We start from the raw sequence: 144179 nt of genomic DNA, 5'->3' as shown, positions 1-144179 counted from the left end.
ACACCTGAGTAGGGAACTCGTCAACACAAAACACAAAGGAGTAGGTAGTTGGAGAGCCAATATTACCCTCATAACTAAAAAAAAAAAGTTGATATTTGAGAAAGTAAGATGATGTCTGTAATGGGCCTCTTTATCCTGATTCCCAGAACTGTGCTTATCACTGTGGCGAGTGCCGTTTCCCAGGTAACGGACACAGACTGGAGGACCCGCAGGATCCTAGCTGTGGGGACCAGATCCCAAGGCGAAGGAATCATGGGAGAATCTTCTCTACAAGCTCAGTTTCTCCCCCAAATTCATCAACAGGTAAGGTCTGCCTCCTCACCTGAGGGGACTGGCGAAGGTCACAAATGTTGGTTCCTTCCACAGAAGAACATAGAAGGAATGTAAATTGTAGACTTCAGCCTATACATGGCTAAAGTGAAAGCATTTTTAACAGGAACAATAATACTAGACCACAATCTTAAGACTTGGAGACTTTGAGTCACATGTATATTAAAACGTTGAAGGTAACTACTAAAAAGAGGGGGAGTCCTGTAACTTATTAACCAATACAGAGGAAATGAGGAATCATGCAAATCCAATTAGTCCAATAAAGAGAGAGCTTGGTATATCAAGAGACAGGCAGAGACAGAGAAAGAAGAAATAAATTCCGATCTGTTAATAATCATAATGGTATTGCAGCTGAGTATAAGCATGAGGAAATATCAGCTAGCTCCAATTTAGAGATATCTGAGAAAATAACTGGCCAATGTGCTTTAAAATACGCCATTATAAAAGGTAACGAACAGCTGAGGAATATTCCAGATAAAGGGGGTAGACATGGCCATTAAATTCAGTGCGTGATCTTGGGCTAAGTTGTGTGCTGGAAAAAGTTATTATAAAAGACATTATTGGGATAAATGATGAAATTAATATATGGGCTGCCGATTAGATAAATGTTATGTCAATCTTAAATTTCCTAAATTTGATAATATCCTTATTCTTGTTCTTAAGAAGAAACATTGACATATTAAAGGGTCAACAGACACGATGTGTATAAACTACTCTCCAGTGCTTTAGGAAAATATTGTGTGTGTGTGTGTGTGTGTGTGCGCGCGCATGCCTGTGTGTGTCTGTGTGTGAGGGAATGATACATTAACATGGCAAAATATTGAAAACTGGTGAATCTGGGTTAAGTGCAACTTTTCTTTAAAGTTTTAAATTATTACCAAATAAAAAAATTTTTAATGTTAGAGGAGAGTTTACAACAGAATTTGTGATGTTTTTAAATACAAAAAGTAACACTATACTACTGTTTATGGGTCCATCCATAGGTGGTATAAGTATAAAATCATGGATGAGACAGATCCACTGACTGCAGAACAATGATGATTTCTGGAGAGGCAAGCAGAAAGCAGGGAGAGAAGGAACGATGGGGGCAGTGAGGAGAGGTACAAAGAGGGTGTCAGCTCTCTTCTCCCTAGTTACAAAAAGAAAAATCTGAACAAAATGGAAAAAAGTTATACGTAAATTGGGTAAAGATTTTGTTATATTATTCTCAGCATTTTATGTATGCCAAAATTCTTCATTATGAAAGAGAGATTTTCATATATATATGTATATGATGTTTCCGTATTTTAAAAAGACACCAATAAACTAACAGGCTAAAAATTCCCTGCTGATACAGACGGCTCTCCAAGACACATCGTTAACTAAAAACGGTGCAGATAAGGGTATACAGTGCAATTCCATCTGAACCAATAGTTTTAGAAGACCCACACGAAGGACTAGGTGTGCCCCCAACACAATGTGCAATGTCGTCTGCGCCGAATTCGCTTCCTTCCAAAGGCTACTTGATGCAACCAAAACACACCGAGTGGCCTTGACATGCAGGGGGCTTGTCTAAGCACCACGGGGAACACAAAGGTGGCGTGCACGACCTCTACGCTCTGGGGCTCACACTCCAGTAAGAGGCTCGGATCAACTTCCCAAACAGTGCCCGGCGGTGATCTTAGGAGACCTTGGTGATGACATGGCTGAAGCGTGCGGGAGGGAAGGTTCAAGAAGTAAGTTGCCTGAGCTGTTTGTATATTTTGGAGATAAATTCCTTGTCGGTAACAACCTATATGGGAAAAGAATCTGAAAAAGAATGGCCAGATATATGCATATAGATGATAGATAGATGAAACATAACTGATTCACTTTGCTGTAAACCTGAAACTAACATAACATTGCGGATCAACTACAGTCAAATAAAAATTTTTTAAAAAAAGAATCAAGTCGTGGTAGAAGGAGAACTGATGTGGCTACAGGGCTGTCTCTGGGGGTGAGGGACAGCAGCCAGGTGCCCACGGGAAATGATGACATGGTGGGAGCAACGTCAAGGACATAAATGGGCTAGAGGAAGTGAAATAAAACTGCAGATTTGTGACCGCACGGCTCTCTCTGAGGGGTGACCGAGCGGAGTTTGGGGAGAGTTATTATATTTGTGCCGGAGGGTGAAGGCGTGGTGGAGGACACAGGGACAAGGACCAGGGAAGGCACTGCCCCAGGTCTGCGAGGGTCGAGGGAGACGCAGGAGATCCTGGAATCTCAGGGGGCAGCAGCCCCAGGGATGGAGCTGTGAGGACAGCCGAGAGGGCACCTGCCACCAAAACCACAGCCTGGCAAGAGAGACCAGCCCAAGTGAACGCCCACACTCTCAACTCCTGCTCCCTGGCCACCTGCCAGAGCTTCCCTTTGGCCAAATCCAACCAGAAGCCCAAAGGCCACGGAGCATGGGCCACACAGTCTGAGAGGTCAGGCTCCTGGGCGTGACAGACAAGGGCTGAGCCAAGATCTGGAGGAGAAAATGGAAAATGACCAGGACACAGGTGACCCCGAGAGTGAGGCTCAAAGCAGAGGTTGATTGGTCATCCCTGTCTGTTAATCTGAGCCAAACTGTGGGTGCTGTCATGGCCTAAGCACAGTCAGACCACACAGCCCCTTTGTCGGAAAAGACATGGTCTACATCCATGGCCCCTACTCCAAACGCATGGCAGGTGCCAAAAGGGCAGTGCCACCATTGATGGCTGTGCAGACTGTGCAGTGAACACCTCCACGGAGGCACCGTTCCCATCGGTGTCTATGCATGGTGCTCCCTGCATTGGAGCAGTGCACAACCTGTGCAACCATACATGGCAGCCTTGCTAACTCCTTGGCTAAACCACGAGCACTTAGAAGGCACGAGAAAGAGACATAGAATGTTTTCTCTAGAGACTTTTGACTTGTAATCCTTGCATATAATCTTAATGAAAAAATGAGTAATCTTAAAGATTGACATGTTGCCTTTTCCATTATTAATAATCCTAGAAGGTAGCATAACAGAATATTCTTATAACTTTAACATCATGAATCCTCATTAAACTAGAATCCTGCTGTAACATATCACATTAGAGATCATCACTCCATAAGCAGAAAGTTTCAGGAATTCCTCTCTGAAATCTCTCTAATTCACTTTCTTCACCTTGAAAGCCAAAGAGAAGTTGACCAAGGCTCAGACGATCTCCCAACCCGTGGCTTCATGGTGTGCAAGGAGCATGTCCCTGCCTTTCTATCCCACGTGTCGAATATTATCTAAAAATTAATAGATCCTTACTGTTAAAAATCAAAATTCAATAGAGCAAATGCTAGAGATCTTATTGGCTCTATTCTGGCAGTATCCGGTCTAGCAGACAGGAGCTCCAAGATGCTGGACAAAATGAAAGATTTCGTAAGTGGGAGCGGGAGGGACAAGGAAGTTATACGAAGCAGAAAAGCAGGTTGGTTATTGCTGGGTTACTTCCCTTTAGAAGATGGCAGGGGTCTATCAGGCACATCCCCTCACTAGTGATGGTTCAAGATCCCATTTCTGAGAGCATAATTACGTCGTCTCATTTTGGTGACGTGAGGCTTAGCCTAAGTGACTCCATTTTGGGCCTGTTGTCTTGTTTTTAACGTAGGAAACATGGTTGATCTGAACCAGAAAGGGTTTTAAAAATAGAAATAGCTGTTCCCTCGCACATGTATATACGTATAAATACCACACACATGTGTACACACACACATGCCCCTCGGCAGTCACCGTGTTCTTTCTTCCGTAAGAGGATACAATGGCTTCACCAATCCTAGGAGTTGAAGGATGGACTCAGGAAGGACCTGGGGTCTTCTGCTCACCCCCTGGACAGGAGTGAGAAGCCGGCCTCAACACCCCGAGCCCCTACAGAATGAGCCATCTGCGCCCCAGGACACGGCCTCTAGATCACATTCACTCGATACGGTTCTCACCAGGGGACCCTCCGCCTCATTCTGGCCCAAGGGCTCCACTGAGGGACACCTCAGAGCTCCTCTCCATAACTGACAACCCTGCAACTGACAGCACTTGTGAGGCCAGTGGTCATTCTATGGAATTTTAGATACAACAGGGATCCCGGGGCACTGAAGTCTTTAAGTAGACACGGGGCCCCGGGACCCTCTAACTCCCTTCAGTAAATTGATTCTCCGACAGATTCTCATGAGCACATCTGAACTGCTGGGCCCCAGGCCAGCCGAACACCACGCTCAGAGGGCTGACCGTCCAGTGGGACAGCCAAGCGGGCTCCCACATGGCCTGCACTGTGTCACGGTGGGCAGAGGACGAAGAGCCCACGCCTGCTTGGGTGTCGGGGGGGAATATAGAGGAAGACAGGCCCCCCCCAGCGCCTCCTCCCAGCCCGGCCCCCTCTGTCCTCAGCCAGAGGCCCTTGGAGCGGAGGGCAGGGGGCCCAACCACTGGGAACTTTTCAAAGTTGGAAACTCCTGCAGAAGTTTTAGATCCTCTCTTTACGACGGCTCCCAGCTCCACACAGTAAACCCGGCCTCGGGGGACACAAGGCTGCCTCTGAAGGTCTGAGAGGAAGATGCAGCTGCCTAACTCAGCAGATGGCTCGTCTGCCCCTCCCTGGCTCCAGGCCTGGGCTCACCCGGGGCCGCAGCCAGCCTTTCTCCCCAGAAGGGGAGCGAGGCCGGGGCTTCAAATCAGCCGCTCTGGTCTCCTGCTCAGTTAGCAGGTCGATTAGGAAGCCCCTGGACCTGAGGGTCCCTGGCTCCCCTGTGACAGCAGTGCCCGGAGCTGCAGGCCTCGGCCAGGCTGGCAGCGTCTGTGTTCACAGGGGGACACGTCAAGGGCTGAGATTTATTAAATGAGGGCATTGTGTGTTCAGAAGGAGATCGGTATGTTTGATCTCAGCCATTATTGATTTACCTTTCCCGTGATAACTTTCATTAAGTGAGATAAGCAAATGTTGATGTGTCCCTTCCCTTTTAACTGTCAGCAGGTAAAGCCCAGGGCAGCCGTCACCAGCGGCTGAGACAGAGCCATTTTACTACCTCACCATTAACTGAGGAGACTCAGGACCCCCCAGGCAGGAAAGCACTTTGGGTTTCATTGGCTTTTCTCGGTGGACATGCCTGAGAGCTCATAGGACTAAAGGCAGTGGAGAGGAAGCCCCTCGGTGACGGGTCTCCAGGTGCTTAATGCTGGGCTCTAACATCTAATTAAAACTGACACCAACCCACGGCGAGGTTTCTTTAAAGCCCTGGACCTGCAGACTCTCCATCATTTGTAAAATCAGAAACTTTATGGCAACCTCAGGCTTGAAGTAATTTAATTGTGACTGAATGGTCCTGCTGACTCAGTCCGTTGAATTTCCACCCAGTAAATTTTCTTCATCCAGCTGAGATGTTCGAATGGGTCATGGCTAGGGTCCATTTGGGACACAGGAAAGGGGCTGCTTAGCTGCATGAGGTGGCCTTCTCTCAATGCGGCCCTAGGATGTACCACTAGGGTATCGCTGGGCACCTGACCTTAGGGCTGTGTGGTCTGCAGTGTGGGCACAGTGTCTGCAAGAAGAATTCCAAGGGGCTTTCCTTTTGCTTTTGTAGAACCTTCTGAAGGTGGGTGGAGACCTTTATTTTCACAAATACCACTCCTTTTGGAGATGAGAAAACCCTTAAGCAGGTAGCTTCGAGATTACCCAAATTAGTCTCTTTGAAAACACCTCTGCCGCTATGTGCGTGGGGCCCCTGCCCTGGACACCCCAGCTGGGAACTTGGCTGTCACACTGCCCACGGTGTGTGGTTGCCGTCCTCTCCCAGCACCCCCAGACGCCCGGGCCTTCTGCAGACCAGGGACCTGTGCCCCCCTCCCTTGTATCTCCTGCAGCTGACGTAGGACCTGACCCCAGGCTCTGCCGATGTGAACAGGGGCGGAAGACACAGCAGGCCTTCTGATGGCAGTGGGCGCAAGGGGATGTCCCTGGGCCAGAATCAGTGCAAACTCGGCCTCCACTGGGATCTCAGACCGTAAACTAATCCGATCACATAGGGCAACTCGGGGGCCCGCCTTCCCTGAAGAGACGAGAGTCAGGAGACGGAACACCGTGGTGAGGGGAGAGCACGCGGGTCAGGGGAGCAGGGCAGGCAGCTCTCAACTCTCTCCATTCCCGGAACCTCTGCAACCTGGGAACACACATGGGCTTGTTCTGAGGCCTTTGTGAGCCGAAGAACGATTCAGGGGAGAGGCCTGGGTCTCAGGAGGTGGGTTCTACATTCAGTTCTGCCACAAATCCCTGGTTGCGAAATGACAGGGAAATCCCTTCATTTCTTAGGACCTCGACTTCCCTAAGTTTACGGGGAAGAGCCTGGACCACGTCATTTAACACATGCCTTCCGGGCGCCCCTGTGAGCAAGGCCCCGTTGTAGGTTCTGGGGACCCGCCCTGTCCACCACAAACAGAGGCCCTGTCCCCAGTGAGCTCAGCTCCTGGGGAAAACACAGGATAACAAGTGGATACGTAGGACCTTGAGAGGTCACGCCTGCTGTGGGGACAAACACAGAAGGGCGTGGGCACCGCAACAAAGAAAGCAGAGGTGAAGCCGTGAAGTGTTCCTATGAGATAACGTCTCGTGATGAAACCACAAAATATTAGAACCGGAAAATGCCGTGTTGGTAATCCGGTTCCACACTTAAGGTTGCCACCCTGACAAGGAGGTAAGTAGGTAGGCGGGCGGGTGAGTAGATAGAGTTCAGTGTTACCACGTACACAGGCGTGTACCAGCGTTCCCTTTGCCCCGTGACACACACGTGTCCCCCCGTCGCTCCGAATGCCCCGTCGCCGTGTGCTGCCTGCTTTCCGGGCAGCGGGGTTGGCCAGTCATTCTTCTGCCCAGTTTCCCAATCAGTGACTCCCTTTCAGTAGCTTAAAATCAGCCCACGTGGAGTGTCTATACCACGGACATTGGCAAATGCGCCAGATCAGGGCTTTTGCGTCTCTTTTCGCTTTTTCGGAAGCCGGCTCTTTACCCTTGACCAACACTCTGCAGACGGCACTTGGCTTCGCTTGATCCTATCACGAGAGTCCACATCCTCTCTGAGAACCGTCGTAATTGTAGCAACTAGAGTCGCAACCAGGAAAACGGGAACAACAAAACAAACCCCCAAACCCCTCTCACCCCACGAGGTGCGCCGACGAGGGCCGCCCCTGCTTGTCCTGGGCAAAGCAGGGTTCGCCCACTTCAGCCAAGGCCTCCTCTGCTCTCTGGGGTCTTCCTGTAGTTTGAAGATCCCTTCTGCAGTTTTATTTCATCGCTTCCAGCTGCAGGAATCCCTTTTGCCGCCAACCTACTGAAACCAGCCTTTAGGCTCACCTCCCTGTTTATTTAAACTCCAAGCCCACAGACTGTTTTTCCTCCTCTTGCTTTATCTGCTGTTTCAGAGGCTGGGATGCTGGTGTGGGGAGACAGCCCGAGGCTGCGGGGACCACGTGGGGACTCAGGAGACCCAGCCCAGCGAGTTCCCAGTACTCTTCTCGGGGGGCCGGGGGTTCAGAGCTACCACTCTTGGGAGACCGCTGACAGAGAGGTTCCAGGGAAGTAGAAAAGCCGGAAATTGAAGGTCCCGGCCATGTCGGCACCTGGATGCCGCGTGACCTTGAATGCGTCGCCTGCCTCTCTTTTAACGCTGGGTTTCTCCTCCGGGGCTCAGGGGCGCGGAAGTAGATGCCTTGCAGTCGTCCTGGACTCTGAACTCCTGTGATTCTCCAGAGGGAGATGCGACTTTCCCCTTGCGAGGCTCTGCGTATTCAGTCAGGGACGTTGACCGGCCCCACCAGAGTCCTTTCGGGACCAGCAAGCACTGAATCTGGACAGTAACGCTCCAGCGACATGAAAGCCCTCATTCCAGACCCGCCGGAACCTAGAAGGGCGCCCGTCCGAGAGCCGTGTTTCGTGGTGAGAGGAGGAGGCACAGCAGGCCTGAGTCACCCAGTGGAAGAGCCACGTCCCAGGGCCCCTCCTCCAGCTCTGCTGTGATCGTGGTCAATGCAAATGGGGTTTCAGGCTTCTCACCTCGAGGCGGATGGAAAACAGAATATTAGAGGGTCTCCACGCTGCCACAGTCGGGCGTCCGAAGCGATACCAAAAAGGGCAAGCTTAGCTTGGCCACGTGAACAAAGAAAGGAAAAGGTAGAAGTAGGATAATTAGCTCAAAAAGACAAAACCCCGGGGCCACTTAGTTTAGGGGCCAACCATCCTCCAACCTGACTGGCGTCATCGTGCGATAGATGATGTGAATAATGAGTAGTTAAGAAATAGCGTGAAATGATCCACATGACATTTATTTAGATGTGGAAACTCGTTTTTTAAATGTTTATTTTTCAATATGATACAAGCTTTGGTAGGTACTTAAATGGGTAAGCTTTCCATGACTGTAAAGAAAAATCCTCCTATATGGAAAAAATTCTCTCAAACGGGCTATTTTCCACTCCAGGGCCTTTTCTGCTCACCCTTCCCTCCGCCTGTCACGAGCCCACTGGCTTCTCCCCTAGGACCCTTTTCACTCACACGCATGTGGCCCTGCTTGTGGGCTGGCACTGCTCTGAACGAGAGCTTTGCGTGTTAACTCATTTAATTCTTAACGCAACTCTGTGAATATGTGAGTATCCTTATCCCCATTCTATGGATGAGGAAACTGAGGCCCACCCAAAGACACTAAGGAACGTGCCCAAGCTCACATCGCAGGACAGTGGCAGAGCTCCGGGTGATGCAGACAGGATTACTGTGCATGCACGTAGAGGCGCACGCACACACACACACACACACACGCACACGCGCACACAGAGGGGTCCTCGTTCCCGGCACCACACTCTCCTGTATTTGTTTCTCGTTCAGTTATTCTTATCACCTGTCTCTCCTCCTACAGAGCAGGTAAGCACCGCGAGGGCAGGGACCAGCCTGGGCTCATTCACTAGCACATCCTGTGGGTTTTATCTGACAAATTCCCGAGGAGGGCAGGGGGGTCCATACATTTATTTTGCAACCAGAGGAGAAAGTGAGACGCAGCAAGCTTTGCTGAGGTTCCCGAATCGCAGATAGAGCGTTTGTGCCGCTAGGAGAGAACCACCGAGAGGATGCTCTTCTCAGCTATGGCTCTGTAATTCCCTACAGCTCTCAACTCACCTGAGTTCTCAGATTGTAGCTTGAGAAAAAGGGGAGTGAAAAGGAGGTTCTTCCTTCTCTTGCATCCACTGAATAGAAAGGGCAACACCTTTTTCAAGCGTGGCCAACATTTAGATTGGAAACATGTGCGTGATGTTTTGGGCCCCAAGTCGCAGCCGGGAGCCTGGCATGTGGGGAGGTCACCAGCCTGGGCGTGGGCACACCAGTGCTGGCATCCCGGCATCCACGCTGCCTGGCTCTGGAATTCACCTGCACACCGCAACTGAGGATGCTGACCTGACAGAGCCTCTGGGATGATTACATGAATAGACACTATTTGTGACACAGTTGGGGCCCTTGGTAACTGTGGTTCTAACTTTCCAGCTGCAGTAAATTTCGTAGCTAACGATAAATCTTTAAAAAAAAAAAACAACACTTGTTGTTATGGATAAATTTTAGCTCCGTAAATAAGTTTTAGAGCTGCAGATATTCTAAAAGTCACTTTCCAGTGTCAAAGTCAGTGGATGTCGCTGCTGGAGGTTCCCGGGTAGCCCTGGAGGCCTGGCTAAGGGTTCTGCTGGAGATCCCTGCAGGGTGCAGGCCGCGGGCCGCATGCTGCTGGGGAACCCTGGTCACCTCAGCAGCTCTGCAGAGAACTGTCAGCTCCAGGACACTCACCGTGGCTCAGAGCACCTGAGGGCATCTGGGGAGCCCCGTTCCCGCCGAGTGGTAGACGTGTACCTCAGATGCCAGCCGCCTCGTGGGAATCCTTCCTGGGCTCCGGCACTCAGAGCCAGGATTAGCCCTTGACAAAAACTAGCAAGAAAGCAACTCCTCCCTCCCAATGCCCCATCCCACTCTAACACCATTTACTACAGTTTGTATCCCTTACGCTTCCCCAGAGCCCTCATTCTGGGCTCCCATCCCTATGGCGCCTGTATGTTTCAAAAACTACGCTCCCTTTTCTCCGTTAAGCTGACGCTTTTTAGCTTGATGTTATAAAGAAAGCTTTTCATTAGACTAACTGATTTCTAAGATACATAAAGGCCTATAGACATTTAAGAGGAGTGCCTGCTTGTTAAAAGAGAATCTTGTTATCTGTAAAATTGAATCATCAATGACAGAAATTCTGGCAGGAAAAGTGAAATTAAGGTTTTCTAGACAGTCTGGGATGGCTTATTTTGCAGGGGAGACCTCCTTCTTAGGGCTTACCACGTGGGGGACCCCCTACTGCCCCGCTTGCCTTGGTCCCAGGTCTGCAGGCTCCTCTGTTCTCCCCACTTTGAGATCCACACATACGTGCACACACATGTACAGGCATGTGCACATACTCACGTGCTTACACACACACACACACACACACGATCAGCGCTGTAGACGGACAGGAGGTACCACTGACGAGCGCGTCTACTTGCTAGATGTACTGTGACGGGTGACGGTGGGCAATGCCACTTTACTACTCTTTGGATTTTCACTCCTTAAGCAAAATATTCCCTCCTCTGACCCCACCTGATCTGTAAAGAACACACGAGTCCTGTCCCTGGTTATGCTGGGATTCTTGCCTGCCCTCCTAGCACGTTTCTTTGTATTCTCTCAAGATCAGAATACGCGGGATCTGTCCTGAAATCACTCCGGCGTTTGCATCACTTTGGGCACATCCTCCCTCCCCTGCACCGTCTCTGCCAAGCCTGCGTTTTGTGAGGGGAGGGGTCTCTGTTGGCATCTGAAGAGCTGGGCCGATGGCATCAGTGCTGAGGGCAGCCAGTGTCCTTTGCACAAACTGGCCTGGTGTCAGCCGCTCCGCAGAGCCACCGAGGCAGCGGCCACCCGGCGCGGGGGCCGCTCGGCGGAGGCCCTCAGATCGCCTGCCCAGGCAGGGCTCCCTGGGAAAGAGTGGGCTTAGGAAGTGATCACCCAGCTCAGGGAGGGAAAATAAAAGCATCTGTTGTTGTTGGTTTTCTGTCTTTTTTTATGTTCAGGGAAGAAGAAAAAGCCCCAGTAACAGGATCCTTCCTGAGCCGCACCCGCTGAGCGTAATCAGGTAAAACCCATCACACAAGGAATTCCACAGGCCCCTTTGGAGGCCCGGCCACAATGCTATCCATTGTTTACACTTTAATTAAGTTCTGTTTTACTGATTTATTTGTTAAAAAAAAAAGAAAAAAGATGAATTCGCCTTATGCCGGGAGTTGAATTATTGCAATTTGAAACTCCTCATACCTTTCTTGAGAACTTCAAAGAGGGGCCAAGGTTGTTTATGTACAGGAAATCAAATTAGCAAAACTATTACAGTGGCTTAATGGCTCGGGTGGCCGGTTTGATGAGAAGCAGTAATTGAAAAGCACCCCCTCGGCCCCCCGCCCAAGCCCACTCTTTAAAGCAGTTCTCAACCGTGAGTAGGGTTGCTGGCTCCAACTCAGGGGTTAGAAGGACGCAGCTGCTCTGGGTTTGCAAAATCCCACCTATTTCACAGGAGATGCTTCCAGTGAGAGAGAAGGAAGGAGAAAATTGAGGTCGAATTGGGGAGGGAGATGGGAAAAAAATGGGAGTGAACTGGAGGAGAGGGGGCATATCTGAAGGTGTCATGAAAATGAGTCACCTCCACCAACAAAAACACAGGCAGCCCATTCAGAAATAAAATACCGCAGCCCGAGGCACGCGCACTGGAAATCTAAGGAAGGCGGGCTGGCCACATTTTAGGCAACGCAGGAGAGGAATAATTACAGTCCAGTGTCAGCACATCCTCTTTCCACATGACCGGACACACAGAACAGAAAAGCAATAGCAATTTCGGATGTTCTACTGTCCCGAGGAAACATAAGCGTTGAAGACATAGAAACATCCTCATGGAAATCACAGGCCTCATCCCCCAATTAGTGTGAGGGAGCATTTGATAAAAGCATGTGTTCTTAGGAGCCCTAAGGACGCCTGGTGAGGATCCTGAAGGCATGTCATAAAAAGAACCAAGTATTCAAAAGCCTTTAGCTACTGATGACCAGAAAATAACTGCATTCCATCTGCTGTGCCTCACCCCATGTCTATACAGTAAGGGCCAGCCCTCAATGCCCAAACACCCACGCAGCGCTCCCAAACACTCAGGTGGCTGGCTGTGACGGGGAGTAAGCCAGGACAGAAAATAAACTTTCTAAGCACCAAAGCATAAATTACCACACTCTAATCCTTAGTTGTTAAATCGAACAGATCCTCCGGAACTAACCTTTTCCTGTAACACTAAAATATGTAATTCAGTGTCTTAAGCTTCTATAAAGAGTGACCAAAACCGAGCCTTAATAGAAGCAGTCAGACAGAATTATTCCCGAATCGGATACAGACCTTACAGAGATTAAGCTGTAATAGGTTGGTCTCTGTATGATTTAGAATAAGTTAACATATGCTCAGAAATCAGGCTGGATTTGAAGAATTCTAGGGGATGGGCTATAGAGAAATTGCATAAGCTTGTTTCTCTTTTGGGCTTTAATAAAGCGAATGTTAGAACTGAGGTTAGATCTCTGGGCTCTAGTCCTGATTCCCCATGCCCCACACTTAGCTATGTAACCTTGGATGAGTTTATACTAACCTCAGTATCCTCATCTATAAAATGGGCATAAAAATAAACCTAGCTTCCTCTCAGGGCTGTCCTAAAGATCAGAGGAAAGGGACATTGTAAACTGAAAGCACTGTATACATGCCAAGGGTTTGTGTTTATAGGGAATCTGGGTTTGTAAAGATGTTTTTGAATTGTTCTGCCACTGAGAGCTGCATTTTTGAAGCTTAATTATATAGAACATAAAGAGAAACATAATTTTTGAATCACGAAATCTTTTCTCAGACCCAGATTTGGGGGGAGGGCCTATCTTACAGTTATATTAAAGACTAAATGTTTCAATTTATATTTAAATAAAAATTATTGTAGGCACCAAACATGTGGTATGGGAAGTGAGAGCTTGATCAAGGATGTTTGTTTGTTCACTGTTGCTCTTTTCATATGTCTGAACCCAAATACAGACATGCTGTCTCAGATAATTTCAGAAAGAGGAAATTTAGAAACTAGGATAGTGTGTTATAACTGACCATTTTGTTCTAAGTAAACTAGTTTAAACTCATTTTATAAATGACAAGTATATGCTTTTAAATGAAGCATTCACCCAAATAACACACACTTAGTAAAACAGACAACCACTTTCAAAATTTAGCATGCAGGTTACGAGCAATCCCAGAGAAAATGTAATTTCATGCTTTAACAAATAATAATATTAAAATTGGGCTCACCTTTTAAAATAGTACAAAAGTGTTTTTCGCCCAACAGTGCCTCATTCAAAAGTAGAAAGTGATGTCATGTCCATTGACCGCGTGGGAAACAGAGGTCTGACAAGCTTGAGGGGTTTGCCCTGAGTCACACAGTCAGTGGAGCTTTTGAGTCCAGAGTTGTTTTTTGACCTGTGTTGCCTTTTCAGCTATCAATTTTCAACTTGAAGGAAATGAGAAATTTGATACCTTCGGACATGAATATGTGTTCTGAATTTGCCCACGTAGGTCAGTAAGGGAGCATTTTGAGAAGCATCTCAAGTCAAAGTGAAACTATCATACACCAAACACCTGGGGAAACCGGGGTCCAGTTCCCATTGCAGGTACTTAAACACACACCTCTCCATCACAGGTTAATGAGAGAGTCACCCCTATCTCTTTTATTTTTTTAAGAGCAGAAATATAAACGATTGATCATGATCCAGCAGACTTTTAAAAAAATTTTTAACTTAATTTTCATTTTACATTGGAGTATATTGATTTGCAATGTTGTATTAGTTTCAGGTTGACAGTAAAGTGGTTCAGTTATACATATATTAATACATATATCTATTCTTTTTCAGATTCTTTTCCCATATAGGTTATTACAGAACATTGAGTAGAGTTCCCTGTGCTATACAGTAGGTCCCTGTTGATTATCTATTTTATATACAGTAGTCTGTATGTGTTAACCCCAAACTCCAAATTTATCCCTCCCCCCACCACACCTTTCCCCTTTGGTGAATTTCCCTTTGGAATACTACTCAGCCATAAAAAAAGAATGAAATAATGCCATTTGCAGCAACATGGATGGACCTAGAGATGATCATACTAAGTGAAATAAGTCAGACAGAGAAAGACAAACATCACATGATATTATTTATATGTGGAATCTAAAAAGATGATACAAACGAACTTATTTACAAAACAGAAACAGACTCACAGACTTCGAAAACAAACTTATGGTGACCCCTGTCCCTTTTAATTCCCAGAGGATTTGGGTCCACAGGGAGAATCTCCAGGCAGGAGAAAGACAACAGAAGAGGGTTTGTAGACGGGGTCCAAACAGTGTGTACCAGTAACTGTCCACGGACGGCCATGGGCACAGCCCAGCCTGAGCGTAGAAATCAAGCAAAGGTGCACACGGCACGCTTCCCACAGCACAGCACTGGACCGAGGCCAGCACAGGTAGGACTTGGGAAGCTCGACATTCAGCAGAGACAAGAGATCCGCCAGCCGGCTCTGGGACAGAGTGAGTCACTCTCAGGCTGAATGACATCTGAAACTCACGGCCCAGGGAGGGAGGTCGGAAGTAATGACTCTGAGCTCTTGTAACTGAGGCCATTACACGGGGTGCCTGCCCACCAGCGTGTGCACCCAGGAGAGGATTAGACCCCATTCAGGAGGTAATTCTTCAGATCAAAAAGTGGATGAGAAAAGGAAACATCTATTCCCTCTGCTTCTCAGAACAGCAAAGACTCAGAAAGCAAAATGCAGTAGGGTCATGGCTACACCCAACACAGAGCTGCAGTGGGAGCTAAGACCCCATGGCAAGTAGTTAGTCACAAGCATCGGGTATTTACATCACGTGTTGGAGGGAAGACTCATTTCCAAAGGTACCATGTAGATAAAGATCTGGAATCCAAGTGAACCTGGAGAAATTAAATATCATCCACCAAGAGTGATAAGGGCTTTGAACAAGAAAGTAACACCCAGTAGGAAAAGAAACATCTGAGCAGAAATTTGACAACCCGCGAAGCATAGCCTTGACCAAATTAAAAGGAAGTCTAGGGCTTCCCTGGTGGCGCAGTGGTTGAGAGTCCGCCTGCCGATGCAGGGGACACGGGTTCGTGCCCCGGTCCGGGAAGATCCCACATGCCGCGGAGCGGCTGGGCCCGTGAGCCATGGCCGCTGAGCCTGCGCGTCCGGAGCCTGTGCTCCGCAACGGGAGAGGCCACAGCAGTGAGAGGCCCGCATACCGCAAAAAAAAAAAAAAAGAAGTCTAATTCCTTAACCAAATCTGGGTCAGGGTTTTCAGTTTGTTTGCTAAGCTGAACAAAACAATATTACTATCAACCCCCTAATTATACCCAAGTTAACAGTATAGTTATGCTATTTTATTTTCTTGACTAATCTTTCAGTTAGCTAACACGGGTTTGTCATACAGTCCCTAGTAAGGAACCAGTCCAGTTATAGTTACACATAGATGTGGAGGCTATTTCAGTCATGATCTGGCAAAACCATTTCAACAACACCTGAGGCCAGAGGCTGATTACATATTAAAAACCCAACTCTTTTCTATTCTTTGGACCTCGTTATACAGATGCATGGATGGACGGATGGATGGTTGGGTGGATGGACGATGGGTCAATGGATGGATGGATGGATGGATGGAGAGCTGTATGCATGAATGGACTGATGGACGGATAGACAGAAGGACGGATAACTGTACAGATGGATGGATGATGGGTCAATGGATGGATGAGTGGATGGATGGACGGATAACTGTATAGATGGATGGATGGATGGGTGGATGATGGGTCAATGGATGGATGGATGGATGGATGGATGATGGGTCAATGGATGGATGGATGGATGGATGGATGATGGGTCAATGGATGGATGAATGGATGGACGGATGGATGGTTGGGTGGATGGACGATGGGTCAATGGATGGATGGATGGATGGATGGATGGATAACTGTATAGATGGATGGATGGATGGGTGGATGGGTGGAGAAGGGCAGGTAGATGAGTACTAGAAAGAGATTAGAGAAAACAGGGGAGAGGCCAAGGAGACAAGTACCATTTTTGCCTGCACTTCAAGCCTTGACTTATTCTTTGTTTTTTATTTAGAAATGGTATTTTGATTCTGTTTCCTCCCCATTGCTCTCAAGCTATAAGCTCCCATGTGGCAGGGTCAAGTCTTCATGAATTTTCTCATAAAGGAAGTAGAACAAAACCACATGCATAACAGATTTCTTTAAATGTGGGGATTGATTGGATGGTAAACCTAAAACTAATTCAGCTGCCGAGAGACAATTTGCACTAGTTTTTATCCCAAAGGGCAAGGGTGTAAATTCGAAGATAAAATTTCCATGTAAAATTCCTACTACTTGAAGGCGATTTTACAGAAACAAAAATATCAGATGGAAGAACTGCAGAAATAAATCCTAAAAAATTCGACCAGAACACCGTGATAAAGTGTATCTCTGTATTCCCTCGAACAGCCCCTCTTGAAATGAAACCGTATAAAATAAGAAATTCGGCAGTGGAAAGCGGAGGTCACGTTCATTCAGTCCGAACAGCTCTGACACGTGGTCTTGGCTTCGGTGGTGAGCAAAGTGGGCCTTCGAAGACGTTCACACCAGGCCAGCGAGGCTCTGCTGGACAGGGCTTTTCTGACCTTTTATTTTTATCTCACTTGTTCCGATTTTGTCAAAATCATGGAGATTTTCAAGTGATGGTTCATTGTTCTGACACTTGAGAGCAAAGTGGTCTGTGTGTGAGCCTGCACTTTGCAGAGGCCACGCTGCAGGTTGATTCAGCCTCTGCTGCTCACCGGAGGCTCCTCCTGGGGGGTGGTGGGAGGCGGGTTTGAATGCTGGTGTGCTCCGGAGTCACTAGGACCCTCTGTCTCTTCCCTGCCTCGTTGACGTCAGGCCAGCTCTACCTGTCATCACATCCCAAGCCCTCCATAAGTGAGAGCCCAAGACATTCGTTTCTGACTTTTGTGCACCTCGGGGCTCAGGTAACGTCTTGAAATTCACTTGAGACCGTTGCTGAAATGAGTCCAGTGCTGGGGCAGGAGCCCCAAGGAGGCCAATGGGTGATGAGAGGCCCTGGGGATGCGGCCACATGTGGACGGGGTGGCTGGAAGGAGGCTAGGGGTTCTGGCCAGGCGGGCGCAGGCTCTGTCCGCAGGGTCAGCAACATTAACACTCCCGCATCCATGGGCACGACGTCCAGGGGTCTCCTGGCCTGGAGACACGTCCCTCTGGCATAGGCCACGGTTCACCTGTCCCCCAGGGCCTGCAAGGAGTTCCCTTCCGAAAACACTGACAGCAGTGAGCGGAATCCATTGCGCTTTTGTTTTCTTTTTTTTTCATCAAAAGCCCCTTTCAGGAATAATATAACCAAAATAACTGAATCAATCCAAAGTTTAATGGAACAAAGATACCACTCGCATTTTTTTTTTTAAATGAACTGGATAGTGGTGTGTTACATTGGCAAGTACTTAACAGTCTTGTAAGTTGCTGGGCTGTTTAAAAGTGGACGCTGGGCTTCCCTGGTGGCCCAGTGGTTGAGAGTCCGCCTGCCGATGCAGGGGACACGGGTTCCTGCCCCGGTCCGGGAAGATCCCACATGCCGCGGAGCGGCTGGGCCCGTGAGCCATGGCCGCTGAGTCTGCGCGTCCGGAGCCTGTGCTCCGCAACGGGAGAGGCCACAACAGTGAGAGGCCTGCCTACCGCAAAAAAAACAAAAAAAAACAAAAAAAAACATAAAAGTGGACACTGTTCTTCCACAAGCCTTGCCTGCCCGGTGCCTGCGTGTCCCACCTGCCCAGGTATGTACCGTGACGTAACCACAGAGCTCAGGGCACAGTTACGGGGCCTCCGGCCAGTTGCCCTGTGTCGGACATCAAGGCGCCAGCAGATCTGGTGTCTGTAGAGCGCCCTCAGCCGCCTTCCTGCTGTGGCCTCTTGTGGTGGAGAGAGCTTGCGTCTCTTCCTCTTTTTATAAGGGTGTTGATTCCGTAATGAGGGTCCTGTTCTCATGACCTAACCTAACCCTAATTATCTCCCAAAGTCCCCTCCAAATACATCACTTAGGGGTGAGGGCATCGTATGAATTTGGGAGACACGAGCAACCGGTCCATAGCACATCCGTCTGGGCTAGTCCTAGTTTCACAGCACAAACTCCCCTCCCCTCCCCCCGTCCCGGGCCCCATAAATGTTCTGGGATGTGGTGACTTGGGCTGGAGTGGAGGGGATGTAACACAGGAGGCTCGCAGAAGGTTCTCCTCAGGCCAACCCCACATACAGATAAGAGGTTTAAGGAAAAGGGGGGGATGAGGGAAGATTGAAAGAAGCCCTCTGGGGTGTCCGATGAGACAGGTTTTCAGGTTTCGGGATAGGCGCCCAGGTCACAATGAGTTTGATGCACCTGAACATGACTTAAGTCACTCACTCACCAGCAGTCACCCAGCGCCCACTCCATGCCGGGCTGTGATTCAGGAGCTCTTGTTATGGCCCCATCTTTGATACGAGAGTCAGCACCACTGCAGGGCAGCAGGGTTCTCAGAGCCACCTGCTGACACGTGGCACTTCCTTCCAGGTCAGAATCCCTTCGGGACAGAGTGGACCAAACACAGTTGGCTGTTTCCCTGACAAGGTCAAGGGGTCATTTGGGGCGACTAGCTTCTAGGGGATCCCGACACACCGACGGGGGAAATCCCTGGGCGTCCACAGCTGGCTGTTTAGAAGGTGCATCTCAAGGGGTTAACCTCACCCTGAATGCCTCTCCCAGCTCCTGCGCAGAAGGCTCTTGAAAGCACGTCTCCAATCAATTGATGTTTGCCTGCATCCCACCCCAGCCCCACCAAGCCCCTGCATGGTCAGCTGGTACAAGACAGTGTGACAAAGGGCCATTCAAAGCCATCCTCCGTGCCATCACCCCTCGGCTCTCCAGACTCCTTTAAAACAGGCACCTGTCCGAGCCTCCGGTCAGCTCGCCAGCTTCTCTCCTGTTCTTTATTTCTTAATTCAGGGAATTAACTTATTTTACGTGGCAAGAAAAATCCCTGACACTCTCTCTCATTATCAGAATGAATTCTCTTTAGTTCTTAATCCCAGGCCCAAAGGCCCGGTTGCAAAGTGCAGAGATAAAGCTGGCGGGTGGTACCCAAGATAAGGGCCAGGCTTCTCAGCCTTTTCCCTTGGACGTCATTTCAGATGCCCTTCCCCCTTCAGTGCTTCAATGGCATTTCTTTTCAGGTTAATAAGGGTGGGTCTCCAGCCACGCAGTGCTGGCAGAAGGTACATCCACAGTCCCATGGGGGTAGGGGGGGACCCACGGGCTGCCTTGGGGAGCCCAGGTTTCCTCTGTGTGTCTCACAGCTCCGAACGGACCACAGAGACCACGACAGACTTCAGCATGGGATCTCCCCCAATCCTGAGTCGTATATTTGTAATCCTTTTCCAAAGTACCCTGTGGAAATTATATGGTTTTCAGATAATCCATGTTTGGGTTCGTTGCACCTACTTGAATATCCTGAAATCATTCCTATAAGAATATCTAAAATGGAAAGTTCTTATTTGGACTATGAGACCTAGTAATTCCTTTTGATTCTATGAAGACTTTCCAAACCAAATATATTTTTTTCTTCCCTCTATAAGTGATGGTTTTCATGCAAACAATTTGTATAACAAGAGCCAACCTTTAAACACTGGGCCTGTGCAGCTGTCTGCAGGCAGAGATGAAGAATGCTTGACAATGGCCTTGAAGATGTCTCCAGTCTCTTTCTGTGATGTGAGCAGACGGCGTCGGGGTGAAGACCACACATGACGTTTTCCAGAAGGTGCTGCTTATAGACGTGGATGGGAGTATATGTCTTCATATGACCTGTGGGTTTCAGAGTTGTGTCCGCATGTGCGAATCAGTTTATTTTTAAAACACGACACTAGATAGACATTTCTCCAAAGAAGACATACAGATGGCCAAGGGGCACATGGAAAGACGCTTAGCATCACTAATTATTAGAGAAACGCAAATCAAAGCTATAATGAGGTATCACCTCACATGGGTCAGAATGGCCATCACCAACAAGTCTACAAACAGTAAATGCTGGAGGGGGTGTGGAGAGAAGGGAACGCTCCTACACGGTGGGTGGGAGTGTGAGCTGGTGCAGCCACTATGGAGAACAGTCTGGAGGTTCCTCAAAAAACTGAAAACCTAAACAAGGACCTACTGTATAGCACAGGGAACTCTGCTCAGTATTCTGTAGCAAAGTAAATGGGAAAAGAATTTGAAAAAGAATAGATACATGTATATGCATAACTGAATCACTTTGCTGTGCACCTGAAACTAACACAATATTGTTAATCAACGGTACGCCAATAAATAAAATTAAATAAAATAATGTGACACTATATCAAGTAAGGCGGCTGGAGGGGGGATGAGTCCCAAGATTAACGGAAAGGAACCCGCTATTTAAGAAAGTAAAACAAAGGTGTCTAACTTGTCTAAGCGTTCATTTGGAAGCTGACCGGAGGGTCGGCCTCCGAGCCGTGCGAGGGGTGGGCACCCCTGAAGGGGAGGGACGATCTCCTGGGGCAACTGGGAGGCCAGCGAGGAGGGAAGAAGGAAATGCAAACTTTGAAAAGCAAAGGCTCAGCTCTTGAAGAACGTTCCTACCTTCTCGAAGAGAGTCACCCCAATGGGCGTACTCGCCGTAGAAGGAAACCCAGAGCAAAGCCGAGTCGTGTCGCTCAGGGAAGGACGGGCGCCCGCACAGACGCGCGGCCCTGAGCTCCTGTCCCTTCCCTGCCACGAAGCTCCTGGGCGCAGGGAACCATCTCGTGCTGCCCCGTCCACCCCGTGGCCATGAGGTGCCCCCCGCCCACCCCGCAGTTAAGTGTTGTGCACTGTCTACGGGCCACCAGCCCTTCGAGAATTTTCTTAGGATGTGCCCCGCCAGGAAGGCCCCAAGAGAGAAGGGTTTCCTAAGCCTGGGGTCCCTCCGCCCCCCAACACCATCCCATCCACCTGTGAGGAGAGGAGGCCCCCAGTCACCCGTGACAGCTGTGACGGTGCGGCCCTGAAAACACCTCGCCAGACGGTCCTGCTGCGCCGACTCTGTAAAGAGCCGGTGCTGTGGACAAAAGCTTTTCTCAGCCGCAGGCGGGCTGCTCCTCGGCGCTGTCTCCCGTGGCCCAGTGTCCCCCTACCGAGGGGACCCTATTTGGCCTAAATTCCTGCTTTTTCTCCCACCTGGACTCAGCAGGGGTCCAGAGAGAAGTCTCCAGAATGACACCTTTCTCTAGTGACCCCTGAGGGCAGGGGACCATCGGACTTTGCAGAATCCCACATAATATACTGAGGGTTGGAGTGACCATGGGGGTCACAGAGAACCCAGACCTGTTCCCGCCCCTGGGCCCTCGCACAGCCTGCTTCTCAACACACGAGCTCTTGCAGCAAAGCCTGGCCCTCACCCTAGAGACGTGTGTTGATGTTGATGCCACTGCGGTCTTAAGGCTTTGGCCGAGGCCACTCAGCCCACAAGTGGCAGCGTCCAGCACAGGCCACCTGACGACATAATTCTGTGCTTGCCGCGTACCGGAACGGGCCTTCCTCTGACAGCGCAGAGATGCTCCCTCCCTGCGGACGGGGGCTGCGTGCCCATTCATGGATAAAGTCACACACCCAGACGCTCTGCTTAACAATAAATAAAGGCAACCGTATGCTAACACATATATATGGAACTTAAGAAAAAAAAATGTCTTGAAGAACCCAGGGGTAAGACAGGAATAAAGACACAGACCTACTAGAGAATGGACTTGAGGATATGGGGAGGGGGAAGGGTAAGCTGTGACAAAGCGAGAGAGAGGCATGGACATATATACACTACCAGACGTAAGGTAGATAGCTAGTGGGAAGCAGCCGCATAGCACAGGGAGATCAGCTCGGTGCTCTGTGACCACCTAGAGGGGTGGGATAGCGAGGGTGGGAGGGAGATGCAAGAGGGAAGAGATATGGGAACATACGTATATGTATAGCTGATTCACTTTGTCATAAAGCAGAAACTAACACACCCTTGTAAAGCAACTATACTCCAATAAAGACGTAAAAATAAATAAATAAATAAATAAAAAGCAATGCTTTTCTAAAATAATGACACAAGTAAAAAAAAAGAAATTAATTCCATTCATAATAGTATTAAAAATAATAAAACATACAGGAATAAATTTAGCAAGTATAAATTCTGAACTCTGAAAACTATAAAACATCGTTGACACTCATTTCCCAAACAAGTGGAGAAACATTCTATATCTATGGACTGGGAGACTCAGCATTATCAAAAACCAGAAGATACAACCCAGAGACACAGAAAAAGATTAGTGGCTGGAAAGAGTGACTGAAGATGGGAACAAGGGGATTTTATGGGGCGATGGACATGTCCTAATACTGGATTGTGGTTTTCTACAACTTTGTGAATTTACTAAAAATCATTGAATTGTACATTTACAATTAATGGAGTCTATGGCATTCAAATTATAACTCGATAAATGTATTTTAAAAGTTGAACTGAAATCAATCAATCAATCAATCAATCAATAAAGGCAGGGACTTCATGGCAAACCCCATCTCTTGTCCTTCCTGGAGGCTGCTGGGACCCTGGCCAAGTGCCTTAACCCCTCTGAGCCTCGGCTCCCCCATCTGCAAAAGGAAGAGGGGATCCGCCCTGCAAGCAGGTCCTGAAAACTGCACAGAGATGTTTACAAGGTGCCCGGGGGGGTGGGCGGGGCTGTGAGGACTAAAGAGAAAACTCCAGCAGAGCTGCCAGCAGCTGCCCCCTAAATGTCAGCCCTGTTCTCCTCTCCTGACCCATGTATCCTGCAGTCTGTCCTCAGGGCGGCTGCTCTGAAATACTTTCCCATTGCGTTTCAGGATCTAAGTTTCGTCTTTACTCTTGTTGCCATGAAATCCGGCTCTGTTAGAATCATCTTCCCCACGTACCACACTTCTCCCAGATCCCTGCTCTTTCACCCAGCATAAAACTCCTCCTTCAACTCCGTGCCCCACCCATTTGATAAATATGCTGTTCCTAACTTTATTGATTTAAAAAATTATCCTAAAACCTTGAAAAGGACATTGCCATTGCCACGTCAAACAGTGTACCACGTACTCTGCCTCTGCAACGAATACACAGCTGTCTGTTCTAAACATTTGGTCATGTTTTCCCGTTGAAGTGTCTAGCTCCCCAGTTAGACGAGGAGTTCCTGGAAGCCGCGGATAAGTCTGTGCACATCCCCTGCTTTCACAGAGTAGATGCTCAGCAGATTTTGATCCAGCCAAGTGTACATTTTGCCGACTGATTTGCCGTTGAGGCACCGCGGATTTGCCAACGACACCGGGCCTCAGTTTTCTGCAGTATCTTTCCTTCTCCCGCCTGCTTTTCTGTGAGAGCGCCGTTGACAACCGGCCCTGGGCGCCCAGCCCCACAAACCACAGAAAAAGGAACCGGTTCCAGCCAGCCTCATCACAGCCTGTCTTGCCAGGGTCCTCAACTCACAGCCACGTCGGCTAACAGGCAATCCATCGGCTTACCTGCTCTTTCAGGAAACAATCCAACACAGGACATCTTTGCCAAAGCAAACTCCCACTTTCACAAAATGCTAACCAGATCTGAATATTACAACACTCTCTATCCAGGAGAGTTTCAAAATCTCATTCTTCGTGGTCAAAAGCCATCAGAAGATCGATCATTCATTCACAGGCAAACGATAATTACTCAGCAATTCCCAGCTCTGCCAAGGCTGGAGGTGGCGAAACCATTTGGGGTTGGTTTGCCCAGGTAACGACTCTCTCAGCTCCCTGCACAAAAACGACTTGGCTCCGGCGTCCTGTGACGAGGCTTTGGGAGCAAATCGATGGTGCGAGATACGCTTTGGCCCCTGAAATGCTGACCGGAACGAAGGGAGTGTCTATCGGTGCCACCTGCCCACAGACACCGTGTTCTTTCCTCTGCCCTGCATTTAAGGAGCCTTTGTGTTCCCTGTCCTGATAAGGCCTGATTTCAACACAAAGTAGGTGTTTTCAATGAGTCATTACCTAATGAAAATAGAGCTTTAAAAATGGACACCTCGACACAATTTCAACGCTACCAACCCAGACATAAAGCTTCTTGTGGACGCTGGTGATGACAAGCGTGTGTTCCTCACATGCCGAGTGCCAACAACAGCTGCTGATATCAGACGTGTCGGAGCGGAACCTGCCGCCTACCTTACATCCACCTTCCTGTAGGAAGTGGCCGCCTGGTCCCTCGGCCCACGTTCTCTGACTAGTTCTCCTTCTAATTAATAGACTCACGAGTGACCACGGCGGCTTAGTGGGACACGCCAAACACTAAACAGATGACCGACTGGCGGGGAGAAATCTGCCAACACAGGCGCCTTAATGCAAGCCACACGGGCTGCCAGCGAAGGCGTGGAGGCCCGGCCGCGGGGCGGAGAGCAGGGGTCTGTTTCGAGTTATCCAAGACCCCGGTGCGCAGAAAGTAACATTCCTAAAAGTGAAAGCCGTGGTTCTGACTCACTACCACCTGTTAGCGTGAGTCTGACCTGCTCAGTCGGGCTGCAGGGCCGTCCAGAGGGGAGGGCTGCCCCGCGTGGGGCAGGGGTGGGGAGACGCCCAAGGAAGGCCGACCAGCAGGTACCCGCGCTGCCCGTCGCGGGATGGGGATGGTGTGCTCTGGACCCACTGCAGTGTCATCTGGCCCCGTTTATGGGCGAAACCCATCTCCGGGGGCGGCGGGAGGGGCCCGGGTCGTTCATTAGCACCTGGCCGGAGGGCAGCTCAGACCTGTGGAGGACAGCCGTCTAACTGGATTTGCTTGTGTGTCCTGTCTCAGCGTGTACAATGGGCCTGGGCTCCTGGCCTTTCTAATTAGATTGGTAGCCTCATAGCTGGACAGTGCAGCAGTAAAGACTGCCCTCCCCTGTGGAAGCGCCAACGAGGGCTCAGAAGAGGTCCAGGACTCTTCCAGCCCACCACCCATCACTGTACCTGGCGGTAATGAGACGGAGTTCATTTCTTCTTAACCCTCCCACAGGAGTCCAGGCCAGGCTGAAGTTCAAGCGAGACGTCAAAAAACACACGTGCAATTCAGTAGCGGCTTCTGGTTCCCTCCGGCCTCTTGTTTCCCCTAAATGGTGCCTCGTGGGCAGCCGCGGCCCAGAGGCCAAGGACAGGACGGGACTGGACACGGAATTTCCCTGTCGCCCCTCAAGGTGGTCTCCAGACCGGGATTGAGGAAAAGCAGCAGATCAGGGCGGGGGAAGAGTCGCTGGCTGGGGTTCTGCGTCCAGCCTCCTGAGCCCCCTGGGAACCAGCAGGATGCGGAGGGCACCTGGGCACCAAAGGGGAGGGAATGGTTGCTGTGGAGGCCGGAGCCCCATCTCCACCCTCGAGCCCCACAGTCCTGCGGCCCGTCTGTCCCGTGGACAGGTCTGTCCACATCCGAAGCGGCACCTTCATGCGAAGGTCTGTGGCCTCCAAGGTTCTGCTCTGCTGCTGGTACCGCGACTGGTGGGCATCTCACCACCGCACTGGTCACCTGGGGACCATTTACCAGGGGCCGAGCGTCATTCCGTTTTGATAAAGGACTCGCACTCAAGTTTTTATTCCTTTACTGTAAAAAAATAAAAAAACACAAAATTCTCCCTGTGTCGTCCACGCTCCTTAGAGAGTGAAGTGCTCCACGTTGCCACCTTCCCAGCTGTCACCCCAGACCACGTGGCGCTGGGGCCTCAGATGCTCACTGTGTGTCCCCCTCCACAAGCAGCTGGCCATCTCCTCTCTCCTGAGGCGGCCACGGCAACGTTGCGCCCCCAGGGTCCCACTGTCCCAGAGATGCAAGGTCTCCACAGCAAGAAAGAGTATTTTTCTTCTTAAATGTTCAGGAGAGCAAGGGGCGGCCGCACACGCCAAAGCACAGGTTACAGCCACAGATCATGCGTGCCGTTTTTACTCTATTTTGACATCCCCCCAGAGAGAAGCCTACCTGATTTTCAGGAACGTCAATACTAAAAGCAAGCAGCATGTTACTCTTTTAAAAAGCACCTCCTTTAAAAAAAAAAAAAAAAAAGGAACGAGCGACGGCCCCCCTCCCCGCAGCATTTGAACTGTCGCTGCGTCCCCCGCCCTCTGCTGGCTGCTCCCACGCTCTGACTGGGATCTTAACGAGATTTCTGCCAAGACCCAGCAGTGACTCCGGAACTCAGCTCCATTTATGGCCTTTGTTCGGGCCCTGAGTTCCGATGTTCTGTCTGTGCATGTGGTTCCCTCGCCGACACGCTCCCTGCTCCCCACAGGCTGCAGACTTGCGGTCCACGGGCATATCTGCCAGGGCTGTGCATCCCTGTTTTAACCCCAAATGCTCTCTGGGGGGTTGTGAGATGCCCTGAGCCTTTTCACTGTATCTGGCCACTTCACACTCCTGGTTTACCTACTGCAGCCCGAGGACACTGAAGCCTGCACCCTGCTTCTGTTCACATATTCTGTACCTCTGTCCACCCGTGTCTTCAACAATGTCGCCTTCAGACATTGTACGATGACACCCTCATGACTCCCCCTTGTAGTGATTCCCAGAAATGCTCATTCTGTGGGTCCATGGGGTTGTCTTAAAACTCCCCCAAAACGCACCTCGTCGGAGGGTTGCTTGGACTTGGTTTCTGCCTCACTCTCTCTAGAGAAGGACTTCTGAGGCGGAAGCATGAAAGAAAGGATTAGAATGCAGACAGACTCGGCTCTCGGCGAGAGCCACCCATGTCTCCCTGTGTTTCCACATGTCTTGTTTAGATGGGGGTTGTGGAGTGCGGTGGCTTGGACCCACACACCCGGTTCTACGCTGTGCCCGCCTAGAACAAATGGTCACCAGGAAGTACATTCTTCCAAAGTGACGAGACGAAGACACACGTGTGGAAACTGTTTCAAGGAGTGAGAATCTCTTCCTTATAGCTTACAAATTTTGGAAAATTGAACCACAAAAGCAGTACAGACCCTGGCCCCTACTCTTAACCTTTGAATAAAAGAACCATGTGCCTGAAACTAAGACATGTGTGCAGAAGTACAGTTGTGCAGGCAAAGCAAACCCAAATACTGGCTTTGTTTTGAAACGAGAGCCCCTTCTTGGTTCTGATGCCCTGTGGTGTTTCTCATTCCAGACTTTGCGCCGCACACATGGGTGAATTAAGTCAGCGTTCATGGAAACGGTTTTAAAAGGTCTTGAAACTGAGAAGTGGATTATGTCAAGGACTAAAATTACTGGAGAACTTTTTGATCATAGAGATTTTGGAGTATGATCAATTTGACACATGTGTCCATAATCATATGAATATGTGTGCACTCTATATTTCTGTGATAACACAAAAGATGTGGGCAGAAAGAAGTTGCTCCAAATGCTTCATATAATGTTTTATTTAGTTTAGAACAGGTGTTGCAAATAGGGTCTCCTATATTACTAGAAATGCTCTATCACATTCGCATTCTTGGCAATCCTTTAGTTTCCTTCTAAAAGCTTAGCGACAGCTGATTTTCCTCCTTGAATTTCTAAGAGAATAACTTTCCATCTATATGTGAATGTATTATTCTTGATTTTCAAGTATAAGTATCAGATAATGTGGCTCTGTGTGACAAATGGGAGTTGCAGCACAGGACTTACCAAAGAAGAAAAAACGCACATAAATCTTTCCTTAGCCTTACCCCCTTTCTTTGTCTATTTCTGGAATGAGTTCCAGAAAAATCCTCCAGAAATTAAAACGTCCTGGGATGAAGCTGATTTCTGATGATTCAAAGGCATATTTCTCTACATCTCATTTCATTTCATTTCAAAAGTAAGTTTGAAAAAAGAATCAGGGGACACGATATTGGTGGAGAACTGACACGACCCAACCTCAAGACTGACTATAAAGCTACAGTAATCAGGATGGTAGGTGTTGGTGAAGGAATAGACAAATGGATCAATGGGACAGAACTGGGAGCCCAGAAATAGACCCACACAAATATAGTCGACTGACCTTTGACAAAGGAGCAAAGGCAGTTCAACAGAGCAAAGATTGTCTTTCCAACAAATGTGCTCAAACGACGGGACATCCTCGTGCAAAAAAGTGAATCTAGACACAGGCCTTACACCTTCACAAAAATTAACTCAAAATGGATCAGAGACCTAAATTTAAAATGCAAAACTATAAGCTTCCTGGAAGATAACATAGGAGAAAACCTAGATGATCTATAAAAGATATAATTGATAAGCTGGTCTTCATTAAAATTAAGAACTTCTGCTCTATGAAAGACAGTGTCAAGAAAATGAGAAGACAAGCCACAGACTGGGAGAAAACATCACCAAAGACACATCTGGAAAAGGACTGGTACCCAAAGTATACAAAGAACTCTTAAAACACAACAAGAAAACAAACAACCTAACCAAAGAATGGGCCAAACAACTCAACAGACACCTCATCAAAGATATACAGATGTCAAATGAGCACACGAAAGGATGCTGCACATCATACGTCATCAGTGAGATGCAAATCCAAACAACGAGATACCACTACATGCCTATGAGAATGACCAAAACCTGGAACGCTGGTGACACAAATGCTGGTGAGGCTGTGAAGCAAAAGGAACCCTCAGGGCTTCCCTGGTGGCGCAGTGGTTGAGAGTCCGCCTGCCCATGCAGGGGACACGGGTTCGTGCCCCGGTCCGGGAAGATCCCACATGTCGCGGAGCGGCTGGGCCCGTGAGCCATGGCCGCTGAGCCTGCGCGTCCGGAGCCTGTGCTCTGCAACGGGAGAGGCCACAGCAGTGAGAGGCCCGCGTACCGCAAAAAAAAAAAAAAAAAAAAAAAGGAACCCTCATCCATTGCTGGTGAAAATGGGAAACAGTTTGCCAGTTTCTAACAGAAATGTATTCGTCATAGGGTCCAGCAGTCAAGCTCCTTGGTATTTACCTAAAGGAGTTGAAAACTTCTGTCCACACAGAAACCTGCCTGGGTGTTCATAGGACCTTCATTCATAATTGCCAAAACTTGGGAGCAACCAAGACGTCCTCGAGTGGGTGATGGATAGATAAGCTGTGGTCCATCCAGACGATGGAATATTATTCAGAGCTGGTAAGAAACGAGCTACCGAGTCATGAGAATACACGGAGGAACCCTCAATGCATGTGACTGAGTGAAAAGCCAACGTGGAAAGGCTACCTACTTTATGATTCCAACTCTACGACATGATGGAAAAGGCCAAACTACGGAGACAGTAAAACACTCAGGGTTGCCAGCAGTTAGTGGGGAGGGAGGGGTGAACAGAGCACAGAGGATTCTTAGGGCCGTGGGACCCTGCTGTATGATACTACGCTGTTGGATACATGTCATTACACATTTGTCTAAACCCACAGGAGACACAGCACTAGGAGAGAGCCCTAATGTAAATGGCGCACTTTGGGTGGCGATGACGTGCCAAGGCAGGTTCATCAGTTGTAACAAACGTACCATGTGATGGCAGAGGCTGTGTATGTGGTGGAGCACGGGGCGGATCTCCGGGCCCCTCTCCAGCTTCGCTGGGGACCTAAAACTGCTCTAAAAACTAAAATATATTTGTTTAATTAGGAGCTAAAAATCCCAAGATTCAGTCTTTTAGAAAATACAAGCAGCTATAACATCTAGACATTAGCTAGACCAATGGAAAATTTTAAGAATATGTGAATTGCTTCATTCAGTCATTTACAGTTAGAAAAATGCTAATTATGGGAAGAAAAAAGCACCTCATTTTCCCCTTAAGGTAAAAACTCTTATCTAAGCATAAGGCTTCAGAGACTCAGAGAAGACCCAGCTGCGTGCAAGTGAACGCGGAGGCCACGCAAGTCCAGGGGCCCGAAGAGAATCCTGTCTGGACTGGCGGGCAGTCCCGCCCATCCCACGCCCCGCCTCCCCCTCAGCGGTGTGGATGCCATGGGATACTTTCTCCCGGTCCAAAGCCATCTCCTCCCAGCAGCCAAACCAACAGGAAGGACAGTCCCTTAGTTTTCTCACACAGAAGAACAGGGCGCCGGCAGAGACATGTCCTCCGCAGAGAGCTCCCTGGGACCTCACAGCCGTGGCTCCAGCCTGGAAAGTATCCTCGGGACCCAGATGTGGGCAAAACAGACAAATGCAGAACATGGGTGCCGGGAGCAGCCTTGAGCGCCACCAGAAGCTTATTAGAAGCCAAGTGAAAGGACTTATTAGAAGCCAAGTGAAAGGAAGTCCACCGCGAATAAGGATGCTGCCCCGTCCCCAAAAATGGCTTCTTCCGGTCGTGTCCTGCTGCCTTTACCCTGAACTCCTGCAGGCTTCAGGCTTGTTCCCATATTACAAAAAGGACACATTTTCCATGCATTACTGGGGTCAGCAAACGACAGCCCACAAGCTAAGAATGGTTTTCACACTTTTAGAGGGTTGCAAAGAAATCAAAAGAAGGCTAATATCTTGTGACATGAAAGAGTACAAGAAATTCAAATTTCAGGTTTACTGGAACACAGCACGCCCCTATGTATTGTCCATGTCTGCTTTTGTGCTACAAGGGCAGAGTCGAGCAGTTGTGATAGAGACCCACGAAGCCCACAGAGACTGAAGTATTTATTACCTGGCCCTTGACAGAGAAAGTTTGACAACCCCAGATGTGTGCGATCGTCAGTCTAACGGCACAGATGCCAACACGGCCTCCATCATGGACAGAAGCTGACGGGGCAGAGTTCAGGGCAGGCTCTCAGCATCACTAGTGACTGAGGGGCTCAGGTGGAGACAGAATACGTGGGCCCCTTGTCACCCGAGGATGCACTTCTGCCAGGAAAGTGCAGATAAATACCTCCAGTGTATGCAAATCAGTGTGATAAACTATGAAGGCAAGTTTAAACTTCAGACTTTGGTGTCTTAGCATCTATGCAACCAGAGCAAAAAGTGTCGAGGGCCTGGGTCACCTACAGAGCATTGGGCTAAATTGCTCAGATCCAGGATGTGAATCTTCACGTGAATAGATTTTTGCCGCCATTAAGAAAACTGACAGATTTTCTTCTGAATTTCCCAAGGGGAGGCCTCAGTATTTCCACTTGTGCCATTCGCTCAGTCCTCTAAGGCAAACGTAAGTTAATATTCAGTCATTCACGAGAGGGTTAGTTTTCTCATGCATTCACTCACCCAGCAAATATTTACTCAGCACAGGCGGTAAATAGATGAAATAGTAAGGGCCCTACCAGCAAGCAGCTTAGAGTCCAGTGAAGGGAACAGACACATGAACCGAGTAAATTTAAATGTAAACATTCCGAAGTAGAAAAGATGAGCACGTTTAAAACTCCAGAATCAACGTCTTGTTTTTTAACGAGACAGTCATGTCAGGCTGAGAACGGAGGACTCCTGGGGGGAGGGGGAGGGGAGCTGGAGGGGCCGGGATGTCCCCCCCGCAGCCCACCCCCAAGTCCCCCTCCATGGAGCACAGGAAGTGAATGTTTTTTCGCCTTAGTTGCTGTTAGCGTTCAGAACACACGGTCTAAAGCAGGCCTCGGGAGAAGCGCCATGCTGGATCTCTATTCATGGTATGTGGTTAAACATGTTTTCATGTTGTCAAAGATTAAATAATTAGGAGAACATGGTCAACATCAAAAGGCAGCCCCTTGTCACGAGCAATTAGGAGGCTGCCACAGCCCCGCCAAGCAGGCGTTCCTGCTGGTGCGGTACCCGGCTCGCCAGCCACGCGGGCTCGCTGTGACGCCTGGTCTGGGCGCTTTGGACTTTTCGTTTCAACCTCATCAAGACGGGTGTAATCCAATAAATGCAAAAATAACAGAGGCAACATCGATACTACGTCGAGGGCAAAATAAGAGGCAAGTTAAGAAAAAGAGTGAGTCACTAGCTTAGGAGTTAGAACTCGCCTCGTGAAGAAGCCTAAGTGGACGTGTCTCTCATATCTGAAAACAGGTCTCAAACTGATACGTATGTCAAATCGTTCTTTTTTTCCAACTTGTCTGTACATCCTTATTAAGAAAGAGATATGTGGGTTCAAATGGGTTTCCAAAGGGTCCCCTAGCTTAGCACAGCATAATTATGTAGATGCCTTTTTAGGGATCCTACCTGGTAGGATTCCAAGTTTATGGACTGGATTGTCCAAGAACGAACTAGAAAAATCTCACCTGAGAATTCCTCCTAACTGGTATGCTTATGAAAGTTAAGCGATACGGGAAGCCTCCAATTAAACTTGGAAAAATGGCCTGATTCTCAAACCGTTAAGATTTAAGTCAAGAAAAGCCCCTCAGATCCTCCCTTGTAAACTGTCCCTCTGGGGTCTGACCTGGCCTCTCACAGTTCTAAGCCCCAAGTCTGGGAAAGACTGATTCTTGTGGGAACCTGGGGGCCGGGCCGGGGCTCAGCCCAGGGCAGTGAGAGGGCCCAGGCACGGGGCGGTCCTGGACGCCCTCAGCTCGGGAAGTCAACATTTCGTGGCTATTTCACTGTCGTTTCTCGCACGAATCTTCCCTTAAAACCAACGCCCGATTGGTTAGTTTAGAACCTTTCTGTGTAAGGAAGCACTTGTGGGCCCAGGCCTGATATCTATGCGTCACACCTGCAGGCGCAGCGTCTCCCGTCTCTCCTCTGCTGTTTGCAGGACCCGGTCTTTGCCTGTCTGAAGTCCTGTCATCTTTCCAGCAGCCTCCTGGAAGGCACAGGCCTCTCTCTCACCTGCTTCAATGCCAGGCTGGGGTTCCCTGCACCCTCCAACACCACTGTGCCCCAGGCACTAACTCCGCTGCTCCCAAGACCAGCACAGGGGCCGCGCCAGACCCCCAGACCCTCGTGGGCCCTGCCCCCAGGCGGTCCCCCGCTCTCAGCATCTCCATGCCCCGCGACAGCTGTTCTCCACTGCAGACAGCTGAAGAGGGTCTCTGCCGCCGACACCTGCCTCTGGGCCGCCCCCCCGCAGCCCTGGCGCCCGTGGCATCCACCACCTGCCCTGCAGGAAGGCCTCCGACCACCGGTCCCCGTTCTCTGCGCGCTCATCCTGCCGTGGGCCGCGCCGTGGTCCAGCTCCTAGCTGAACCCAACTCAGCCTCCCCGGAGTGTGCGTCTGTGCAGACGGGGGTCTGGATCCGAAAGGGGTCTCGTGACATCCCCCAGACGTGGACCCACCTCCCTCGGCCTGACCGCCGGGGGCCCTCCCGGCTGCTGCTCCCTCCCAGGGCCGAGGCCTTGGGTTAGCTGTGCCAGTTTCACCTGACTCACCTGCGCATCTGCGTCTCCACCCAGACAGTGCGAGTTTATTTCTCAGTCCTGAGCCCTCACCGGGCGGGTTGAGATATCCAAGCAGGGGCTCGAGAGGACCACTAACTTGCAATGAGTTAACAGCGCGATGTCACCACCGAAGATGTTAATAATGCCTCTTAGGGGGGAAGCTGGACGCGTGGGGTCCAGGTGCCCCGCCTGCACCCACTCAGGGCACCGCCTGGGCTCAGGGAAGGCGCTTTCACAGGAAAATCAACAGAAAAGTCTGACTGACTACAGTTGATCTCGGAGGAAGTCCTTCAAATGGTGAGGGGCTAAAAGCAGTGTCACCGGATGCATACTTGAGGGACTTAGGACGTCAGGTGAGGAAAACAAAGAGAAAAGGTCCCACGTCCGCGGAGGAGACGCTGGCTGCGGGGGAAGCAGGTCGAGTACCTGGAAATCACAGGAAGCTGAAACCCATTGACTGTCAGTGTTTCTTACCCCTCCCCACACCCTGCTCTTTCTCCTTTTCCTTTCTGACAAGAGAGCTGCTCCACCAGGAGTCTGTGGCCTGGGAAGGCAGGGGTGTCCCCTGAGCGGGGGGCCCGCAGGCAGAGGTGAGCAGCCCTCGAAAACGGTCGCCAGGAATATGTACGCTCGAGTCAGGCGGGGTCCTGGCTGGAAAGCCTCTAGCCCAAGGTCCTAGAATCAGAGCTGCCCCAGCAGAACGGACGCCGCCAGCTACGATCTGCATGTGCCACCTTTCAAATGGTCTAAATACGCTTTGCTCGCAGAAAAATCATAGAAACGAAAAGGGGACAACGGATCACTACCGAGTGCATCAGGAGTAAGTGCTGAGGGTGCCTCTCCTCAGGTCCCACTCGCCATGGGTCTGATTCACGGTGTGCTCTGAGACTCAGAAGTCTTCTTCTGAACTGGCGTGTGTGGAAATGCACGAGCTTTCCTCCAATATTCCTGGAGGAGAGACCGGACGCCCACCGCAGCAAGGCAGCAGGAGGAGGGCCTCCATGGAAACCAGATCAGAGCTTCCACCGACGTGCTGCTCTGCGTAGACGGCTGTGCGGCCACACACGGAAGGAGCCCCGGGCCCCAGCCTCTGCCCCCCAGCACCTGGCATGCCCACCATCTTTAGCAGCATGACAGTAAGTAGAGGGGGAGCTGTCTTCCCACGAATCCAAAATCCGAAACTTGGGTTGGGTCTGGGAGGCGGTGTCAACACCGGCTGGGGAGAAGGGGCATGACTTCTAAGGAGGCCCTGCAGAGGGCACGGGAAGGGTGGGTTCCGCCGGGCCGGGCAGTGCTGTGAGGCGTGTTCCTGGGTGTGTCTGGAGAAGCCCCTGTCCTGTGGGGCTGTCCTGTGGACAGCCCTGCCAGTATCTCCTCCCATCTCGGGTCAGAGGAGTGACGTGGAGAGAGAAGAGAGGAAAGCTCTAACCCGGGGCACAGCGAGCGAGGGAGGGGCCACCCTCTCCCTCCTGCCCTCCCTTCCCCTGCAGGCCCCTCCACGGACGGGATGCAGAAAGTCAGCATCACCATGAGGCCACATTCAGGTCCCCAGGGCCTCTCAACACCTAGAGACTCCTCCGAGGGAGAACAGTGCACAGAACTCGCTCCGAGGTCTCCGTAAATGCTTAGACTCACAGCTTCCTTGTGACACAAAGAAAGGTAAGTGAGAGACAAAAGTCCAGGGAGCGTCAGAGGGGCCCAGCTCTGGACGTTCTCTTTCAGGTTTGGATGGCCCGCCCGACCCCCTGGAATTTTCTGGGGGCCGCTCAGGCGCCTGCTTTCAATTGGGCTTCTGACATTTGTCCGAACAATGAAAACAATTCCTTTCCATGATTACAATCTTCCACCCTCTAAAATTAGTCCCAGGAAATTAGAACACCAGTAATTGTAGGAGGCTACACAATCCCCGTAATTTACAGTGGAGTCATCGATGGGCATCACCAAGGCGAAGTCTGCAGGAGGTGTCTCCTCGCTCGCTGGTTCTTGTCCTGTGGCCTGAGACCGCCGAAGGGTCATCAAATCTCAACGGCCCTCGGTCTCCCAGTCATTAAACCCACCCCAGTAGGAGGTAACAACAGGACTGTCAGCAATGAGGAGCTGTGACGTGAGGCCTTTCCTCATCAGAGGGAGGTGGATAAATGTGTGTGTGTGTGTGTGTCTTGATTTAAGAATTCAAGACTGCCATTTGTTTTCTTCGTCATTACTTTTTTAAAATCACAAATAGAAAAACCAGGCTCCTCTCTTCTCCTTTTCGCACTGTCCACGCTTAAGTCCTAACAACCTAAGAGCTGTACACGGCCATACACGTGCACACGATGGATTCTATTAAGAGAATCTGACACCTCACCCTTGCAAGTGAGCCTCATGGAAGACGCCTCGCCATTTTGCTTATATGTGTTTTTCTTGACTGTGCTGCACTTTTCTTGGAAAATGCTACATCTTTCTTTTGTGTATCTTCTCTGGCTAAAAAGGAAAAAAAAAATGAGGGCTCATGAGAAATTGCTGTGAGTAGAAAAGGGGGCAGATGACTGAACACTGAAAGTAGGTCGCCCCTTGTTGGACCAAGAGAGCCTGTGGGCCATTTGTCTCAGTCCTGGCAGCGGAGTTGAGGCTGGAAAAGAGGGATGAGACATGTCCTCAGGGGTTCGACCACAGCCCCCCGTAATCCGAGCTGTCGAGACCCGCTCCGGAGTCCCTCCCTGGTCCTGAGATGCTGCACCTTCCCCAGCCTCAGCCTCATCTTCCATCTATAAAAGCGTTGGCTCTGGAGCAGTGGCTGCAGGACCAGAAACCCTGGATTCCCTGCCCAGGTCCAGGGGTCTCCAGGCATGTCCCACGTGGACTGTAAGTTTCAGCCACTCAAAAACCCTCTCATTTCCTACATTCATTCACGTCTTCTTCTCCCCAACGCATACTGATTGAGCCTTTACTAGAAGAAGCATTTTTCGGGGGACAGAGACACCATCGTGAACAGAGATGGACAGAGCCTTCCTCTCATTGGGCCAATGGTCTAGTGAAGAGAGTCGGAGGGTCACCAACTTCATCAACACAAACTTCAAGTTTGCGTTATAAAATCACAAACTGTTCTTGGGACAGAAAAGAGGCTCATGTAATCAGGTGGCCTCACCTGGTTCGAGAGGGAGCTGAGGTATTGGGGATGTGAGGAAGGACGGGTGAGGATGCCAAGGGAGCTGCCCCGACCCGCTGGGACCGCCTGCCACTTGTGGCCACAAGAACACCCTGCTTCTCCTTGAAGACCATTCAGAGGGCCCCTTAGGGGCCGTCCTGGATTCTCCCACATTGGGTTAGTCACTCCCTCCACGTGATTCCGTCCAGCCGCTTACCAAGCACATCCCAAGCACCTGCTACACATCAAGCGCTGTGTGAATGGGACAAAGTCCTCTCCTGGTGTAAAATGCAGGTTCATTATCATCCAGGGATGGTGAGCCCAACAGATCCAGAGGCAACAGCCACTGAAAATACAGCTGCTCCCCACTGTGCCCAGGAGGAGGGGACATGGCACGCAGGGCCACATGGGGAAGCACCAGGGCTGTGGGCAGGGGCAGAGGGTGTGGGGGAAATGTGGCCAAGAGCCTTCATTGTAGGGGGTGGACACGGAGACAGGGTGAGCAGGCCCAGGGCAGGCCGGTCTGAGGGATCTCAGTGGGTTTTGGGGCCCAGGGGCTGTCCTGACCCAGATTGGGTGATTAGGGCAGGGGAGTAGTGGCCCAGAGTGTAAGCCGTGGGGTCCTGGGGGTGTGGGGTTTAGTGAGTTAGTGTGTGAAAGGGCCGTCCTCTACCATCTCTAGGAACTGACCAGCCCTGGGAGGGGCCATCCCTGCAGGGTCAGCAAAGCCCAGATGTCCAAGCGTCAGAATAAAAACGACATGCTTGATACACACTCTCCAGGCTTAGCTGTTGAGTGAACAAGAAGCAAAAACTGCAGCACGGAGCTGAGCACTGAGCCAGGCACCCAGCCCAGAGCTGGATTTCCTCGGCGGAGGGAAGGTCAGGTCGGGACTGAGCCCTAAGGGATGAACAGGAGTCACTCAGGGAAGCAGGGGCATGTGGGCTGAGGACACAGCCAGGACAGAGACGGGGTGGTGAAGGAGGACAGTCAGGTAAAGGAACGTCACTAAACGCTGGGCACCCAGGAGCGCGAGACAAACGCTAACGGGCAGTGAACTCAAATCTGGGCACCCGGGACCGTGAGACAAAGGCTAAGGGCAGTGAACTCAAATCTGCCCAGGAGTGAGAGACAAGCGCTAACGGGCAGTGAACTCAAATCTGGGCACCCGGGAGTGCGAGACAAACGCTAACGGCAGTGAACTCAAATCTGCCCAGGAGTGCGAGACAAACGCTAAGGGCAGTGAACTCAAATCTGCGAAGGCTGGGTTTGCCCCAAAGCTGGCTGGATCCTGAAGGCAACAGGAACCTCAGGAGGGTTAAAGGAGGCGTGTGCTGTGCCCGGACTTGCATTTCAGGGCGTTTGGAAAGGAGTTGAGAATCGCATGAAAGCCTGAGAAACTTGAAGCTGCTGTGTAGTCCAGGGCGAGGTGGTGGTCCCGGGGTGGAGGGAGGGAGTGCAGATTCAGCAACGTGGATGGAGGATAGTCAGGGGATACGGGGGTGGCGGACGTGGGAGGGGTGCAGAGGGGCGGAGAAAGGATGCCCCAGGTCCCCTCGAGGCTGCGGGCGGAGGGCTCGGGGACCGTCGGGGAGAGCCAGGCAGCCTGGTCAGGCGGGGAGCACAGCTTGTTAAGCCGCGTCCTGGAATATGAGCCTTGCCTCTTAGGGATTATATTATGTTAGACAATTTACAAAACAATTTGAGTATCCAGGTCACTGGGATAACGTTTATACCTCAGGACATCATTATAAGGACCACGTGAGATAACTGCCATGAGACATCCTCGCAAAATTGCAAAACGATGCTCGTGTCCTTCCTGAATTTACTGCTACCATCATTGCTCGTGTGCAGCTGAGGACTCCGTCTGCCCAGAGCAAGGGCGTCCACAGCTCCCAGCTTAGTGCCCCTCGGAGCAGTGACACGTGTGTGCTATTCAAAGGGGCAGCCAGTCCTCGTAACCTCTGCACCTGCTCTCCCCGTCTTCCTTAGCAACAGAGCTCTGGCTTGATTCCGAGCACCATGGTACCCAAGGAATCATACCCTCCAGGCTCCCAGGAAGCTAGATGCAAACTCTGGCCAGTGAAAAAGAAGTAGAAGTGGGTTGAAACTTCAGAGATGCTCCCTAAAGGGAGAAGATATGACATTCGTCATTACTTCATTCCCACTTCTGATCAGAACTCAGATGAGATGGCCGGGGTTCTTGCAGCAACCTTAGACTACGAGGAGATTTTTATCAAGGCAGAGACTTAGAAAAAGCCTGAGTTCCCCACCTCACAGTCCTGGACTCCCCTCCTCTGGGCTGATTTACATGAGGAAATGAAAATTTTCCTATCCTGTTTTACACACAGTTTTTCAGGTCTTTGTAACTTACAGCCAACCCTAATCTGAAGTGATACAGATATCCTAATAAGCTGTCTTTGGGATTTGTCTCTAATAGAAAGAGCTATGAAAGAGTAAAGTGGGTATGTGTTCATAAAGAATGTCAAAATGATATCAATAAGCATAAAGTTGGAAGAAATGGGGGAATGACCAAATCGAACCTTTAAAAAATTCACTCCACTTACTTTGTCAGAATCTTCCTAGATGAAGTAGATATTTTGAAAATTTCCTCAGAAGAAAACAATGATGAAATTGTCTCACTGTTACTGTAAAAAATATCAATGTTCACTTTTCTTTTTTTTTAACCTACCTTTACTGTAAGACTGGTTATTGTAAAGATTTTTAATTCAGTTCCTTTAAAAAATATTTTAGAGCAAACCTGCTCAAGACAATTCTTAGGGAAGCAGGAAAAACGATGCCATTTCCCCGGATCTACTTGAAAAAAAAAATTGGATGAATTTAACTTGCCTTCTTTTCCCACAAAATTCTTTTTGGACTAAGACAAAGTATGGGACATTTCTATGAAGTGTTTGATCTTACAGCAGGTGAGAAAGAAAGAAAGTTGTAAATAAAGTGCAAAGTGCACATCAGACTTTAGGGATGAAAGCTGTAAAAAACATTTTTTTTTTAAGCCAGCACTCACCAGGAACCTTTAAAGAAAACTTTGAAGGTAGCAAGTAAGGTGTAGTCATTTTCTAAAAAAACAAAAACAAAATCATCTTTATCTACCTGCTATAGATTGAATTGTGTCCCCCATAATTCATATGTGGAGTGCTAACCCCCACTGGGACTGTATTTGGAGATCTGGCCTTTAAAGAGGTAATTAGGGTTAAGTGAGGTCATAAAGGTGGGGCCCTAATCCAATAGGACTGGTGCCCTTACAAGAAGAGAAAGAGACACGGGGAGGGGCTTGCACAGAAAAAAAGGCCACACAGGACACAGCAAGAAGGCGGCCATTGGCAAGCCAAGGAAAGAGGCCTCAGGAGAGACCAGCCCTGACCACACCTGGATCTTGGACCTCCGGCCTCAGAACTGTGGGACCTGAATTTCCCAGGTATGAGCCACCCAGTCTGTGGCATTTTGTTATGGCAGCTCTCGCTGACTTATCCAGCACCTTATATACCCTTTCGTGTCACAGCTACAGTTGCAAAGGGGCCCTTTTTATTTTTTTATTATTTTATTTTTATTTATTTATTTATTTTTTGTGTTACGTGGGCCTCTTACTGTTGTGGCCTCTCCCGTTGTGGAGCACAGGCTCTGGACGCGCAGGCTCAGCGGCCATGGCCCACGGGCCCAGCCGCTCCGCGGCATGTGGGATCTTCCCGGACCAGGGCACGAACCCGCGTCCCCTGCATCGACAGGCGGACTCTCAACCACTGTGCCACCAGGGAAGCCCAAAGGGGCCCTTTTAAGATCAACGTGGACAAGCTTCTGCAGCTGAGAAATGAACCATTTGCCACCTTGGGCAGATTTCCTACGTGATGTTGGTCTATTCCGTAGCCCAAGACCTCTGCACGAGGGTCCCTGTCCATCCCCTCCACCTCAGACTCCTGCATCCACGCTTGTTGGCAGCCAGTCACCCACTTCACAGAGGGCGCTGGAGCCGTCCCCTGGGTCCCCAGGCTGACCATTCCATCTCTGTCAGCCTTTCCTCCTGTCACTCGAGAGAAGCTGCTTCTCTTCCAGGCTCAGACACTCGTGCACCTGTGCTTGGAGTCTGCTACACCCGCATCCTGCCCTGAACCTCCTTCCACTGATCTGTCCTCATGGCTTGAACGTCGCCCTCAAAGGGCTCCTCCTTCTTCCTCTGCTGCCTCTCTCTCCCCTGCGAAGACAAGCTTCTGGAGAGATCTCTATCTATCCTCACTTTGCAGCTGCCTCTTACTTCTCAGACTCATCCAGGTTGGCCCCTGCCCTCGTCGCTACAAGGAAACAACTCTCGCCGGGGCCGCCAGGAAGCTCCGTGGGGCTGAACCCCTTGACGAGGCAGCTGCGCCTCTGACCTGCGATGCTCCTTCCTCGGCGACACACCTATGACGTCTGCACCCCTATCTCCGGGGCTGCTCCAAGTCCGTCACCTCCTGTCTGCCCGTGTTACATCCGGAGCTCCTAAGGCATGAGGTCCTGGGCCGTCTCCACTTCGTCCTCTCTCTATGCCCACAGGTGGACCCACAGCGGACTCAGTGTCAGTTGTGTCCCTACGGCTCAGACCTCTCCCCTGTCCTGTCACCAGGTGATTGCACAGGAACTTCAAATTCCAAGTGAGCCACCCTGAACCCGTGACCCCACTTCCCCCGCCCCAGCAGCAACCTGCCCCTCCCCCCCATTAGGGGCCCCCAGGGGTCCCACTCACTCCAATGCCTTAGTCGCCGGACAGGGACCCAGGAGCCAGCCTCGGCACCTCCCCTTGTCCCCATATCCAAACCATCACCGAGTCCAAACGTTGTCCTCCTAAAAATTTATTAATTCCACTGACTCTCTTTCAATGCCACCAGCCCCAGGCTTCTGCAGCTGCCAGTGTCTTTGTCCTGGGCCCTCCTGTTGTCACCATCACAGGCAGTGACCCGGCCTCTTCCTGCTCTGCAGCCAGAAGGGGATTTGGGAAATGCACCTGTAAGCACGCCACAGTCCCGCCAGCCGCTCCCCGAGCTCCCCCAGGATGCCTCACGGTGTCCCCGCGGCACTTAGAGCCACGTCCAAAGCCCCGGACTCACCCCAGGAGATGCCGCACAAACAGGACCTGCTCTATCCTTCCCGTCCCACCGGTCTCGGCAATCTGGGCCCAAGACACAGGCAACTGTATTTCCCTCTCAGCTTTATTTACACTGCATTGGTTTTATGAACTAGCAGCATTCAGTCTCTTTCTCATGTTGCAAATCGTTTGCTAGATTTTTGGCTTCGAAAACTGAAATAGCGCTGTTAGCAGCACCCTCACAGGAGCCCACAAGTAAACCGCCTGAATTATTCCTGATGCCACGGCCTCCTGAGTGAGGCGCTGTACTTGGTGAGCCCACCTGGCTGGACCATGGCTTGGGTGAAGGGTGAGGGCAGCAGATCCAGCCCCAAAGCCGGCGACGTGTAAAACTGGGTTTTAGAAATAGCCGCCTCCTCGAGACGGGAGAAAGCACACACCCCTTCGGATGAGAGCACTGACATTTCAGGAAAGCGGCACGACAGGGCTTCCTTCTGAACTTCTGTGAGCTTTACTCAAAGCAGGCAACGGCAGTACGGGAGGGCTGATCGCCTCCGGTCCTAATTTTAGCCTCGGTGCCTTCAGTGCAGCTGAATAGGCACCTCTCTCATTAGTGAAACGCTTCTGTTCACACAGTGATGCATTTATGTCGCTTTCATGTAGAACGTGGGCTGAGCAGAGCCAGCCGTCGTCCTGCTGTATCACGTGGTCCCCCCACTATTCCCCTCTCCACCTCCAGGCTGAACTTTGGCCCCACTGAACGGGCAGCTGAAGGGCCCCAGAAGGACAGCACCAGTGAAGGAGAGAGGATGGGTGGGCAAGCGGCTGCCTGTATCCCTGACTCGGAGCACGACCGGGTATGGGCAGGGGGCGATGGTGGGGATTTTCAATACCCTGTTTTCTCAGCCTCTTTCACTGAAATGTTCATGGATGAGATCGGCTTCTCCCATCCTTCCCCCTGCCTATCCTCAACCAAGTGGTGCAGCAGGCATGCGAAAGGGGAGCCTGGCTGTGCTGAGGTCCCGGCACCAAGTAAGCACTGTCGTTCAAAGACGGCATCCTCGCGCCGGAGAGCAAACACGGCAGCTGCTTCACATCGCTGCATCTTTCCTGCTCAGCCCACAGACTCATCCTCCAGGGGGCTGAATTTACCGCCCTGAGTCCCAAACACATACCTGTCTGCTCTCGCATCTCCCAGCAGGGAATAAGGGACCGTGTGCAGGGCTGGAGGTTCACTGACCCTGCTCGTTAAGTAACACGGGACCTGAGGGAGGGCGCCGGATGGCGTGGCCTCCTTCACCTCACGATGAGGCTTTGCTGTCTTGTGGCCACGCAGCAGCTTTGAAGTCAACCAGCCTTGGGTTTGAATGTGAGCTCTGTCCCTCCACAGCGCTGTGACCTTCCCTCGGCTACGCTGAACCTTCCTGTCCTCTCTGTGATAACGAGAAAAATTCCCGCTCTGCCAGTGATTGTTTGGAGACTCAAAGAGGCAAAGGATGAAAAGCAGCTTAAATGTTGCCTACCAAACCAGAAGTTACATGATACAGTTAAGGAAATTCGAGATAAAATTCTAAACTTCAGTAACTTAGGATGTTTTTTATTTTAGTAGAGAGAAATTTTCCTTAAATTTCCTATACATTGTCAACAAGACTCATTCATTCGTTGCCTCAACAAGTATTTATTGGGCACCAGCTGTATGCCAAACAGTGCTCTCGGTACTTGATGTATGTGAAGTGGAGTGAGCATTTAATGACCTGGCACCCTGGCAGGGGTGGAGGAGCCTGGATTTGTAGTGTTTGCCAACTACCATGGTGTAAATATCCCACCACGGCCAACTTCAATCTACCAACGACAGGAAGAGTTAGGAAGTGACGCCCACAAAGGGCTATGACTCCAGCACAGAAAAAGGTGAATTGATAAAAGGAACTCCCCCATTCCATCCCACCCTCGGAAGCCTTCTACCCAGCTTTGCCCCTTTGCCCCTTGGAGACACATGGGAGCCAACATCCCTCCCCACCAAATCTCTCTAAAGGAAGCTTTCAGGGACAAAGCAATTTTTTTAACGAGACTTTAAATTATTTCTATTATCACTGCATTGCTTGGTTTTGTTTTTCTTCATGAAGTATCAGATAACACTGGGTCCTGCCCCAACTGTCCTTACACAAGGAGGGCCAACGCTCATTTAAAAACAAAAACCTGGCAAAAAAAAAAAAGGAAAGTCACAGTCCTTCCACACTGTGGATGACCTACTCTCCCCTCTCTGGTCTTTCTTAAGCAAAGGGACGCCCAGGCTGGAGGAGGGAGACCCTGCCTGGTTACCTGCTCTGGGCACAGCTGGCCTGTGGACGAGCCGTCCTGGTTCTGGGTGGGCGGAAGGGAGCCTCCCGGTCCTTTTTCTTTCCCGGGAGCCTTTGCAGCTAACCTGCAAGTGTGTGACCCAACGCACCACCTCCCCCAGAAGAATCTCCCGGGTTCCAGGGAAGGTAAGGATGACACAGAAGGAGGCCGAGGATGGTAAAGTTTTACAGCTCCCAGGGCACAGCTCTCCGACTGTGCTAAATATTTCCTGGACTTTCTTTTTTAATATGAAGCAGTGGAAACTGGGGGAGAAAATGAATAGGAAGAGTTTTTGCCAGTCTGGGAATTTGCAGCTCTCCACGTTGGCCACGGTCCACATTACGAAACTAGGCCTGGTCCCCGGAGGATGCAGGGTCAGGAGTAGGGGTGGTCCAGCACCTCGGGCGCAGGAGGCCTCGTGAGGGGCCTCTCTAACTGGAGACACCTGAGCAAACATATTCCACCAGTACGTGGCCCGAGGTCGCCAGCTGCCTGGATCTGTGACGGACAGGTGTCCCACTGGGATGAGCAGGTGCCACTCGACCTGCCGTGAAGCTGTTCAGCCGTTGGTGACGGCATCAGAGCCGGTGGACACGCAGATCAAGGTGAGCGAACAGCACTGTGCCAGTCGCAGACGTGACTTGCAAAGTAGGGGCAGCGAGAAGCACAACGTGTCCACTTCTGCCTCCAAAGGCCCCGGGGATCCAGGGCACTTCGAAGGCCCGACTTCCCCTGGAGGCAGCTCCTGAGGACTCAGAGACCAAAGGCAACAGAGGCCTCTCTGCTGGGCCCGTTGATCCCCTGACGGCCTCCGTCCTCAGGCAGAGCCTGGGGCGGTGGAGTTGCCCGGCTGGGCCCCCGTCCTTGCTCTGTAACCTCGGGCCAGGGGCTCCATCTCTCTCTGCTTCCTCTCAGCTGTGAAGTAGAGTCACCCAGAGTGCCGACCTTGGAGACGAGTGAAGTTGCCGGATGGACCTCAGCGGACTCCTGGGACCACAGGCTTGTTTGACGCTGTAGGACGCGCATCTTTGCTTTCGTCAACTAGGATATTTTACAAGTCGGTAGAGACACAATTAATTTGTAGAAAAGTGTTAACTAAGCAAATAATCCTGCCCACAGAGATACGTACGGTGTCCCTCGGAAGGCAATCGATCATTGCCCTGCGATCGCGGACGCATTTGGCCAGTTTACACCCATTTGTAAACTCAAGTCAGCGTTCCTTCTCTGAAATCTATGTGTGGTCCCTGGAGTTCTCTTTTGAACCAGGTGTCTTGCTACCTTACTGTTTTCTTCGTTAATTAATACACTCAATAAAATTTTTGACACATGTTGATCACGTTTGTATGAGAGCCAGGATCGGAGTCTCGCTGAAAGTTTCTCCTTTAACAACATCTTCATCACTTTTCACCTGAGCGTTCCTTCAACAAACGCCGCTGCGTGATCAGTGTCTGCAGCACTTCGGCCGTGTGGAGGGCGGGATGCAGTGTGCAGATCGCACCATTCGTCTCCCAGGGCCGTAAGCACAACTGTTCTCCCCAACACTTGGTACTGACCACGTTGTTCAGATCCAGGCGCGGTCGCTGGGCATATCCTCACAATCAGAAACGGCTCTTCTGGTTTTCGTTTCCAGAAGGTACAAAGCATTCCCAGATACACAGTATGTTTCATCATCGTTTCACTTTTCCTTCCTTAGCCTATGTTTTTTCTAAGTAGAGTGCCCGTTTTTACAGGCTGCACTGAAGACGCTTCTCTACTAGAGAAAGGTTTTCTAAAAGGACCAGCTCCAGAGAACATATTAAGAGCGTTAAATTGCTTTTCAGTCAAAGAGTCATCCCAAGGGTTCACGCGTCCCTTACGATTTCAAATATGTAAGGTAAAAGAAAACACACGTTCCAGGACGCCCCGTGCCACTGGACTGTTACATCGCTCACTCCACTCAGATTCCACGGGTGAGATGAAGTTAGTCCAAAGTTGCCTCTGCCACCCAAGTTCATGAAAATGGGGGAACCAGGGGTGCTGGGAGGGACACTGGCCTGAGGGTGAGGTAGTTCTCCTCTAAGCATGTCTACCTGGTCAGTCCTCATCTGGAAGCCATCCGCTGACCCATCCACTGCCAGACTTGAAGACCATGTAACGGAGGGGTGACCAGAGGGCCCTGGATGCCGGCTCTGCAGCCTGAGAAAGTTCGGGTGGGACCCTAGACACATCCTGACCTTTGGGGGACTGTAAATGCTTATCCTGGTGGGGTTATTTTAAATCAAAGGCTGGCATGCCACAGCTGCACAAGTAAGGTACGCCTAAGAAAATAAACACTAGTCAGGGGGCGATTTAAGGCAGTTAACTGCAGTGGGTGGGGACTGGAGGGCAGTAGCTTTAACAAGTTTTATTTGAAAGACGAACTCGGCGTGGTTGTCACGACAGCTGTGTTTGTGGCAGAGGTTGTGTTGCTAACAGATGGGCACCTGGCAGCCTTTCCAAAGTCACGCAGACGCGCCACAGAAGGAGCGAGCTAGCTGAGCCGTCCCTGTGTTAGCTTTCCACAAGCCCGTCTGCCCCGTGTTAATAACCAGAACATTTTAGGGCTGGTCTGGTCCAAACACTAGCAGGAATATTCAGCCGTTCCTCCCTCTACATCTCTGTGTGCCCTCTGAGAATTCAGGAGAAAAAAAGAAAAAAAAAAAAAAAAGACCTTCTGCAGAGAGTCACTGCCTGAAAAAAAAAAAAAAGAAGACGAAAAAGAAAAGGTCATGTTTTGCCAAGAGCCCCATCTGCAAATACCCATTCCAGTCATCAAGCCACCGACCACGTTAGGATCCCGGTGGAAGGAAAACAAGGAGAGAACACCGCTGGTGGCAATTTGGGGTCCAGGAGAGCCAGCCACAGAAGACAACTTACATCCCACCCTTGGTCTGGGAGATCAGTTTTGGAGAACTGCTTTGTACTTCAAAACAGAACAAAAACCCCCGTGGACAGGAGCTCAATGTTTCATATGCAGGCACCGAGCTGGCTTTTTAGGAAGCAAAACTTCTCGAACTTGAACTTTAAAAGGGAGCATTATGACACTTGGAGACAAACAACCAGAGTCAGACGGCGGCGGGGGAAACAGAGGGGACCAGCCAGGAGGGGGGTCTGGGGGCTCCCAGACGGACGCCGCCCTCAGACCCTCTCCCTGTAGCCCAGGCATGCGCTCCATCTCTTAACACCAGTAACTGACCCCTGGCCTCCTTGCAGAACCGCCCCCCCGGGCAGACCTTCCCTTACCCTCTATTATTGCAGAAGGAAACCTGCCACGGAACACTGGGTATACGTTCTCAATGAATCTCTGCGGGTTGATAATAATCGTTCTTTCTTTTTTTTTCTTTTTTAAATAGTTTTGTGTAATTTGTAGAATGACAATACAAGACATTGGAACAAATGACTTTTCAAATAGTTCCCAAGTTCTCTGCCTACACGGTCAAAGGCTAAATCGCTGCTCCCAGGGAATTTGGTAAATTTAACTGTTTCTCAAGATGAAACCTGTAAAGGTTTTCTCCTTTAGCGCAGTGAGGTGACGTCCTGGGCCAGCCAACCTGCAAGTAATGAGATTTCCTGGGAAAACTATCAATGAGTGTTGTTCTTAAATCAATCATAAAAGAAAAATTAGTCTAGCATAAAGGCGGGGAAATCAACGACTCTAACTCCACACATGGTTTAAAGTATTCTTAAGTATTTGCCAACAAAAATGAAGACTGAGTGATGGTGAGTGAACGTTGTAGCCATGTGGTCTGTGCGGGTAGCTTACCTGCCGCATGGCTACCTCGTGACGATGCTCGGGGTTAAGAGAACACGAGACACAGGACCGGGGCCGGGGGGGAGTTGAAGGACTTGGAGGCCCCTGATGCTGACAGGAGAACGGCTGCGCCCTAAATTGATTTACATTTTGTTAGAAGTCTGCTCCACGTACAGCATCTCTGGGAGCCCGGGCTGGGGGACCGGAGGGCTCCCGCGTGGCCACCTGTTCCCAGGACTGAGTCACCTTCTCTAGGTACGTGTCCTGCCCCCGCCTGTCCTCCCTTTGGTCTCTGCTGTTGATAAAGCTCTGTACTTTCTGGAACCATGTGCTTCAGGGCTCTGCACTGTGCCCTACACCCTGCCTGTGCTTTGTAGCGGCTTCTTATCGAACAATCCTCAGCTTGTGTCAGCTCGGGCGCGCCACCTCTTCCCTGCGGGGCCCCGGACCTACGTACAGCCCTACTAAACACTGGTTTTTACCCGGGGCCCCATGTTCCCCCAGGGATCCATCGGTAGATGTCACTTCAGTATGACAGGCAGCCTTTGTCATCCTCTGCGACTTATTCTCTGTATTTAAAACATCGTCCTGTGAAGGGTCCTGAGGCTTCACAGGATTGGGGGAGAAGTCCAGGCATTAAGTGGGGGCGGAGGGGCAGGGCAGCAAAGTGAGCGGACAGGATGCCTTGCCCTCAGCGGCCCCGAAGGGAGGTGGTGAGGAAGGAGCACGGTGTCTGCAAGGAAGGCGAACTTCCTGTCCCCGTCCCATCACAGGCCCCTTTTCTCAACACGCCTCTAGGGACAAGCCCCTCCGTTGGCCCCAGATGATGCTCTCGGCCATGTGGAGTTCAGGCAGGAGGACTCTGGCCCAGGTGGCCTGGGGGCAGGGAAGCAGGCGCTGCTCCTCGGGAGAAGGGCCAGGGTCTCTCTTCACTTTGTTCTCTCCCCGCCATCTCCCCGTGTGTGCGTGTGTGTGTCCAGGCTGAGCCGACCCCACAAGGAAGCAGGAAGCCTGGCTGGCTTCACTTTCACTTTGACTTGGTCCTGTCCCTCCCGGAGCTGAGATCCCTGGCAGGTGGAGCCCCTCCTGGAGGCCCAGAAGAAGGGGCCTGGGGCGTGCTGCCCTCTTCCCACTGCACCCTCCACCCCAGCCCAGAGGGACGCTCACAGGTCTTCTATGCCACTTTCATGTCCGCTTTGGGCCAAATCCGTCCTGCCCTCTGCTCCCCTGCAGTTCTCCTCGGGGCACATCTCCTCCAGCCTGTCTCTATGGTGACTGGAAAGACAGGACACAAGGTCCTCAGGTGCTGTGGACAGAGTAGCCCGGGCACGGCTCTCCTTTAGCGTGACTGTCCGAGACAGTTCTCCACGGGATTCTGCCCAGCCTGCTGGAACTTGCAGTGATGTTTCACAGCAGAGCTGTTATTCATGTGAAAACTTAAATTCTTTGCCTTCTTCAGGGACCTAGTTGGATGGCGCGTCAGATCAGAGAGAATCAGCGTCCAATGTCTCAGGGTAAACGTGGCACGGTGGTTTTTCACCTTTCTGTGCATCTGGTTCAGGATGAGTTCCTTCCATATTGTTGAGAATTGATCTAGTAACTAATACCAAATAAGAAAGTGAACTAAAAATAACATATACCACATAAAGGCAATGTGATTGTAAATCACAACAAGAGTTTTCACAGATGAGACGATGCTGATATGGGAAAAAAGAAGTGATACCTCAAGCGTCAGAACAGGATTATGCAGAACTACGGCTGAGCTTGGGCACTGCCTTTTAACCGGAGATCAAAGAACAAGTGGAGGTGAATCACAAGGTGAGGACCCGTCCATTATAAACCAGTCTCTGATTGAGAACTGAATTTATAGCTAGCATGGGGTTTAAAGAAAAATACCCAGACAGTAGAAAAGACTCGGGTGAGTTGTATCAAACCTATACCTACCCCAACGTCTGCGGAAAAGACTAAACACGCAGGACAAGATAAGGAAACACTGACAGCTGAAGACCCAGGAGAAGGAGGCAGAGAAGGTATCTAACGGTGGCAAGACATGAGAAAGACCAGAGCGCACAGAATAGATCCTACAAGCCTGTGTGTTCAGGCTCGTTCTGCCCAAAGCAAGCGAGCACTTTTATTTTTTTAACCAACCAAAAATTACTCTTCCTTCGTATCTTTTGCTTACACAGGGCTGAAGCATTTGTTAAAGGCTGAGGAGTTTCTAAGGACTCACCTACCGCCAGGTATAAGAACTTCTGTGGAAAATGCCCCTTCATAGGTGGGCAGGGAGGGAAAACCATCACTGAACCAACACTTTAATACACTTGTTAATAAAAGAAACAGGTTTCTAGGCTGGTAAACGATCTCACATCTTTGTGCCTTAAGGATGCCTTCTGAGAATCTGAGTCTGTGCTGGGAGAGGAGAGGAGAGGGGCCCCATGGGGGAGAACGTGGACCCGCAGAGCTGCATTTGTTCTGCATTCCCGTCACCCACTCGTCCCCATATGCCAACCAGGACACATCACACAAGAGCTATTCTAGCTCAGTAAGTAACTTCACCTCTCTAAGCCTCAACATAGTGCAAATCTGTAAAAGCAAAAACAAAAACAAGACTGCCTAGGACAAAGCTTATGATCCTAGGTGAGTTTGGGGTCGCCTGGTCCACTTTCCTTCACCTTGGAAATGTCCTCATCTCAACTCGCTTGGGTGCGAAGCTAAAAACACATCATCGCACTTGTTGCCTGAGGTGGCCCTGGGCGGTCTTCAGGTCTGGGGCCTCTCGGTCCCTTTAAGCCTGGGTACGGGGTCCCGTTCCCTCCTTTGAGCTCCACCCCGCTGCCCACACATGCCTCCCGGTTCCTCTCATGTCCCCCTGGCCCCTGGCTCTCTGGGCGCTGATGGCCCAACCGGAACCTTCTGGACCTCACGCCCCTGGGGGCTGACTTTAGTGCCCCGCCCTTTACTCCTGCTGAGATCACACTGGCTGGGATCTTTGCCAAGGCTTCTCTTCTTCACGTTTAGTGAAGGCGGGTGCTGCTTCTCAGTGGCTCAGCTTAATTTCTGAGCTATTTTCAGTGTGGTCGTGTAGTTTTGAAGTCAGTGCAGTCATCTTAGAAGACGTGGCACATAAACTCATTCATCCAACCAACACTGTGACTGCCCACCACGGACCAGACTCTACACCAGGACAGGGATACCATCCCTGCCTCCAAAAGGCCCGCTGATGAATTGGAAAGACGGGTTTTAAACATGAAAGAAAGAAAACCTACAAAGGCAGCAGAGCCTGTGCTCTCAGCCCACGGCTGCGGATTCGAGTCTCCTGGGAGCTTTCCAGAGAACCAGGGAGCGTGCCCTACCTCAGTCTGGGAGGTCAGAGTCCCTGGTCCCGAGAGCGTCCCACGCCTCTGACCGGCAGTCACATGCAGAACCTCAGCAAAGGCACAAAATCGGGGCAGAAGTGGGGAACCAGGGCCACAAAACCTCTAAACGCCTGCTGGATGCCACTCGAAATAGAGATGCAAATTTAGGGAAAGTGTCTGAATTATTCACCAACAAGTCTTTGTAAATTCACTTATTTAATAATTCGAGCATTTTCTTTTGTCTATATTTATTTGAATGATCATCAAAGTGATCAATTCAATTCAGTAGCTGATTTTGAACTATATTTTTTAAACTTACCAAGTAACATAGATTAGGAACCTCCTCACTCTGGTGTTTATCTAACATCTAATTCACTAGAAAGCCTTCTATATAGAGCCATGGTCTGATATCTACAATGCCAGCTTCCCATTCTACATAAACGTAACTGCACAAATCAGCAAATCCATCATAACTTATTGAGAACTACCGCTACTTAAAGGTTATCCGTTACATTTACGCAGAATTCTTCATAGGCCCAGTGTGTGTTGCAAATTTAAAAGATTTTTTCTCTATTTGTATGCGGATTTGACATCTTTTCCCCAAACAAGGATTCCTTTTATGCCAATTTTATAGCCATTTAATACACTATTTCTATCATATTTAATGAAAACAATTACACGAGTGAAGTGTGTAGTAAAAAGCCTGAACCGATGTCTGAAATCAGTCTGAAATAAAAGAACATGAATGTCCTGTATCTAAGACTTGTTAGATTGGCAGAAAATTTTCCAATCTAATTTAACGCAGATGCATAACCGTGTTATAAATCTCCCAGAGAAAGGTGAGTATGAGTACATCTGTGAACGTAAGGACTCCCAGTAAATTCATTTTCACGGAAGGTCATCTTTTTCTCCTGCACGTGGAAACCTGCCCATGTACATTAAAGCGAGGAAGTGTACTCGGGACCCACAGAGTGATGCTTATCTCTCAGTTTGGGTAAGGAGTGTATTTTCTCTGCACCTTGGGTGATGGGTCTTGGTGAGATGGATCTGGGCCCCTTTCACCTGGTTTCCATTGTGTGAAAAGCCAAAGTTACTGAAGGGTGGACACACAGAAGCTTTACATCAGTGCAATGCAAACTCTTTATTATCTGCGTTGTAGACCGACTTGTGCCTAGAAGCGTTCTTATTCCTTTAATTCTTGCTCCACCAGGCTCTCACATCCCCACTCTGTAGACTGTGCCAGAGCCTGACTTGCCTCCCAAAATGACCAATCAAGGTATTTTTCTTAAAAAAAGAAAAATGAGTCTTTCTGACTCATGCATATATAAATATGAATACATAAATGCTTTTAGTATTATACATACAACTTTAGTGAGGTATATGTAAAATTTTAGATTCATATAATTTTTAACTACGTATATAACGTTAAAAAATTTTTAATGAGCCATTATCAGCCTAATTCTCCCCCCCATTTATGGGTAGAGAAATGTGTATATGCTCAGGAACGTATCCAGAATGTAATCCAGACCTGGGAATTATTGCTTTTTCCATCTTCAAAGATGTGAACTTTCATGGGAGTTCTCAGCAAAGAAAAATTAGAAATACAGACTCAGCCAAACTTTCCATATGGTGACTCCTGTCGTGTACATGATCTAACTTAAACCAACAAAGCTTTTACTCTGATGATGAAGTGCCCACAGAACCCTGACTCATGGGCTCACTAATGCTGTCCTGTGGACCTCAGTGTTGATCAGGTAACCAGCACAAATAGGCTGGAGAGAAAGTCTGCAGGTACGGAAGATTTTAGCAAACCAGAAAACACTTTTTAAAAAGAAAACTGACATGGAAACACCTTTATAGAACTTTCTTTTGATCTCAGGGGAGGAACAAAATATTTATCTTTTATAAAAATACATGAACAGCCAACCAATTTGCTAGAGGATAGGTGAGTTCCCAGTAAAATCTAGCCCTTTTGGTACCACTTAGAGATCAAAGGTGATCCAAAATGGGCTCTGTTTTATGTGTATTTTTATTTAAAGTAAGTGTTTAAACTATACCTATCAGACTAACAGGCAGTAACCCAATATCTCCTGCTCTTGGGAGAACAGAGATTTTGATGCTTACGGCAGCTTTTACCCATATTTTAAGAGACTACGGTGTGTCCAATAATTGTGCGCTGTGTGTAATGCATTCCTTGACACACACTACACAACATGAGGGTTACAACGCAGCCTGTCAAGCAATATAACATAATTTCATGTGATTTGATCCAGAGAGGAATACAAATGTATCAAATTGCTTTTTAGAAAAATGAAAACATAAAGTAAAATAAACATGACGATATGGTCTCAATATTCTCAAAGGCCTGAAAAGAACCCTCTTGGGAAACAAATCTGAAGCTCGGAGGTTTCTGGACATCTCAACTCCACCCAGAGAACTAACCAGGCTATTTGGAAAAACAGAGCAGCAGAAAGGAGGCTCCCCTCCACCCAGCCCAGCGCCGGCTGGGAACTGTTGAAATTTCCCCACCTCGGCAGGCCTGTTTCTGTAAAGGTCAGCGATCAGACTGCTGGCTGTGAACACACAGGGGGAAGTGCTGAGCCCTGAGAACCAGCTAGAACTCGCAGACACACACTCACACCCAGGTCCCTGGGCCCACTCTGCTGGCAGCGTCTCCCCCCAGCCCTACTCTGTCTGCTTCTTGAACCCTGGGTTTGGCTTTTCCAAACAGAAAGCAAACTGCCACACGTGTTCTTGGATGTTCTGACACTGTTTTTGAGTGAATAACTGTTAAGAAATGAGTAAGCATTTTCTTTTTCTCCGCAAGATTTTCATTAGTTCCCCCATGCCCTCCACGCACACACGCACACACACACGCACACACATTCAGTCTCACACACGTGCACACACTCACGCACACACACACACACATTCAGTCTCTCGCACATACACACGCACACACACATACATGCACACATACACGCATGCACATGCACACGCACACATACAGGCACACACACGCTCACACACACACATACACGCACATGCAGGAGACGTGCTTTCCTCTGCTGCATGGAAGCAGCTACAATCCACACGCACCTCTTCTGTCTCCGTGTTCAGGCCCTCCCGGGCCACCCCTTCTGGCTACTTTTTGTCTCTTCCACTCCCTCTAACAGCTGGTAGGCCCCGAGATCTCTGCCATTTCAGTGGCTCAAGCTGTCTACTAGGTAGTGTTCAGACTGGAGGGAAGGCCTCACCAGGAATTTATTTCCCCTTTGGGGTCTAAATATTGTGAGCTGGACCCAGGACTGACGTATTTTCTAAGTCAGGCCAATGGCACTGGAGCGTTGACCCAGGGCTTTCTGTAGCTCCAGAGAAGCTGTTAAGAAAAAAAAAAAAATGTTGCCTGTTGAATTGGTCTTGATCTGAAACAAGGTTTGGATTCTACTGTGACACCTGCGAGGAACACGCTGACACAAAAGTGAACCTGAAACACACTGAGGTAGTAAACCTACCGTGACTGTTTTCACAGCCACCGTGGCTCTGTGTGCCCGTGTTTCCGTTTGGGCAGTGGCCTTGGCTTTACAGGGTAACGCAAGTGCGTGGCCAAGTTCACCACTCAGCTCCCTCACTCTTCCTGACCTCAAATCGGTCACTCACTGTTCACACCTGTTAAGTCACTCAGCCGAAGGGGCTCCACAGGGTGTATTTCCTGGATCGGGGAGGACCAGCTTACGAGGCGACCTCTCCCAGGGCATCCACACCCCCACGAGGAGCTCAGAATTCCCCAACGAGCCCACATGGCTTCAAACCGCCGCCTGTGGGTTCACTTTTATTTCTCAGTAAACGTGGAAAAACTGAAGTACACACGGCACCTTAGGACATTTGAAGTCGGGAAGCTGACTTGTTTATAGATGTTTGAAGTTTTATGGACTTTCCCGGTATCATCGAAGGCACCGAATTGAGTTTCACCAGAAACATCAATTATCAGTACCAGGAAAGTTCACCATCTGTAGCCTGATACTTTAACTGCTTCGTAAATATTACAGTCTTTTTTTGTCCGTCGAAAGTTGGTAGCTGATAACACTTTCAATGAGCTCTGAAGTTTCTTTATAAAAGAACACAATCTCAGACCTGCATATTGAGTTCCACCCCACTGAAGTAAAGAGATAACACTATTTTGAGTGAAAATAGCTTTTTTTTCCCCCCACGAAGTAGCTACAATGTTATAAACTTTGGAATGCTTCCTCCTAAGCCCTGGCTCTGTCCCAGGCCCATTTTACAGGTGGGGCAGGTAAGACAGCCACAGTGCTGATGCCAAGGTACTAAGGTACGTGAGCGAACCCGTCTGTGGATGGGGCATGAAAGGCACCCCTCCAACAAACCGAGAAGAAAAAAGTGTCCCCTGGATACTCTAGTGTAAGCTATTCCTCCCCAGTGAGACGGCCTCTTGCCGTGGCCCAAAGCTGACGAGTGCACCCAGTAAAACCTGTTGACCCCAAAGTCAGGCGCTTTGACAAGGGCGTCACCTGAACAGCCAAAGGCAGTGACGACAGTCACAGGGAAACAGCTCTGGCCAGGAGACGTGGGTGTTATAACGCGGCTCAGAGTGTGGATCAATCAGGTCTGCGTCTAAGCCAGTCTGCAGCCCACTCCTGTATCACCCAGAGGACACTGCCTTACCTCTAGGCCTGCACCCGCTCACACATGAAATCGACACGGTACCTCTCACAATTAATGAGTCCCTAAATGAGAAGGCCGCGGCGCCGTGGCTGCACACCTGTGTCACTCCTCTGTGGTCTCCCAAGCTGTCCTGGTTCAGGTGGCATGAAGCAGAGATTCTGCCTTTAACTATAGCCCTAACAAATGTATGACCTTAAAAATCATCCCGTTAACACTTCAATTTCTTTACCTTTACCTCCTGGGAATATCGAAATAATCCTTAGTGAAAACATTAGCAAAAAAAAAAAAAAAAAAAAAAATCCTATGTCACTGCGTTATGCTTGAAAATAATTCTGTATCTCTGAAGTTTTAATGTGAGTAAAAAGCATTAGAAAATGGGTTGACTTTTCAACCAGGGTGAAAAGGTAATAGGAATTTTTCAGCAAGGAACAGCCAGGCTGAGGGAGGCCAGGGGGGTGGTTTCTTAAGACAAAAACAACCCTGCTCAGGCAACTCACTGCTGCACCGCAGAAAAGCTCCCACCAAAACAGCGGAGAGGTACTGGTGATGGTCTGGGTGTGTTTTGTGCCGACCCTGTAAGGGTTTTTTATAGGATTCCTTCATGGCTGCTGGAAACGGTCCCCGGTAACAACAGCGAGATCTGAAAGGGCCACACGTGCTGTAAGGGATGCTCCAGGCGCATGGCCGGGAGGCCCGGCTGGCGTAGCATTTCACACCAGGCATCTTCATTTCGGAGTAGGAGTGGTCAGAGGTCTCCAAAATTGCTGACTCACAATCAAGGAGAATGAAAGAGACTTAAATCGTCCCTTCTTTCTTATTATGATTTCATAGGAACTTAAAAAGAAAGATTCCTTTTGTTTGCTATTCCTACCCTGATCGTTCCACAGACTTGAGATGGGGCTGCTTATCCGAGGCTTCTCCCATCAGAGACCAATTAACAAAGCACCTTCTCCTGTCTCTCTCCTCCCCCCACCCCAACTCTGGAGATCGGAGAGGACAGGCTGGAGTCCGGATAAGAGAGGCTGGCCTCCGAGCCAAGACAGGGTCCCCGAGGCGACTGGGGAGCCTTGCGCGGGGTCAGCGCGTTTACAGAATGACACCCACGTTGAGTCCGCATCTCTGGTGGCCCAGATAAAGTCCCAGGACCACCTTCTGGGCCCTCTCCAGCTCTGAGGAGTCCAAAAGTTGGAAATCTGTAACTGCCTCACTGATAAAATCCACCAGCTTATTAATTTAAACTGTCACTAGAAATAAATGATGCTCCTTTCTAGAGGTCACTGTCAGCATTTAGGTTATATTGTTGAGATATTCCAGCATCATACTGACAGGCTTTGGAAGACGCTCTGTCTGGAACTTAATTAATTTTTTTGCTTTCAACAAACCTTTTTGAATACTCTCATGTGTTAAGCAGAGCACTAACATGGAAGCAACCTAAGTGTCCATCGACAGATGAACAGATAAAGATGTGGCACATATATACAATGGAATATTACTCAGCCATAAAAAGAAACGAAATTGAGTTATTTGTAGTGAGGTGGATGGACCTAGAATCTGTCATACAGAGTGAAGTAAGTCAGAAAGAGAAAAACAAATACCGTATGCTAACACATATATATGGAACTTAAGGGAAAAAAAAGTCATCAAGAACCTAGGGGTAAGACAGGAATAAAGACACAGACCTACTAGAGAATGGACTTGAGGACACAGGGAGGAGGAAGGGTAAGCTGGGACAAAGTGAGAGAGAGGCATGGACATATATACACTACCAAACGTAAGATAGATAGCTAGTGGGAAGCAGCTGCGTAGCACAGGGAGATCAGCTCGGTGCTTTGTGACCACCTAGAGGGGTGGGATGGGGGGGTGGGAGGGAGATGCAAGAGGGAGGAGATACGGGGATATATGTATACATAGAGCTGATTCACTTTGCTATACAGCAGAAACTAACACACCTTTGTAAAGCAATTATACTCCAATAAAGATGTTAAAAAAAAAAAACCATTAGAGATGGAGAGAAAAAATGAGGATAACCATGATTAAATAGTGACACTTTGGGGGCTATGACAGAGAAAGAATCTTTTAAAAACCTTTCTCAGAGTCCCACAGTATTGGTTATAGAACCTAAAATACACAAAACAACATGTCATGAAGCAAAGGGGTGTGTGAATCCCAAAGTAGGAAGCACTTGGCTCCCTTGGGGTTCAGGCAGGACTGGACATCAGAAGTGACCTGTGACTGTGTTCATTTTCAGACAGAAAAAGAATTATTGTGATATTGTGATTTATAAGAAAGACAAACGTTTGGCCACAGTCACGCCTCGGGCACTGGAATGCCTTCTCGCCGATGTCTACAGGGCTAACCCGTTCCCATCCCAAATGAGTCCCACTCCGCTGTACTCACAGCCCGCCTCCAGCCCCTTCACCTGTTCTGTGTTTTCCTTTTTTTCTATACCACTTTTGCCAACTACAAACTACACAGTGTATTTTTCTATTTTGTTTCTTGTCAATCTTCCATCATTAAAATACGAACATAAGCACCTTTACTAGTTTGTCAGTGCATCCCTCATGATTGAAACAAGGGCTTGGCACACACAGATTACTCGATTAGCATTTGCTAAATGAATAAACGAAGTATTAGTGCCCCATGCGTACACGAATCCATTAAAGGCTGGTCTGTTGAGTCCAAATGTTGAGCTCAAGTCCTCCTCTGTCAAGATATTTGTCAATGTGTTTAAAGAGCTCTGTGTCTCAGTTTCCTTTTCTGTAAAAGAGGGATGATTATTGTATCTGCCTTATAGAGTTACTGTGAGGATTAAAAGAGTTAATAAATTTAAAGCAATTAAAATTCTGACCAGAACACAGTAAATAGTCAGTAACTACTAGCCATTTCCTCCCCTTATTCCTCTGAAAAGCTGTTTACAGGGCTATGTCTACCCTCAAGTCCACCTCCTCCGTGTTCTCAGTGGGTGAACTTGCCCCGAACAACAGAAACAAATACAGAGTAACAGGCAAGAACTATCTACCCCCTCCATTAAAATGAATCTATGAAGGGGGGAAGGGGGTGGGATGACTTGGGAGGTTGGGATTGACACATACACACTATTCATACTATACAATAGATGACTAATGAGAACCTACTGCATAGCACAGGGAGCTCTACTCAGTGCTCTGTGGTGACCTAAATGGGAAGGACATCCAAAAAAGAAGGGACATATGAATACATATAACTGATTCACTTTGAAACTAACACAACATTGTAAAGGAGCAACTATACTCCAATAAAAAAGTCAAAATTTAATAAAAATTTAAAAATAAAATTTTAAAAATTAATAAAATGAACCTGTGCATTTGCACTGGCCTTTGCTCCTTCTCTTTTGTCTCGGCCCCTCCTTGCAGGGCCCCTGCCATCACTGGTCCTCTGCTATTGCCCCTGTCCCCTCCTCAAGGGCAATGCTCCATTACCTACTCCTCCTTTATCTTCTACTTTTCCACGTCCACTGAGTTTCCTTCTAGAACACACACACACACACACACACACACACACACACTCACACATTGGCTCCAAAAGCAAATTTAAAAGCTACTTTCTTCAAATTCAAATCGTTTCTAAATTCCTTTCTCTCCTCCTCTCCCTTTTTCACGGTAAGGCTTCTTGACGCGATAGACTATATCCAAGATCCACCCCATCCCATGTTATTTACAACTACACCTGTGTTCCTTCCTCAACTCCAAGGCCATAGCTCTCTTCAGGGGCCCTAATGGGCTCTGTGTTTCCCAGCCCAGTGGTCAGTTTCCTCTTCTCTGACTTATGTTTCTGTCTGTGACAACATCAACCACTCCCTCAACCACCTTCTGTGACACCAAATTTTCCTGATTCTCTTCTGAGCCCCATGACTCATCCAGCTAGACCACGTCACCAATCTGTCACCTTCCTTCCTTAAATATCCATTATTCTCCAGGTCTTTGCCTTTGGTTCTTCTCACCTGACACCTGACTCTTCCTCTGAACCGACTGCACCACTCAGCATCTCCTGGATTTTGACTCCTTATGTCTGGAAGAAAAGCCCAACTTCCATTAAATTAATCGAATAGAAAATTCATTAGGTTTCAAACTGGACCCATCACTAAAATGTTTTCCTCTTTCAATCTTCTTTATTTTATTGCAAGATGCTACCCTCCATCCACTCGCCCACAGCAGAAACTTGGCAGGCCTCCCGGACCCTCCTTCTCATTTAACCTCATGTCAAGTTACCAAGTCCTACAGATTCTCCGTCCTTAAGATCCACTCACATCCAAGCCATCCTCTCCGTCCCCAAAGCCGTTACCTTAATCCAGCCCTCATCAGCGCTTGCCCAGCTTTCCTGCGACGGCCCCTAACTGGTCTTGCTGCCTGCAGCCTGGCACGAGTCCAAGCCCGGCCTCACGGTTGCCAGTGCGTTCTTTCTAAATGCGGATCTGATCATGTCATTTTCCTGCTTCAATTCCTTCAGCGCTCCCACAGCTTCCAGGACGAAGCGGAGCTTCTTTAGGTTAACACACGAGATGATGCCTGCACGCATTCGACCCCGCCTCCTCTCGTTACCCCCCGTGCACCCTTGCCGGCAGCGCTACGCCCCTGTCTGTCTTCCGTGACCGATATTCACTGATCTCAACCCTTCATTCAGGTGCCTCTCACACGCTCCCACATTAAATCCTTCCCGCGGCACTTCAAGACTATCAGGTTATGCCCCACCTTTTGTCGTGAATACATTGACGTTTTGAGAGGTTGTGTAGTTTGCCTGAGTTCAAACAGCTCAAAAGCGACAGCACCCCGCCTTTCCTCCTCCAAAGGCCCTGCTTCCGCAAGGGATGCCACGGCTGCTTGTGTGTTAACGGCTGGCTTCCCTTTCCCCTCCAGCACAGGGTCAGGCACATAGCAGCTTACTGATAAGAGATTAAAGAGTAGCTTTGGTTTGGGGAAATTCTGGCTCTGAGGTAGGGGGACATGTTGCATATAAGGCCTCAGAGCTCCAGCAGACACTCTAAGTCGAGGGGGAATGAGACTCTTGACTGGGAGCTGAGGCCGCGGCAGGGCCGGCGTCACGGCAGCGCCGGATGGAGGGAGAGGCCATGGGGGCAGGGCGGGGCCTTGGGGGAGAACTACGCGGGGTGGACTCGGCAGAGGTGGGACAGGGACGGAGAGTTAGAGGCCGAGCCCAGAAGCACGTCTGTGTGAACAGTGGGCACTGTCGGGGGCTCAGCCCCGCTCTGTCCTGGGCCAGGGTTACGTCCTGAGGCTGAGCAGCTGAGTCAGCACACCCAGCGTCCTCTGCAAGGGGAACCCTCCCCTCACTCGTCCCTGGGAGGGGCTGCCACCTACACCCCACGGCAGAGGGAGGACAGAACTATGATCTCACCTTCCTAATTACTGTACAGCCCATCAAGGGAGACAGGGAGGGCATAATGTTATTTACGTAAACACTGAGAACATGAAATACAAAAGATGGAGGTCACAGGAAGGATCAGGATTCCAGTTTCTTGCCCATTTTCTTTGCTTTAATTTCATTTTTATTTTATACTGGGCTGCAGTTGATTTACAGTGTGTTAGTTTCAGGTGTACAGCAAAGTGATTCAATTATACATACACATTCTTCTTCAGATTATTTTCCGTTACAGGTTACTACAGAACACTGAGTAGAGTTCCCGGTGCTATACAGTAGGTCCTTGTTGGTGATCTACTTTTTTTTTTTTTTTTTTTTTGCGGTACGCAGGCTTCTCACTGTTGTGTCCTCTCCCGTTGCGGAGCACAGGCTCCGGACATGCAGGTTCAGCGGCCATGGCTCACGGGCCCAGCCGCTCCGCGGCACGTGGGATCTTCCCAAACCGGGGCACGAACCCGTGTCCCCAGCATCGGCAGGCGGACTCTAAACCACTGCGCCACCAGGGAAGCCCTATCTATTTTATATATAGTAGTGTGTATATGTTAATCCCAAACTCCTAATTTATCCCTCCCCCACTTCCCCCTTTGGTAACCATAAATTTGTTTGCTACGTCTGTGAGTCTGTTTCTGTTTTGTAAATAAGTTCATTTGTATCACTGTTTCAGATTCCAGATACAAGCAATATCATAAGGCATTTGTCTTTCTCTGTCTGACTTACTTCACCTAGCATGATAATCTCTAGGTCTGTCCATGTTCCTGCAAATGGCATTATTTCCTTCCTTTTTATGGCTGAGTAGTATTCCATTGTATATATACCACATCTTTATCCATTCATCTGTCGATGGACATTTAAGATGCTTCCATGTCTTGGCTATTGTAAATAGTCCTGCTTTGAACATTGCACACTTTCTTTTTGAACTCTCTTTCTTGGAAGGCAAGGGGCATACTGGGCTTAAAATCCTAAACATTTGCTTTAACAGGTTTGCTTCGGGCGAGACAACTGCACAGAACTTCTGGAACATGCCGGAAAACACACAGGCCTCCCCGGCCTTCACCTCAGTGGTCTTCTCTCCTCTTTCTCACTCTCAAACTTGTGAGTTGTTTTCGCCGAGTGTTCAGGCCCCACGTGTGCTCTCTGTCAGAAAGCTGCACTTTTGTGGGAAATTCTCCCCCTTCTTTGACACCAAACATTACTCCCTCTGAAGGGATGGGGAGGGGTCATGGGGGTAAGTGGGTGTGAGTCACCCTCCAGGGGAATATCTTACGAGGTTTGGGAGCCCAACCTGCCCAAGAGGAGAGAGACTTTCCTCTTAGAGGTGACAGTTTTCTCACACACTGTTCTTGTTTGAATCAGGTAATGGAAAGCCATGAGCAAGGCAATCATTCCAGCCTTTAACAAAAGTAAAAAGTGCATGAGTTTTAGAAAATGAGAAGAAGAGCTAAAAGCCTTTCCAGCACCTCCTGGCTCTCTGCCAGTGTCCTTGAAGGCCCAGAAGGGTCCCTGTGGATGGACCCTGCCCAGCAGTGGACTCAGCCAGCCACAGGATCGTGGGGTTTCTGGCTACATTCAGTGCCAGGATTCCATGCAGCTGCAGTTTGTCCTGAGTCACCTCCCTCTGTCTTTGCCAGAATGAGCAACACAGCAGAACCTCAGACATCCCAGGATTTGCAGAGGATGCAGCCCTGTTCCAACTTTGAATTCAGGTGACTTTTGCTTTTTCTGCACAGAGAGCGAGAGAGAGAGAGAGAGAGAGAGTGCGCCAGTCATGTGGACTGTTTCCTTTCTCAGCCTGCACCTTGCTTATTGGTTGGATGTGAGTGATTTGTTTCTCTTTTCCTTTTCAAATCTAGGACTCATCAATGTGACAGGCTGACAGCCCTGGAGACAACGATTCTGTGTTCACTTGGGCTGTGGGCTCCTGCAGGAATACACACACACACACGCGCACGTGCACACGCGCACACGCACACACAGGCAGCCATTCACAAAGAGTCACCTCGGGATTAGGGGGTCCTCTCAGCACCCCCAGCTGGGGTCACATCAGAGACGGAAGTGCCAGCAGAGACACTGGTTCCAGGAGGACAGCTGCTCCTCCAGAAGCCAGATTTCTTTCTTATTCTTTCACGGATAATTATTTTGACAATCTTCTCACTGGTCAGTTTTCGTTTATTCCTCTTCTCTGACTTGACTGCACTCTTCCCCAAGCTGTAGGATCCAAGAGGCTGTTTGCCAAGCTCCTAACCCGCCATAGGCCATCGGTGCCGCGTGGCGCTCACACCCGTCACGGTTCTCGAGTCCCCGCCACCGACCCGCTCCCAGCACCGCTGCTTTGGGAAGCTCCCCCTCCCATATGCTGCTTTACAAGAAGACAAGAATGTATTGCTCCCTATAAGACTCAGACACACACACACACACACATCTGCAGGCTCTACTGACCTGAGTATGTTGCTAATGGGACTAAGGTCACGCGTTTAATCCGCGTGTCCCCAAACAAGGCCCTGAGGCCCACGGGCCCAGGCTGTTTGTACCTTTAAGCCCCCGAAGATCCTCAGTGTAGGTTCTTACTCATCACAGTGTCCCTCTCAATTTCTCAGGAAATGCTTGCTGACTTGATTATGACCAGAGTGGAGCAAGGAGGACTCACCACAGACACAACCTCAGGCCTGGAAAAAAGCATCTCCAGCCCCACCCCCAAGTGAGACCAGGCCTGGCGTGTCCCCAGACCACACCCCCAGTAGTGGCTCCAGGCCCATCCCGTCTCTCATTTTCACTACGAAAGCCACGTTTTGGGCTGACAGTCCTAGGACAATGGCAATAGCTACAAAAGGGGTCGTAACTGTTATTACCACCTCTTCCCTGGATAAAGTAACTTACTGCTCTGTCAGCGGGCAGCCCTGAGAATGTTCTGCATGAGCCTGGGCCATGCGTTCCATCTGTGTGGCTGCCCGCCACGGGGCCTACACTTTCCTCAGGACAAACGGTATGGATTGGACGGGAGGAAGAATTTGGTTTTGTGGAGTCCCACGGCTCAGAAAACCAGGATCTCTCTTTTCAGTCTGGCCCCCAAACTCCCAAGAAGCTCAGGGAAACCACCTGAAATTCTTGCCTTTTCTCACTATGAGCACTTCTTTCCCTTCCAGGCTCACCCTGCCCCCAAATCGGGCAATTCTGACCATGCTTTTTGTTGCTGTTGGGTGGAGAGTCGAGGTGACTTGTGGGCCCAGCTGCCCCAAGAACTCCAAAGGCACCTCCCAGGGAATGAAATCCTGCAAGTAACAATATGGTAAGGATACAAGACTCTTAAAAACCTTCAAAAGCTTTCCAATTCCTAAATGTCCACAGCCCTCTCAGAGATGCACTCTGGTACCACACACAATGCCCGAGTTCTTGACATTTTAAAAGTAAACTTGCTATCGGTATACATGAGAATCTCAAAATGCACGAGGATAACCTTCATCTAGCAGATATTTCTAATAAGAAACTTTGTGCTTGGAGGTGTGCTAAGATGCTGCCGATACGGCCTCGAGTCTGTGGCCTGCTTCGGCCCTCACAAGGTTCACGTCCGATAGGAAAGACAAACGTGAACAAAGGACTCCAGCTGGAGCGAGGAATCGTGAAAGGGTAGAGCACGGTGCTATGCGGGCTCTTCAAAGGGTGGCAGGGATACCTGCTGACCAGAAACGGTTTCCCCAGAAGGAGAGACATTGGCATTGAGATTACAGAGTTGATACAGGGAAGCAGAACGGAGAAATTCCAGGCGGAAGGACCAGCCTGGACCATCACATGTGTGCTGTTCTTGGCCAAAAAGAGAAACCTAAACCCACCAGGAAGGCCTGTGGCTGTAGACTGGGGAGGAGAGCTCACTGGATATGGTCTCAAGGGGCCTCTATGCCCTGTTTACATTTGGATATTGGGACAGCTGTGGATTTGCTATGGACACTGATTGTGGGCAACAAAACCAGCTCTTTGTGTAAAGTGGAATTTGCGTATCCAAGAATCATAGAATGTTGAGTTGAAAGGTACCTTAAGAGGGACTTCCCCAGTGGTCCAGTGGTAAAGAATCCACCTTACAACGCAGGGGACACGGATTTGATCCCTGGTCAGGGAACTAAGATCCCACATGCCGTGGGGCAACTAAGCCCGTGCGCCACAACTACTGAGCTCACGCGCCTTAACTAGAGAAGAGAAAACCTGCACGCCACAACTAGAGAGAAGCTCGCGCACCACAACAATAGCCTGTGCGCAGCAACGAGAGATCCCGCGTGCCTCAACTAAGATCCAACGCAGCCAAAAATAAATTAAATAAATAAATAATAAATAACTCTTTAAAAATAAAAGAAAGGTACCTTAAGAAATATCTAATCCAAGTGTCCATGGATTAATTGGTGCAGAGAAATTCCTTCCTTGAAACCACCCTGCAGTGTTTTAGAACGCATCACTTGTTTATGTGTAACTCAAATTGTTAGACATTTCTTTCAACCCAAATCTGCTTCCTTGAAACTTCCACCATATTTATGCCCTCTGGAGTTTCACAGAATCAGTCTAATCCTTTTCCCACCTGACCTCTTCTCAAATGTTTAAAGACAACTATCTTGCCCCCATTGTGTCTTCTCTTCCCCAGGCTAAAAATGCCTAATTCTCCCGACTCTCTTCATATGACATGATGCTAGACCCTCATCTTCTGGCTTCTGCTTCTCAGGACAGGCCCTAGTTTGTCAAGAGAAAATAAATCTTATGTGCTTTTGAAAATACATCTAAATACATAAACTGGGTTATTAACCTACTTTGCTTATATACAGTGTCTTTGCCTTGGAATACTAAATCTGGCATGCCTGGCTTTCAGGAACCACAAATGGTCTTTGTAATTGCAAGGAATCCTGCAGGGCTTGGTAAGGTACTCTGCAAAAGAAGCATTTGCTAACTGTGATTAGTTAACTGAATGGTCTTTATTTATGCCCGAGTAAATAATATGATTTAGCAGAGTTCACAAAATCTGAAAGTTTGTGCAAGGACACACACATTAAAAAAAAAAAAACTAGTGTGAATATACCATGACCTCTGAGGCCAGCGGAAGTCGTCCGCTGAGTCCTCCACAGCTGGCCTGCCGTAGGGCAAACAGCGACCTCAGACAAAGCATAACATCGCACAAAGGGTCAGTGTGGTCCATTCCCCTCCAGCACAGCATTTATTCTCACTACTAAATCCTGCCAGTCCCTCCAGCCAGCATCACCCCCAAGTGCCAAGGTTTTTGGTCATTTGTGTAATTCTGTGATCAGAGGGCTTTTCCATGAGGCTGGTGGAGCTGGGGAGAGAAGCTTTTGAGATCGTTTTGTTTCGTCGATCTATTATCCATCTCACTTTAAAATTTGCCAGAAAATCATGATAAAAAAATAATGTGCTATTATGTTTTCACGATCTCATGGAAAAGCCATGTCACGTAAGTGTAATAACCGTGATACCCCATCATGAGATGCCCACATGGCAAGGGAACGCAGTCTCGAAAATAAACGCCAAATACCTTCCTCTCCCTGTGACAAATAACACTGACAACAAGGCAAATACCCAGGCTACTCGCTCCAAGCAAACAAGACAGGAGCCAAGTAGAATCGCTCAGTCATCAAGACTGAGAGCTGCTCATGAAGACTGGCTCGGAGAGCCTCACTTCCCTGTACCCCATTCACTCCAAAGCTCACAGGGCATCTGCGCTGCCCGTCCCAGCCAGCTTTCCACCTTGTGCGACCCTCTGTGAAGTCACCCAGCCCGGCCCTGGCGGCTCTCAGAGCACAGGGCATGGGATGGCGTCAGTGCCCCAAACACCTGCTCTTCCTCAGCCCCTGACCCTGACTCTGGGCAGGACCTCCTTTGTGAAACTACTTCATAAGCACTGGTGTCATCTGGCTCATGAAAGCCGCCAGACTCTCTGATGAAGTACAAAGCCTTGCTCTTCTTGGAGCACAATTCTGGAAGCTTCTTTTCAGTCACATTCAACATGTATCAGAATCTTTTGCTGATTTCTAAAACCAATACATATATAAATGTAGCACAAACGCTTTGAGGAAGGGGTCTGTGGGCCCATAGACGGGCTACACTCTGACCTGTGAGAGGAGAAAGGAGGGAAAAGAGAAAGAAAGAAAGAGAGAGAGAAAGAGAGAAGGAAGGAAGGAAGGAAGGATGGAAGAATGGAAGGAAAGAAGGAAGGAAGGAAGGAAGGAAGGAAGTTGAGAAAACCCAGCCTCGGGAGCGAGGGGGACAGCAGGAGAGCAAGAGGCTGCTTTGCCGTCCATCACCCATCCTGAGCCCTGCTGCGCAGTTGACTCTCTACTGAAACTTACTTTTCACTTTACAAAAGTTCTAAGAAGAGACCTCGAGCTCATTTTTTTATTGAAGTATAGTTGATTTACAATGTTTTGTTAGTTTCAGGTGTACAGTAAAATGATTCAGTTCATATATATGTGTGTGTGTGTATATATATACATATATATATATATACTTTTTCAGATTATTTTCCCTTATAGGTTATTACAAAATATTGAGTATAGTTCCCTGTGCTATACAGTAGGTCCTTGTTGATTATTTTATATAGAGTAGTATATATATGTTAATCTCAAACTCCTAATTTATCCCTCCCCCTTTTCCCCTTTGGTAACTGTAAGTTTATTTTCTATGTCTGTGGATCTATTTCTGTTTTGTATATAAGTTCGTTTGTATCATACAGGTTTTTTTTTAGATTCCACATATAAGTGATATCATATGACATTTGTCTTTGTCTCACTTACTTCACTTAGCATGATCATCTCTAGGTTCATCCATGTTGCAGCAAATGGCATAATTTTGTTTTTTTATTTTAGGGGGAGGGGGGATCTCCAATTCTCCTCAAGCAAAAGTGCTCCGTACGGAGCCCAGGAAGCTCTGAAGCAGACGCATCACAAACTCCCTCCGTGATCTCTTGGCACCTCATGGTGCAAGTGAATTGAAAATACACCCCTAGCCACACTGGAGAAAGAGGAAAAGTCACACCACGGTGTGTTCAGAAGTAAATTATCCGAAGATAAGGCAGAGCCGTGCCCTGGTTTCCACTGGATGAGATCATGTGGTCTCACCTGTTTTCCCTCCCCGTGAGTTTTCCCTAAAGCAGTATTAGTTTCCCACTGGAATGTTTCCTGTGTTCATTGGATTCCACGGCACAGCAACTGCGAAGCCCCTGCCCGCCCGGTCGCAGCTGCGCACATTCCTGGGCAGAGTCTGGCTGCGGCTTGAGGCTGCGGGGCCTCCGTCTTGGATGCCACACGCGGGAAAGGGGGAAAGAAGAGACTTGCTGAGAAACGGCAAATCAAAGAGCAAAACAGGCCTCAAAAGGGTGGTGACCCAAGCCAAATGCCGACAGCTCCTAGAAGAGCTCTAGGAAACACATTCATCTCTCAGGGGAGAAAGCAAAGGTGGAGGTTCTCAGAGAATGAACTGTCACAGCTCCACACATCTATTCATGCTGAGTCTCTCTTGCCAGGTGTGTTTAAAGTGAAAATGAAATATAGTTGCAGTAGCTAGAAAATTAGTATCTACGCTGAGAACCATAGTCTCCCAGTTAAATAATTCACCCTCTCCGTTAACACCAGCAGGATGGATTTGGCCTGTAGCTGCTGCTCCTGTCACGTGATGGTCTCACCCAGTCAAGCTCACTGCCTAGCAAGACCTTTAAAGAGATGTCCAGAGCCATGGGATAATTATGATTTTCTTTAAGGTAACATTTCTTTTCTATTCTCTGAAAAGAAAATTTTAAAGATACACATACACATATATATGTATGCATCTATATAATTCTCTTCGTAAAATTTTGTAAACTTTCCAAATGGCACAGAGCAGACTCGAAAACTATACACACCTGAAGTGAATTTTCATATTATGCTATTTTTTAATTATCTGTGGTTAATGTAATTTTTATCAAGTCGCATAAAATATTTCAAACACAGAATTAATCCAGACACACGTGTGAGACGCACAACAGGCTCAGAAACTTTTCTCCTTAACTGAAGCATTTGCTTCTTAAAAGAGTTAATGAATACAGGAGCTAAATTTTATACAACATGGCTTTTACCATGAATTCAGATTTATAAGCATTTAATGCAAAACACCTAGGATTTTGATATATTAACATGTACGATATACTTATAATTAATTCAGAATTAATTCTTACTTAACAAAACATGAAATTGGATTCTTATTCAATTACCACTTTTAGGTATCATATAAGATGAGAGTTTGATTCAAGATTATCTCTAAGTTCTCCCTCTTTTGTGAGACTTTTAAAATTAGTTTTCTATTAGACCTACATCAGGAATTGATCTCTCTAAACCCTGTTAATAATCAGAAAATAAAAATAGCAAAAATAACTCTCTTGTGGAGAGTTATTATTACATACTAAAAATATATATTTTGTTAAGATATCTTTCACTAAAAACTTAGGGAGTCCTCCGGAAACAGGAATTGTCCATTTCGAGCATTGCTTTTCATAGCTGGGGGGCCAGCACAGAGACTGGTCATTCTATCAATGCCCACTGACTGAAGTGGCTTCTCCACCTACATTGGTCCATGGAAATTTAAAGAGACAGGTACAGTTGTTTCTTTTCTTATTGGACTCACATATTTAAGGAAATCTCTGGGAAGTCATTGACTGGCTGCAGAGAAAACAAAACAGATACTCCAGTGACCACATGTGACAAAGAATATAGTCTTTTCAAAAATGGTTTGGAAAAGTCGCTAAACAAAGCAACAGCACAGCTTTCCTCAAGTAACAACAGGAACCCCTGGAGAGGAAGTAGAATCTGATTGTTAGTCACCACATCACAGCATTCAAAACATCCAGTACTCAACAAAAATTACAACGCATACAGAGAAGCAGGAAAGTGTGACCCATTCACAGGGAAAATAAAAGGGAAATTAACAAAAACATCCCAAACATTGGACTTACTAGAAAAAGTCTCTAAACTGTCTTCAATATGCTCAAAGCAACCACAAAGAACAGAAAGAAATCAGGCGGACAATGAGAGAGTGAGTCAGTAAAAAAATATAACATAAGTTTTGAAAAGAGTTAGAAATTATAAAAAAGAAAGAAAGAAAACTTCTGGAGCTGAAAATAAAACAGACGAAATTTAAAATTTTACTAGAGGTATTCAACAGCAGATTCAAACAGGCAGAAGAGATAATCAGTGAACTTAAAGACAGTTCAATTGAAATCACCCAGTCTGAGAAGCAGTAAGAAAAAGGAAACAAATGAACAAAGCCTTAGGGTCCTATGCCTCACTATCGAAAATACCAAGGTATGAACTATGGGAGGCCCAGAAGGAGAAGAGAGACAGAAAGGGGAAGAAAAAATATTTGAAGAAACAGTGGCCCAAACGTCCCAAATTTATCCCAGGAATGCAAGGGTGTTTCAACATAAGAAAATCCATGTCATATACCTCATTAATAGAATAATCATCTCAGTAGATACAGAAAAAGCATTTGACATTATTCATTACCCTCTCACGACAAAAACACTCAGCAAACTAGGAACAGACAAGAACTGTTCAAGTTGATTAAGAACATTTAGGAAAAAACATCAGCTGAGATCATATTCAGTGGCGGAAGGCTAAAATCAGTCCCTAAATTAGGAACAAGACACGCTTGCCTACTTTCACCATGGCTATTTGTAATCGTACTGAAAGCCCTAGCCAGAGAATTTAAGCAAGGAAAAAAAAGACATCAAATTGGAAAGGATGTTTAAAACTAACTCTATTTACGATGACAAAATTTTGCATCTAGAAAATTACTGAGAATCCACAAAAAAAATGACCAAAGATAATAAATGAATTCAGCAAAGTCGCAGGATACAAGATAAACACACACAAAAATTTGTTTCTGTACACCAGGAATAAACAATCTGAAAATGAAATTAATAAAATAGTTCCATTTAAAATAGCATCCAAAGAATAAAATGCTGAGGAATAAATTTATCCAAGGAGATGAAAGACTTGTCAAAACAACATTGAATCTTCAGTTGCCATTGGTCTCCACATGGCCTTCCTCAATTCAGCGTACATGAATCTTGGTTCCTTCACGTGTATAAGGAAAAGCATACCCGCCATGCTCTTCAGGGTTTTTAAGGAGATCGTATGGGACAGAGAATGTCAAGATGCTTACGTGGGTGAACTGCTTTATTACTATGTGTGTCTCTGTGTTTCTTTAAAAGTTTTTTGTGTTGTTCTTCGTTTTCTTTTTCTTTCAGATGGCGACTTCAGACGTCTATGAAAGAGGCGGAAAGGCACAGAAAAAAGTTGAATCAAGACTTTTTAGCTCTTTCCCTAAATGCTACCTTGCATTTATACAAAGTTATTCTTATTTTTGTCCATTTTCAAGCTCAAGTTTCATTTTAGGTGAATTAGCATCACATATAGAATAAGTATCAAATATTGAAAAAGCATTATATATAGTAACAGAAACCATTGCTTCTTTGACCTGTGACATAATATTGGTTTCTCTAGTTCCAGGTTATGTTGTTACTATTGTTCAAAATCAGAGAAATTCCATGTATTTAATCCCTTAGCATATCACTAAACACTTGACAGTTCTCTGCTTTCTAGATCTGTCTTGACTGTTATTAGTCTTCTCTGCCAACTTAGCAATATTTTCAAATGTAAACACATATTGAAAGCAAATTATTAAACTGTGGATTGTGGTGACATTAATAACCTTGGGTTATAGATTGCCCAGGCTATAGTCCTTGAACGTGTAGCTCACCAATAACTATTATACTGAATGTCACCACTATAAACAAATTGACTCCCTCATCTTTCAAGTTTAAAGATACTTTAAAGTTTAGTTTTAGTCAATGAATCATCATATGATAAGCTAGAAAAGTCTTTAAGAGACCTGCTCATCAGTAGCAAAATTCTTGTCTCTCCTATTTTAAATAACCTCCTTGGTCAGCATCTCCTGCCTGGTAGGAATTACACTCCATTTTATTTCTCTCTTTATAATTTGTTTTTTCAAGCTGAGTCCATGTAATGAATGGTCTGTCAAAGTGTGTTCATTTTTTTAGTTTTATATTTTCTTTTTCATGAATCAGAACACTTGCAAAGTTCTATTTTGCTGATCTTTAAGAAAAACAGGTTTTTGGTTTAAATTATCCTTTCTGAATTTCTTTGTTGTGCATTTTTTATTTCATTAAATTCAGCTTTGATTGTTAGTCATTCTCCCTTCCTGGTTTCTTGGGTTTATTTTGTTTTTCCTTTTCTAATACCTTCAGGTGATTTTTTGATATTATCTTTCCTTAGTTCCTTTATCTTGAGTATTTCTTCCTTAATAACAAAGTGATTTGAGCTATAAGCTGTTCTGAGTTCAGCTGTGCCCACCACATTTGGTATGAGGTTTCCTCCTGGTTGCTTTCTAGGTAGTTTGTGATCTCGCTTTTTATTCTGTCTTTGATCCAAAGATTTTATGGGAGTTTTTCTTAGTTTTCAAGCAGTAAGATGTTTTTAACGACCTCTTAACAGACTCTGTGGCCTGAAAATCTCTACTAAGTTTTTCTCCATGGTTAACGAATGAACACCTTTTGTGTGAAAGTCATACGAAAAACGTATGGCCTCTACTTGGGAGATGCGAGCTTACATTTACAGCCATAATTCTGTTTGTTGATCGTGTTATGCAATTTCTCCAGGCTTCACTTTTTGTTTGTCTACTAGATCTGTCCATTCTTGAAAAAGATATATTCGAGTTTCCTGTTATAAACATGCTCTCATCATATATAGCATTTGCATAGTTTTGGTCTTGCATAATTAGCTGCTGTTTTTTTTTTAACATCTTTATTGGAGTATAGTTGCTTTACAATGGTGTGTTAGTTTCTGCTGTATAACAAAGTGAATCAGCTATACATATACATACAACCCCATATCCCCTCGCTTTTGCGTCTGCCTCCCACCGTCCCTATCCCACCCCTCTAAGTGGTCACAAAGCACCGAGCTGATCTCCCTGTGCCATGCGGCTGCTTCCCACTAGCTATCTATTTTACATTTGGTAGTGTATGTATGTCCATGCCACTCTCTCACTCTGACCCAGCTTACCCTTCCCCCTCCCCGTGTCCTCAAGTCCATTCTCTATGTCTGAGTCTTTATTTCTATCCTGCCCCTAGGTTCTTCAGAACCATTTTTTTTTTTAGATTCCACATATATGTGTTAGCATACAGTGTTTGTTCTTCTCTTTCTGACTTACTTCACTCTGTATGACAGACTCTAGGTCCATCCACCTCACTACAAATAACTCAATTTGATTACTTTTTACGGCTGAGTAATATTCCATTGTATATATGTGACACATCTTCTTTATCCATTCATCTGATGATGGACACCCAGGTTGTTTCCATCTCCTGGCTATTGTAAATAGAGCTGCAGTGAACATCTTGGTACATGCCTCGTTTTGAATTATGGTTTTCTCAGGGTATATGCCCAGTGGTGGGATAGCTGGGTCGTATGGTAATTCTATTTTTAGTTTTCTAAGGAACCTCCATACTGTTCTCCATAGTGGCTGCATCAGTTTACATTCCCACCAGCAGTTAGCTGCTGTTTTTGATGCTCTGAGGTCTGAGACTGGTTTCTTTTCATGATTACTCTGTCTCCCTATTTGGTCTCATGAATGCTTAACATTAAATGCAAATTATTATTTTACTGTATTATGACATTAATTATATTATACATTAACATATTGCCTTTCCTGTTTTATACTTTTCAGGGGTTTTTTGGTCAGTGTTTTACGAGTTTCATTTTCTTTAATATTTGCCTCGTGCCTTGTTTTTTGGTTATTCTCTTCTGACCCTTATGTTCAAGTGTTCTGTGTTCGTTTGTTTTAAGTGTGACTATTACAAATTGTACATAAATGGGTTTGTGTTACAGTACAAAATCTAGCCCATTTGCTGTCATAATGGCTAATATCCTTGATTATATACTCCATCTTCCTTCAGAATTACTAAATAGTTCAAACTGTCATTTCTTCCTTTTTAAAAAAATCTACGTGGTTTTGTTAGTCTGTCTCTAATTACTCTTTTTCCTCTAATTAATATGTAAATTCTACCACCCTTTTCTAGTCCATTAACAGTTATCTCTCATAATTTCCACTATTTTCTGAAAACAAGTTACCAAATATTTCCTCACCGAGATGGAGTGTTACTCTTAAAGCTGCGTTTCCACCACATGCATCTTTCCCCATTTTTCCATCTCTCTATAATCGTGCTCTGCTTTGAGATATTTCATCCACGTGACCTTCTGGTTCTTAAAGTTGTGTCTCAACAGTGACCACCTCATCTTTAATCTGCCAATCAACTCTTTAGTTAGGAAATCGTGTTTTCAGGTTTAGACAGTGAAGTACTCTTTTTAATTGAATAGTTCAACTTAAATATCTCTTCCGCCAGGTGTTAGCTTTTCCTCTAGGCTTGGGACTAGCCGGTCTTCCTCCCTCTGTATATCGAGTGGACTTCAACTTGGGCAGGACTGTGTCTGGCCGAGTCCAGAAGCCAAGGCCGTGTCCTTGCAGGGGTGGATGCAGGGTGGTCCCTCCCTCTAGGTCACATGCACACGCAGAGAATCCGCCCGTCTTGCTGCCGCCACCTGCCTGTCCAGCTCTTCCTCGGTCTCGTGGAGGCCCAGGGCCTCTACACGGCCTCAGGGGGCTGTGGTGACACAAAGGTCCCAATATCTCTCTGAGCCACGATCTGCTGCTTCTAGCCCTCAGCCTGGGCTCCTTGTCAGTTTTCCAGACACTTTCCCAGGTCAGGGGTGAAACACCAGCGATGATCATTCTCTCCACGGAGACCCCCAGAAACCAAGGCCTCCACTGCTCACAGGCTCCAGAGCCATTAGCAGAGGTTCTGAATGGGGCGGGGGGGGGGGCAGGGGAAGGGTCTTTGCCCCAAACTGCCGTCATTTTCTCGCTCTTCTCATTGCCTACATGCTAACCAGAATTCTGAGCATTCATTTAAAAAATCTGGTGCTTTTAAACTGCTTCCGGATTCTAATCACCTCCCTGCAACCCAGCACTTTGCACAGTGGAATCCTCTGGAACTTTCTTAAACATTGCTTCCTGAGGCTCACGCCGGGCCAGTAGATCACAGCCTCCGGGAGCTGTGGGACCACCTGCTCATTGCTGCTCCACACGGGGTGCTCTCAGCTCCTGAATTCAATGGTAAAGCTTCCCGGGTTCTAGAACGCGGTTGTCTAGCACTGTAGAGGGTCTGTTAGACTCAGAGAGCCTCGTACAAAGACACGAACAAAACATCACCTTTGGTAGGTGGTGGGGTAGAAATAGGGGTAAATACTTAGGAAGCTCCTGGGTAACATGAGAGATAGAGAGAGAAGTGAAGGATGGCAACACAGTACAGAAGGCGACACAGGAAAGGGCTTCCCTGGTGGCACAGTGGTTAAGAATCTGCCTGCCAATGCAGGGGACATGGGTTCGAGCCCTGGTCCGGGAAGATCCCACATGCCACGGAGCAACTAAGCCCGTGCGCCACAACTACTGAGCCCGCGCTCTAGAACCCGCGAGCCACAACTACTGAGCCCGTACACCACAACTACCGAAGCCCACGCGCCTAGAGCCCGCGAGCCACAACTACTGAGCCCATGCACCACAACTACTGAAGCCCGTGTGCCTAGAGCCCGTGCTCCGCAACAAGAGAAGCCACGACAATGAGAAGCTTGCGCACCGCAACAAAGAGTAGCCCCCGCTTGCCGCAACTAGAGAAAGCCTGCGCACAGCAACAAAGACCTAACTCAGCCAAAAATAAATAAATAAATTAATTTAAAAAAAAAGAAAAAGAAAGTGACCCAGAAGAGGTGGCTGCAGGTGAGGAGTGACTTGCGTGGTGGGTATGGCTCTACCTGGTGCAGGGACATCAGGGCAAGGAGGTGGAGGTAGCACTTCTCAATGGGCAGGACTTCTGTCTCTGCATCAATACGAAGTGTCACTGTGAGTGTCTTCATGTTGAAAGGGGGCTTTTTGTGCCCAGAGACTCTGATCTACAGTCACCAGATTTTTTTTAAGCTAATATTCAAATTATTAAAATTAGCCTGCAAAACGAAAATTAGCCTGCAAAAACCCAATTTTCCATAAGCTTTCAACTTACACATCTTATAAAGTATAACCAGTACTTTAGAGCTTAGTCAGATTCTCTTACACATTTCAATATCTCAAGTCTAAAATCAGTAGCTTAATCACACTGTTGACATCTTTAACATAATATAATAGGCCAGATTCTCTTAATATCAGATTCTCTTAAGTATGGCATATATTTTGAACACCAAAAACATGTAGGTTATCTCAATGATAACAAACTGTCCCTACGTTCAAGATAAAAATATGAATTTCCGACGGCAGATTTACTAATTCAATTTTTTTAATTAAAAATTTCTAGGAATCAGAAATCTGCTCTCCTATCAGGGAGAGTTCTTCTATGAAGCACACGTGGACATCTTCCACAGAAGAGGTCGGAGGCACGCACGGAACCAGGAGCCACATGTTTTCCCCAAATGATTTTACCAGGACTGAAGTCCCACAGGCCGAGCCCTCTTTATAATGCAGATTATCTCTAGACCCTTATAAACAAACCCTTTGATTTCATTCTCCAACCCCATCTTGTCACAGCTAACTTCCGCCAACTAATCTCTTGTACTGCCAGAAGGAAGCTGTATTCTTTTTACATGTTTACCATCTGGCAAGGCCACACCTGACTGATGTCACGATACTAAGTCATGTTAGTGACAAAAATGACAAACACGGCTTCTATTTCAGGGAGCTCAGCCCCCAGAGCGTGTGGCCCCCAGAACCCTAGCATCCTTGGGACAAAGGATGCTTAGAAGCAGGTGACGTAGAATGACAAGTCACGTGACAGGGTGATGGGTCTTATTCTTCCGTTCAAAGTGGTAAAGTTAGTGCCACCCAATAAACCAAATTACATGAGAAAATATTTTATTGTAATAAAGAAAATTTGGAGCTCATATAAGATAATATTTCCAAATTCCAAGGGAGGTCTGAGATAGGAAAGTTAAAAAAAAAAAAAGCCCTATAAAATTAGCTTTCCCACCTGCACATGACATCAAATGAATACAATACCCTCATTGAAACAATATAAATTTTAGCAGGTTTTTACAACATTGATGAGATATTAGCATTGCCCATGTAAGGTCTCTTTTTCTAGGAGATCTAAATGAATTGAACATTCATGTCGCAAAAAGCAATTGACGCAGCTGCAGGGGCTGCAGATTTTTGTTTTTTAGAGCAATCGAATTTCTCTTTTTTAAAAAAAATTTCATGGAAAACAGTAGCTAGAAACGTTTTCAGATCCTGGATTAATTATTAGATGATACTGTACAAAGTTTCAAATTATTATTCTCATGCCACAAACAAACAAGTACTAGAGAAATGATGATGATGACGTGTGTGTATTTACAAAATATTTAAATAATGACCCAAGGACTGAGCATTAGAGTAACTAGATATCACCAGGAGTCAAATTTCTCCTCCTCCAACCTCACAGACAGGTAGGGTGTTAACCAGGCCTGGAGGTGAAACTGGATTTTAGCAACTATGTGAGAATTTACTTTATGCTACATTGAAACCCCAGCACAGGACACTGGAGTTTTCTTCTGTGGTTATGGGTTTGTGGAGTACTTTTTTCTTTTTGCTCTGTTTTATTTCTCCGATAGTCACTAAAGACTCCAGCTGACCCATCGTTTCATTTGGGATAAGTCACGGGTCTAAAAATGATGAGGGTCTGTAATATTCAAAGCATCTGAACAGGAGTGTCCTGAACGTGGTAAATAACAGTTACTATGATAATGATCGCGTGAAAAACAGTCCCATTTGCCAGACAGGGAATTCTCTGTGTGCCGACCACCACCTTGGGGGCGGGGGAGGCTCTTGCTTGGAAACGAGAAATAAGTATCAAGTGGGAAGAGGCAGAAAATAAACAGAACCTCCAATGATCTGAGCACAGTGATGAGAATGTACCTGTCCGATCCTGAACGAGTGATTTCAGTCTCACCCTGTTTCCTGCTATCACACGCGAGATAACAGTGATACCAGCAGAGCCCAGGCTCTCCAGCTGTGTGCACGGTGCACCTGCTATCCGTAGCCTCCCCTGACTTCCTCACCTCACATAACCTGAAGCCGCTGAACGTCTTTTCTTATCTATTGGAAAAGACACCACATTTGCTTAAAAAGAAAGAAGAGTGAAATCACTCTTCGGGGCCACTCTACGTTGAGAAAAGGGAAACGTTATATCGGCATCTACCTGGCTGCATGAAATTCTATCATAATGTATATATTCTAATTCTTTACTTTTTCTGAGTAGTTAATTATGAATGTGGTAAAATTACCGCGGCTGATTCTAGGTTGATCGCCACAGAACAGAGACTGGAAAGTCATAATCTTCTAGGAGCGTGTACTGAGGGACTCTTACCTCCCTCACATTATAATAAATCTGAGATGTTGTCTCCGTGTAGTGTCCCAGTAACCCAGCGTGAGGCCAGACGGATGAAGACACATGAGCACTAACAGAGGCAGCCCACGTGCACACGCCCATCTCCGTTTCTGGCCAACTCCTCATTTTATGCATATACACACAGAAACACACGTCAGTAGGAGAAAAACATTTGCCACATGAGAAATAAGAACGACGAGCCCAAATCTGCTTAGTATTAGGGAATGTTTCCAGGACATAAAGCGAGCCCTGCATGCTGCTCCACGGGACAAAAATGTTTGGCAGGAGGGAGGATGGTCACGGCACCAGAGACAGTCTCCATGCATCCAGCCACTGTTATCTAGCAGATACTTGCTGTTTCAAGTTCAAATTCTCTTTTCGTCATTAGCCCCCAAAAGCTCACGTACGCGGCAAGCGCCGTCGACAATGACGCGAGGGCGGACAGATGGACATTTGGAAACTAATGGAATGGAATGACTGATTGCAACCCTGTGGGAGCGTCAGCATCTTTTAGGACCCAGTTAATTATCAAATACGTACAAACATCAAAAATACCAGTTAGGGGCTTCCCTGGTGGCACAGTGGTTGGGGGTCCGCCTGCCGATGCAGGGGACACGGGTTCGTGCCCCGGTCCGGGAAGATCCCACATGCCGCGGAGCAGCTGGGCCCGTGAGCCATGGCCGCTGAGCCTGCGCGTCCGGAGCCTGTGCTCCGCAATGGGAGAGGCCACAACGGTGAGAGGCCCGCGTACCGCAAACAAACAAACAAACAAAATACCAGTTAGAACTGACGGCCAGTGGTCCACAAGAAAGCCTCCTGAAGACTCAATCATGCAAATAAAGAAACCAGGATCGGGGCATCGACAGCTGGGTCAGAACACACCCAGGAGACACTTAAACAAGCCTTCCTAGAACAACATAATTTCCATAAAATTTATCCGATGCTTTATTAGGCTAGTATTCTTTGAAGAGATAAGTAACTTTGAGGGCAAGGAGAACCAGTGTACTTAATTTACCTAAGCTTTCAGGAAACTTTTGATAAGCTTCTCATCCAGAAGATTTTTGGGGTTTATTTTTTTTAATATTTTCACATACAGGTGTAACTGACATGGCTGATTGATTGAACAAATGTCTTAACTACCTATTGCTGTGTATGGGACATGTTAGCCTAAAACTCGGCCACTTAAGACAGCAAACTTTTACTATGTGACAGTTTCTGCACAAGGGGAGTCAGATGGGGCTCCGTGGGTGTGTCTGGTCCACGTTCCCTCATGAGGCTGCAGCCAAGCTGGTGGCCAGCACCGCAGTCACCAAAAGGCTCCAGTGGGGCTGGAGGGGGCGCCCCAGGCCCCTCGCGTGGTGGCTGGCAGACCCCAGCAGACCCACGTCCAAGAGGAAGCCTCCTCACAGGCTTGCCTTCAAAGTGGCAACCACTGGTCCACGTCACGCCATTCTAAAGGGGAGCCCCTGAGGCTGGAGGCTCAGGCTACCCTGAACCTGATCAGAGGTGGCCTGCGTTCCTGTGTCCATGGCCCATCCACCAGTAGCCGCTCACTCGGTCCGCTGCACACTGGGCAGAAAGGGGCCACGTCACCCTGGGCACTGGGAGGTGGCGTCGCTGGGGCCGTCTCTGGGCAGTGGCCTGTACGCCCCACCTCCATTCATAACCCTTCCTCCTCTGAAACCTCGTTCCAGCTGGGAGGGGCCCTGCGATGACGGTCTGCTGGGTGAGACAGAAGCCTGGTCTCCCCTGCGTCCCGGGGGAGCTTGTGCTTTGCGGGGGGTCCTAGCCCTCTCCCTAACTCCATCCCTTCCTTCCGCTGGGATGTGGACACAGTGGCCGAATGTGCGGCAGCCATCTGGCAACCAGGAGCAGAAAGGCCAGAGAAACTAACTCATCGTTGGCCCTGATGTCACTAAGCCACTGACCTCTGGGCTGCTTGTTTCATGAGAAAAGCCCCTGTGCATTTAAGTCGCTCTAATTCGGTTTTCTGTTACTTGAAGTAGAGGAGTGCCCCTCGTTTACATGTTAGGAGTCTGTCTGATAGCAGGAAATGAGCCGTGGATACACAAAGTGACTTGGGAAAGAAGGGAACAAACTGGGATGTAAATTACATACAACCAGAAACTTTAAGTGCAGATTATTTAATGTAATAGTCATCCTTATCTGAGAATTTTCTCCCTTTTCCTTTTCTTTCTTGGTAGGTTTGTAGGGATATAAATATTCCTTCACTTCTAAATTAACATTCAGTCTCTCCCTCTGTCTGACAAATGGATCTGACCAAACCTCCAAATATTAATGAACAGAAAAGAAAAGTGGCTTAGCTGTTGTGATGGACCGAAGCTGGTTACAATCTCTGTAGCTTCCCAGCAAGAGGTGGGATCCCCTGCCCACCCTCTGACGCTGCGCTGGGCTTTCGACTTCTCACAACCAAAGGGAAGGGTGGAGGTGACACTGCACCTGTTCTGGCCTGTGCTTTAGGAAGACCTGGCAGCTTCTGCTTTGCAACGTTAGAATTTAGCCACCAGGTAAGAAACTCGGCTGGATTTTGAAACACTGGCTCCCAGTGTTGGAGAGAAGCCTCAGAGGATGGGAGGCCGACTGAGCCCTCAGCAGGATGGGGGGTGGCGCAGAACAGAGGGACCAGCAGAGCCCCAGAGAACCCCAGAATCATGAGAAATCGTGAAATGGTATTGCTTTAAGCAATTAAGTTTTGTGTTTTGTTTTGTTTTGTTTTACTTAGCAGTATACAACTATGACTGTCAAAAGAAAAGAAGCAAACTACACACAGGTCAAAATATAAGATTAAAGAGTCCAAAGAGCCCACAAAGGAGAAAAAAGTGACATATTCCAAACGTAATTCTACAAGTACAAGGCAGAACAAAAATTAAGAATTAAAAATTTAAACATGAACATTCCTAAATAAATGCAATTATCAGGACTTCCCTGGTGGCGCAGTGGTTAAGAATCCACCTGCCAATGCAGGGAGCACAGGTTCGAACCCTGGTCCAGGAAGATCCCACATGCCACAGAGTAACTAAGCCCGTGCTCCACAACTACTGAGCCTGCACTCTAGAGCCAGCGAGCCACAACTACTGAGCCCACGTGCCACAACTACTGAAGCCTGCTCGCCTAGAGCCCGTGCTCCGCAACAAGAGAAGCTACCACAGTGAGAAGCTCATGCACCACAACGAAGAGTAGCCCCCGCTTGCAGCAACTAGAGGAAGCCCGCGCACAGCAACAAAGACCCAGCGTAGCCAAAAATAAATAAATTTATTTTTAAAAAACGTTTTAAAAAAAAGCAATTATCAGTAATTCTGTGAACATGCTAAGGTATGTCTATCTAAACTCTACGGTAAACCTAGTAAGGTTTTCAGGTTTAAAGCCAGGTTATGCAAACAGCCAAGAAGAAGCAAGGGTGCGATCCCACTTTGTATGTGGTAGATGATGACTCTGGTGACATCCTCCTAAATCCTACAAGAATTCAAATGATTGCCTTTCTCAGTGATTCTCAGTGAGCCCAATGCCAGCTTTCACACATGCATTCTGAATGCATATAATAAATAAATGCAACCTTGGTTCATTCAGCAATAACTGTATGAATTTAATATAAATAAAATATCTCTAATGTAGGACATATTTCACCTTACATCGTACCAAGAAACTAAAACCTGAGAAAGTTTCATTGCAGTGTACAATATCTTAGCCATCAGCTACGTGTGATTATTTAAATTTAAATTAATTAAAGTCTTCTACATCTGTGACTATTTCGTTTTGTAAATAAGTTCATTTCTATCATTTTTTAGATTCCACATACAAGCGATATATGATACCTGTCTTTCTCTGTCTGACTTACTTCACTCACTTGTCCTGGAGGGCACACATAGAGCACAATGCATCCTCACAGAAAGTTCTGTGGAACAGCCCTGCCAGGAGACACTTGGCTTTCCCAACAATGCTCCGGACATGCTGTCCTCAGTGGAACGTATCCTTCGGTATTATTATTGTTTCAGAAGTTGTTACATTGAATCATGCATTAAAGAAATGTTCAGTTAATGTGAGTAGAATAAATGTAGGCACACGGTTCCCAAACGTTGTTCCCCAAGACGCCAGTATCATCAGGGACATTGCGGGAGATTTAATTTTTTGAGGAAGAAACACAGGATAGTACAGACCTGTTTGGACGCTCCACACACCGCGAGTCCAAGGGGGAGTTCACAGTTTCGGCGTGAAATCACATCACAGTTCTTTCAACGTGTTGTATCTTTGCGAAGCTGGGTTTCAACTGTGGTGATAAAAAAGCAAGTACAATATGAAAATCCGCACAGATAGGAAATAGGAGTGGCAGAGGCCAGTGTAAGAGAGGCTGCGCGGTGCCATTAGCAGCTAACTGAGGCTGCTTAACGATGAAATAAAGATACTTTTCTTTCTTTCGATTTATGTGCAGCATTTTTGCAAATGGCGACTTTTAGGACATAAATACTTAGGTTATTTGGACCTAACTACTTAGCAAACAAAACCGTTAGGCATTTCTTTAGGCCCAGGAGTGTGCCGTGAAAAAATGAGTGAAACTCTAGGGGTGCCGTGAGCCAAGAAAGTTTGGAAACCCCTGAGTCAGTGAATGAGAGCATCACGATTGCAGCTTTGCTTTTAAAAATGAGATAGAGTTATAGATGGGGAAAAGGACTCTCAAACAAACTTTTTAAAAGTCATCTAATCGATTTCCTCATACATCAGTATCTAGACAGACACTTCTACATGGTAGGCGCTTGATAACTATTTCTTAAATAAACGCTTCACTAGAAATCTATACTTAGCAAAGGCAGCCAAGTGTTCCTTTGTTTTAGACAATACAATGTTTGAGTATGAAAGCACATAGGGCTTGAGCATTTGTCTTTACGGCTTCTCCGCAAAACTCGTGTCAAACGCAATTTGTTTGAATTCGATCTTTGGCGTCATGTCTCAGCCAATGATGTTGAAAGCTGCGGGTCATAGGTGTAAAGCTCTTAGGAAAACACCTTTATACATTATTTCTGACACTCCCAAGACTGGCCAGTAATACGACAAAGCATCCTGATATTGAGGTCCTTTCTTCTAGTTCTATTGGCATTCCAAAGTGCCCAGCCAAGCTTTTCAAATGATTCTGTTCCGTAAGTACGAAGGAAATGCAAACATGTTAGAGTTAGGTGAAACTAATCCTACCTTTACTGCTAAAAATTTCCCGAGTTGATTACCCAGGGTTCATTCTGATCCACGCGTCTCTCTTTACGATCGCTAATATTACACAGATTTCCCAAATGTTGTCCATTTTCTACTGCAGCTGAGAGAAAATCAAAGAGCAAAACAGGCAGGGCAGCTGACGCGGGACAGATCCGGGTGAGTCAACAGAGCACACGATTCCTGAATCTGATGCTGCATCCTCTTCGCTTGTCCGTCTGAGGCTGTCCCAAGGAATCAAAAACACCTCCAAGGCAATGGGCCACGTCCACTGCTATTTATGTCCAAAGTTGCGCTTGTTTGCAGGACGCACTATGCCTAGAGGTTCGGCGATGCGTCCACGCATCCCCACTCCCAGGCACCCCGTCTGGAGCTCTGGGCGGAGGCTCCCTGGGGCGCCGACTGGTGTCTTGGGTGGCTGTGGCAGCGCCCGTCACGCGGTCGCCCAGCAAACCCCAGCTCCTGTCCCCCGCCTCCAGCCAGCCGTTCACGAGGCGCCGAGGGCCGTGTCCTCACTTCCCCCAGGCCCGTCCTCGAGGGTCACCTTCGCAGTGCGGTTCTCTCCAGCCACCACTTACAAGGGCCGTCCCACCCACGACCCGGGGCTGCCCAGGCCTCTCTCCTGCTTCATTCCTCCTTGGTACTCATCACCACCTCGTGTATCACGGTCTCAGCTGTGGACCATCTCACCTGACCTGCTCCTGACACATGGAGGCCTTCAATAGACATTTGTTTGCTGAATTCACTCCTTTATCTGTTGAGTGGACATAGTTGAGCACCTCCTACGTGCCAGATACGATGCTGGTTGCAGGCAGTGCACCTGCCTTCACAGACCTCACCATCCACTCCTGAGTCCCTGAATTATAAGCGCAGACGTGCGTGTCCATGTTCTGCACATGTGTCTTCCGAAGAAACAGTCATTGTTTCTGTTAGTTTCTCTAAGAGAGCTGTGACCCCAAACATAGGGACCACAGGAGAGACACCCACCCACCTGCGTAGCCTCCGTGTTTCTCTCAAGTGGACCTGGCGAGGTTCCCTCGCAAGAGGAGAAGCTCACATCCTAGACACCCAAGTTCCCCTCAGGGCACCGGCCCTCATTCTACCACATAACCTCCTGAAAGCACGTTTCCTCTGGCTTCCTCCCAGGCTGTTCGGAACATGACGATTATTTTAACCCCACCCTGGCTAAACCCCAAGACGCTGCAATTGAACCCACTGTAGAGGGATTCTGACCTTACCCTTGGCCTGGGCATACTTTAAATACTTAACCCACGTGCTTGTAATAATCTGGTGTCTATTATACAACCATGTGTGTATCTTCTACCACTTAACCTATCACGTTTGGTTTCCAAACCTCAGCAGAGAAGGGTGGTGTCAGACCGTTTCCTACTGGCTTAATAGAGGCATTTCAATACTGTTCCTGATGACGGTGAGGCCGTATGAACCCTGGCTGAGCTCTTCAGATAGACCTGTCCTGGAAAAGGGGGCAGAAAATTGAGGAGACGACCCAGATCATCGAGGCTGACAATTCCAGACGATTACCGGTACCGATTTGTAGTCCAAACACATTTCAGCACCTTCAACCCGCCATCTGACTCTTCACAGGTGGACTTGGATCCGGAAACCACCCGTAGGAGAAGGTTACTATTTTGTCGTTGCCCTGTCCGTTGGCCCGTGGCTTTTCTTCCTGTTTGGGAGGAGTGAGTCTTCGTGGCCCCTCCCCTCTGTGGTCCCCACTCTGTCTCTGCCCGCCCTCCCTTCCCATAAGAACCAATCAGCTTGACACCTGCAGGTCCTGGACCCGCCCCCCCCGCCCCCTCCCTCCCTCCCCCCCCCCCCCCCCCCCCCCCCCCGCTGTGTGGCTCGGATTCTGATCGGATTTCTCTGAAGCCGAAAAAACCAAATCTTTTGTTTCCGACAAGGGCGGCTCAACGTTGGGTCCAACCACGTTTGACCTCGACTGGTTTTTCTAAGTTATTTTGTACACTTTTCAGCAGTGAAACCAAACTGGGTCCCCAGCTTTATTCCCGTGTCTGGCAAGGGAAGAGCCTTTACACAGTTGGACATGTTTTGGTTTGTCCTGAGAATTTTAACACGCTTTTGTATAATTTCTACAATACTGTGTAAACATATTTATTTTTGGCTGCTCTTTTTACATTTCAGGTCAAATTTTTTTATAGTGCACTTATTTGTTGAAATAAAGATTGTCACATAATGCTGGTTAAAAAAAAAAAAAAGACATGCCTTTTGGGTGCAGAACTGCATGAAAGTTCTATGGCTCAGAAATTCTTGTTCCAAAAAGTGTTTTTAAAATGCTTTCTTTGCGTATGTTAAAGCCCCTTACGTGGTTTATATGTACTGTTCATGTATCTTTAATTTGTGTCCACACACAGGACACTGTTCGTCTCCTTGCTTTTAAAATCCAGCAGCCCTCGACAAAACCCCTTCTACTCAGGTTCTAAGATTTCTTGAAAAACATCATCATCTACCCAAACCTTCCCAGCATTCCCGCATGAAGCCTTTGCCATTTATCACTCAAACATCTCAATCCGGAGCGGGTAGGACCTCTTGGGACACTCCAGCCCAGATCCTGAGCTGCTTGCGGCTGAGACCGGGAGCTAGAAGCAGAGGGGCCTCGGCCCCAGCCAGGCCTGTGCACCAGTGCACGTATTAACATGCCCAATGAAGCAATGATTTGAACGCTGAGTGTATGGCGTGTCTGAGACCTCAGGACATCAAACTATCCGCCGGCCCTCACCCCGCTGGGTAAACTTCAAAGGGATACAGCTTCCCTTCTTTGTGTTGACCCAGGAAGAACACTTGTCCGGGACTCCTTTAGCTAGTAACCTGGGGCTCCAGGAGCTGAGACCAGGCACAGATTCCTTTCTGCTCTGAGGACAAAGTTCAGACTCCTTCCTGTGGCCTCCAGGGCCCTGAGGGATCAGGCTCCCGGCCTCTCCGCATCCCTCCTGTGCGCCCTCTGGGTCCTCGGATGGGTGGTACTCCCTCCACCCCCAGGCCCTGCACTGCTCTTCCCCAGCCTCGCCCAGTGAACCCTCAGCGTCCCTTCACATCTCAGCCTGGAGGTCCCTTCTTTGGGGTGACCTTTTGGATGCACGCTCCTAGGCTCAGCCCCGGTTCAACACGGACCCAAAATCATCAGACACGGTTAGCAGGAAATACACAAATTATTGACACCATTGTATTATTTTAAAGATTCTGACTCTATTTGTTATTAGCCTTAAAATTCAAGTTCCTGAAAACTGTCAGCTGCAAGTACAGATGTCACGGGGTCCTGGGATCTGCCAGCTGTGTCCTTATGACTTAGCACCATGGGCACGGGTTCAGGAGTGACCACACGTGACAGCTCGAGAGGCCCCTGGAGCACGAAAGGAAAGTGGAAGAAGGAGGCTGAGAGTCAGGGGGAGATGCTGACCCAGATGTGGGAAGGAAGCCAATGCCCCCAGAGCTAATATCGGGGTGAGGTTCAGGGCTCGTGGAGCAGTGGGTGTGTGACCACAGAAATATTATGCTGTCTGAGTTGTCCCTCTTGGTAAATTATCAAGCTGAACTTTTCTAAAACTTTAGAACATTCTGAAAACTAGTCATACTTGTTTAGACTTTCAGGAAGTTCCCCATTCAGTCCAGGAAAACAAAATTTCACCTGGTGGGTCTTCACCAAGATCTGAGCCTTGAGCTGTAAACCTGGGAGACAGAAAGAAAAGTCAGCGCCTTCTCTGCAGTTTTCCAAGGTTATTTGGTGAGAGGAGAGGCGGTTCCTCTCCGACCTTTTATCACTAAAGAGGAGAGTGTCTGATAACTGATTTCCAGTTCAGCGCTTTCTCTCGGCAAGTGCTGAGTTTTGGTGCCCTTGAACTGAGGGTAAAGCCCCTCCCGTCACCCGGAGCTGGGAGGGAGCCCTCGGGGGAGACAAGGGGCTCATTGTGGGCAGTGGCCTCCGTCCACACTGCAGGGAGAAGATACCCCGAGGATGAAGGAGAAACACAAGGAGAGAGACCGGCACCGACTGGAGGGGCCGCCTCCCTCGTGTGGCCCGATGCCTCTCGGGAGGTTGTCTTCAAAGCCCTGTCAGGCGCGTCACCCTCTGCCGGGGAACCTTCCAGCTGCCGCCTGACGGCACGGAGAAGTTACCAGCCTTTCTTATTTTTTTCTTTCACAAGTTGCACAGCAGTGTGTCACAAAAGACAACTTTCTCTCCAGAAAAGGTGAAGCGTGCCCTCAGGGCTGCACAGCGTCACAGCGTCAAGACAGCGGTCCAGAGTTTGGGGTCCTCCCTCTGTGCCTTGTGAGTAAATACAACCCTTGCCCTAAAATCAAAATGCACGCTCCTGGAAGCTTCGGTGAAAGGTGAGGGACAGCCATCCTTGGGCAGAGAGGTCTGGGCACTTGCAGGTCACCACCTGTCCCCTTCTTCCTTCCTGCACTGTCACATCCACAAACCAGGAGGCAGAGACCAAAAGCTTCCCCACCAGCATCTGCCAGGTTCTGACCTTTGACCTCAGCAACCCACAGCCAATGACAAGCTGCAGCGCAAAACCCTTTCAAAGCCAGAGTAAGTTGCTACCTTTTCTTCTTAAATCGAAAACTATGATCGTTAATGAAACACGCGCTCCAGCGTCAAGGAAACAGAATGTTTTTTGTAGGAGATAAACCCTCATGAAAATGTTTAATTCGAGTGTTTAGTATTTTAATCATGCTAAAAATTAAGCGCCCTTTCATGACAGACACATTTTGTGGGGCAAAGAGATGGGACACAAGGGTCCACTTGAATAATTAGATCATTGGTCTTTATGATAGTGAAATGATTGTCAGAAAGGGGGAAACACAAAGTAGCTCTCTGTGATCATGTCCGTACAAATCAGTGCTTGATGGAGTCCTTTTCGTTCTTTGGGGTTCCCTTTCCTTTATTTTTACTGAATTCAGTCAAATGGTTTGTCGATGTCACCACAATCTGAGAATGTGTACTCGCAAGACCAAAATAAATTATGAATCACTAATTTAGGGGGAAAAAAGAGAAGACCAGCTAGTCATGAGCATGACACAGCAGTTCCACGGGACGGCTTGTAGGCTGAGGCAAGACTTTACAGCATGGAAAAGCCCCAAAGTTGTCCAGCACAGAAATCCGCAGGTCACTCTAAGTCCTCCCCCCAAAAAGATTTCCTATCATAGTTTTTGGAAGATCTCAGTGATGGGACTCAGAGAGTTACAGCATCTGAATCCTAGGTTGAACTCCAGCCCTGAAACACCTGGATTCTGTGACAGAATAAAAAACAAGAGGCTTGGAATTCAAGAGGTCAGAACAATAAATGGCCCGGTGAGCTCTTCGGTCTAGATTTCTAAAATCATGTGGAATTGGGGAACTTGAACGTCTCCCCAAATAAAGTATAACTTAACACTGAGGGAAGCCGCAGATCCTGCTGGAACCGACCACTGGGTTAGAAACCCAGATCCTGACACTGCCACCAACACAGCACCAGGGGAAGCCACCAGCTTCTGGGCAAGTTTCCCCAACTGTGAAATAGTTGTGATATTGGTTCTGCTGACCCCACAGTGAAGAGAGAAAAATGACATTGTTTTGAGTTTGTTGGAAGGAAGATATTTAAAACTAAAAAATGTTTGTTCGCTGTGTACAAGATATTACAAATCATAGTCGTTCATGTTTTAAAGTAAACCCATGACCTGAGATCCCTCCTTGCTTGGGAGAAGCCTTGGGATTTTCATTACATCAGGCTCTGTGTGTGTGTCTGCATGCATACGTGAGTGCATATGTGTGTTAAGTGTGTGCATGTGTGTGTTGAGTGTGTGCGTGTGTGTACATGTGTTGGGTGTATTGTGCACATGTGAGTGTGCACACGTGTGTTGATTGTGTGCATTGTGCACATGTGTGTTGAGTGTGTGCGCATGCGTGTGCATGTGTATGTGTGCGCATATGTGTGTTGAGTGTGTGCATGTGAGTGTGCACGCGTGTTGTGTGTGCACGTGTGCATGTGTGTTGTGTGCGCGTGTACGTGTGCACGTATGTGTGTTGAGTGTGTGCATGTGTGCACTGTGAGTGTGCACATATGTGTGTTGCAGGGGGAGGGGGGCTGCTTGTGAGAGTTTCCATTTTCCTGCCTTGCAGAAGCAGCAGCAGCTGAAAACGGTCAAAACTGTTTAGGAGTGTGGACCATCACCAGAATTCCAAGGAAACGTAGCTTTTTTTTCTGATGGGAGAAGGTGACGAGAGCCTGAGAAATGGGAAAAGTTCCTTGATTTGGCCTGTAGGGTTAGAAGAAAATGTTCAACCCCTTTAACGCACTGCAGAAAGCATCCCTCACCCGGCGTGCCCGTCCTCCAGAATTGAAGGGATTCATGCACACCTGTTGCCTTTCAGAAGTTCCTCAAGGGCTTTCCAGAGTTTGGAGAGAAATGCACATCCTTTCCCGAGACCAAGCTAAGGAGTTATTGACCTGAACAATGAAGGTCCTCCATTCCTTTCATCTGGGAAGGCCCAGACTTTGCCAGCCACTGAATACAGTTTGTTTTCCAAAATGTTAGGGTTCTGAACCTGGAACAGCTGTGATAAAATAAAAATGGTGAAAAATTCTTCAGAGGAATAAAGGTAGGGGAGCTGGCGGCTTTTTCTCAGAATCAGAGACAAAGGGAAATTGAGGGCAGCGGGAAAGGGGCCCCTTGGGCAGCTGTACCACAGAAGCGGTGTGAAATTCCCCCTCTCCTTCCTGTGGATTTAAGACAACGCTACCTCCTCATCGGGATGCTGAACCTGCCTCGAAGACGAAAAGCTTTGTGAGCTGTTCCTACGGTAACTACCGCCAGCACCCGTTTTATCAGCGAGGGTGGTTTGCCGTAGGCCTGAAGCCAGCCAACAGCGGGTGACCTTTCAACTCACCAAACGTCCAGAGTTACCTGCTTGTCACCAAGTAAAGTGTTAGGCGCCACTTAGGAGGAAAGAATTCTGAGAGCGTATGTAACGCTGAGATGGATCCAAAGCCTTTCAGAGATGTTTTAAATCCTGGAGTTCCAGCAGCAAGCTGTCTCTGGCCACCAGATTCTAACAGAAGCCCTCCCGCCCCCCCAACGCAGAGCCCCATGGTTTCCCTTTACTGTCGCTTGTTTAAACTTGAGGTACCTTCTCTGTGTTTGTTTACCAATAACCGTCTGTCTTCTCTGACTAACATCCAGCTCTTAGGAGGCTGGTTAAAGGCCTGTCTTCTTCCTCATTGCCCAGCGCCCGACACAGGCATGGCACCTGGTAGGTGCTTAGCGAATACCTGCGGAAGAAATAAATGAAACAATTCCTGGCTAAGTGTTCCAACAGTGAAACTGATCACTGGGGTCCAAGGCACATCATGGGGGTTTTGTCCTTTCCTCCGTCTCACCGTGAAGAACCACCCTGACTTGGGCAGCCACTGGAACCAGTGTTGGCGTCAGTGAGTGGGCAGGACTGCCAGTGTCATCATTTTTCCCACACATGACTGTTGGAAACCACTGCCCCGAGAACAGCAGCCAAAGGGCATGTAGACGACGTGAAGTCCTTCTGTCTCAAAACCAAAATACCTCCCCCGTTCAGTCAAGGGTGTCCAGATCTACAGAGGACAGAGAAACAGCAGACTTCTGGGTACAGGAGCTTGTGTGCTGCACTGTGGAACATGACTGACTGGTTATTCTTTTCACCAGAAACTATAAAGTGGAAACTTCAATTAGATTTGAGATATGATACAGAATATTTAAAAACCTGGAGCTATAATCACTATTTGATGTAAGTCAGCCTCCTCTCAATTTTTGTTTTTTATTCTAGATTTTTCCCTCAACCTGTCTGGGGGATCATTTGTAGGATCCTAATGATGACATCCGGATTCTCCTTCAACAGGTCCCGTTTTCTTCTGTTTCCCACATCATTGCCTCCTATGTTCAAATGCTCTATTGTTCGCTGGCCATAAAACTTTCAACCACCCTTGCATTGCCAGGTGCAGTGGCTACCTGGGTAAGCCCATGTAAGAAACCAGATTATTCTTCTTTCAGAGACCTAACAATTTATTATTTGTACTAATGTGTTAAATCTTAGGTGCGCAGCACTGATTTTTGTACCCAACACAACAAGAACAGCGCCTCATTGGGCAAATCTCATTGTTACAAATATGTTCCAACAAAAACCCTTAGTAGACATTTCTTGGACATTTTGGATATTGCAACAAGCATCTCCTTGGCCACCAGGTGTTACCTGGAGGTACACAAGAGACATAAAAAGTTACAAACAATTACACATCCACATAGATCCATCACCAAAGTCCTCCATTTTTCGAAGAGCGTCATGTGAGGTGGACTCATTTTCTGCGTCTCACACAGTCACTTAGTCTCAGGTTCTGAGACGTCTTTCCCCAGGTATCTGGAGCAAGGCTTCTGGAATCAGAGTAGCCTGAGTTTTAACCCTGACTCTGCCGCCTGACCTGCTTTCCTCAGCGAACCCATGGGGTTTGGGTATGTCATCCAGACCTCATGGAAGCCCGTCATTTATGGACTCCACAACTCCCGCCTGGTTGCAGACTGTTTAGTTACGAATAAAATCAAATTACTTGGAGGAAACAGCACGGAGAGTCCTGGAGCCCAGCAGGCTACAACGTGCCCTGCTCTGGCTTTGCAGGTTCATCGTGCTCACCCCTCCAGGGCTGTACCTGAGCTCTGGATTCAGGAACATTCTACGTGTTGAGTGGTGTGCCCGCCTAAGATACGTCAGCCACTCCCAAACTAACCGCTGCTCCATCCAACCTGGCTGGAGTTGCCAAATTTAGCAAATAAAAATCCAGGGAAAACTGAATTCCAGAAACACAATGGATAATTCCTCAGTGTAAGTATATCCCATGCAATCTTTGGGACATACTTATACTAAACAATGTTCTGTTCTTTATCCAAAAATCAAAGTTAACTGGGTATCCTGTATTTGACCTGGCGACCCTCAACCTGATGCTTGCAATTGTTTGTTATCCTTTCCGTGTTGGAAATAAGACAGGTGCATCTCAAACATGCAATGTAAAAATATAAACACTAACTGAAAAATGAAAAAGTTAGTTGACGCATTCTGATCTGAAGAATGTGGAATAAGCATCAGAGCAGCTGCTATCTATGAAGCACTTAGTTTTCAGACTTTATTTCCACAGTAAATGTGTGAGGCAAACGCTGTCATCCCTATTTTATTGATGGTGAGGCCCTGATCAGTGTTGGCCCAAAAGGTACCATCTGAAAACGAGACTTTTAACCCAGTCCCGAGGCAGCTGCAGGACTCCGGGGGAGCGTTGGAGCCAAAGCTGGTGACCGATGTCACCACGTCACCATCCTTGGTGTGCACAGCCAGCATCACCTCTCAGGAAGCCAGACGCCACCTCGCTGGTGATGCCATCGGGATGATTTTCAGGATGTCTGGTGTAGCCCCTTTGGGAGGATCTGTACATGTGATGCCCTACAGAACCCACCCCTGGGGTGACCGCATGGCTTTTCGCTGTTCTCATCTGACTCGTCTGTGGGCACTTCCGGCCCCAGGGAACCAAGCAAACCGCACTCACCATTTGCACTCTTTGGGGGTCCACGTGGTTTTTTTGTTCTCAGCAGGATAACGTGGACTCTTGGGGAAATGAGAGAGAGAATTCTGTCCCCGAGCCTCCCCACTGCTGACCACTGGACGAAGAAACCGCACGGTTGCAGCCAACCCCTCCTTAACGAGTGGGAAGTCAACCCAGAGAGAAAGTGCTAGAAGAATAGCTGCCCTCTTTCCAGGGACAGTCTGGCGCTGGACCCCGACAGCCGGGCAAGGAGACTCAACACAGCACAGCACAGCACAACACGACATCGTCGTGAAAGGCGGGAAGTCGCCTCTCCACCTCATCTGACATCTAAAGGCAAATCACCCAGGCAGGGAGCGACCTCCTTCAGCAGAGAAGAGATTGCCCTGGGGCTGCTGGGTCACTCACGCGGGGTACGTTTACAGCCTGACTGTCTCGTCTCACTTGCAGTTCTGTGGCGTCTGAGAACGAGCGCATGGTGGAGCCTCCCAGCTCCAGTCGACGCTCCCCACATGCTAGTCCCAGCTTGGCCCATCTTGTGTGTCACATGGCCTGGCCCTTCACAGAAGGCGACATGTGTGGGATGAGATGACATCTTTGCAAAACACCAGAAGGCTTCAGATGGCCAGGGTCCGGGTCGGCTGGCTGGGCGAGCATGGCTTCCTGTGGCTGCAGCACTGTCTAAATGGAGAAGGGAAATTACAGGGGAGAGACAGGGCTGCTAAAAAAGAACAAGAACGAGGCCAAGTCCTTTCTCCCTGTTTATAGCATCGCCACCTTCACGCAACCCCGGGTTCAAGGAAGCCGGGCTGAAGCCTTGCCCTTGGCAAAGGAACAGGAGGGTGAAGCATGTGTGTCCGTGACCCCCGCGCGGAGACCGCCGACAGCCAAGTACACGGGAAACTCCCATGGCCCGGGAAGCTTGTCAGTTTCGCTGCCTATAGGAACGTGCCCCGTGGGGTTCTGTGTTCAGCCATGTGAACTGCGAAGCGCTCAAGTTCAAGCTCCGTCTGCAGACCCCCATCTGTTCTCACTCCGTCTCAGGACGCCCCCTGCCCTCCTGACCAACGGGATGCCCAGTTAGCCACGAAGACCTTCCCAGATGCTGGAGTCATGGAAATCGTATGACGTATGGAAGAAGAATAAAAACGTTGGTCCACAAGTGACCTGTGTGTAAATTAATTCCACTGGACGGCAGTGTGTCTCGGGCACAGAGTGAGCTACGACAGCCGTGCGTGGCCACAGGTTATTGCCGTCTGCCCGCTGCAGGGTCAGGACTGTAGGCAACAGGATGGAGAGCGAAGGGCCGTGGCCAGGCCTTTCCGTCCTGCTCACCAGCTCCGATGGCTTCCAAGTCCAAGTCCAAACCTGCAGACCTCAGCCCGACTCTGCGCTGAGCGAGAGCGGGACGCGCTCCTCTATCATCTCAGCTGCACGGCTCAGCCTGACCCCAGAGCTCAGAGGAGCAGAACAGGGTGAGGGTCGGCACAGCCCTTGCGGGCCCGGAGCTCCACGGAAGGTGCTGGAGCCACTTAATATGGTGCTGGGAGCTTACTCATGTCGGGGAGTGTCTTCTTCTCAGTTGAGAGCCTGCAGAAAGCAATGCCCCTGGGAAGCAGGAACAGTCCACACAAAGTCTGGGCTGATTGCTGGGGGAGGCGGTGGAGAGCGAGAGGAAAACAAAGGAAGGCGCTAAATCAGGCCGTGGTAAAGGCCTTGAGGATCCACAGAGAAACGTGTCGGGCACCAAAAGGGATTCACCGGCTCCTCAGAAAGGTCTCCAAGGCAGACCTCCGGCTCGTCCAGCATGTTTTGGAGATGCTGATTTATGCAGCATTAGATGTTGGCACGTCCGTGGAAGCTTTGAACAGATCCCAGGAACACAGACCACTTACGAGCAGACACAAAGAAGTGTCCCGTGGTGGGATTTGGACAGGCCTCAAAGGGCGTCCGTGTCCCCTCTGCTCATGCGCCACCCAGAGACCCCCCTGGGTCAACAGGTGTGATGGGGTTGAAACACCTCACCCGCTGTGCACTTAACTCAAATGTGCCTGCAAACGCAGAGCACTGCTGTTAGCCTGGCCTTTGAATCAGACCACTGAAACCGTCTTCTAAGCAGTGCCCAGCCTCTCTCAGATTAAAGGGCCCGTCTCCTGGAGCTGCTCCCCTGCTTATGTCCCTAAGAAGGCATCCGGGTGGAGGGGGGAACTGGCATATCTTCATGTTGGGAGGCGGAGTCCCCTTGACCTAGGGTTGGTCCTCAGGGGTGTGGCGTCACTGGTCTTCAAGGCATTGGCTCTGGTCCCACTGGACCCCATATGCCTGGGGAACTCGTGAGGAGTCCCGGGTTCCACTCCTGCTGCTGGGAGCTCGGGCCCCGTTCTCCTTGCTCACTGGCCTCCTTCAGCCCTTGGTCCTGGGGGCCCAGACCACGCCCACGTCGCCTCTCACATTCAGGCCCCTGCGGGGATGTGCCCTCCTCCCATCTCCTCTCCATACACCTTGGACACCCTCCCTCCTGGTCTCTCCGCCATCAGCAGGGGGACACCTTCCCTTCGTGGGGAAGAGTCTCTAGGACCAGACGTCTAAGCTGCCCCTTGATGTCCTAGAGGAGGGGAAAAAAGAATTCAGGCAATTCCTTCCCGTGGAGCAACTGGATTTGGAGTTTGGGGAAACTACCTAAACTGTCAGCATAGGTAACAAAGGAAAAGCCAATTTTTATGACTAAGAACAGAAAGCACCTCACTTAGTTTTAGTCCCTAGTCACTTATTAAAAATTAATTTTCTCCTACGTGAGTGTCTGTCTCAAACTTCAGCCATGTCGGATTATGTCTTTTTTTCTCTTTTTCTGATAATAGATATATGGAGAATATGTCTTTCTGTGGAACAAGAAATTAGGTGAAATTATGGTAAAATACGCAGTGTTTCCGGAAGTCCATATTCATTGTTGGACTGTGGGCTCTTTTCTGCCCAAGTAGCTCAAATGTTTCAGTGAAGTCAACTCCTGAAGGTTTGTCTCTCTTAACCTCAATGCTTAGAGGGAAAATAACAGTGTCAACAGCAACTACAAGAAAATCCAAACAGAATATTCTATGAGATTGCAGCTACATGAACAGACGCTTTCCAAAGTTGGAAACACGCTCTCACCAAGGAGGGCACCGCCCCACAGTGGACGTACGCATGAATTCGGAGCGTTGCGTCTGTTTGTCCCTTTGATGGTCGGAATAAAGAGAAGGTTCTGGAGCCAGTCTTCAGCAGCCCACAGGATGGGGAACAGGGTTGGAAATGGACCAGAAAGCCGGTGAAGACACAGGCGTGACCTCCCACGGTAAAGGGCAGACAGTCTGCAGAGGAACATTCTAGGTACAGAAGACAGGCTTCTGTGCTACGTGTGGAAAGGAAACTCTGAAGTATTTGTAAACGTATGAAACCTGAAGAAGGATTAGAAAGAAACGTGAATGTCTTCATCACTCACTACTTTGTTTCTTCATCACTCCAAGAAATAATATGTCCTTCAAGATAGTTCTAAGAAGCTAAAGCACAGATCTGGTAAAACATGAAGAAGTATCGCTCTGGATCTGGAATCGGATGCTTCGGGATTTATACTGATATTTCCACGGCCACCCCTGCCACCACCGCACAATGGCTTTGTGACCCGAGGTTTCCCAGCCTCAACCGGCACCTGCCCACAGTGTTAACTGTAGGATTAAATGAGATGATAGATGTAAAGTACACATCATATGCGCTAAGTGCCTGGCAGACAGAAAGTACTCAAAAAAAGAGCATCTCTTCGTGTATTATTTTGTAAATCTGTATTTTACATCTTAACCTAGTCCGTCTTCATCTACCTAGTTTATGCAGAAGGCAGCAGGGGGCTGGTGGCGTTAGCGCTGAATGAGATGGTGCTGGCAGAGGTGCAGGCCCGGTGCCCGATCCCATCCACGTGCCCCCGAGACAGCAGGACTGAGCAAACTGCCTTGAGTCCCAGAGGCACTTCACTAAGTGCCTCCCAGAATGGAAACTCAGCTTGAGGGCTTCTGACTTTAGGCCTGGGGACTCCTTCCAACTCGCTATTCTGACATTTAAAGGGAGGGATCAGAGAATGTAAACTTTTTCTTGTTCCTTTACAGAGAAAATGAAACCTTTAGGAAGGTCCTAGCCAGCTATCACAAGGCGTCTGTTCACGACGTAGCAGGGTCCTCTGTGCTTTCCCGTCAATCAACCCACTTAGGTCAGCCTGAGCTGCGGGAACTGTCTGGAAGGCTGCATGGGAGTCGATTCAACCCCTAAATGCATGTGGTGTTTGTTTTGAGGCTGTCGGTTAGGATGGAATCGGTTACTTCCCAATTCAGGGGAAACTGCAGGGAGAAGCTCATCTGGTCATCAAGGGCCCCACTCACGGACACACACCACCCATCTTAAATCCGCCGCAGAGAAGCATCTGGGCTGGCAACGTTGAGGCCCCATCGTCCAGCAGGGGTGAGGCTTCCAGGGCAGCGGCCGAAGCTTTACCCACACCCAGGCATTGGCCACAGACCTTCAGATGTGGGACCGTTCACCCCTGACAAGCCACTGAGAGAACCAGTTGGTCTGACTTGCTGTACTTTAATAAGTGCTTCTTGAAGCTCTGTCTGATCTGAACGACCGCTTCTAGATGCTGCTTTGTGGCTTATTCTGCACAGATAAGGGACATGCCAATCCCGCGGTGAAAGCAAAAGGAATAAATAAAGCCTCCGATCTTTCTAAAAACTGTACATATATATGTTTATTAAAACTTTGGAAATATTAAACAATGTATCGAAATCAGAGCGATAGGTAAACTCTTAATATCTTAACTCTGGAAACCTAGAAGTCCCAGGAATGAGATTTTAGAGGATTTAGAAAGAATTTCTTACGAAAGGTTCTACTACTGCATTCTTTGTTAACCTGGAACCTGGACCACTTTGGGTATCATTTCTCTCTGAACGATTGCCGTGACAAATGTCTGCTCTAAAACCGGTCCCGGCCCAGGGGAAGGGTAGTGAACGGCGAAGGGGAGGCTTAGTTTCCGGGGCACCATCCACCCCCGACCCAGCGTTTAATCTCTAAACGGTTCACGTGTACTGTCTATGGTCGGCGGTGGCTCATTCTAACCCACACTGGAGTCTGCTCAGAAGCTGCCCATCCTTTTCCAAGGAACTGTCACTGGCCCACCCCACTTTCCTGGCACCCTCTCAGCCTCCGCTCCCCGTTAGGATGAATTCCCATTCAAATCCTCGCCCACTTCCCAGGATGAGATACAGGCCAAGCGCCTTCTCTTCTGAACACACGCCTCCCAGACAAGAGACCCAGTGATTCCACGGCTCAGCCCAGCCCGCATCCCCGGATCTAAGCCACTGTCACTGTCCTATCGTCCGAGTGAGAACAAGGGGACTGGTTTTCTGGTTTTTAATGATGACTGCGTACGGGGCTGGATATTAAGACCTAGTGGGGAAAGCTTATTCTGTGAGGTATAAAAGGTACACGTCAGGGCACAAAGGCTGCCGGTGAAGCCACCAAAAATAAAATGCCAAACCCTGAAGAGATGAGGATGTTGGAAGATCGTCACTGTTCACATTCCCTGGCCACGCCAGCGGTCACCCCCGCACCGAGAGAGGCAGCCTGACTGTTGGCAGGAGCAAGGCTGTAATTCCTTGGAAGTTCTAATAACTGTAGTTGCAAATGACTCGCCTCTGTCACCGGGGATTTAAATAGGCTATTACAGCTCTGCCTCGTAGTCAGCAACAAGCCACTGGCTTTCCATGACCCAGACCCTAAGGAATCCTTATTCTAAGTATTCCATTTACAAACCACGGGACTCTCAAGGTACGCTTCAAACAGCAGGGAGAGTTCAGAGTCTTCCTTTTGTTCCTGGATAAAAACAGTGCAGGGAGTTACCGTTACTGGGACAAAGCAAAGCTATTCACAGCACCAGCTGCGCTAGGATCGTGGTAGAGGAGTCGCTGAGGCCGTGCTGTGACCACCGTGGGCCCCCAGCGTCCTCATGGCCCTGCGCACCCACCGCCGGCAGTACTGCCCGGCGGCCTTCCCAACCGTCTCCGAACACGGTCGATCCTGCCCCGTAGACTTTATTCCTCCTACTTTGGTCAACGAAGGAAACTAAGGAGCTGAGCAGCACGCCAACCCGCCCAGTTAACACCAAGAACAGCAGGTCTGATCCACAGCCCCCGCCTGTGACGCTAACACTTTCCAGGCAAGTGAACACCGGATACAAAACCCCAGGGGAAACGTTTAACGCAGACGGAGACGTCATAGCTCTCCACGGTGTAGAGCCAGAAGTGATGGGTCGTCGTGACCCTTTCTGATACGTGCCTCAAACCAAACCTGTTTTTCACTGACAGATCAGTTTCATGAAGTAGGTGCAAAATATCACAAACAATGGATGCAAGTGAAAACAGGTACTTTTCTTTATCTATTTTGGTGCTGACGGCTCATGCGTCACGTGGACAACCCTGGGAACAATATTCAGATAAAGAAGTATCAGCTTAGATCATCTCCAGCACCCCAAAGAGTTTGCCGGAAATACCAATTCATTTGTTTGAGGAAAATAAGTTACCTTTCAAAGCTCTTCAAAATACCCTCTCCCACCTGCAAGAAAAGCACAGCCGGAGCTGTTGAATTAAATCTTTCACTCTTACCTTCGCTGCGTTACTGTCTCGTGAAAATCAGACGACTCCGGGCCTAAAACAAGCAAATCCGCACTGGCAGCTTTCTTCTAAAGCCGTGGCTGTCCCTCGTTTGATGGTCTGGGAGGAAACAGAGGAGAAAGCGCGGGCGGAGAGTGAAGGCCTGCTGGAGCGGCTGGCGGCGCTCCATGGGACGGGGAGGCCTGGGGGCCCAGGGGCCGCGGGCCGCGTCTCCACTACCCCACCCTCCGCTTAACCAAGAGAAGAAAGAGAAAAGAAGAGAGATACTGGTACTGGGGACCTCTTCCCTTATTTTCTAGAACTCATCTCCTGGCTTCTCTGTCATTTTCCTTTTCGTAAACATGTGTGTCTTTGTCAAACCTGGTTCGCTCAGTCCTTCCTCAAATTTAAGAGAAGTGACATCACCTGCATCTCCTACCCTTGCGTTCACAGCTTTCTTCCCTCCCAGGACCTTCCCACCTGCCCACAAAACAGAGAAAACAGCGGCTGTCTCTATAAGACACTGACACCCATCAAAATAGCTTATCGTTTCTGTAAGGAATCTAACCCTATGGAAACACATCGAGAGAGTGTGTTGAAAATTCTGTTTCCTTTCATTTGAGCTCTGGAGTCTTAGCTCCAAAAGGACAGAACTGTGAGAACCCCCGTTTACTTATGATCTCGTGTGGAGTCCGTCTCTCACGTGGTCAGAACCTGACAGAGCCGTGGGGAGTTGAAACGAGTGAAGATGAGACCCCAGCCAGTCGTAGCGGAGAAAGATGCGAAGGGGAAAGGTATTTCTAAGGCCCAGAAAAATGGGAAAACATAAAAATTACTGAAGAAAAGGAGAAATCCAAGCAGTCCACGAAGTACTTTCATCTGCCTTTATGTGATTTCAGTTTGGTCAGTGCTCTGCGGACATGACTGACTTGGGGCGACAGGACTTATTCTGAGCGTAGACAAGGAAGAACGGATTTTTCAGTTGGACGACTCGCTTCTCCACGTGAGTCCCTGTGCCTGGCCGTCCCTCGGGCCGCCGGAGGGCAGGGCCCTACCCGGTGCGTCCTCTGGGCCAAGTCTTGAGCTGAGCACCCCACAGTGGTTCACTGTGCTGACCCTCAAGCCGGCGAGCGGGTCGAATGATTCCAAAAACAGAGGCGAAAAGGGAAGAGCCCGGGGCCGGGGGAGTGAAGGGGCCCAGCGCTTGGAGGGCGCGAGGGTCAGGTGGGTCCCGCGGAATGTGAAGGGGTGCAGTGTCCGGAGGTGTCCTGGAGGCTGGGCTCCGGGGCTCCCGTGTGCTTGTCCGGGGGGGCGGTGTCCTGTGTCAGCAGCAGGGAACCAAAGAGCAGAGCTTTGAAAAAATTCACCGGATGAATCGGAGCCCTTGGTTCTTGGTGTCAGAACCGAAAACTTACTGTCGCCATCACAGTCGGGCCTATCGTTATGAACACAGCACTCTCCCTCACCCCGGCCCATCACCTCTCCGGGAGGAGGACACACAGGCAGAAGAGAAAAGTTCATTTTTTGTTTACTCAGTCTACCCATCACCCAGCTCCCTCCGTCCCCGCCTCGGGGGCTCGTGGGAGAAGCCGGGCCGGGTGCAGGGACAGAGGGTCCAACTAGCCCAGTCAGGAAGGGTTTCCTCGTGGCCACAGATATGCCCTCACCCCCGCCGGCCCCTCCAGCTACTTCCCAGCCAATCCACGGGGAAAGATGACACAGGCCCACAGGCCAGAGTGGGTGGTCGGTGCCGACTGCAGGGTGAGGGGAGGGACGGCCTGGAACTCACACAGACAAGGCAGCCAGCGTCCCCACCTAGGAAACAAGCCCATTTACCTTTTTGTAAAGTGAATGATTCCTGGAGAATAAAATACCTAACATTTTGCTGGGTTTTGCTGTGTGTTTTGTTTGGGGGTTTCGAGGTTTGGGTTCATTAGTAATCAGTAAGTGTAAGTATTCTGAATATTAAAAATACTATATAAGTGCTTACTGTTTTTGCGCTGAGTGTGGAAATAATACTTTCTGGAAGAGATGGTCACGGTGGGTTGGTTGAATAGAAGCTAGTGCTATGGTGGCTTTTTCGCAACTAGACTAAGTTCAGTATATTATAAACGGCTCAGAGAAAGAGGGTGTTAAGAGATGCTTGTCTGGGTCACTAACTGCTAATATCTACAGGATATAGGAGAATGTCTTGCCTCTATTTTGAGTAATTACCCTGCTTTTACCTCAGGGGTCTACTATCTCATTAAGCGCGCATGAAATCCGTAATTGCAACGCAGGAGTGTCTCACAGCCCCCGTGGGCTCCCTGAGGCAGGACCAGGCCCAGCCCTCTCTCCCACCCACTCCCAGGGCAGGCAGACACCACGCCAACCACTGCATCCGTCACAGAGGGACGTCCTGAGGGGATCAACTCCAGTCACCCTGCAGGGGAGAAGAGGCAGCCCCCAGTGCTTGACTCAGACCCCAGCATCCCTCCTGGGGTCGCCTGTCACACGCCCGGGTTGATCCCCCAAATTGCAGTCCCAACCTTCACCGCACTAACAACCGTCATCTTCAGAATCAAATCCAGATGCCTTCACACACGCGGGGAAGCTTCTCTCTGCAGGGAGAGGGAACACATAGAGCAGTGGAGCTGCAGGTGAGCTCGCACACAGGTGAGGGGCAGGGGGGCGTCAGAGGCTCCCCCCTCCGGCACACAGGCCACCCCAGCCAAGGGGGTGTGAACACCAAGGACCCAGGCAGCACCAGCAACCTTCAGGGAGGACTGGCCCTGGTCCCTGCGGTGGAAGGCCAGGGGCAGAGCAAGGGCCGTGCTGCTGACCTGGGCTTCTGATCCCCAGCGGACCCCGTAGGTGCCAGCGTGGTCACTGCGGACACAGACGTCCCGAATCTCCACGCGCCTTGGCTCCCTGGCCCTGTGATGGAGGGAGGGAAGCCAGCCCAGAGCAGCCCCATGGCCTCCGCCGCCCCCGCCGTGGGCTCAGCTCCTCCCACGTCCCCCGCTCAGTGGCCACACGTTCCCTTCTGAACGCGGGGCCGGGGCGAGCCACAAGGCCTCTGGGTGCCCGTCTGCTCGAAGGCAAGGCCAGCTGGGGTTTTCGACACTGGTTTGAACGGTACAAAGCCTCAGGACCCGGAGGACGATGAGATGCAGCGGGCGACAGAAAGAGGGTCATTTTAACACGACCCGCGCCGACGGACGGGCCCGCCGAGGCCCAGCGTGCCGCTGAGGGTCCGTTCAGGGACCATGCTTCTGGAGCCCAGGTTCAGGCAGTCTCCCGTGGTGACCCCCCAGGCGTTCCCGCGTGTCCTCCTAAAACACCGCTGTCTATGGGCAAAATGACTTAAAGTTAGTAAAGTCGATATCTGATTTGGACCCAGTTGGGAAAGTGGAATCTTCCACGGAGAATCAGAGCTGTCACCAGAACACGGTGAATGGGAACAGCGGCCCTGACCCTGCGCTTGGAGGAAACAGAATGCCGGGCTCAGGGAGTGACTTGGGGCAGAAGGGGCCTTGCATCTACCAGCAAATGCTGTGAGCCTGAGCTCAGTTGGACAAGCATCCCACCACCACCTGCTCCTCTGACCTGCCTAAGCCCACCCTCACCTCCTCCCTCAGTCCAGCCCCAGGCTGCCCTTTCCCACTGTAGGGTTTCCCTCAGGGACTCTGGTTCCCTTTCCCAGAAGAAATATCGGGGTGTGCAAAACACCCTGTTTTACCTAACCTGTATCACAAGCCTCCCAGGGATGGCCTCCGACCCTCCACACCACCCCCCCATCATCTAGGACAGCCCTGCAAAGGCTCACAGCCCAGACGGGGCAGAGACCAGCCGGGCACCATCAACCCCCTAAACGGAAGAACAAAGCCCCCAGACACTGCCGAGCAGCCCCCTCTTTCAGTCAATCCAGCTAAAGGTCTGTCCACTTTGTTGGTCTTTCCAAAGAAACAACTTTTGTTTTTGACCATTTTCCCTGTTGTTTTTCTAGCTTCTACTTAATTTATCCTCGCTTTCATCTTCCTTCCTCCCTTCTGCCGGCTCTGGGTTTGAGTTTCTCTTCTTTCTGTAGCTCCTTGAGGTGCAGACGTGGCTTATTAACGTGGGAGCTTTCCTCTTTTCTGATGTGTGTGTTTACAGCTATACTCTTCCTGTGGGCGCTGCTCGCCCGCCTGCCGTGGGCTTTAGCGTGTCATATGCTGTGCTGGCTCCCCTTCTCTTTTCACCATGAAAATCCTCAACTGCCCTGGGAAGAAGAAGGCCTGAGGGAGTACAGTGGTCGTCAGCTTTGCTTTTCCCGAAACTAAAATCTATCCAGAGAAGAGGAATCTACTCGTAAACTGAGTCCTTCTTTTGCCTAAAAGAGAAGCGATTTTTGCTAATGAAACTGTGGTCCGAAAAAGAGACACTTTTCTGTCTCTGTCTCCAAGATACTCTGGCCCATGTGAGCAGATAAATATAGGAACAGTGTAGACTCCAAGCTGATGAATTCATGTCAGTGTCTCTGAGGTCGGAGAACATATTTTACAGTGACCAGGAAGCACTGGACAGTGTTCTCTGTTCCATCACCCTGGGCCGTGCCCAGCTGTAAGTGTCGCTGCAGGGTCAGGTCACCACTCCTCACGCAAGGCCACCTCTTCCTGCTGCCGACCTCCGTCAGCCAGTGTGGAGAACCCGCCACACTGCTGGGGGCTGCCCATCAGTTGGCGGTCTGGGATCGGATGATTTAGCAGGTGACCAGGGGGCAGCCCTGAACAGAAGAGGCTGGCTTTCCCAGGGAGACACAAAACTAAAGCCCCCACAGCCCAGCACCAGCGGGCCCAGCCCAGGAAGCGTCCCCTGGGATTTCAGCACGGTGCCCCTCACTTGCAGGCCCCCGTTTTGGAATGTTGCTGTGCATCGGGTTTTCTGTTAAAGCTGCTGTGCAGTTTTAAACAGCTGCCCCATCTCATCGAAGCAGTGGCCACATTTCAACGGCGGGTGAAGTAATTCCTGTTTCTGTGTGCGGCTGCAAAAAGTTTCGGAAACTTCTGGCACACAAAGCATGTCCTAATACATCCTTACTTATTTCTAACAATAGCGAGGCAGGGAAGAGGGCTCAGGCTCGCTCCTCCACACACATACTTTGAAAGGTGATAGTCAACCAGGATGGGTTCGCCACTTTTATCCAGTTGATTGGAGCACAGCTGAGAATGTAGCTTTCATGGTGAAACAAATCTTAAGGTAATTTCTTGGAATGCGTATCTGATGGGACAGGACCAGAAAAAAGAGTGGGGCTGAACAATCATCTACAGATCTAGTCGCCTAGAACAATGGAACCAGCGCAAGGGAAGAATTTGTTTTCTCGGGCACGTAGCTATTGTGTTCATCACGGCTCCTGAGCCCAAGAGATTGTGAAAATCAAATTATTTCTTTCAGAAACCTCCCCCCCAAAATGGCTAAGCTTAGCACATGAATAGAAATCAGAAGCTATGGATTACCTAATCATATACCATAATCTGATAGTTCATTTCTTCCAAGGGGATGGAATTTTGTCACACACAGCGGGCCCAGGAATTACTAAAGTTGTTTTCCACGTGGGAAAACTACAGCAGAGAGAAGCTGAGTCACTCACGCAGACTTTGGCTGCGTCAGAGCAAACCCGGGAGCAGAAGCCCTCTCTCCTCACTCTCCAGCTTCTTGTCCCAGGGTCAAGGGTCAAGGTCAAGGGTCACAGTTCCAGCTTCACGCGGAATCAGTTCTCAGGTTTAGATCAATTCAAAAATTCATTATGAAGGAAAAAGGAAAAATAAAAAAGGATATAAACGGACAAAAAATAGGCAAACGAAGCCTTTTTGTGGATAAAATGCAACTCAAACTATTTGCTGGAAATAAAGAGAAAAAGACACGACCAAGTGTCACTTCTCTCTGGCCAGGGGTCAGCCGCCCACGCTCCCAATCGGTCCTAACTGGGGCTGTCGCGAACTCCGTCATCTTCAGAGCACAGACGCGCAAAGTGGGCTTGGCGGAAGCGGAGCCGCAAACTCCGGCCTGCTGTCGAAGACGCCCCTGCCCTTCACAAAGGCTGCGAGAGGCGGGAACCAAAGCCGTCTCCCGCTGCGATCAAAGCACGGGCAGGTCTGCACGTCCGATGGGTCCTTTCCTCCACGCCTCTCAGCCTTGGCCACAACTCGGGAAACCGCAAGGGGAGGGTTTGCAAACAGGACACCGGCTTCCCGCTGACGTGCAAACTTTCAATTTGCTCAGCAAACGTGGTGACGGGTCACTAAGGTGGTGGGTCCCTGCCCACCCCCCCCACCCCCCCACCCCCCCACCCCCCCCACCCCCCGCGGCTCCTTCCTCTTTCCTCCAGGAGGGAACAGCCCGGGGCCGGCAGGGTGGGTGTCCTTATGACTATTGTTCCCTGTCCTAAACAAGGCAGGGCGGGGGCTGAGGAAGAAGGTGGGGCTTGGAATGCAGAAAGCCAGGGTCAAGTGCGCCCGGCTCCTGACCCCTTGCACGGTGTGGGTTTGGCACCTGCCCCGGCCCAAGTGGCCTCTGGCAGGACAGACGTGAGGTCCCCGGCTCAGAGGCAGCAAACCAAGGCCCCTGTGCTCCCCGCCAGCCCCTGGGTTGCTGGACCACATTCACCCTCTGCGTACCCAGTAACCCCACTTCCTGCCAGGTTCACTCTAACCCACATCCTCCCGCCCCGAGCTGTCTTTCCCACGCTCCCTTCTGGACGCAGCTCAGCCATCACCCGTGAGCAGTGTCCTGGCTTCCACGGCCCCTGGCGCCTGGTACCCCTGTCAAGGTCGCTCTGGCCCGAGTCCTCCTCCTGGCCAGCACTGCCATGGGTCCCTCCGAGCCGAAGCAGAGCAAGGATGCTTTAACTTACAAGCACCCGGGGTGGTCAGTGCCGCTGTGAGCGCCCCGACAAGGAGACTAAAGCAGAGGGAAGTCGACATGCCCAGGACCCACGTGATCAGCGAGCGACAGCTGGACTCCGGGCTCAGGAGAGCCCCCCGGAGGTGGCTCCTACCGTCCACCGCGTCCCTGACAGCCCCTCAGTGCTCAAGCCTTCGACGCCCTGAGCACCCCCGATGGCAGTCAGGTGGCCGCCCCCTCCTCCGCGGGCCGAGGACCCAGCCCACGCTGCCTGTCCAGACACCGCCCATCCCCGCTCCACCCCGCAGATGACAGACAGCCTCGTCCCCACCAGCATCCCGCACGGAACAGACAGGCATCAGCGAGGTGTTAGCGTCCATTTAATTACGGACGCGCTCTCTTGGGAAAAAAGAGACACATCCTGATTATTGAGTAAGAGTGCCCGAGAGATTATATATATGCATCATATATATGTGATTTTCTGAAAAGATTAACATTACTCAAACTAACTTGAAAAATAATGCCACAACAAAGGAATCAGAAATAGAATATTCAAACTGAATCCCTGATGGGCTCTTGCACGAAAGGAGACCCACAGGTTTAGGGAAACGTCTCGCCCTGGAGCTGATGGCAGGAGGTGGTCACCTGCCTCCAAGAAACAAAAACGTTCAGTGTTTACAGATGTTGGCCCAAGAGACTTATATTCATTTTCCCCAGAGAATTTGTTTTGACCCGCCATCGTCCAGCCAGCTGTTGTGGTTTACACACAAACACGTGCATTTGTGACCACTTACGGCTTTGTCACTCTGCCCTTTTTTAGTCTGTGCTAACCTGTACGTTTTCTCCTTTCTTTTTCAGCTAACGTTTTATTTTTCCAGAGCCAGCTGTATTCCTCCGTCTTCTTTTTCTGGTTCTTACTCAACCCATTGACATTGTTTGGAAGCTCTTCTTACAGACAGTTAATCAAGATCCTGATTTACCCATATTTGTTCTGTGTTTCTCTGATACACGCTTCTCTCTCCCCATCTGCAACAACCTTGCGTACAGGCAGAGACTGCTTTGTGGACTCTCCCTGCGACGGGTTCACTCTACCAAATCATTGCTGAACAGCGTCAGCTTTTGAAAACATCAGTGTTAGAAGTATCTATCTGGGGAGTATGTAGAACGAGATCGGCCACTAGTTCATTCTTGACCAAAAAAGCTGGGTGATGGGTCCACAGGGGTCCATAGGCTACTCTCTCTAGCTGGGTAATTCTTGGAAATTCTCCACAATGAGACGTTTAAAATGATGTTATTAAGCTGCAAGATATCAAACCACAGCCAGGATAATAGGAAAGCGGCAGTCTATGAACTTCCGAAGCCTCGGGCCCTGGGCTTTATTCCCCACAACTGTCCCAGCCCCGCTGGTCTCCTCCCCAACCTCAGGAGTGCCCCTTGCTGTGTCGTGTGTTTGGGGGTCTGCGGCTTCACAGGAGTGGTCTTCAGAGCCCTGGGGTGTGGACAGAGATGCAGTGAGGCCACCAGCGTGAAACTCATCTTTAAGAGAGTTATTTTAAAACTGGTGATTTAAAAACAAGAAAGTTCCCGTGTGTGTGCTCGAGCACAGCAGTCAAGCTATAAACCGAGCCTCTCCCACAGAGCACGCCGAATGGCGCCCCTTCTGATTCCAAATACGCACTTCAGCGCACGCTTAGCCTTTTGTTACTACTTTTCACTTTTGAAGTTCCCTTTGATGTTTATCTTCAATGCATTCTTATTCGATGAAAAGCTTGTGGATGAGGGAGCTGGTGTGATTTGTCCCCGTCCTTGAATCCCTGTCTGGCCTGGATCCTGAGTACCCAGGGACGGGCGAGGGCTCAACCCAGCCAGCACTCACGGGTCACGTCTTACAAGTCCTGCATCGAGGAGCCTGACAACCTGGGCACGTGTTTTAAGGAACATGTCCATCACTCTAACACCGGCCAGAGACAGGCAGAGCTGGCAAGAAAACTCAAAGCGTCAGAGACCAAAAACCATCACAGCCTTGCTGGAGATGCCGAAAACCCGGCCTCTGCGCACCGGCGCCGAATCAAATCCCAGAGGCAGAGTTTTGGATGAAGCAGAAAAGAACAGCTTTATTGCTTTGCCAGGCGAAGGGGGACACAGCAGGCTCGTGCCCTGAAAAACTCTGTGTCCCAACCCGGGGGGATCTGGTGAGGAGTTTTATAGCAATGGTTCAAGGGGGAGATTGCTCCTAAGGGTCAGGGTGTGTGCAGGGCCTCAAACGTTCTCTTGATGAGCTTGATGAGCTTCTCAAGCGCTATTTCTGGACTGCTTCTCCCTGGTCTCTGCATTCTCTCCCTTCCCTGATCAGCAACGGTTTGAACCTGCCCTTTAGAACTCAGGGAAGATCATGGAGGCTGGAGTCTATTCCCTACAAACAAGGAACGGGGGACACAGAAAGACTTCCGTGCCCAGGAGCCCCACGGGGTCCTGGAGGGCTTCACTGGGATCAGGGAGGCCATGCTGAGGAAGAAGGCGGCTCTCTGTCTTGAAGCAGAGGAATCCAGTAAACAGAAGCACTTCCCTCCGGCAGGAGGCCTTTCTTCCAGGGCATCCTGCCCTGCGGCACCTTCCTGCCCTCAGCGGAAGTCTGCTGCTGCACACCTGTGCCATCCCCGCCTCCACCACCAAGATGCTCACCTCCATCCCTCACTCACCTGTCCCCGTAAAGAGGCAGGTAACAACCCCGCTCCATCCCATGGCCTAGGTACTATTCCCACCACAGTCACTGCTTCCGACGTGTCTCCAGCACCTCGATGGTCCTCAGACGTGAGGTTCCCAGTCACCCTGGGTGACAGTTAAGGGACCTCTCAGCAGGAGGGTCCTGGAGAGGCTCAGGGCAGGTGGATCAGCTTGCTGCGCATTTTTCCAGGGCTGTTGAGGAACCTGCCCAACAGACCAGAATCGAGAAAGCGCAGAAGACGCGCAGCTCAAGTAACAGGCGTCCAGACGCCAGTTTCAGCACAATTCACCCTCAGGAGCTCTCTCAACCCTGGGGAGTCTTAGAAGAGTTTGGACTGAGTGTGCCCAGTTTGGAAAGTCTGCTACTTCTAGGGGCCGACAGGACCGAACGGTTATGAGTTCTGCAGCAGGAAAGGTCTGTTACAGGCTGAGCGGAGCAAGCAGGCGGGGCCCATGTCGCGGGGATGCAGAGCAGGGCCGTCAGGACACCTGCGTCCCACTCAGCTCCCTCGGGCCGCACATCACAGGCCAGCTGACCTGGGATGGCCTCGTGGAATCAAAGTGCGCAGCCCCCCAGAGCACCTGTGCACGAGTCTAGTCCCCGTCGGCCCCACAAAGTGATACTGTCGCCTTCCAGCGTCTGAGCGCCACTGCGCCGAGGGTGTCAGGGATGAGAATGGTCTTCTCCAGCATGGGGCTCCCAGGCCTGGCGCTGTGCTCACGGAGGAGCTCTGAACTGACTCAACAGACACAGGCGACTGTCCGCCTCACCCCTAGTCCCCGTTACACATGGAGGGCCTGGTGCGGGGAAAGAGCCTGGGCTTGGGGCGCGGGTCCCAGGCCAGGCCGATCAGATCGCTGCCAAAGGGACAAAAGAAAAACCAGTCTCCGGAAAACTTGTTTGAAAAGGTCAAAACCGTCGTGTGGTGTATTACGAGCAAGGTAACTAGTTAATTAAAACCTATTTTGTTATAAGAGATTGCGTACCCCAGAGGAGTGATACCTCAGCGTGGGCCTGAGGCTTCCTGGGATAACTTAAGTCAAACAACAACAATAATAACACTGGAACCTGAGAAGGGCTCCTCCAGTTCGGCCTGAGAAACCCAGGAGCAGACTTCACGCTCATTAGTCAGTCAGAGGCACCTGAAGGCTCCAGGAACTCAGGAGCAGATTGCCCTGAAGGAAAATCCAGCATCTTTTCCTCCAACCCTGCTCTGACTAATTCTCCGAGTTTCTCCCCTTGACAATGGCTCTGCCCTGAGGACATCTCTGGGGCGTGACTTTCCGAGGCCTTTATTGAAAGCACCACCTGGGAGCAGTGATGGGAGGGCTGCAGAACCTTTGGCATCTTTGAATTGCAACTGTTTTCTGTCATCGTAAAGAAAAAGCTAATCATTTTTTCCAGCAAAGCACCCCCTCTGTCTCCTCCACAGGCTATTACGAAATTGCCCAAGACCACACACTTGGCTCTCTCTGTTTTCACAGTTTTGAAAGCCATCATCCAAAGGCGAAGGAGCTTGAGAGGAGGATTTCTCTCCAGCCCAGCATCTGAAGTGGAATTCCATCGGTAGAATGCTATTCTCCTCTGGCTAATTTCCATAAGTTCCATCTTCTTATTAAGTGTTTATCATCTCGCTTAAAGAAAAAGGAGACAAAAAAAAAATCTCCAACTGTGTCCAGTTGGGAGAGTGCCACGCAGCCCTTACAGTCGTGCCGTCGAACATTCTGGAAATGAACTCTAAAGACCCAAACATTTAGCCCATCGCATGAAAGTTCAATTTATGATAACATTTATCTCCACGTTAATAAGGAATTTGCAAACAAAGATGAGTATCCAGGTCTTTGAAGATGTACACCATGAATCAATCCAGCTATGTATTAGTGATACAAGGCAGTTGGTTTTTAACAGAGTTGGCCCAATGTAAGATGTTTCTTTTTTATGTGAAATTATGTTGAGAGAATTTTGAAATGCACACCATCTGAGTCATAGGCCCTGGCTTAGAAGCAGGAATTCAGCACAAACATTTTTTAGCAGCGGATCAATGATGTCAAGTTTGTTTTCAAGGGAGAATAAAATAAATGTTTCACTTCCCAAAGCAGCCTGACTCCGAGGGGCAGGGAGGGACGTGTCCCCAGGCCCCCGAGCTTAGGAGAGTTTAGGAAGGTCGTCGATTCACTGCGAACAGCCCTCCTGGGTCTGTGGCCTCCGTGCCCCAGCAGAGACCTTCCCGCTACCTGCCCTTCCCGCTACCTGCCCATCCCCCCCCTCCCCAGATATGTGTACCAGCAGCCGACCCCCCCACCCCCACCCCGCAGCCAGCATCCTCCAGCAATGCTCCCCACCCACCCTGGCCTCACCTTGCTCCAGCCTCTCTCCCTCTCTCTCTCTCTCTCTCTCTCTCTCTCTCTCTCTCTCTCTCTCACACACACACACACACACACACACACACACACTTTCAGATTGTTGATATTCCAGTTTACATCCTCAGCGACTCAGGAAATAAGTACCAATTACTTCATGGCCCTCGGTTGCTTTAGGACGCGAGTGCCTTTGCATCTCTTCCCACTACATAGATTTTTCCATCCTACACCTGCCTTTCCGAACCTGACTGCTTCCAGACTTAATTCAAGCATAACCTCTGTTAGGAAACCTTCCCTACTTCTCCCGTTTCCTGTAACTCGCTTCCCTCTGGTTCAAGTCCACCAAGTGTCAGTTGCTATAACCTGGAATTTATCATTTTTTGTTACCCTTGAATTGTCTCACACAGGTCATTTGGTCTCCCTCATGGACAGCTCAGGCGATCTGGGGATGGGGTCACAAAGCATCACTCAGTAAGTAGTAACGGGTGGATGGGAAAACACCCTTCAAACTGGATGGCGGTTATAGCTAAAGGGATAATGCATTCATGTAACTAATCTTCAAAACATTGCCTCAACAGGTGTTGAGTTTCACTTTAAGACACACTGCTCTCACTCTGAATCATTCATTTGTCTGGGGGCGAGAGAGGAAGTGGGCAAAGGGGAAAAGACTGTAAACATTTCGAGACCAGTGTGGCCTGTGTGGCACCAAACAGTAGTTCCCAAATTCGCCGTGCACTGGAATTGCCTGGGTAGTTGATTACAAATAAAAGTCAAAGCCTTAAGACTCATCCCAAAACTACTGGAAAGATAGCCCCGACGTGGGATCGGGAACTCACCTCAATTTTAACAAGCTCCCAGAAGGTTCGGACAGCCACGTTTGCTGCAAGTCTGGGTCGGCATCAGGAAACCCTTCATGGGTTCAAATTCTGGTGCTGAAACCTGAAAGGCAATGAGATTTTGGGTAAGTTGTTTAAACATACTTGTTCCTCATTTACTCATCTGTGAAATGGGAAAACTTAAACCCACGAGCAGTGAGGAGATGGCCCTGTTCTCATTACTGTGCCCTGGTGCGGCTCTGTCCTCTGGACCTGGGAAAACAGCGTCACTTCCCTTAACGGTGGTGGTGGGGGGCTCAGCCCTTTAAGTGCCCATCCTCCTGGAAAAAGAAGACATTGAGAGCACAGATAGACTCTTCAGGGGCAGCTTTAGGAGGTCAAATACATACACCTACAGGAGGACAATCTCAAAGCCCCCCTGGGTCCCCCCAGCCTCGATGTGACCTGAGGTGCTCCTTGGGGCGGGAAGGGATGCGTTGGACTCTATAAACAAACCTATAAACAGGCTTGGAGCTCTGCCTGCGGGGGACCAGGGAGAGGGGTGGATGCCTGAGGGCAGGAGAAGCTGTACACTATTCACTGTAGAAATTATTCTTTCCATCATTCGGGAGAAGCATACATGGGTTGCAAGTGCCTCGTGATTACCCTCACGAGTATCTGAGCCCACTCATGCGTGAGGTACAGGCTGGGCTGCTGTGACAGCGACAGTGACGCCCAGAAGAGAATGGGTCACGCAGGATGGCGGGAGCCCGGGCCGACGGCGCCAAGGCTGGCAGTAATACACAGGGAGGACCTGGGATCTCAGCGTCATCACTCCTGCCTCCGCTCACGTCTGTATCCGCATCTCTTCACTGGTTGTTACACAAGGAGCCCAGGGACCCAGACTGTCTCTATCGTGTCCCCCTGTACATTCTCAGTGTGTCCTGGTCCACGAGGGCGGCTCCCCACCAGCATCCCACCCCGGGAAGAGCAAAGAAATGAGGAGAAGCCACGCTCCCACGACTTGGGATCTGCCCACATCCCTCCTGCTCGGGCTCCGTCTGCTGGAGTCCAGAGCCCACGGCCAGACCGAGATGTAAGGGCGACGGAAAGTGTAGCTTCTACCTGGGAGGCCACGTGTCCAGCTCAAAGCTCTGAAACTACAGTCACAGAGGGGTCAAGCGGCCGTGTCTGCTGCTCCACCCAGAGAAGCTGATCCGCAAGGCGTCTTCCCCCCTGTTCAGAAGAGCCCCTGGGATGGGGAGCTCACGGTCCAATAGTGAGCTCAAGGTGATCAATAATAATAACACTGATTATCAGCTACACGTGTCTTCGATAAAAACAGAAAAATAGGGAAGTGAATGAATTATTACCTAATACATTCTGTTCAGGAGGCAAAAATCGTTCTAACCTGGAATCAATAGGGCAAAAACTAATTAATGAGGATTTTACTGGTGAAAACGTTGGAAACTAGTGTGACTCCTAGGAGGTCAAATACATACACCGTCATGAAGCATCCATTCGGCTATCAGTTGCTTCAATTCTTGTACGTCACTTCATATTTTATTAATAATAAAAACAGGATCTGAGTTTGCTCTGTTGAAAATACGTGCACGTAGATACACATTTTTCTAAATAGGCTATGTTAGTGAGATGTATTTTAATGTATACATAATAAAATACACCCTTAAACGTTAAGAAAGAAACGTTTATTAATAGTTCTTGATGACCATCCAAAATTGCTTTGACATAATCTCCAACCTTTCCAAGAGAGATTGTGTGAAATCTCTCCGGTCAGCCTGGGGAGAAGACATCAGGGAGGTTCCTGAGAACTTGTCCATCCCTCATTCAGAGGAGGACCCAGGTAGGACCTTCTGGCTGGGGATCCTCTGTGGGGTGAGCTCACCCAAGGACAAAGCATCCAAGCAAATTACAGGGAGGAAGGAATTTAACGTGCATGAGGTTCTGTTAGGGGTCTCCGTCAGGAGACAGCCCTCATCTAGACTCACGACGGATTCAAGACAGAGCGCACCATTGCAGCTCAGAAGTTTTTCGAAGTGCTTTTAAATTATTCTCATCTCAGTTACAGAGGAAGATGGCAGATCTCTACCAGTGAGTCGCTGAGTGAAACCACATGGGACAGAAAGTGCAGAGAGCATCCTGCTGGACCAAAATTACAGGAGTAATTTAAGAAGTCAGAAATCCATGACCCTAGTTGGAATCTGACCAGCGAACCAGGATTAACACCCCAACGCCTTTAGGTAAAGTGCCAAGAACTCGTTAATGACCTAACCACTTAGGGTCTCAGGGTACTGATTACCAGGGGCGGCTGAACACCCCTAGACCTGCCACTGGGGTAACAGCTCCGTGTAAATTACCGTCACGACTTGTGAATAACATTGGTATTTAATTCCTTAACTGTTTGTGTGAGTCCACTTGGAGGAAAATATGAACATTTTATCATCGTATATTTAATAATGAAGTAAAATTTAAACTCAAGAGAAAAACCCTTAAATATAGGAGAAAACTTTTTTTTTTTCCAGTCCAGCTTAGGTCTTAGTTGAACTCCCACTCAGCGTTGAAAACCAAAATCTGAATGACAAATGACACACTGGAAAATACTGATTAGCGCTCCGTGTGCAGACTAGGAATAGCTATAGATAGATAGCCAAGAACTCTGGGAGCGTTTGGCTGTATACGCACCAATGCTTCTGAATCGCTAAAGCTCAGTTTACTTGGGATTTCTATGAAATTGAGCAAAAGAAGCCACATGAGAACAGACATGCTGGGCTGACTGTGTTATTGTTCCCATCTGTTCACTCCCTTCCCTAGAAGATGGCCTTCCTGCCGCTGTTCTATGGCGGGCGTTGCCCCCGTGTAGACAGAACACACCTCCCCTCGCCACTGCATGGCCTGGCCATGTGGCTCTGTGGGACAGATGACGAGGGAGCAGATGTGACTGTGTGCAGAAGTACTGCAGGCTTCCCACCAGCTTTTGCACACGCTTCTCCTCTCCAAGCATGACTTGTCCCAGTGGATACTGTTCCTTCAGCCTAAGACCAAGAATCAGACATCCGACGCGCGGCCAAGCAGCCCCAAGGAGAGCTACGGCAGCGACAGCCAACTGTAGTCACCAGCAGGAGATGCTGAGAAGAAATAAACATTATTGGAGCCCAGGGAGGCTTAGGGACTATTTGTTACCAAGAGAGGCTGCCTAGCACATATTCGTCCTTGGTGAAGGGTCCATAAAAATCACGTCACAGAAAATCATTGTTCAAATAAAAATTGACCATAGGACCAGAGGAGAAGATGTGTCTGTACAGCAAGTAATACCCATTCCTCACTTGGAAGTGGAAAATCCTCTTCTCTCTACTTCCAGGTCCATCTGACTTACACGTCACCGTATGATAAAACCAGTAGCTTGTGGTCACAGAGCCATGACGTAAAGCAAGTTTCTCTGGTGATTCTTTACTTCTCTTATAACTGTTTTCAGATCTTCTCCTACCATCTCTCAGTTGTCCTGGATCCTCATTACAAAATTGTAGACACTCCAAAAACATCCTCCCTCCCTCCCTATGCCCCGCATCCTTAGGACACACGTGCCAACACACAGGAAACGTCAGGACGCCAAGAACTCTAGGAAGGGTTCCCAAAGTATCATGGAAATACTAGAAAATCGGGGCAGAGTTAAGAGGGCGTTATTTGGGTTGCGGGGTGGTAATGATCTCTCCGGCACGTCTACAGTCATACCTAGACCACAGATTACTGGCTACTAGTTTTAAACATAAAATCATCCTGTCTGAAAGATTCAAAAGGCTGGGGCAATTCCACAGAAAATAACAGAACCATGGAATGAGTCCAAAAGTCATAGAAACCCAATAGCCAGGTGGAAAGCTCTCCCAAGCCTTTGAAGAAGTCGCTAGGGGAAGACGGGGAATGAAGACATTCCTCCCCTCCTCTGTTCGTCTAAACATTTGCGATGGTTTTCTGAACAAGGCAGAGCAGCTGCTTTCCAGCCAGCGGATCAATGTGTGAGCAGGTGACGATGGCTGCTCTCCAAGAGGAGCCCGTCAGGCACCAGAGTGCAAAGGGGAAAACTAGAATGTATGGGGTGAGTAGGTGTTGAAACAGCTACACAACGTTTCCAAAGGTTCAGCGAAGATCACTGCAGGTTGTGTGCTGGAGCTGGGAAAATGTTTGAATTGGGAGGGTTTCCATTTCTGCCTGCAGTGCTTCTCCAACTTTAAGTTCATACCTTCATCACTAAGACATTTTGGGGGAAACAATAGCTCCCATTGTTCTTCCTCTCCTCTGTGAACTCTTGATGAATCCACAGAGTACACTGGGGTCCTTTCATTTTTCTCTGGTTCCCAGCACAAAACTCTGTGGCATCTTCTTTATTAACAGCCAAATGTCTATGAGCCTACCTTTCTGGCACAGGTACTTTTGATTTGAAATGCCATCGATAGATTGAATTATGTTCCACTTTCTCAAAAAAACAATCCCATCGGCACAGTAAAATGTATTGAGTTTGATGCGTTTGGCTGCAAAAACTTTCATTTGGCCAAGGCTACGTAGTCTGAGGTCTCCAAGTGTAAATTATAATGTTATTTGAGATGAAGTACAGAGTCATTTGTGGGGCCCAGGACGACACATGATGTAATCTTATACTCTATCTGCAGGTGTGATATTGGACTCTATGAGGACGGGCACCTGGTATCAATGTTCAGTCTGGCATTGTTTCAACACAGCCGACCATGGCTGAAGAGGACGAAAATAAAATAGCACCGAGCTACAGCAGATTTTTTTTTTTTAATAAGAGAAACGATGAGCAACCATTACAATGAGCTCGATGGTGTCTGATTAGTCGCTTTCCCTGAACAGCACAAAAATCTCCCTCTTTACAGTAATACTCTCAGGGCTATGAGAAGATAGAAACAAAGCCATCTCATGAATAATAATAAATGTAAAAATAATAATATGGGGATGTTCACATGTGAAAATGATACTGATACTGAAGACTTCATTCTTTAAGTGCAGTTGATGGTTATTTCCTGGGCCGTATGTTTTCCCTTTACAGCTAGTATTTTCTTGAGGAATGTCTGTCTCTACCTCTAGTCTCTAAGCCAAAGGAGGGAAAGGACCCCGCACAGCACGTAATAGTGGTCCATGCCTATTTGCTGAAGGAGTGGCTGAATTCACTCATGGAGAAGAGAAAATCACCGTCACGTATGAAAACGGAACCTACGACCTCTTTCCTGCTGAGCTGTCTGCCCTGATGGGTAAAAGCACCCTCAAGGTTCATAGCGACGACCAGATGTGTCAGCAGATGGAAGATGATCTTTTAAGTATCTAGAGGGAAAGGGAAACATGGCCTGCCGACGTGGTTTCCAATCACCTGAGCACTCTGACGCGTTTAGATGTTAGGAAAACTTATAAAATTGATCCTGTTAACGTTAATGGGAATTCAAATTATACGGCTTGATTAATGAGGAATCCAGATTGATTGGCATGATCAAGCCGACCGGCAATTACCTACTCGATCAATCAGGGTGTGATTCTCCACGACAGAAGAGGGCGGTCGAGCCTCGAGCCTCTATTTCCAATGGTTCTAGGAAGATGAAAACCTGCCACGTAACTTATTTAATTCCCTCCCTAAAGGAAAGAAGTGACTTCACTTGTTGAAAATTCAAAGATCTCTAAGCTGTTATCTCATTTGATCCTTGTAACGTCCCCAGAAGGCAAGTAGGGATTCTGGGCACTCCGTGTGGAACAGGAAGCAGGTTCAGCCCCGCGGGGATCCTGGGTCCCGTGTTTCTTGCCCAACACGGGCTGCCTCTCTAGAAGGTTCAGGGTCACTCAAGTCCCCACCTCGTCACAGGTACTCGGGGCACGTATCTTCAGAAGTGAGGTGACCTAGAACTGAGCTGTGTCACCCCACTCCCTGCTGGTGCCACCTCGTGAAACACGTGAACTCAAGGTAAGTTGATCTCTCCCATAAGCTCCACCCTTTTGAAGATCAAAGCTGGCATCTCATCGGCTCTAACTTACGTGCCAGTGGCAAACAGAAGACATTGCAGGGTCTTCCTCCAAACAGAGTACCGGGTACACAGGAGGCTCCTCACGGTCACATCCAACCAGATGGTCCAGCAAGCACAGAGAGGGCTGAAGCCACTGCATCGAAGCAGGCTTCCTCGGTGACAGTTTTCTGAAGTGCTGGTGAGTATCGGATAACATCTCAAAGCATTTTTTAAAAATCAGGGAAGTGTCGTTCCTGCCTACATCTTTTAAAATATATTTATTATTTTTTTTTATAAGCAGGTATTCATTTTTAATTAATTAATTAATTATTTTTGGCTGTGTTGGGTCTTCGTTTCTGTGCGAGGGCTTTCTCTAGTTGCGGCGAGCGGGGGCCTCTCACTATCGTGGCCTCTCTTGTTGCGGAGCACAGGCTCCAGATGCGCAGGCTCAGTAGTTGTGGCTCACGGGCCTAGTTGCTCCGCAGCATGTGGGATCCTCCCAGACCAGGGTTCGAACCCATGTCCCCTGCATTGGCTGGCAGATTCTCAACCACTGCGCCACCAGGGAAGCCCCCCTGCCTACATTTGAATTCACACCCTGTTGCTTAGCAAACCCAACTCTAGGGAAGCTTTCAACAACTTTTGGGAAATCATCTCAAAGCCATTTTATACATGTTTATTGAGGTTGTTTTTATCCTTTGTAACTTCCTGGAGGAATAAAAATGGTACAAATCATTGAGGAAAAGATACATATTTATTTATTCACTCACTAGTCAAAACTTTGGAATTTCATATAATGAAAAACAATACTGAAAGCTAGAGGGGAGAAAGGAACAAGAGGGAAACAGAGAGGTTTCCATGTCTCCCTACCAAGGTCCTGAACAGAAACACGGGGACACCCGAGATGAAGGTGTGTCGGGTTGCATGAACTTGCTGGTGTCCACGGGGTGAAGCTAGGTCTGCTGCATTTAAAACCATTAGAAGAGAGAGAAAGGTTAAGGAACGTGTGAGGAACTAGTAAGAGGCCACTTAGGTCTAGTCAACTCTCCAGACTTGGACAGCCATTTCCCTGAAGATTCAAGGGCTACGGTTGAAATGAGGCAGCTGAGAAACACAAACAGACACCAGAAAGGTTTCAGAAAACACAGATATCCAAAGCAAAGACGGGAATGCTAAGTACGCCATCAATCCTCTTGATCATTGAAAAAACTAAGGAACGAATGACTTGACAAATAATTGGTGAAAACCTAGAAAAACCAGCGTTTACTGGGAGCATATAATAGCCGACCCAGGAAAAGTTATTATAAATGGTATTAACTGGTGGGTATTTCATGATGGGACAAATGGGTGAACTGTTTTTTTTTTAGTTTAAATAAATTGAATAATTTATAATGAAATAATAAAAACTTATAAAATTATAAAATATTTACTTTTATGAATGTTCACCTAAGATTAAAGGAATATTATGAACATATTTATCTAAGTTTGAAAAAGACATCTGACAAGTTTCATACGATATCTTTGTATACAAGAGGGATAAGAACGGGACTGATTATGGTCCTACTCAGGGTAGCCCATGTGCTATAACAAACAACCCTTGATTTGCGACGGCTGGCTATAACACAGGTTTATTTCTCCTATATATGACAGTCCAGTGTGGATCAGTAGAGGGACTCTGAGGGATGCCAGCAATCCTGGCTCAAACCTCTCTCCCTCTTGTAGCTGTGCCTCCCCTGGGTCTCCAGAGATAAGGAGAACAAGAAAGGATTGAGCAGGAGAGGCTTTTGAGCATCATGCCTGGAAGTGGCTCCCATCACTGCCACTCTCATTCTACAGTCTCAGGGCCACACCTATCTGCAAAGGAGGTTGGGAAACGAGGTCCAGCAGTAGATAGAAGAAGTCAAGGAAAGCATGGAAAACATGAATAATAGTGAGCATCAGCAGTTCTCGCCACAACCCAAGTACAGTGATGGTTGCATCTACAGTGCTTTGATTAATAAATCTTATGTTGGATATCGCTTGGCCCTGTTACACCTAATATTTTTATAAACAACATAATCAGAAGGCTAGAAGTGTTCGTCTAACTTTCAAATAACACACAATTTTGGGGAAAAGAACTAATAAGCTGGATCAGTGGCTAGCAAACTTGTTCTATAAGAGACCACAGAGTAAATATTTTAGCCTTTGGGGGTCACACAGTCTCTGTCCTGACTAATCAACTCTGCCATGGTAGGGCAGAAGCAGCCATAGACATGTAAAAATATGGGTGTGGCTCTGTTCCCCCCAAAAAAAAAGTTTGCAAAAAGAGGCCACTGCCTAGATTTGGCCCACAGGTTGTAATCTGGTAATCCCTGGGCTAGGAGGCAGGAATGAGAATCCATAATAAACAGTGCGATGGATTCGAAACTAAGAGGATTACATCTAACCCAATTACGTTTACAATTCTTCACGCAGAAGATGTAGTTCTTGTGTGGCATGACTTTACACAAACTCTGTTCTACCAAAACACGAAAGGAGTTAACAGTGCAGTGAGGCCACGTGAAGGTCATGAAAAGGGTGTGGTAACAGGGGAAGTTCCAGTTACACAAAGAGCCTCTCATCCCATCCTGTGACATGGCCCATTGTTGTGTGCCCCTAGGGAACACCAGCCACTGTCTCCCAAGAGGCCATTAACTTGGTGAGTGTGCCAACGTCTCAGGATGGACCTTTGGCCCAGAAACCTGATTTATCCCTCAGAAATAGGGACGTTCATGTATTTTCACCCATATATGTTGAAGAAGCTTCAGAAAGTTAGAACTGCCCATCAACATCGTGGCCAGCCTTGCTAAGTGAGAAGTAAGCTTCCTGGCCCTGGAAGGGATCAAACAGCCTCTGTGACCCCCTTTCACAATGGTGTTAGCAAATTCTGTAATTGGGGGGAAAGGTCAGATATGGCAACCTTCCTGAACCTTATCAACCCTACAGAATGTGAGTCTAAACTGCAAAATAAATGAGCCTCAGCTACTATTTTCCCTCTTCCATATTCACCACAACTGGGTGTTTGGGAAGAGAAAACATGTTCTCTTGAGAAATTTTTCCTGACACTGGTTTCAAAGTTCTTCCTGCCCTTCCATGCCAAACCACCACCCATGGATCCTGCCACAGAATCCTGGAATCTTAGAGTCAGAAAAGCCATGTGAAGAGTCTCCATCCACATTCCCCCCCGGGGGGAAATCTCCTTGGCATCAGCACTGACCAGTGGCCATTAGCCTCTGCTTGGACACATCCAGGCCAGGGGCACAGCCCCACTCCTCCCACAATGCATCTGCTCACTGGAAAACCCATCTATGAGTCCAGCTCAAGCACATCCTCCTGCAAGCTTCATCTACTGGTCCCAGATTTTGCTGTAGCAAAATCGTTCCATTTCAGTAGCTCTCCAACTCCAATGATCATTTAATTTGAAGTCCAGTCTGCGCTTCAGGGCAATACTTTGCTACCATGCTCATAGGAATCCACTCTCTGAAGGGGACAGCTCTGTTGATGAAAATACGTGGGTATGCATGACGTCTATTATTATTATTATTAAGTATAACAATAACCACCGTTTATTAACTGCTTCGTGCTAAACAGACAGGAATCAGGTAAGTCATTTACGTGTATTATCGCTAATCCTCACAACCGTTAGAGCAGGTATGATACCCATTTTATAGCTAAATAACTGAGACTCAGACAGTTCAGTGACCGTAAACAGCACAGTCAGGATCTGGAGTCAAGTGGGTCTGATCCTAAGAGCGCCCTCCTTCCATTTGCCTCCAGGTGACTTGTTACACGTGTCCAGGTAAACTGTACCTTCGTCCCATTGAGTGGTTTGTCATCACATCTTTTCCCATCTGTGGTATAACCACACTGTGTTGTAGCCCAGCGAATCAGTGACTTCTAACCAGCCTGTACAAAGCGAAGGTAAACCGAATAAACGCACTGCCAAATCCCAGCTGAGGCATGAAGGATACTTTGGTTTGCATCAAGGACAATTTCCATGAAAACGCGAAGTTTAAAAGAGAATGTGAGGGACTATACTCGACATTCTGTAATGACCTATAAGGGAAAAGAATCTGAAAAAGAATATACATATTCATAACTCATATATTCATAACTGAATCACTGTGCTGTATACCTAAAACTAACACGGTAATGTAAATCAGCTATACTCAATAATAAACAAGTAAGTAAATAAATAAGAATGTGAGCATCTGTCTACTCCAGTGTGTTCCAGTTTGGGGGAACAGAGCATTACGTGTCGTAAGCATTTAAACATTGCAAATCTCACTAGTGTGTGTGGATTCGAAAAATCAAGAGAGACGCCTGTGGACTATTTCATCCCAAATATGCTTAGCAAGGCTTCAAACAGTGTTACTAAAACTGAGAAAACAAGCCCATGGACCAAAGGCTGATGACGTGCAAGAGCCCTGGATCCAATGGCTGATGATACGCAAGTGTGGAAGGAAACATTCTTCTAAACTGTTATGAGGTGCCGCCACACAGGAAATCCAACAGACATTTTCTTTTTTTTTTCTTTTTTTTTTTTTTTTTTTGCGGTACGCGGGCCTCTCACTGTTGTGGCCTCTCCTGTTGTGGAGCACAGGCTCCGGACGCGCAGGCTCAGCGGCCACGGCTCACGGGCCCAGTCGCTCCGCGGCATGTGGGATCCTCCCGGACCGGGGCACGAACCCGTGTCCCCTGCATCGGCAGGCGGAGACTCTCAACCACTGCGCCACCAGGGAAGCCCGAGAAAGACATATTAATTATACCTGGCATGTTATCCCAAAGAGCCGGAGAATGTGCTTTTTTTTTTTGTCTTTTTGGGATGGGAGGACAGTAAATCAAGATGATATGTGCAGATGATGCTGAGATCTGGGTGTGCTGTTTTCATCTGAAAAATCTTGTCACACTAATTCTTCCCCAAATTGCTATCTTCTCTGTACATAAACCCAAACCTTCATTTCAAACAACTGGCCCAATACAAATAGCTACTAAGCTCAGCTCTGCTATGGGCCCTATTGCTCAACTATGCAAAACCTTTCCAAAACGACCCTACCCCTCTGAGTCGCGTTTTAATCTTTTTCACAAGCTCCCTCTTACACACCGATGTCCACTTTGGCTTATCATTTTTCTACCTCCTGAAAGGAGATGTTCATCTTTCCTGGACTCCTTCCAGCCCTGACGATGAAAGCCTAAGCCATCTTAAGACGCCTGGTCTGCTGAAGGAACCAAAGGGGACAGAATATGACTGAAATGTAGACCACCCTAGAAAGTCTGAAAACCCCGGGACCCTGAGTCAGAAGCTGGAGGCTGGTGTCGGCTGAGCACGGATGTGCCTTGGGAACTTGGGTGCAGAGCTAACGTAAAGGCACTGAGGTCTGACACCAAGTCCCCGGCAGCCACGGGTTTGGAGGGAGACGTACCGAGCCTTCCCTTTGGGTCTGAGGGTGTGTCTGCCCCGGAGGTGCTCGCCGGGGCAGCTGATGGTGAGGCTGCTTTGCAGACCAGGTGCCCTGGGGAGCCTTCAGGCTGCAGGGGGTTCCGGGGGGTGGTGCTCTCCACTGGCCCCAGGGTCCCCCAGCTCTCCATCCCTTCACTTGGCCGGGCAGACCAGGCTTCTCGTGTTTCCTGGGTTCACAACCCCTCACCGCCTTGCACAAGCTCTCCCCTCCGACTGTGACTCTCACTTCCGAAATCAGCCCGAACAATTCTTCTCTGATGAGCTCTCCTCTGAGCCCCGGACAAGGCAGGGCTCCCTGCAACCGAGCCTGTGGGCCACGTCCTTGCTCTGCCCGGTGCCCAGCAGCCCTGGAGGTGGGTTCAGTGACGACTCCTCTGCTCTGAGAACTCTGGAGCAGAGTCCAGCCTGGCCCAGTAGGTAGAGACTGGTTGACCACCAGAGCTCAGCTTCCTTCTAACCCTGAGTGGAGACCGTGTCCTGTCATGTCAGCATTTCCCAGACTATGTGTCTCCAACACATAGTATTTCAAAAATATTTATTGAATAAATGAATGAGTAACCGGGGCATATATTTCTAATTTATAACATGACATGGAGACAATCAAGCTCCTGGAGCTATGTATTGTCCTTTAAAAACTTCTTGTGTTTTTAAACAAAATGCCCACGATATAAAATGATTCCTCAAAGAGCAAACACACGGTCGCCCTACTTTCCTTTTTTCTTTAAGACCACCTACCGAAAACAAGTCAGTTGTGACACGAAAAGTTCGATCAGCCGTCTGTGTGGGTTTGGTATATTTTCGATGATCACAATTGAAGGGTTTCTTCTTTTCTTAAAGTAAATCCAAACTTTAAACAAAATCTAATTTGAATTTGGGAAGGCTCCAAAAAATAAGTGCATCGTTGTATATTTTTATCCCTAAAATGAAATGGATTTGAGGATCTTGCTCTGATCATCAATCCAGAGGCATTCGAACTAGTAGAAACCATGAAAGCAAAGACATGTGGATAGAAAGGTGAAAAAATAATCTATGTAGAGTACTATCTTTCAAAATCTGAAAGCAGGCATCATGTCTTAGATTTCTTTCTCTGGAGTGAAAACACACCAATCAGGACTGAGGCTGGGTGAGTGGGGAGGAGTGAAGAGGGGAAGCTTCCCCCAGATATTTGTGTTTTTAAACGAATGAAATGCTGACAACTTGATGATAACCAGGTTGCTTTCTCACTGTTACCACAATGAGGACAATTTACTTAGTCAGTACTTACGAGTGAGAGTTTTTTAAAAATGTACTTAATCTAAACTGTTTGTTATAGCAGATGATCTATATTAAAATGTGCAGATGTTAAAGGTAATAAAAATCAAGATATTCTGGAAAGTATAGAGGACATTTTCCCAAGCTGTTTGCAATTGTTTCTATCCTTTTTTTTTTCTTTTTGCATTTAATCACCTGGTAAATCAGCAAATTAATGGCAACCTGAGTTCACCTTGGATAAATGCTCATACTTTGCCTAGATAGAAACTCCACCAGCTTTTAACTTGTTAAGTATACATGTGGCCCATCTACAAGGAAGACAAGTAAGCCAACAGTTTCTGCGCACAGGTAGAAATGTCACAACACCTGGAGACAACGGTGACACAGCTAAGAATCTGCATATTCCTCTCCCTATAACCAATGACAGCTCTGGCAGCAATGATGTAAAACCCTTCCACGTGCTTGAACTACATCCCTGCCTGGAGCTTACCAAGCTGAAGGGAGAGTCATTCAAACATTTTAAAATTCATTATGTGCTGTCACTGCCACCTCTCCAGCCAAACAAATCCTGACTTCCTGGCGTCTGTGGGAACAGCGATACATCCTGCTACGAGGGACCTCGGGTCTGAGGGGCATGGCGGCAGAGACACGGAATCTGCCGGGTGGAAGTTCCCATCGGGCTGAGCTGCCTCTTCTGCAAGAACAAAGCAAGAAAGTAGAGAAAAGGAAAAGAAGAGATGAAAAGAGAAGACACTGGGGCACGACAAATCACACTGACCGCGGACTCGTCGGGTCCTGCAGCTGTGCACAGGGGAAGGAACAGGTTCCTTCCTGTTGGATTGGAAACATGGAATTGGACAGATGAATTGGATAAGAAGATCCAGTCCTGTGAGGTCCATCTCCATAACTCACAGTGCTTCATCAAGACTTCACAATCCTAAACTCTGCAGACGTGGCTCTGCTGCCGGAATCCTAAGCCAACAACCTTGGATTGAAGTTTTCTTAAGTTGGACCCATCGGCGGAATCAGCTCCCACGTTTTACCAGAGATTCTCTCCCCACTGCTTTTACAGCACTGCCTTCCTGGACATCCCTGAACCCCACGCTGTACAGCTTCGATGGTCACATTGGAACGACAGCAGGGTTAGGGGTGAGCAAAAGTGAGCAGGGTTAGGGGTGAGCAAAAGTGGACCTGAACATTGGCTTCCTGGCAGTATGACCAACGGCCCGTCCTCAATGGTAACATCGTCTTTCGCATCTCAGGATACCAGCCCACGTGTATCTGCTTAGTGAAGTCAACTCAGTATTTCAAATAAAATGTCAAAATAAGCTGAAGAAAGAAAGTGAATGTCTACCCCCTCCCCCCTCAACTTCCTCTCCATGGGCCTCGATGTCAGAGGGACAGAGAGTTTCACAGTCAATTCTAGAGAACATCCTGCCCACCACAGGATGGCCAGGACGGGTCTATGAACCTTGCCTCAAAAGTATGGTAGAAATTCCTGAAACTTCATGTATTCACACACACAAAAATAGTATTGAAGGCTTACCATGCGTCAAGCAGCTCATATCCCTCAAAAATATCAAAAGAGCAACGCACATGTACTTGCTGAGTTGTGTGCCCTCCCATAAACCAGGCTGGAGACAGAAATGGGACCTTGTACTGGCTGCTCCCTAGTTCTGTGACTTATTCAAAGGCTGATGCTAAATCTTCTTAATAATAAGTAAACATAAAACACCTATTTCAAAGGATTGCTGGGAGACCAAAGTGAGGTAGAAATTCATAGTATAGCGCCAGACGCATAGAAAGCACTCCATCAATAACATCAAGGACAGCACCACCACCGTAACGACACTGACATCCAGAATGGTTGGCTGGATTGAGAAAGGTCAACAGTACCTTGCAAAGAATAGAGCTGGGACCACACGTAAGTCAGAGCTCTGTCACCTGAAACTCTCCCAGGTGTTCTGGGCTTCTCTGAAGAAGTCAGCCATAGGTTCCTTGCTCCCCTGCACTCAGTATTTCCCAGAGAAAAGGATATTAGGAAAAAACCCTGAACGCCTGCACACTGGGAGTTAGATGAGCAACTACACACCTTTCCTGTCCAGCCAGCACCCCCAGGAACAGGCTCCCCACATCTCTGGGCACCGGGAAGAGCCACACAGACAAAGCCTGTGGGAATTCTCTCTTAACTAAACACTGCTGCCCCTGCCCCTGCCCCTGCCCCCCCCACTGAGTCCACGTGGCCACTAAGCATAATAAACGCATCCCAAATTTTCTTTTAACCCTGTCTCCAGTTTTCTAGTCTATGTCTTTCACTGAATTTTTTAAAATTTATTTTATTGAAGAAACGACCTAAATGTCCACCGACAGATGAATGGATAAAGAAGATGCCGGAGGTGTATACACACACACACACACACACACACACACACGCACACACACATACACAAAATGGAACATTACTCAGCCATAAAAAAGAATGAAATAATGCCATTTGCAGCAACGTGGATGGATCTAGAGATTCGCTGAATGTTTTCATTTGCTAATTGCTGCCTATTATTCTACTTTGCTGGCCATCAGACACTTTATTAACAAGCTCACACGTAGAGCTCCCCGGCTCCGAGAAACGCTGACGTGCAAATAACAAGAAGCAATCAGTTAAAAGTTTGCTTTTATCACCAAGGAGGCAGCTCTTCATCTTCAATTAGGAATGACCCAGCAGATAAATCGTGCTTTCACAATGATTAGAAATACTCTGATTATTTTGCCAAAAGTTTAGAGTCCACTGGAAACTCATATGAAATGAGAAGGAATTTGGTTTTTTTCCAGTCTTGGCTGAAGATAAACAAAGCAGAGCTGTGAAGGTAAGGACGTCCGTGATTCTCGAAGCTTGCAGGAATTTGGGAGGTGTGGTGAAAAATCACAAAAATCCTATCCCTGATTCGTTTCTCTTGCTCCGAGGCAAAATTGTTTGTAAAAACTTTCCTTTTGATTTTTGTTATCCAAATAATTCCAGCTTAAATTGGAACTCAAATATTAATCTGATAATGACACCGTAGAGACACATTCTCTGACAATTGATCTCAAATGACTTACAAGGCTTTACTTTACCCCATTTTCTGCATTCCTTTCCAGCCAGGGTTTGCCTGTCGTTTCCACCAGCCACCCCCCTACCCACCACCTCCACCATCATCTGGGAGCAAAAGAGACCCTGAAGTGTGTGTCTTAAGATGATTACTATGTGCTCGGGAATATCCTTTAATTTAAATTTTGTCTTATTTTATTTTTAGCTTCAAAGCTTCTGCAGGAATGAACACCTGTCTTTCAGGGCATTATAAGAAATTGTCAGGTACCTGACGCACCTTGTTTTGTCAAGTCCTCCAACGGTGACACTGCGGATAGAAGTCACATTTTAATTAGTGATCAAAGCAAAGGACACCTGTGAGGCTGGGTGAGACTTCTAAATTCTTTGATATTAGGTTTACAAATCTGAAAGAGCCCTTTGATTCTCCCATGTGTTTGTCCTTTCCCGGAGATGAACTCAAGTCTTTTTTTTTTTTTTTTTTAACAAAGGCAACGTATTTAGCTAATCTGAGCACTGAAGTTACAGGCGACAATGTCCGTTCCCACAGCAATGCTTAACACCTTATAAAAGTCGTACCGTATCACGTAGGATGAGGGCACCATCCAAAAGGCCCCCCTGCGCTGGACATCTGCTTGGCACAAGCTGCTTAAAATATAGGCACACTGAGGTGTCTCAGAAACCCTGGGCTTGGACACCCATGTAAGGAAACTGTGTTCGTGACCTGTTACTGTTAGGAGAGAAGGTGGGACCCACGGAGACAACTCAGATTCAGGGTCAACCAGAATCAGTCCACGATGTAGGCAGAAATCAGTTACTTTACACAAACTAAAATACATACCTAGATGCATTTGTTCACATGACAGGCGACATCAACCTACTGATATATAATTACTAATATAATATGCAAATTACTAATATAATATGCAAAATATACTAATATAATATGCAAATATACTAATATAATATGCAATATTAATATTGTAACATTAATATACTAAGTTCACATGTTACAGCATACATATACTATTATATCATATATATGTGATATCTACTAATAATATAGAGAGTAATTTTATACACATACATGCACACTAATAATGTCTGTGGTGAAAATGGGACAATTGAAACTCAGCTATAAAGTTCTGCACTATAGTTGCGATCTCTGACTGGCTACTAGAGATAGTACTTTAAATACTTTACAAGAGTGGAAATACCAAAAAGTACACAAAATAAGATCCAGAACCCCCCCCTCCCCCATATTTTGGTGTACCTTTATGTAATTTTTTAACATGGACAGAATTTTGCAATTTGGTCCTACTGAATGTATCATTTTGTGTTCTTCTTTCTTACAATCAGCATGAGCATCCTCCTTTAATTTTAAAATTGTCCATGACTATTACCTAATGACTGTACCACTACATATCCTAATACCCATAATAATTTACTTGATTTTTTCTAATTTTCTGCACACATGAAAACACCACAATGAAATAAAACTGTTTACAAAGTTCCTGTTGCACAGTGCTAACTTTTTCAAAAAGACCCTATCAGTTTATAGCTGTACCAGTGATACATACAAATGCCTATTTACCAGTGATCGGTGTTTCTTTTCATTCTTTGATACCAGCTTAGATGTAAAATTTTTGCTCTGTTTTGGTCACTAACATGGTTGAATATTATTGTTTATTAGACATTTTAATTTCCTCTTTTCTTATTTACATAGTCTTACTGACTGTAGGTTTCAGTTACTGATTTGCATGAGTTCTCTATATATCAAGACGAGTAACCCTTCAACATGAGATTTATTGCAGATACTTTTTTAAAAAAATGTATCAATGGAGCTTCAACGCATAAAGGTATATAAAGGTTTTTAAAGGCTTATGCAAGCAAACTTACCCTTTGTGATTCCTCCCATTGCTTATTACTTTAGAAAGTCTTTTCCCAGAGAGAGATCAGATAAATATTTGCCTGCGTTTTCTTGTTATTTTACCTTACATTAGCTCTACCTAAACTCATATTTCTTTAAATTAATCCTCTGTAACAAAGCCAAGCTTTTGTTTCTCATCACAGCATATTTTGCAAATATTCCCATTATTTTGCAGAAACCAACCAAGAAAACAGCTAGGTCATTCCGCAGCTAAGAAACCTATGGAAGCAAGCTACTCTCCATGGGGTTTCAAGACGTTTCCATTTCTTCTCTGCCCTGAGTTCATAAAAAACCAATGTTATGGTTTAACTCACAGTCTGTCACACGAAGAATTATACTTTCTCAGAGAGCAATAACCTGGGCATAACTTCTGACTTTACCAAGGAGACAGTCATCGTGATGGGCTCTGTTTTTCTCATGGGTGATCTCCTGGTTCAGTGTGACAATGTGAATAAAGGAAAGTTTGGAAGAGTCACAGATGCTCCCTGAAGAGGAAATTTGATGAGGAGTAGTAGCTTAGTATTTGCTATGAGGTCACTCACCTTAAAGCAGCTTTCAACATCTTTTGAAGAAATCACCCTTTAAAGTTTAACTGATCAAAGTGACATAAAGTACAGAAGTCAGAGTCCCTCACTGGCCTATCCGTCACAGACGAACGAGAGGCAGAGACTTCAGGACCGCAGGTTGGTGGAGAACCCAGAAGTGGAGTTGTTGCCTGGCACTCGCCCATCAAAGAGAAGAATGCCAACAAAGGCTTCAAACCAAACACGGGAACCCATGGAACTGGGTCCAGGCTAACTGGTCCTAAACCAAATGATCAGAAAACTGTTTTCCCGCCAACACCAATCAGACCAGAAATGGTTGGAGAAAAGCATTCCTCCTCTTCGTCCATGACTTCTGATTCCAAGGAGAAAAAGACTCATGGAAATACCATTCATTCAAAGTCTCCCTTACTTTGAGACCAAGCATTAAGGTCCAATCTGGTTTTTAGAAAAATGGGGGAAAAATTGCTTTAAACCTACTGAGAGAAAGGGAATCTGGCTGTAACGGTCAAAGACAATCGAGAGAGTTTTACAGTCTAAAAGTGAGGCTCTGGTTCAAAGAAATATCGTGAGAATAAGTGAGTTTCACTTGGGAAAAAATGTAGGACAGGAGAGGCAGATGACAGGCAAGAGAGGGAGGCAGAGGAGAATTTCTGGAGTGTCTTGTCCCCCCGATCAACCCAATAATCTCAATCTAATCTACGGAGAGAAATAAGACTTGGATGGATTACAGTCAGTCAGTCTATTGCAAAATGTTTGCCTAAGGTGGTACCAGTGCAAATTATAATATATCAGACCCTGTGCAAGGCACACGTTATAGTAAAGAAGAGCCCAACTGTCGCACATTATCCAAAATATTCTCAACCGGGATCATGAAACCTGGGTCTATCACAGCGTAACTACGTCCCATTCTCGTCTGCGTAGACTGGGGTCACGTGCTGTTACTTCTTATTACCTAGAAAATAATACATTTCTTTCATTAACAATCCACAGCCCTGCATACAGCTGTCTCACATTTTAAAAACAATGTTACCATGAGTCAGGCCACTGAGAACTGGTAAGGATCTTTATTCTTAGAGGAACTGCGGAGGAGAACCATAAATTACTAGAAGAATGCTTTTCCTGGGTCTACAGCGCGTTAGATGGGCCATTCTCTTCCCACCCCCAGCCTCCGCTCCGAACCTGTAACCCCTTAGGCTCACAAGTAATTTCACTGTAATTTAAGCAGAGCTGGTTGTTTTTTATGGAAAGTTAAGTGAAAGCACACATGTAGGCACGTTCATCTTGCTCTGCGTTGGAGCCAAAAACCCAGCAGAGATATTTCACCTCCACAGAAGGGGGCTGTGGACACAGACGGGGCGGCCCACACCATGGGAAGAAGTCGGCCACCGGGGAGAGCGCACACCTCAGCTTCTGACTCTATTCTTCCCGCGTCTTCAGAGCAGGAAGATACAATCTGGCTCTGGCCAGAGATCCCTGCTATTCTCCTCTTGATCTTCCCCCCTCGAAACCGCCCTTTGAACAAGATTTGCACATGCAGAATGAATGGAGATTAAGGGCAATTATGGGTTTTGTTTTGCTTTTAATGGCCCTGTGCGACCCTGAAATTTGCTCGTGAAATCTGCAGCTAGGACAGAGTGTTGCCCGTCTCATCTGTCGAGGGCCATATTTCATTGCTCCCAAATGCCCTTGCTGGTATTCTCTTTCAACTTCGATCTAAAAGCTTTCTTTTGCGTGCGCTTTCAGTGCTGGGCACCACGGATAAGCTGGAAAGTATCCCAGGGCTTTGAGGGAGGGACTGCTAAGAGATCCCCCAGCGAGGTCCCTTGCCCACCCAGGATCCCGCTCGTTTCAGAAAACAAAGGCCAGCCGTGGAGAGAGAAGGAGAGGGAGAGCACATTCCTGGGACTTAATGGTGACGCCTCCACAGTGGATGGAATCCCAGCAGGTTGTTATCACCGTCTGCTCCTGAGACCCAGGGGCGTGCAGGGGAGGCCCCCGAATTCCATCTCACTGACACAGAAAGGGCAGCTGGTACGATTTCCCTTCCATTTCCCTTCAGTAACATTTGGTGCCGATGCTGTCCCTGGAATCTGCCCTCTAGAACAAAAGGCAGGAAAATTAGGTGCTGCCACAACTGCCGAGGTGGGAAGGTGCGAGACGTCTCCTGGTCCAGCCTCCCACCCCACTCACCCCACCCGGCTCTCACCGGGCTTTGCCCCCGGGGCCCGTGGTCGGTCCATCACCCGCCTGGTTTCCCAATGAACAAATGAGGGTTGTTCCCTGTGCGCACGTGAGATCCGGTTCTGAGCCTTCGCTGACACGCAGGTTTTGCGGCACAGCAACCAGTAAGTGGTGGGAGAGGGAGGCATAAATCACGTGTCGAGGTGCGTTGGTGTCCCCGTGCACACGGCCTGCGGTGTCCGGGACCCGCGGGAGTGGCCCGACCCCGAGCCGGGAGCCCTGGATCTCTCTCGATTCACCCAAGGATCTGACTCCACATCTCCATCAACAAAACCATAAAACCGTAGTGATGCTACTCCTCAAGTCACTGACTGGCGGGGATGAGGGGCTGATGAAACCGCAGGTGGAATCTGCATTCTACATATTAGGTATTTCACATGTGAATTCCACGTGTGAGAGCGATGTATCCAATAATACACAATAAACGCTTTTGGTTTTAGCGCTAGTAAATAGATTTATATTTGTATCTATACACACACGTGTTAGCATTTTTAGGAACAGCTATCAAGGGTCTCTAATATGTATGAATGTAACACAATGTAGGATAAATGGCTTCTGTTCTCGAGAAGCATGAGCACTGGGGATGCCACCCGGGTGCCTGGTGTCTCCTTGAGAGCTCTGGCATCGTAACATGTGAAATGTTTAAATATGCCCTTCAGTGACGGGGGATGTCTCCTCTGTCAGCGTGTGCTACTGACCCACACGCCTTACATCTACTCTACGTGCCAGCTCTCCCAGAAATATTTTACTTCCACTCTCTGGGAAGTGCAGGTGACAAAAGCAGGTGAGTTCCATGACACCAGTTAATCCCTGGAGGTCACACAGCTGACCCAGTGCGTCTGGAGGCGGTGCCTGGGTTCCCTTTGAGCGGGTTGCTCCTGGGCCACGAGGATGACACAAGTCAGGCAGGATGAGGGTGCGAGGGCATCGCCAGCAGAAGCCATGGAGCTCACGACCAAGGTGAGACCCAGCCACCTCCAGGTGATGGCTCCCTTCAGGCCTGTCCGCGTCTGTGACCGGCGGGGCCATCGGTGGAACCCCAGGGCCCTTTCCTGCGTGGCGTCCCCCAAGCGTTCGCTGCACAGACGCAAGAAGTCAGCTAATCATCTGAGTGTTTCCAAACAGAACGTCTCTGGGGTGGGCCATCTGGGCATCTGGTGAGTCCTGGAAAGTTCTGGCATCTTAAAGACTTAATCAAAGACAAGGCAGCAGTGTGGGTTTTCAGAATCTCCTGGTCACAATTAAAATGCTGGTCACATCACCAGTTGTGTGACTTTGGACAAATGAGTTCACCTCCTTAAAATGTTGGTTTTCTTAAATATAAAATGGTGATAATCATGAAACGTGCTCAAAGATGTGTTATGAGGAGTAAATGAGATGCTGCGTGTGAACTGCGTTACATAAAATCCTGGCACTCGTGAGCCTTGAGGAAATGGTATCAATATCATGACGTTAGTGAGGTCCCCTACCCCGTCCCCGGGAGCACTCTCCTTCTGTCCTTTATTTAACAACATCTTAGATGATGCAAAAAAAGAATATTCCAAGGAAAAATAAAGCTCTGTGATGAAAACATTTGCCTCTATGCAAGCTTAAATTTTAAGTCACCTCAAGACTTGAAATCTTTCATGACTCTTCCTAGGCCGACATCTCCTCCCTGACCCCTGCCATGGCCAGGCACCCCCCCATGCTACCCACAGGGACAAGGAGGTCCCGATGGCCACGCTGACAGGCAGGCTGCCGAGGCCCCGGGAAAGCACAGGTTGCTCTCCTGGGGCCCGAGGCCCATTTGCACAAAGATGCTGAACTGGAACTGGAGGGATCTACAGACCCTTCGAGGTCAAAATACCCACCTTCGTGTGACCTGACTATGGTGGAAGAAAGCTGCTAGCCCTCCTCCCAACGCGGAACGAGTCCGTGAGTGCGTGAAACGTCAGCAGGTAGACTCTCGTGCCCATTTCAGAGAAGGTAAGAGGGAGGCCAAGGCTCGGGGAGACCACGTCAACCGTCCGTGCTCACGAGTGGATCGCCCTACAATCGAGGGATTAAACTGCCACTTTTCAGTGCCCTGGTCCTTCTGTCCCCACTTCCCTCAAACGAGAAAGGTCTCATTTCAAAGCACCGTTTGGTTCCCTGCTGGCCAACTCTTCACACTGAGGCGTTTACTCAACCTCACCCCTGAGCCACTACTGATAAGCGCTGCTTACATGCCCCAGAGAGTGCCCGGCAGTGATTCATGCAAACTCGACCAGGAGCCGTGGCGACTTGTTAATCGAGACGAAACACACGGGCAACCCCAAACCCACGTGCGATGGTCCGTCTCCGGGCTTGTCCAAGTGCAGTGCACCTTGAATGTCAACTCTCGTCACCAGCCTCCCGGTAACTACAGTAAACAGGAAAGCTGAGTTCGGCCAAAGAGGCAGCACAACGGGAAATTTGTTTTGAAAACAAAACCAAAACAGAAACACACACAGAAAAAACCTGTCCATTTTAAGAAAGATTTAGGCAAAAATAAGATTTGTCCCAACATAATGAAACGCCCAGACCACGCACACTCGCCCGCCCCCCTGCCCTGGCCAAGGACGGTGGGTCCCATCCTGGCGGGACCCAGCGCGCACTGGAGGCCCCTTCTCCTCCCCTTAGAGCCCGCGATCCGGCCATCAGCCTATTTTTGGCCACACAGTTAATGATCTGTTGGTGCCTACACTTCTCACTTCGTCACAACTGGGGCCCTGCAGCTGAAGCACAGCTGGCCTCCCGTTGGCCCAGCCCTATAATTTAGTTTAACAGCTTTACGGACAAGAGGAAATGGCCGAGTGCCCTGGGGCTCCCAACACTTGCTCCAGAAATTCGTTCTGTCCCAGGCTGGATATACACTCGCAAGTATTTTAGGCAAACGGTGTAGGCAGGTCAGGCCCGGATGCGCTCAGGGTTCCGTTCCCTCTGTGCTTCTGGCCAGGCCACCTGGCTGGGGAAGGAGGTGTGTGTGTGTGTGTGTGTGTGTGTGTGTGTGTGCGCGCGCCCTGTGGGCGGGTGGGCTGGCGTCAGCGGGTATACGTGTGGTGCCTCGAAAAACACGTGGGGCATTTGTTACGAACGTGCACAAGCCCTGCCCTCAAACCTGAGGCTGGAGACCCCTCCCCACGCTTCCACAGGGGCCCTGAGATCAAGTGCTTGCTGGCAGGGGGGACTCAGGCTTGCAGGGGAGCTCGTTCAGCCCCCCAACTTCACCCTGGAGCTTCGGAAACACCCCCCGGGGTTGGCAGAATGAAAGGGGCTGCATTTCCTAGAGTCTCTGGTCAGTCTGGGATGTAGCGTCCTCACAGCGAGAGCACCTCAGCTGAAGCCCCATCCGAGCATCCTGCATCCAGAAGCCCAGCCCCTCTTCCCGGGGCCGGACACGGCGAGGGCCTGCGGGGAGCCTGCCACTGGGAGGACGTAGGCTTGGTCACGGGAGGAAGGCGCCGCCCCGGGAGAGGGGACTTTTAGAGGCTTTGGGGAAGTTTTACTGTCCTGTTGCTTCTCCCTCTCTGTCCCCTTCAGTAACGGGTCTGCCGGCAGAGAACTTCTTGGGGGCCGTCCTGCTCCGCCTGGGAAGCCGTGGGCCTGGGGACGCAGGGACTCCACCTATGACCTGTGGGGGCAGCACCCACTCCCCCCAGGGCCCTGCGGTGGGCACACGGGGACGGCGGGGCCCAGACGGGCGAGAGGCCCTCACCCAGCGGTCGATGCTTCAGCAGAGAAGACAGAAACTGAGCAACCGCACAGTCATTCAGCCGCAGACGCAGAGTTAACTCGCCCCGCTATGACAGCACTCACTTTTTCCCCTTTCTACCCTTCTGTTCCCGCCAGCCTACAAACGGACCCCGCTTTCTCTCACTGGAAAACGCTCCCCGGCACGGCCCCGTCCCTGGAGCCGTCACAGCCTTTCCTGGGTCCCCTCCAGCCCAGCTGCTCAGGCACACGTTCTGTCACCCGCGTCCACCCACACGCCCTGGTCCCCACCGGCCACCCCGTCCTTCCGCCTCCCCCTCGACTCACTTGCAGCCGCCCTGCAAACTCCCCAGGAACTGCCAGCCACACCATCAACCCACATCCTCGGTCAGTGGGCACGGCGGGGCATTAAGGGTCGTGAGCTCTGAGACCACAAGGTCTGGGTACAACCCTGGCTCCAGCGCCTGTGAGCCATGGAGTAGGTCAGGTTAAATAACCCCAGACCATCTGCAAAACAGACCTCCTAGAGGAGCGTGTCTGACAGAGGGTTATGATGACGCTACCAGCCAATGGGTGTAAAGACTCAGGACCGAGACGGCTCGCTGCACAGCCCGTGTTGGCCACGGTACTGTCCGTGGGATTAACAGACGGTCACGCCCTGGCCCTTCACTTGGCTTCCGGGACTCCACGCCTGCTTGTCCCCCTGCTGGCTTTTCCCTGGCACCCTTGCCCGTTCCCTGTCACCTCCCCAACCTGGAGAACTCCTGTGCCCCAGAACTCACTCCCTGAGCATCTCTCCTGGGATTTCACCTGGTCTCACATCTTCAACTCCATCCAAACACTGACATCCCCAGTTTGTATCCCCAGAGTAAGGTCCGAACCCTAAACTCAAGGCCACATGTGAATTGTCTCCTTGATATCTAGACACACAGACATTGCAACCCAGCTTCTGGCCACTCGGGGACTCAGCAGGTAGGGTCTCACCTGGAGCGGTCTTCCAGGTATCTGCATGGTGGGCCCTTTCTCTCCTTCCCGTCTTTGCCTGTATGTCCCCTTCTCATGAGGCCTCCCCTGCTCGCCGCAGTTGAATCTAGAACTCTCCCAGCCCCATCCATGCCCTGCTCACCGCTGTGTTGTGTTCTCCCCCAGGTGCGTGTGAGCCCCTAACAGACGGCGGGTCACACGTGCGCGTTCACGGCCAGTCCTCCCCACGCCTGTCCTCTGCTCCATCTCTGGCATCTGAACACCAGCGTAGCATGTAATTAACTGCTGAACAAATATTTTTGGAGTGAATGAAAAGAAACAAAGAATGAACACGTTAATGCCCTGAAAGCACAGGCGCCGTGGGAACAACACTGAGGGTCTCACCTCAACCGCGCTGCACGCAAGACTTCCCGAGGCCGCGACGTGTAAGCAAAGCACGGGTGAAGAGAAGCTGTTCAGATGGTGCTCTCCGACCCGCCAAGGCCGTCAAAGGCAAGGGAGCTGACGACCCGTCGCGGCCAGAGGAGCCCCAGAGCCTGGTGACCTAACGTCACGTGGGACCCGAATGGGATCCTAGGACAGAAAAGTGGCATTAGGGAAAAACTGATGAAGCCCAAAGGAAGCCTGGGCTTTGGTTGATAGTAACACCTCGTGACAAGTGTATCCTAGGAAAATGTAAAATGTTCACAACTGGGGAGTCCCCCAGGGGCCTATGGGAACTCTCTGTACCATCTCTGCAACTTTTCTGTAAATCTAAAACTTTTCTGAAATTAAGAGTTTATTCAGAAAAGGCCAAGGAGCCCAGCTCACGCCTCATCTCCTCCAGAAGCTCCCCTTGTCCGGGGGTCCCATCCCGTTCGGCTCCCCGCTTACAGCACCAGCCCGCAGGGCCTGTTCTCACTTGCACTCGTCGCTTCAAAGTCCCTGCCCCGTTCCCAGGTCCGCGGGGTCTGTCCTTCCTCCGGAGGGGCCGTGTCCAGGAGCCACGGGACACCCTCTGCTCGGGTCAGCCCCCGGGGTGCAGGTGCAGGGGCTCGGCCGCATCGGGCCTCAGTCGTCAGCCCTGCGCGAAGCACCGCGTCCCTCCGCTGCTGGCTCTCCGGAGGCCCGACGGAGGTGACGGCGTCTACTTAGATCAGGAGGGAGTTTCCTGAGAACTCAACCGCAGGATGTTTGCAAGAATTAAACCGATTATCACACATGAACTACTGAGCACAATATCTACCCAGGACGTGAGAGGCACTGATACCCTCTGATGCCAGCACCCCACACCTGGCTTTTTACCTCCTTCGCTCCTGAAGTACACGGGCTTCCATGGCCAACCAGCCCTCATCCCCGCATCCGGTCCGTCACCGAGGCCCGTCAGTTCTCCTCAGCAGCCCCTCGTGTGCACCCCTCTCCCGACCACCACTGTCACCAGGCCCCCTGAAACACGGTCATGTCACGGTGTGGTCTGTTGTCTTGCCAACGCTCTCGTCCTGTCCACACTGACACCTAAATGGTCTTTTCAGCATGACTGGCGTATCGTGTCAGCCCCCTGCTGCACGCCCTTCCGTGTCAGACCCGGGTTCAAAATCCTCGAGGCCTCAGGACTCTGTCTGGCCAGCCCCGTCCGTCGCCCACGGGAGCCACCTCACTGCACGTGCCACACACACTTACGGAGGTGCGTTTTCAGTCTCCAGCCCTTCGTAGAGGCTGTCCCTCCTGCCTGGATATCCTTCCTCCCTGAGTATTTCAACTCCTCCAGGCGCTACAATACAGGTGGTTTCCTCAAGGAGCTATTTCTTGAGGAAGTAAAATGTATTCACCCCAACTGGCTCGTGTTCAGTAGCATCCTGTGGGCCCACTTTGGTCCAGCAAGGTAAGCTTCAAGCGACTCAGCAGAGGACAGAGAGAGTGCCACGTCCGTCTCGCCTACGGCTACGTCCCTAGGACTCGGGACAGCGCCCGGCATAAAACAGGGGCTCTGTGAGCACGAGAAGACCATTGACTCACTGATCCGTCACTGACTGACCCCTCTGTCTCACTGCCGAGGACCAGGCCACATTGCTGACATTCCTCCTGGCCCACCTCTTTCATGATGCTTCAGTTTCCCTCTCCGAAATGAACACGTAAAGACAAAAATATAAAGGCTCCTTCCAGAATGCATGGGATTCCCTGATGATGCTTCATGTGTCTCTTTGTCTTTATTGAATTTTCTCCAGGTGGGAGTATTAGCCTTTTTTTTTTTTTTTTTTTTTTTTGCGGTGTGTGGGCCTCACACGGCTGTGGCCTCTCCCGCTGTGGAGCACAGGCTCCGGACGCGCAGGCTCAGCGGCCATGGCTCACGGGCCCAGCCGCTCCGCGGCATGTGGGATCTTCCCGGACCGGGGCACGAACCCGTGTCCCCTGCATCGGCAGGCGGACTCTCAACCACTGCGCCACCAGGGAAGCCCTCATTTTTATCATCCCGATGTGTTCATCGTCATACAGATTATAAGGAAAGGCAACCACATTAAACGTGACCCAATGAGGGGAAATAAAATGTGCTTTGCCCAGCTCGTCTGTTAAGACTGAAGTCAAACAATATTCATTTTGCATAAATGACACATAAAGCTCTAAGCCAGCCCCTTTCAAGATGACGATATAATTTCTGGGGTAACAAAGATATCAGGAAAGAAGACCATATGACACTTTAATTTAAAAAGTCCTTTTGTTTTTCCCTGAGTCTGTCCAAGCTCCCCAGATTCACCGAGGAAACTGCCTCATTAAGGGAATAATAGGTTCTGTGCTCCCCTCGGCCAAGAAACAGTTCCTGCAGTTAACTAATCTTTCTGGGACTCTGACCTATTTGAATTTGGCCAAAATGCCTTGAGAGGGGATTTTCCTGACACACATGACTCAGCTTCAATGGGGAAGAACTGGCGTCTTCTCAATAAGATGCCCTCGTAACAGTATCTACCATCCTTGCCTCGCGGTTTGTCACCTTGAATAAAACGAGAAGAAGGTGTCAGGCTGAGTATCTCTAGATCCCAAGGGGAGAGGGAACCATCTCTACACTTACTCGGAAAATCAGCCAGTCCAAGAATCGGGGCTTTGGGGGTGTTTGCCATGCAGGTGTGTGTGTGTGTGTGTGTGTGTGTGTGTGTGTGTGTGAGAGAGAGAGAGAGAGAGAGAGAGAATTACACTGCTCACACACTTGGTTTCAAAGGACAAGGAAACTTCACTCTCATGGGATCTCACCTTTTCTTCCAAAAATCTATGGGTGGTTTTTAAGTTAATTCCACGCTTCAGCTCTTAGTCAGGACACAGTTTTTCTCTATCAGGCTAAGTCTGTGTTACTGTTACTTGGGACCTTTACCCTTTCTTCCATGAGTGGTTTTTAAAAGGTCAGTGAATCCCTTGACATTTTCTGCAAACTGTGCCCATTTGTGTGTTCACACATGGTTCAGGAGAGAGGGTCTGAAGCTAATGTCAGATTCTCAAAAAGGTCTAGGTCTGCTCCAAAATTAAGAACCACTGATTCAAATAGAAGGAAGAAAAAGTGGTGGTTAGAAGCCCAACTTCTGGAGGTGAACTGGCCAAGACATTTGTCCTCCGTAAACCTCTTTACGGGGAACTAGGATCCCTCTCTCACAGGACATTTTTAGGAGTAAAGGATTTGATGCATGTACAACACTGTGAAAATGCAGAAGCACTCACAGTGTTGGGCGAATAATAAACACTAGTTAATACTGTGTTTATACACTTTACCCTAGAGAGGAGCCAGCCTGGAGGCGAGGCCAGGGGGACAATGCTCCTGACTTTGGCTCCAGTTCAGGGCACTTGGCTCCACTCCTGCTTCCTGGTGCCTGTGGAGGTGTCACCTGCCTGTAGACGAGAGGCTGGCATGTGACTTCCTAGCATCTTTCATTGCAGAGGCGTGGCTGTGAGGATACCGTTCTCTGGCGACCAGAGTGCTGAAGGAACCTCCAGTAAGAGCATGCCTTCCACAAGCCCGGGGCTCCCCTGACCCCTCCTAGGGGTCGTGTCATAGGCCACGGGGAGCACAGGGAAACCACATGGACACTCATGATGTTCAACTGACCACAGGCCTTCAGAGCGACACTTGGTAACGATCTACTTCCAACAGCCAGGTGGAGAGATGAAGACCTCAATTCTGGCCTAATTACAGCCCTTCTCAGCCCAGGAGCTCCTTGGGGCAGGGACTGTTCTCCCTTAGCCCATCTCCAGGTAGACCAGGCGTCATCTTGCAAGGGCACAGTGGATTTGCTGTGATTCCAATTTCAACTGGGGGGGTGGTGTGAAAACCACCCACGCCTGTCACGTGCCTGTCACGTGCAGAGTAAACACTGTGACTCTTCCCTTCAAGACACCGAGAAGCTAATCAAGCGCCAACAGCTGATGTTCACATCTGAAAGCAATCCGTGTGGACTGTACTACTCGCTCACAACTGTTGCTTCTTCCCTGCCCTCGCCCGGGCTTGTCGTGCGCAGAGCAGGCTTCCGCATTCCACGGTGAGCTTGACCATGTGGCCTTCGATGGCCGGTGGAGAACATGGGGGCAGGGTGCAGCTCCAAGTCACGGCCTTAAGCATCACCCCCTGCTGCTGCTGGCCCTTTAGCTCCCCGTTTGAGGGCCGCTTCCTCAGCCTGGGTCCTAAGATGAGATGCGTGCAGAGTGGTCCAGAACCTGCAGTGGTGACCAGCTGAGCAGTAACGGGTGCACAGGCCGAACCACGTGTAATGGCTGATTTCAACCCATGAGGTGTTGGGTTGCCTCTTATCTACCATCACGTGGCACAAACCTGTCCGTCTGACTCATCCTGCCCCCGAGGGGAGCCTTGCCTGATTGGAAGTGGTTTCCAGGCTGTCTGATTTCCCAGACCACACACGAGGCACCCGGTCACACACTGTTTTCACTTGTTGGTTACCATTTCATGCATCACGCCTTCCATCCAGAATGTGGACCCCTGATGCCAGGAGACATGCCCTGTACTTGTCTGCATCTCCCACTCTTCCCAGAGTATGTCGTTGCTCATAATACACGGTTATTTAAATTTTCATCATAACATCACCCGAGTGTTCCGTAATGATTAGCCGACGCAGCATGCCATCCCAACACAGCCACAAGCCAACAGAGTCGGAAGGGGCCCTGGTAATAAGAGCTCACGTTCACTGATGACATTAAGCCCCAGAAACTGTTCTAGGCGCTTCACATTAACCCACTTAATCCCCACAGCCGCCAGGTGAGGGAGAGACTGTCGTTTTCCCCAAGTTCACAGGACCAGCAAGTGGTACAGCCAAAACTAGAGCTTAGGTCATCTGGCTGCAGGTCACAGACCAGCAGCTAAGAGAGCATTAGACATCAGCACCGTCCCCTCCCTGGTCACGCTGGGCTTTTCAGCCCAGCCTTCTTCTGAGGAGGGGCTCCCAGCATCGTCGGGCAGCCCATTCTTGTCGGGCAGAAACAGCACCAAGGAAAGGGGGCTCCTGGATGTACCGTCTGGCGCTTCTGCTCTTTTGAAGCAATGCAGACCACGGCCTCTTTCCCCAGTTGCCCATCAAGCCCCTGAAGCCTGTGGGATGTCCCCGAACCTGGAGGTGGAGAGGCAGCCAGGCCTCCCTGTGGACCAGGGGCCATGCTTTCCTGGGCCCAGCACACAGCCTGACACCCCCAATGTGGC

At 48.8% G+C, this 144179-nt stretch overlaps 1 long non-coding RNA gene across 1 annotated transcript; it reads right to left on the bottom strand.

Moving 5' to 3' along the window:
• Positions 1–71706: 71706 nt before the first annotated feature.
• On the bottom strand, positions 71707–113347 carry LOC132593821 (uncharacterized). The gene is made up of 4 exons (XR_009559712.1): positions 113293–113347; positions 100520–100627; positions 83226–83335; positions 71707–71828 (listed from the first exon to the last, which is right to left on the bottom strand). It is a non-coding gene; the product is annotated as an uncharacterized lncRNA (long non-coding RNA).
• Between the last annotated feature and the right edge of the window lie 30832 nt (positions 113348–144179).

Source organism: Globicephala melas, chromosome 18, assembly GCF_963455315.2.
Source record: "Globicephala melas chromosome 18, mGloMel1.2, whole genome shotgun sequence".
NCBI lineage: Eukaryota > Metazoa > Chordata > Mammalia > Artiodactyla > Delphinidae > Globicephala > Globicephala melas.
The sequence above is the reverse complement of the archived record's forward strand: the minus strand, read 5'-3'. Positions and strand labels throughout refer to the sequence as shown.